The 141,304-nt window shown below is 49.2% G+C and overlaps 1 protein-coding gene across 1 annotated transcript; it reads right to left on the bottom strand.

Annotated features, from left to right (window-relative positions):
• Nucleotides 1–25,199: 25,199 nt before the first annotated feature.
• On the bottom strand, nt 25,200–137,730 carry CACNG2 (calcium voltage-gated channel auxiliary subunit gamma 2). The gene is made up of 4 exons (XM_058568434.1): nt 137,520–137,730; nt 43,523–43,606; nt 26,840–26,980; nt 25,200–25,735 (listed from the first exon to the last, which is right to left on the bottom strand). The coding sequence occupies exons 1-4, from the start codon at nt 137,728–137,730 to the stop codon at nt 25,200–25,202; spliced, it is 972 nt and encodes a 323-aa protein (XP_058424417.1).
• Between the last annotated feature and the right edge of the window lie 3,574 nt (nt 137,731–141,304).

The following is a 141,304-nucleotide window of genomic DNA, read 5'->3' as shown; positions in this document are numbered from 1 at the left end:
CTCCTGCTCTGACAGCTTAGGAAACTGAGGCCCAGAGGTGGGAAGTGACCTACGTGTACAGACTGCTAGTTTAGGAAGTGGCTGCCAGGGTTCAAACCATACTCCCACAGTTCTCAAACTTTATTGTACGACAAAGATTTCTGGAGTGCTAATTTGGGAAATGCAGATTCCGAGTCTCATCTCCATAGATTGTGCTTCAAGACGTCTAAACGGGAGCCCGGGAATCTGCATTTTAATTAACAGCTGTGATTCTGAAATGGCGACTCAGGAACCGCTTTTCTACAGTGGGCAACAATGTTGTTCTTTCCGCAACTCCGAACCTTCGAGTTTGTCCTGGAGTCTTAGTGGGGAATTGCAAAACGTTGAAAGAAGAGTCTGAGGGCGTGATTTTCTTCAAACCTCAGATCCTTTTCTGCCTGGTCTCCTAAGTTTCCTTGTCAGTATCCCAGCGAGGCTCCTTTATTGGGAAATATATCTGCTATTAGACAGATCTGTACTCTCGGCTCTGCCGCTTTCCAGCTGTGTGACCTTCACATCTCTGAGCCTCAGTTTCCTTTTCTGTAAATTGGAGATAATAATAAGGGGGTGCTGTGAGGGTAAAAATAAATGTGCGTGAGAATACTTAGTCATCCCACTTACCAGTTGGGTGAACTTGCACAGGTTATTCCATCTCTCTAAACCTGCTTCCTCATCTGTAAAATGAAAATGTTAATAGCAGCATCTGTTTCCACACGTTCTCTTCCAATCGGCTCATCTTCCAGTTTTCCTAATTTTTGTTAACAGTACCCAGTGCAAAACCTTGTAGTCATCATTGGTAGTTCCTTTTCCCTTTTCCACCACACTGAATCCTTCGCTAAGTCCTCTTTATTCTACTTTCAAAGTACATCTTGAATGCTACCCCTTTCCCCCACCATGTCCAGCCTCGTGCTTGGACCCCCAGTGTGCACTTTTGTTCCTCTAGGGTTCCTTCTCCACATAGTGGTCAAGGCCATCTGTTCACAAGCTTGCAGCAGCTTCCCATTATGTGCTTAGAGTGAAACGTGAATGTCTTCCTTGGGCTGTCTGGTCCCTGGCTACCTTTCAACTTTATATCCTGCCATTCTGTACTCACTCTGCTCTAGCTACCATGGTCTTCTTTTTATGCCTCAAATACACCAGCCTCATTTCCGTCTCAGCAGGCCCTCTGCACTTGCTGTGTCTTCTTCGTGGTGCACTCTTCCCCAGATTTACCCATGCCTGGCTTGGTCCCATGATCCGTGTCTCTGCTCAGGAGTTATCCCCTCAAGAGATCTTCCCTGACCACCATTCCTAAAACAGCTGCTCCTCCCTCCATCCTTCCGCACCCTGTTACTTTGCTTCATTTTCTTTGTAGTTTTCATCACTCTGAAATATTGTTTCCTTGTTTAGGCTCTGTCTCTCTCTTGCAGAGTGTAAGCCCCACAAGAATAGAGGTTCTGTCTCTCTTACCTAGAACAATGCCTGGTAATACATGTTTGTTGAATTGTTGAATGAATGGGTAGGGGTTTTGTGAGAATTAAACGAGAAAATGAATTTAGCATATTACCCTGGCACGTACATAAATATTCAATGTTAGTATAATTAATATCAATAGTAAATTGTAATATGTTCTAAAATGCAAAGAGAGATGTATTTTTGCTGAATTGCTTGGATCATGTCTTTTGTTTTCTTCTTCTTCTTTGTTTTTTTGCTGTGGGCCCACAGCCCATCTGCTGCAGTCTCTCTCGTGTCAGAGTTTAATCATCTTTCCCATGGTTTGGCCCAGACGTCCCTGCCCACCCCAGATGGAGAAGGGTTTGGAGAGTCCAGTCTCGTTCTCAGTAGTGGGTCCCTGGGTGTGGGTGGAGATCTCGCCTCCCTTCCTCCTCACATCTGACGCCCCTGCTGCCTCCTTCTGCCTAACCCACTGTCCGTTGTCCAAGCGCAGCTGGAATGACTGTCCTTTACATTAGATCAGAGCATGCACTCCCTCCCTCCCTCCCCTCTTTGAAGCCTTTCAGTGGCTTATCTTTATCCTGAGAACAGAAGCCCATACTCTGTTCTGTGGTCTGCAAGTTTCTGAATGGCAGCTTCCTCTTTCTGGGTCATACTCGGGCTCATTCCTGCCTTGAGACCTTTTCGCCTGCTGTTCTCTGGTGCCTGGAATGCATGTCCCCTAGATCTTCACCAGCCTGCATGCTCAGCAAACAGGCGTTTCCTGACCGCCCCTCTGAGTGGCCTTGCGCTGTCCTCATTCACTCTCTTGCTCACTGAGTGCCTGATACGATTCCAAGAACTTCTGTTAACTCCTGCAGTTCCCGCCACAGCCCGTGAGGCAGGGCCTGCTGTTCTTCCCATTTTACAGATGAGGAGATGGAGGCATGGGGAAGTGCCCCGGGTTCAACAGTGTGTGGTGAAGCTGGGGGTTCAGACTCAGGAGGCCGCCTCGCTCCCTCTTCTTCCACATATCCCGTTAGTGTGTCACCAGATGACTAACGTTTACCTCTGCTAAAATAATCTTGTCTGTTGACTTGTTTACTTATTTATTGTCTCCTTGTTAGAACATAAGCCTCATGAGAGGTGGGATCTTATATGTCGTGTTCACTGCTGGTTCCCCAGCGCCTAGAGTGCTGCTTACCACATAGTGGGCGCTTGGAAGATGTTTGTTGGGTGGATGAGTGACCTCTGAGGACAAGTTCTCTCCTCCGTGTGTCCACGACACTTGGCAGAGCCCTCTGTTATGCTTCTGTTACCAGTGTCCCCACCTCTCCTACCCCTGCCTGGGTTCCCCCAGCACGGGGCTGCGTTATTCCTGGAGGAAGCCCCGTGGCCCAGCACAGTGCATGACACACAGAGCGCACCCAGGAAACGCTTAGTGAATCCGGGGCCTCCAGATACTGCTTTTAGAGGCTGTAAAATAAAAAACTCAACATTCATGCCAGAAAAGCGTACATTTGAGGGCAGGTACCCTTTTCTCAAAAGGAGACTTCACAGCATCTTTCCAGTTTGGAGAAGCGTAAACAGTGTCTTTGGGCAATTAAATGACTCACTTTTCATTATTGCTAATAATGGCTAACATCAGCACAGCAGTTCATAAGTGACAGAGTCCTTTGCTGTTGAAGTCAATGAGTAAAAGGATCAACATTGTCAGAGGTCGTTATTTAACTTGCATACTGAGGGCCACCCTCTGCAGCAGGACTCTGTGGGTGTAATGATTGAGTGAGATCCTTGTCTTCACAAGCTTCCCGTCCAACTGAGGGAGTGACTGCAAAGCATTTTCTAAGCTGAGAAAGGGGGACCCACAGGTGCCCGCCAGGCCCTCCGTGTACATCCCTTCATGTCATGTCTAGAGGAGAGAGGCACCGTTACTGCTCTTTTCTCATCAGCCTTTTGTGCTGTTCTGTCCTGTCCTGTCCCTTCCAAGTAAGACAAACGCATTTTCTAATAGGAAGCTCCGATGCCTTAAAAAGGGGAAGTAGCATTTATTGAGTGCTTACTACATGTCAGGCCCTGTGCTAGTGCTTTACGTAAATCATCATCTCTCTGATTCTTTCTAAGAGCTCTCGGAGACAGGCATCGACCTCCCATTAACACAGGTGGGGAGAAGCAGGCTCAGGGGAGTTGGGTACCGGGCCCAGGGAGTAAGTGGCCGAGCCAGGATCTGAGAGCACCTTTGTGTCCTCAAAACCTCCCACCCTTACAGGGTGGTGGAGGAGGCTTTCTTGAGATTTGGAAGGTTCTCTTTCTGGCCTCCCTCCTCTGTCTCTTGCCTCTGCTCTCTAATTTCCTCAGACCCTTCCTATCCTGCATCTCAGTGGCAGCTCCAGAATTTCCCCAGGGAGGGGCTTAGTGACAGCAATCTGGTGGAAAGGGGGAGCCCTGGGCTTGTTCGAAGCCGCATCTGCATAGCAGATGCCCTGTTTGTACTGAGGTTATCCTTTTACTGGGGGAAGGCGCTCTGGAGGTTGTGAGCGCCTGAGCCTGCTCCTAAGCTGTCTTTTGGCAAAACTGCTGAGCATCCAGACAGAACAGAGCTGGGAGAATGGGAAGGGACAAGAGAACAACCATTGATTTCCCAACCACTCTGGATGCGCAAGGCATCTCATGTGTTTGGATTATTCTAGACTGAGTGAAGGGTTGTTGCCAGAATCTGTAGTGTCCTCTGAGGACTTGGCCAAGTATAGGGTGACCATATAATTTGCCATCCAAATTGGGACACTTTTGGGAGAGAAAGGGGTCATTCTTGATAATGATGCCAGACAAAAGGCGTAAACTGGGACTGTTCTGTGCAAGCTGGGAGGTGTGATCACCCTAGGGGAAGGGACATAAAATTGCCCTCTGTTCTGGTTATCTATTGCTGTATAACACTTCCCTCCAAAATTCGGCAGCTTAAAACAACCACAACCCTTTTATTATCTCTCTTGATTTCTGTGGTCAGGAATTTGTGAAGGGCTTGGCTGAGTGGTTCTGGCCTGGGATCTCTCAGGCTCTTGTGGTTAGATGTGGGTGGAGCTGGAGAGTTGGGGGCTGGATAGACATTCCTCTTTCTCTCTCTCCATTTAGTCTTGGGGTCTCTCTATGCACTAAGTCCACATGGAGAGTTTGGGCTTCCTGACCACATGGCGGCCTCAGGGCAGTCAGACTACTTCCATGGGGGCTGACAACTTCCAGAATAAGCATTCTGGCTAACAAGCTGGAAGCTGCATGTCTTTCTATGATCTAGTCTCCAAAGTTATGCAGCATCACTTCCACCCCTTCTATTGGGTACCAGCTAGTCACAAGCCTGCCCAAAGTCAAGGCAGAAGGTTCTAGAAGAGCATGTGGAGTGGCAGATATTGTTGTGGCCATCTTAGGAGCATAAAATCTGCCACAGATATAAACTGGCCTTTTCTAAGAGTCACCAGCTGGTTGTCTGCAAATGTGTGATTGAAGAGTTTGAGGCACATCAAATGCCAGAGGAAGTTTCTGAGCAAGTCTGGCTGGAGGAGTCTTGGAGTGTGATCATGGTTTATCAAGGGAGACCTGATCAGAAGGAAGGGAGGAATGAATGGAAATATAGGGAGGGGAGAGTCACGGAGCCAGAGGCTGGCGTTATCCAGGGAGTGGGTTCTTGGCTGCATTGGCTGGGGCATCATCTTCATTTCCTGGGCAGGGCTGTCGCCTCTAGCTGATAACTCCTTCTTCAGAACAACACTGTCCCCTGTTCGGACTCCCTGCCGCCAAGCTGCCATGTCAGACCGTGAATCCTCACAGCGCTTTTCCTGCAGGGAGGTGTGTGCTGGTCAGGCTGATGAAAGCACCCCGTCCTGCTGGCAGTTGGTTTCTTGTGCTCTCCATTTATAGACGGATCATCTGTTTATGCGTCAGCCTCACAAGATGGGCTAAAGGGAGTCCGCCCCCGCCTTGTGCGCAGATACACCCCCAACTGCGACGGATTCACCAAGGTCTCCTCATGGGGGCCTGTCGGTGTGGCCAGCCCTCTTTCCCCTGCAGCATCCTGCGTCTCCTCGTGCACCTTCTAAGAACCACCGCAGGGGTTATCACCCCGTTTTATAGACGAGAAAACTGAGGGGCCGTAGGGAGACGTGTCCTGCCCCAGGTCAACCAGCTGGCCAGGGTGCAATTGGAATGGAAGCCGGGTGTGCCTAGAGCCCAAGCTGGCCCTCAGACCCAACTCCAAAATCCAAAAAGCTCTGAAAACCAAAAGCTTTTTCACGAGGTTGGGGCATTTAACGGCAAACCTGATGTGAATGGGACGTGAAGTTATTTATAGTCTTTATTTTATCCCACTTAGTATGAATATTTATATGTTTTGATGCAGAAAAATTAAAGGGTTTATAGCGTACTGCCCCAGAGCTCGCTGGGCATATTACACAATATACAGTAGACCCGCTAGAAAACCTTTCTGAAATCCAAAGAATTCTAGGTTGTCAAACACATCAAGCCTCGAGGGTTTCAGATGAGGAAATGTGGACTCGTGCCAAACGTTTCTGTCTCAGCAATGACGCAGAGATCACTACCCCCATTTTATAGATGAGAAAGACTGAGGGCAGGGGATACAGTGCCCTGGGCAGACTCTGTGAAACCACAGCATTTTATCATCCTGTTGGAGGGTGTGCCAGGAGGAAGGGAAGCCTTTGAGTCCCAAGCCCACCCCAGCCACCCAACAGCCTTGTCGCCCTAGCAAGTTTTTAAAAATAGAAAACCTGGAAGGATTAAAGCCCCAAAGGATGCTTGAGGTCCCCTGAGAGAAAGGGAGGCTTGCTGTACGTTCCGATGGCCAGCATCACGTTTATTTCTCATCTCAGCTGGATGTACACTCAGCCGTCACAGGATCGGTTCTCAGAATAGAGAGGTACCTGTTGAATCATCCACCCCACTTCCTGCCTCGTGCGGGCATCTCTCCAAGTGCTGAGCCATCCGCTTCTCTGCTGTGGCCCGAGATATATCAGGATTTGCAGCCCTGGTGACGGGAGACAAAATAGACTCCCATTTCCTTCAGAACCATTTAGCTGGTTTAGAGAGTGCTTTCCTATTTCAACGGGTTGAGCAATAACCAGGCCTCTCCTTGGCTCCTTCTCTCTGCCCTGTACACTTTCTTCTGTTGGACACTGGGGCTTGGTGTCCCAGGGACAAAGGTACACACTGATTTTGGCTTGATCTGGCTGTGTGGTCGTGGACTGGTAGGTGCCCCTGTCTGAACCTTAGGTCCACTTTCTGCAGCACATGTGTTGTTCTCTTCTCTGTTGGTGCCACATGCCCACTGTCCTTAGGAGACCATGCCTGGCAGGTGCCAGGTGACTGCAGGTGATAATTAAGGGAGTCTCATGCAGCAATGCAAGCAGATGTCTGTGGAGACAGACTGCCTGAATTTGAACCCTAGTTTACCACTAGTCACCTGACCTTGGGCAGGTCGTGTGACCGTCTGAGCCTCAGCTGCTTCATCTGTAAAATGGACAGAATCACAGTAAGTAGGTGGTGAGACCTAAGTCAGATAATATGTAAAGTGCTTAAAATAGTCCCTGGTGTGCAGGAAACCCTTAGTTAATCCATGCCACTTGGATTAGCATGGTCACCAGAAGCCTGTGGGGGCTTTGATTGGGACAAGATCTTGCAACATTTCGAAAGCAATCACCAGTCACTTGTGGGGATCCAGGCCCTGAGTTGGTCACTCAGGGTTTAGAGAGAGACCTGGTCATGCTCACAAGTAGCCCAAAGTCTAGTGGGAAAGTAGGTGTGGCCAATCCGGGGGCTACAAGACCTATGAAGTGCTTAATGAAACATATTTTGAAGCTACGTTTAAAAAGCAGATTTCACATACAAATCCAGATTTTTGGCTTCTCTTAAGATCTGGCAACACTGGATGGTCTTTCCTGCATGAAGATAAGAAGCTGGGGCTGGATAGGGGCTGCCCACTAGGCTAGGGGCTCTCTACTTTGCCACAGTCCCCACTCCTCCCTATTGCATCGTACCTGACCTTCTTCATGTTCGTGTATGTTTGCTTCCTGATCCTCTGGGAATTGCAGATAAATTACAAGGCAGTGCTGCGAGTGCTGTGGGAGCACAGTAAGGGATAATATCTCCGCCTTGGGCAGTCAGGGAAATCCTCCCCAGGGATGCGAAGCCACAGCCGCGTCTCTATAAAATCTGCAGATGCTGCTGAACACCCTTGTCTTCACGGCTCAAGGACATAGAGGACACAAGTATAGAGGATAGAGGACACAAAGTCCTCTGAGCTGGCGGGATCTCAGCTATAAAGCAACCGAGGCTCAGTGGCCTGTGTGAGGTCGCACAGCAGCTGATGGCACAACAGGGCTGGAACCAAGACTGACAACCAGAGGCAACTGTGGGCCTCTGGAGTCAGCCGTGTGCACCCTGGAATCTTGAACTTGAGTCCTGTCTCTGCCACTTACTGGCAGCGTGACCTTGGATAATTCACGCCATCTCCTTAAACCTCAGTTTCCTCATCTGTAAAGTAGGGCTAAGGATTCTGACCTCAAGGGAGTATTCTGACGGCCAGATAATGAGAAAATGGAGAGGGGAACACTCCAGCTCAAGAGGACTCTAGACACATGAGGGTCATTACAGTTGTTGAATAATAGCCACCTTCTGGGAACAGATTTGCACCATCTGTTTGACGGACACCTGGAAGGGGAGCTGTCCCCCATCTGCCTTTGCTAGTCCCTTGGGGGAGCACGTGTGGCCTATTTCCAGACTTGGACCCTGGAAGGAAGTGTTCTGGGATTCTCTGAACTTGGCTGTGAACAGGACCCCGGGTGCAGAGCCCAAGGGCTCCCCTCTTCCAGGAGGCTCCAAGGTCATAGGAGATGCTGGGATAGAGATGGGAAGGAAGCAGAATTTCCTGGTAAAAAGAGGAGAAATGTCAATGATTCCTTTGTTTTCTTCAAGACATCTACCACTGCATATCAAGGGCTACCTTTAAATCCCTGTCCAGTGGCTGAAACTATTGAGACAACACAGCATTGTGGTTGACTGCCTTGGTTTGGGGGTCCCACTGTCCTGAGTTCAAATCTTGTCTTTTCTCCTTATTAGTTGAGGGTGACTTGGGCAAAATTGCAAATATCTCTAAACCTCAATGTCATCATCTGCAGAATGGGCTTCTGAAAAGTACCTATTTTATAGGGTTTTGTGGGAATTAAATGAGATTATATGGTTAGCATAGAGAGAAGCTCAATAAATGCCAATTATTACTATCACTGGAAATAATAACAACCATAGATCTTGTTTGTGTAGTACGTTACCATTTACGAGCTAGTTGTGCTTTTCTTATCCCGACTGACTGTCACAACAACTCTTTGAGGTGGCTAGTGCGGGCATTAAGACCTCATTGCACAGATGAGAAAACTGGAGCCCAGAGAGGGCAGCAGTTTGCTCAAGGTCACACGGCTTGTGAGTGGCAGAGCCAAGTTCAAATCTTCTTAGATGAAGGATGCGAAGTGTCGCTCACAGGGCCAGACCACCTGAGCGTGCGGTTGGGCTCCTCCTTGGGCACTCCAGTTCTCCCAAAGAATTGGTTTATAGAGAAATAATCCAGGGTGTTGCTTCAAACCCTCGTTGCACCTATTTATACTCTGAACTTGTACCACCTCTGGGGGTGAAGAAATTTCTCCTTGTTCTGTGGCGTCAGACTGACTTCTCATAGCATTTGTCCCAAAACAACCTCTCTGGGGTTCCCAGCAGCCCCCTCCCTGCCTGATCCCCGTTTACCACAGGTCCATGTGTTCTGAGTTCTGGCCACAGGATGGCGCCGCTCCCCAAGGCGTGAAAAGGCCCCACCGTCACCTGGACCGCGTTTCAATGCATCAAGCGTCAATGAAACACCTACTATGTGCAAGTCACTGTGGCTGCTGAGGAGAAGCCTTCAATTATTAATTATTGTTGTATTAAGATACGTAAACAACAACAACAATAATAACACGTGTACAGGTTTTCATAGTTTATTGAGTAATCGATTACCAGGTTCCATTTGCCAAATAATCCTGATACATTAGATGAGGTGGGTCTCTCCGCCCCGCTTTGAGGAGGAAAGTGAGGCACAGCGAGGTGACAGGATTTGCGTAAAGACACAGAGTAGAGTGGCAGACGGGAGGCACTCAGTGAAGCAGAGGAGGTGGATTGAACGGGGTGGACCCAGCATCTGTCTCCCTCAGGCCATTATTTGTCTGTGAGGGCAGGGGTTGTCTGGCTTGTCTTTCTGTCCCCTCTCCTAGCACAGCGCCTGGTCGAGGCCTCAGCAGACCCCTGCGGCTGGGGAGGAGAGGCAGGGGGCTCCCGCAGGCCGCTCTGCCTCCCCGAAGCTGCAGTGCCAACGAACAGCGCGCCAGCTGCAGCTTCAGGCCAGGCCTGGAAGGCTCTCTGGGTGCACTCAGCCTGAGAGATGCAGCGTCTGGGTTGGGGATGGTAGAAGAGGCTGCAAAGAGAGGTGACCGCTTTCATCACTAGGCACAGGCAGGGCCTGAGTGACTCACTGTAATTTGGCCTCTGAAGGCTGCCAGGTGGCTGAGCAGTCAGGAAGGATTCATTCATTCGCTCATTTATTCATTCAACAAACATTTCCTAAGTGCCTGCTACATGCTAAACAGCACGGATACGGAGATGAAAAACACAGCCCCTGTCCGCCTGGAGCTTTCAGAGCAGCGGAGGAGGCAGAGGGTAAATACCGTACAATATAGTTTGGTAGGTGGTGTGCAGAGGTCTGTTCTGAGTCTCAGAGGGTGACTGAATCTACCAGGGGCAGGGGCCAGGCTACACAAGGGAGGGAAGCTTTCGCAGGATCTTCAAAGGTGAGATGAGTTTGCAGATCACCAGGCAAAAGCAGCGCGCAGGTGGAGGGAAGGAAAGCGTCGGGGCGATGGTGTGTGCAGAGGCAAAGCTGTCAGAGGTCGTCGTGCGTTTGAGGATGGGGAAGAGGTGCAGCCAGAAAGACAGTGAGGCAGGCAGAGCGGGGCCTGGACAGCTATCCCGAGGACAGTGCACTGTGTCTTGTGATGGTCAGGGAACATTTCAAGACTTCTAACCATCATCAAGCTCTAGGATCTAGAGTTGAAACTGATGAGCAAACTGATGGTTGGGGTGCTTAACTGAGTTGTCCAACCTCATAGAACTAGTAATGGTGGTGCTGGCACCTGTCTTTTTTGTGTTTGAATGGTCACCTTTACTAAAGCTAATTCACTCATTTTATATCCATTTTTCATGCATATGGTACAAAATTCAAAAGGCGCATAGCAAGTTGCTCTCACTTAGGTCCCTGCTTCCAGCCCTCTCTTCTCAGAGGGGACCACTCTTGCTAGTTTCCTGAGTTTTCTTCTTGAGCTGTTCTATCCAGACTCAAGCACAAAAGATAAGAAAAGTCAAGTGTGTGTTATTCACAAGCGTGGGCTTTGGGAACAGCCTGCAGGAGATTGAAGCCTGGCTTTTTTTTGTGAGCTTGAAGAGGGACCGCTAAATTATAGTCTGAACAAGGGGCGGGAGGGCTTGGAGGGTGGGGAGGGGGCAGCGTGTGTGTGTATGTGTGAAGGTGTAGGGCTGGACTCGTGGGGAGGGTGTGGTGACGGGATAGAGACGCGGGAATGAGGACCAGTGGGGCCTGGAGAGTGGGGGTGAGGAAGGGAAGAGAGGTTGCTGTGGGGTTGCCATGACAGGCAGGTGGCTGGCAGGGCCGGAGGGGCACTAAGAGGGAGAGAGGTGGCCCATGGGGCTGGGACAGTCCCTGTCTGAGGCCTCGTGCTGACTCTTGGAGCAGTTCCAACCCACCAGGCTGCACACCGGAGCTGAGCCACTGGCACTGGCTGCCAGGCAGGCCGTGGACTCAGGAGTCCGGGAGGTCTGGTCCAAGGGGCCAGTGGGGGATTCTGGGCAAGTCATTTCCCTCTCCAGTCTTCGGTGCCCCCGTCCACGCTTCACAGAGGTTCATCCCCCCTGCTGGTCTTCACTGTGGAGGGAAAGGCAGAGTGGTGGAGAGCGGAAGGGCTTCAGAGAGGCCCAGGCTGCGCTGGGCTGCAGGCTTGGGATCCTTCTCAGGAGCTTTCCAGGCTGCGTCTGACCCAGGGTCCACAGCGCGCGGAGCTCTCCTATGCAGGGTGGGGCCTATATGTAGATATATTATCACATGTTATATCTAATATGTGTACAATATGTGTAATATACATGTTATTTTGTTTGATTGTCATCTCCCCATTTTGAAACCAGTTTTCAAAATAGTGAGTGGTTTTGTGGCATCCTCTCATTCTTTTTGATGCTCAGACAGCCTCTTCTGCAGTGGGAGCCCCTTCAAGTTGGACACTGAGCCTTGTGACCCAGCTCTTGTAGTCTATGATAACTTCTTGGCTTTCTGGAAGAACAAGATGTTCCAGACTCATCTTGTACTTTCCTTTCCCAAGTCCTGGGATCAGCCATTTCTCCAAGAGCCCTGGTTCCCTTCTGTCAGAAATGCTATTTGGAGGCCACAGTCCGGGTTGGGGAGACAGAGGAGAGCAGCAGGCTTCGGGGGAGAGTCCCTGATCTGGGCAGCCCCTGAGCTCTGGTGACCTTGAGCAAGTCCCTCCACCTCCCCTGGGGCTGGGGGATTAGAGGACCAGTTAAGTCCTTTCCAGACTCACCTGAGGCCAAGGACAAGGCATGGGAAATATTCATGCTGTGTGCCCGTGGGCTGCAACGGCACAGTGGAAGCCCATGGACCTGGATTCAAGCCCCAGCTCTGCCACTGTGTGTCTGAGTGACTCTGGGCATGTTACTCAACCTCTCTGAGCCTCAGGGTCCTCATGTATGAGACAAGGATAATAGTACCCATCTCGCAGGACACTCAGGAGGATTATGTGGGACAATACGTGCAGATTTCTGACATATCTCGCCTGGAGCAGGTGCTCAATGGATGCAAATTCCCTTCTTCTCCCTCCTGAATCATGTGACTTCAGCAACCCAGGAGGTGAGGACTGGATTACTGGATGGTTTGGGAGAGGAGCAGAGAGGTGGCTGGGCAAGAGGAAGAAACTGGGAAATAGAAGTCCATGCACAAATAAATTGGAGGGGAGGTTAACTCAAAATAGAGAAGATGATTTTAATTGTCAGTTGTCTCTCTCCAACGAAGGAAGGCTCTGTTTGCTTGGGTGAGGTGGAGAGCCTCCTGTCACTGGGGGTATACAAGAAGAGGCTGAGGGACCATATGCCAGAGAGATGTTGTGAGGACGCCTGCACTGGACACGAGGTTGATTCATTCACTCAGCAAACTTTTGGAGAGGACTGTCCTTGCCCAGCCGTAGGATGGGATAGGGGATGCCAAGCTGAATGCGACCCCGTCCCTGGCCCAAGGAGCTCCCCATGCAGAGCATGAGCTGAGCTCTAAGGTCCCTTCTACTCTGCGGTTTTGTGCTCTAAATTGTCCAAGCCTTGGAAGCAGTTGGCTGAGGATTTTCGGTGTGCGCCTTTCCGTATTGATCCGCTGGAGCTGGAGCTGCCTGGGGAGTGGCAGCAGGAGGACGCCGCAGTGTTATTAGTGCGGAGGACACGCTGTAATCTGTCAGTGTCACCCTGGGCGCAGCTGGCCGGGGAGCCATCCTGCTATTAACTCCTCCCTTCCCAGCAGCCGCCGAGCACACAGCTTGCACAGCATCCTCCCCAGCACCTTCACCTGTCAATATACGAGGGGGAATGTGAGTGTTTACTCCTCTTCTATTTCCCTCTGGTGTGAGCCCTCTGTCCCAGTCAGACTGATTTAGTCAGTGTTTCCCAAACACACCTTGGACATTCCTACCTCTTTGCCTTCAGTTACCAGATGTCCCTATCAGCTATAGTCACCGAATCTACTCCTGTCTGTCCGTCCATCCATCCATCCATCACCTTAGCACCTAAAAATCCATTCATTTTTCCATTTATCCAACCAATCCCCTCTATCTATCCATCCAATCATTCATCTATCCACCCATCCATCCAGCATCCACGCAACCTTGCAATTGAGTTCAGTTCAATTCAATTCAACTCAACTCAGTTCAATTCAATTCACCTTTATTCAATTCATAAGATTATTAGGCTTTGCCATGTGTCAAACAAGTGATAAGTGAGGGATGTCTCTGCTGTCAGGGAGCCCATGGCAAGAATCCTCATTCTTCAAGGCCAGCTCTGAGTCTCACCTTGGTTAACCCTTTGCCAGTCCCTTTAGCAGAAGAAATTGACTCTAAAGGGCTGTTCTGTGAAAGAAAGTCTAGCCTGGTTTTCACAAACCCCACAGCACAGAGCTAAGACAAGGAGAGAGGCACGGTATGGGAAGGAGGTGAGAGTGAGTGAGCCAGGGATTTTGTCTCCATGGAGGGAGGAGCTTCTTTTCAGCTCTAAGCACTCTAACAGAATGAGTGGGTGTATTTTGGGAGATGAAGTTAAAGAGAGGGGGGCAAGGAAACCACTATTGGAGAAGTGGGTTCGTGTGAGGGTGAAGACGTGAGCTCTGGAGCCAATAGAATGCCTGGTTTACTGTCGCAGCTCCACCATATTCCTGATGTGAGCTTGGGCACATATCTTAATCTCTCTGAGCCTCAGTTCCTCCTTTGTAAAATGGGAATAATAGTAGAATCTATCTCATAAAGTTGCTGTAATTTAAAATGTAAAGTGCTTAAATTGACGCCCAGCACAAAGGGAAACCTCAATAGATTCTAGCTCTGATTATTATTACTCTTCATTGAGCACCAGCTACATCCAGGCACTGTGCTGGGAGCTTCCACAGTCAGTGTCTCCGCAGAGCATCCCAGTCACTAACCCTAGGTAGGGACTACTGAACCCATTTTGCAGATGATGAAATGAAGGCTCAAGTGGTCTGTCTCTTGCTCGCTCACGCAGGGGAAGGGTGGAGCTGGGCTTCAAACACAGCCCTTTCTACCTCTACCGCTCACGCCCTCCTGCCTGCACTCTTCTGCTGCCTTTCAAGGGGGCACTGCTCTGAGACGCAAGATTCTAAGGCTCCCATCTCAATTTCCGTCCAGGGTTCTCTTTTGGCCTTCTCAACTTTTAGCCCTGAGTTGTTAAGTATTGTTTCATGTGTGTTTTCTCTCTTCTCCAGAGTATGAGATCAAGAAAAAATTTTTCTTCTCTACAGCCACTGAGGTATTGACTTTGACAACAAAAGCTACAGAATTTGTGATGTTTCCCTTTTTGCCTTGCCTGCCAGGAAGCTTGTACTTTTTGTCATATTGCTTCCTTCTCCTTTCCATGGTTTTCGTTTCCTACCTTTCACATCCTTTTTATTTCTGTGTCTTTTACTGTAAGTTGTTCCATTCATAAAAGGAGCTGCATAAATAGAAGGTAATTGAATGGAAAAGGGAAGATTGCAAATCACAAGTAAATAATTCAAATAAAACCATGAGCTTCAGGAGAGGGACATGCCTTTCTTATATCTGTCCCCCTCACAGTGTCTAGCTTGGCTCTGAGTGGGTGAATTTTGCATGGAAACTCAGTAGTGATTTTCCCTGTCTTTTCTGGGTCAAGGTCTCTCCTTGAACTTAGAATAAAATCCAAAAGCCTACCCTGTGTCACTTGTCCTTTGCTTACCCAGGATAACCATTTGGGTCATCTTATAGATCTACTCACAGGCCAAGTTCTTTCCTGCCTCAGGAAAAGCAGCTTCACACATGCTGTTCCCTCTGCCTGGAACCTTACCCCCTCTCCCATCCCCTGCTTTTGCCTGGCTCACCCTCCTTACCCTTCAAATTTCAGCTGAAAGTCAGCGTCTCAGGGATGCCTCCCCTGACTGCTCTATCTAAAGGGGTTGTGGCAGCTAGCCTTCAAAGATGGTGCCCACTGTTTCCTCGCCTCTCACATGCATGCTGCTACTCCCTTTGGGAGGTGGACTCGATTTCTCCTCCCCCTGGAACTGGGCTGGGCCCTGCTTTGGCCAACAGAATATGGTGGAGGTGACTTTCTGAGGCTTCTGAAGCTAGGCCTTCAGATGACTGGCAGCTTCCAGCTTCTGCCACTTGGAACCCAGCTGCCATGCTGTGAGGGGCCCGAGACACGTAGAGAGGCCTCAGGAGCAGAAATGAGGGGTTCCGGTCAACAGCCCGGGCCGGGCTCCCAGCCGACAGTCAGCATCCACTACAGCTCATGCATGAGCCAGTTTGGTTGTTCCAGCCCAGTCATGCCAGCGGATGAGCCATCATCACGTGGAGCAGAAGAGCCGCCCAGCGGAGCCCACGGAATTGTGAGAGATAAGTGGCTGTTGCTGTTCTAAGTCCCTGAGTTTTAGTGACTTAGCCGAAGGAGAGGTCGAGCCTGTTATTTTTTTATATCATTGCCCAATGCATTTACTTCAGAGCACTCAGAACAACTTGTGATTACATAACTATTTGATTCTTAACTTGCTCATTTTCCCTCTTCCTCTCTGGAACATGAGTTTTGAGAGGCCAGGACTTTGTCTGTCTTGATTGCTGCTCCCCCAGCATTGAGCACAGAGGGGCATGTAATAGGAGCTGAATGAATGAAAGAAGGCATCAGATTGGTCTTGCAGTGTCCCTGAGAGCCTGGCTGGGGCAGCACCAGGAAGGAGGTGGGTGTGGCCCAAGCCTCAGCTCTCAAGGCTTTCACAACTCAGAACTGGGAAGCCTCCTCTGGCACCGGCTGCGCACCCCACCCTCAGGCCCCTGTCAGGGAGAATTGCCTCTCCCTTCTCCCTGCCCTGCGGTGCCCCGCGCAGCCCTCCATTAAGGCACCTGCAACTCTGTGTGTTTGTGTGTAGATGATGGACACAGGACAGAGCGATGGGTGCGAGTGAGGACTCTGGACCCAGAGACCCCGATGTTTGACCCCCAGCTCTGCCACATTCTGAGTACGTCTTGGCACCACGGATACATTTCCTGAGTGTTCACTTACAGTCATGTGTCGCTTAATGATGGGGATATGTTCTGAGAAATGCGTCGTTAGGTGATTTCATCATTGTGTGAACATCACAGAGTGTACTTACACAAACCTAGGTGGTATAGCCTACCACACACCTAGGCTCTATGGTACTGCTGTTATGGGACCACTGTCGTATACTCAGTTCATCGTTGATCGAAATGTCCTTACAGTGCCTGACTACATAGTAAGTGCTATATAATTGTTGTTATGTATCAGGCTCTGTCCTAATGCTTTGAATTCATTAACTCCACACAATGACCTCATGAGATAGGTGCTATTATTGTTATTCCCCTTTTACAGATGAGGAAACTGAGGCACAGATGACTTGCCCAAGGTGGTGCTGCCAGTAAGTGGCTAGAGCCAGGCTTGAGCCCTGGCAATGTGGCTCCAGAGCCCACCTTCTTAGCCCCCTGCCATTCTGCCTCTCTGAGCCTCAGTTTCCATATCTGTAAAGGGGGTAATAATCCTTGCTTGTGAAGCTGTGATAATATATGATTTGGCAGTGCCTGGTGCATTGTAGGCTCCCAATAATCCCAGTTTGTTGTGGCAAGACAGACAACCAGAGGCCCAGCCAGGGAGGACATTGAAGGCTCTACTGTGAGGGCACTGGGGAGCCCTTGAAGGTTTTTGAGTGAAGGAGTGGTGTAAAGAAACAGCGGTTTAGCTCAAATCCTACCCTTCCCCTCTCCTGGTTACCCCCACCCAGGAGCCACCCTCTGACAGCTAACTCCATCCCGCCTGACGCTGATGTCTGAGTTTCACATCCCTATGTCTTATCTCCCCTGGAAGGTTTTGAACTGTGTACAAGCCATGACAGGTCATCCCAGACTTCCTGCCTTGAATGGGATGGGAAGGGGTGCTCTCCTTCTCCCCCTCACACCAGACATTCTTGCTCTTGTCGGTGTCATCTCAGAGGGCCTGTCCGTGGCCCTCCTGCCTTCTCTGCTTCGAACGTTGATGATCAGCAGAGGTGCCTGTGCTGATCTCACCATTTACTTCTCATTCCCCTGGGAACCCTTTGCACAGCAGTGTGGGCAAGGCAAGACCGGGACTGGTCACTTGATGGGAGAGGGAGGAGGGAGGGAAAACCAGGGAGAGAACGGGAAAGAGAGCCAGAGCAAGAGAGGGAGGGAGGCTGAAACAGAGAGAGACACCGGTGGACACCGAGAGAGAGCGAGAGAGGAGGCAGGCCAGGCTTGTTGCTTCAGGGCTGGGTGTGCCTGGTGACAAAGGGGTCCGTCTTGTCTCTGTCGTGTTCCTTTGTTCTGACCCATGTTTGGAGTATGTAGAGGTGCACACGTATCTGCACACACATACACATAGGGTACATGTGCCCATGTAGATGCAAGCATCTGTGACATCGTCTGCACCCCTCTCTGCTTACCTGAGCCTGTAAATGCACGGGTGGTCCCCGAGTGCATGCAGACTAAGAGTGTGGAGAGAGGTGTGTGATGGGCCAGCACGCTCTCGCCGAAGCACCCCCTGCTCTGTGTGGCCGCCCCGTGCTCGTTCACCCTCCTCCCCAGGCCTTTGTGCAGCTTCATTGTATTTGCCGGCAATCCCCTGTTTCCCTGTCCACGGCCCTCTCTCTGCTGACAGCTTCCTGCAGGAAAGTCCGTGTCCTTGTCGTGTCTGTACACCTGGGACCAAGATCAAGGCCTGGTACGGAGGACGTGGTCAATAAATGCTGACAGATTGAATGAATATGTTTGTGTGAGTGGATCTGACTCAGAGGGTGTGTGTGCATGTGTGTGTGTAAGAATATCTACGTGGACATACACATGTGCACACGTGCTGTGGGGGGGTATGGCTGTGTCTTGAAAGTGTGCAGGCATGAACCTATATGCACACACTCTACCTACAGACTTATGCAATGGCATGCTGCTAAATGTTTGACAATCGGCTCTTCATTAAAAAAAATCCCTAATTTGTGACATTTGCCCATTTCTGTGGTTCCATCATGGCTGATTTCAAGGGGCCAGTGTGGCGTCCCTGAACACGGAGTTGAGAAGAGCTGCACGTGTTGGCTCTTGTGAGCCTGGGGCAGGCAGCCCCAGCGCACGGTTAGTTTTATGTCGTGCCAGCCAGTGCTGGGGAGGGCGGGCAGGGCCAAGTTCCTGGCCCTGAGACGAGTCTTTGTAGACTGGCCTAGAGACGCTTCTTTCCAGAGCTGTGCACCAGGGGAGCAGGTGGTCGTCGGCTACCAGCCAGCTCTCTGAGCGTGGGCTTGGAAGCCGTTCTGAACCGATACTCCTTGTTAGGCAGGTCCAGACACTCACAGAGACAGCCGCCTGCCCTCACCCCCCTCAGACACTCTCAGAGCTTGTGGACTTTAGTGAGGTCAGTGCTATGCAGGGAGGAAACTCTAAGCCTGAAGCGGGAACAGAGGAGGAAGGAGAAGGGCTGCTCCAAACTGCCTGTCAGAAGGGGGCCTGGGGATGGCAGAGGGGTCAGGAGGCCGGGCCTGGAGCCTGCCTGAAGCCAATTCACTGTGCAAGGCTGGACGTGTGGCTTGCCCTCTCTGGCCTCCAGTTGTGCCTCTTTTCCATGACGGGGTAGGTCTTCTGGGCTCTACGGACCCTTATCTGACCCTCTGGGAGTCAGAGCCCTTGCCCTGGGCCTCGAGTGTTGAAATCTACACTCAAAAGCCAGAGAGAGGCTGTGCTGCCCCTAACCACAGGCAAGAGGGGCCCCTGCCTTGGGCCCTGGGCTTTAGCGGATCTTGCTCTGGCTCTCCTCAGATCACGCCCCTCCCCATGGGGGGAGAGGCCATAGGCCAAGGGGATGTACTCACTCTGAGCCCACACTCCTCCTCTAAATCTCTCTCTGGTGCCTGCTACTCCAGAATTTCTGCCCAAAAGGTCCTGAGCCTCCAGGGCTGGCTACCATGTGTCTCAAAGTCTATCTTGGCATGAGGGGTGGCCAAGGAGTGGCTGCATCAGGCAGCTGTAGCTGGAATGTGGGTGTATAGGCTGGCACGGGCACCGCCTTTGTGGGAGAGGCCTTGCAATGCTGAGTGGGGCTGGAGGTGGGAAGAGAAGGGGGGCTGGGCTGTGGGCTGGGAGCCAGGATCAAGGGCCCAGGGTGGGCTGGTTCCATGCCACCTGTTTTGGGTGCAGAATGCAGAGGACGTTGAGAAGTCTAAATTCGAATCTAGTATTTTAGGGCATCGTGAGGATATATTTGTCAGAATAGAAGGATGAAACATACTTTAAAGTTCATTAGTTTTATTTGTAGCTGTTAGATATTTAGATCTGTGGTATGTGGGCCTCCATCTGTTCTCCTGCTTTGGGACCCGCAAATGTTAGGGGTGAGCCTGGAGGAAGAGATGCTTGAGATGGTAGGGGGCTTGGTGGTGTGGCCCCAGGGGACTTGGGCTGAACTGAGCAGGGAGTTCTGAAGGTTGGCCAATTCTCGAGTGGAGTTTTGTGGGGCCCCACGGTGTGGGGCTGGCCTTCTCTTAGGTCTGTGTGGCTCAGGTCTCTGCTCCATGCCATCTCCTTTCTCTGAGCCCCAAGGAGAGCTGCACAATGACTAAGCTCCCTCCCCCGCATCTCAGAGAGTGTCTTCCCTCCCAGAGACCCCACGTCCCGGAGCTCAGGAAGAAGCCCTGGTCTGTGTCTCTCATCTGGGACTCTCCCCTGTCACCATCACTGTGCATTCTCATGGCTGTTTCTAAGGCGACCTAGATGCTCCCCATGGATCACTCTTCTGGCTCTCCAACGGAAAACATGAAAATAAGCAGGCCAGTGAACCCCAACCATTGTAACAAATGAGCCCCCACGCTTTTTTGTCTGTGATGGTAGATATCAGTAGGGCAGAAGGAAGCTTTTTTTCTCTTTTCAGAGCCACGTATCATAATGTTTTTGTTTTAAACAAGCTTCGGTCAGCTTTCTTTTTTCCTGTTTGTCATGGCATCGGTTGCGAGTTTATACCTGACCTTCTGAGTCAAGGGTAATCAACTCCTAAGGGTGGTGGTGGGAAGGTGGGCACAGGAAGGGATGAGAAGGAGGAGGAGGAGCATTTTACAGTTTACCAACAGGTGACTTCTTTTTTGTTTGTTTTTTAAATCTTGATTTGATTTGGAATATCTTTTTTCCTCCCATCCTATTCAGTATGACAGGTTTTTTTTTTTAAGTTAAAATAAACTAAATTAAATGTATTTAATGCATTTCGAGAGGCCCTCTTTCAAACAGCTGACCCTGGCCATTTGACCAGACCGAGGCTGACATTGGCGGCCAGCTCTCTAGCTGCCTTCATATGGGGCCTTTCTACAATGTCAAGGGTCCAAAATTCCTGTTAGCATCCTGTTATGGGCTGAAAGTTTGTGTCCCCTCAAAACACATCTGTTGAAACCCTAACTCCCAATGTGATGGTATTTGGAAGTGGGGTCTTTGGGAGGCGATAAAGTTAGATCGTGAGGGTGGGGGTCCCCTGATGGGATGAGTGTTATAAGAAGAGGAAGAAAGACCAGAGCTCTCTCTCTCTGCTGTGTGAGGACACAGCAAGAAGGCGGCCATCCGTAAGCCGGGAAGAGAGTTCTCACTAGAAACGGAATCTGCTGGCACCTTGATCTCGGACTCCTAGCCTCCAGAACTGTGAGAAATAGATTTCTGTTGTTAAGCCCCCGTCTATGGTATTTTGTTATAGCAGCCCCAGCTGACTAGGACACGTTCCGTCTTGCCTTTTCTGTCTCTCCAAGTCAGGAGAGTCCCAGGGCCCCCTGCTAGATCCTCCCCAATCATCTCCTGATCCACAGTCCCCTCCGAGGAGCACCCCTGTGCAGGGAGCCCCGTGAGTCCACTGGCAGGGTCATGTCTATTCGGGCTGCACACTTTCATGGGGAAAACGGAAACCCTAGAGTGTCATAGGGATGTGGAGTGGAGCTGGTTTAGTCTAAAGCAGAAAACTCAAGGACGTCGAATCGTGGTCTTCAACTGTCCGAGGGACTGTTATGCTGAAAACAGAAGGGATTCGTTCAGTGTTGCTGGATTCAAAGGAAGAGCAGACAGAAACGCATGGTGCAGAGGAGACTTCCACCAATGAGTGCTGCCCAGCAAGGATTGTGGCTGCCTATGGAGGGGGTGAGCTCCCTGTCACTGGAGGTGTGCAAGTATCAGTAAGGATATTTAAGAGGACCCTTGTGACCTGGGGTGTGGGGACACTCTACTGCATGGCTTCTAAGCCTCCCATCCCCCAACTCTGAGACTCTGTGGCTTTAGAATTGTTTTAAATGGGCTGCCAGGAGTCAGGAAAGCAATTAAAGAAATCCACTGAAGTGAGGACCAAGCTATAAAAAAAATCTTTATTTCATGTACCAGGATTTTTTTCTTTTTTTTTCTTTTTTTAATTTTCTGCTTTTTAAAATTTTTTTCTGTTAACAGTCTGGAAAAAAAAAGGACCCACCAAGAAAATAAAATGGAGGTTGGTTTCTTGAACTGGTTTGAGCTGGACATGAGCAATCGTCCACCCTGGCAAGCAGTGCCCTTGCACTCCCCATCCCAGCTCCTTCCCTCCAGGCCCCGTAGCCCTTTCTAGGCTGTGCTGGCTTCACCCCACACCCAGATGGCCTTTTTCAAGCAGACGCAGGACCCAGGCCTCAGGGTCTGGAAGGAAGCACTGATTGTCACCCCAAACAATCTGCCAGAACTCAGAGAACCGGGGCTGGCTTTCCTCTTTGGACAGCGCCCGCTTGTTCCCTGTTTTCTTGGGGCCCCTCTCTTCTCTCTAGTCCTTGACTCTTTCAGGTTAGGAATCTGGTGGGGCAGTGGGCAGGGTTGGAGGGGGGAGAGGGAGAGAACGCGATTTCTGCCCAGACTGAGAAATCCTGGGGTGTCACCACCTTGACATTGGCCCCTGCTACTCTGCCCTGTGCTCCTGTGGCCTCCCGTGCACTTCCGGGCTGGGCAGGCAGAGGTTCTGCCTTGTGGCTCAGGCTGAGTCTAGGGTTCCAGCTGCTGCTGACCTGAGAAAAGAGCTTTCCTTTCCCAGAGTAAAGACAGGAAAGGCAGCCGGGAGTGTGTTTGCTACCCACTCCCTCGAACTCCCCAGAGAGCTCAATTTGAGAAATTTCAAGGGAGGCCAGTGTCAAGAAAGAGGCCAACCGAGGAGTGCTGATGGGGGCTGCAGCCCGCCCCCCCCACTCCCTCCTTCAGCAGAGTGACTCCCAGGCTGGGCTGAAATTCGAGCTCCGGAAAGCTGTTGGGTTTCCTTCAGTCTGAACTGGCCCTTGTCGCTCTGGGAAGAAAGGGGAGAAACACAGGGCGCCCCCAGACTTTAGTCCGCGGTGTAAGTTCAGCTTTTGGGGTTGGTCCTCACCCTGGGACCAAACTTTGCAAAACTCTCCTCTCCATCCCTTCCGCCTCAACCCCTCCCAGCAAACCTGGGAGGATCCTCTTTTTCTCTGATCCCTAAAGACAGTGGGAGAAGCCTGGTGGCTGACGTCTTCTCTCAAGGAAGCCCCCTTCCCTCTCTGTGACTGGGTTATGGCATTAAAGAAAGGGAACACAAAATGAAGGGTGGCTTTGGGGACTTCTGGTGCCTTTTTCCTCTCTGTCTGAACGGCAGGATGCGTTTGCTCACATGTGTGTATTTTTGCTTTGACACGATGTGGGGGCGGGGGGTTGGGAGCACAGTGAGGAGGCATATGAGGTGTGTGTGTGTGTGTGTGTGTGTGTGTGTATGTGTGCATGTGCGCCTGAGTGGCTGACTGATGAATTGGGAATGTTCTCCGTGTCTGGGGGCTGGACGGCAGCTATTTTGGTCTTCCCTGGCATTTTCCTCTGGGCGGGTGGCATATCTTAAAAGTCATTGACACCAAGAAGAAGAATGGGCCTTTGGAGCTCATCTGGGTCAATCCACATGCTCACCCACGGGGAAACTGAGGCCCAGAGACGCCACGCAGCAAGGGATGCCAGAATCCAAAGCTGGATTCTAGCCTGGTGCCCTTTCCATGCATGCAAGAGGGCAGTGTGTGTGTGTGTGTGTGTGTGTGTGTGTGTGTGTGTGTGTGTGTGTGTGTGTATGTGCGCATGCGCACTGGCACATGGTGTGGCGGGAGGGCGCGCGTGAGCATGAAGGTAAGCATGGAGCTGTTAGTGTTGTCGATGGCTTTGGAGGGCGCGAGTCAGTCTTCCCTGAACCATCCCTCTGGCTGTGTATGAGGATGGAAGGATTTAGACTGAGCTTGTATCCTTGTGAGTGACTCTGGTGCTGGGCTTTGAGGACCGTGTATGTGTGTGTGTGAGTGTATGTGAGTGGGGTGTGCCATCTCCTTCGTGTAGACCAGATTCTCCATGGTGATTCTCTCTCTCTCTTCCCCATTAGCAGCACCTTCCTGGTATAAGGAAGAGATCTTTCTCCTCTCCCCGCCGGCTTTAAGCCCAACTCTCATGACAGTTTTTTTTAAAAAATGGATTTATATATTTGTTCTGTTTTCTCTTTACAAGGTCCCTGCTAAATTTTAAGTCCCCCACCCCACCCCATTTTTTGTTTTCACAGTTTAAAGCTGGAAAAGAATTAAAAGAAAAATACTATCTGATTTTCTTGCAAGTAAATCCACTTATTATATATTTACATTTATTTATAGTCTGTGGTTTTTTTATTAAAAAAAAAATCACCACTTGTTTTTCCTTTTTCTTTTGTAAAAAGAAACCTTTTTGCAATGTCATTGTTGGACCTGCTGGGCCCGGAGGGGCTTCAGCAAGTCCAAGGACCTCCAAAGGGTCAATGAGCCCCCCTTCCTGGGGACTGGGGGCCTATGAGTCTGGGGGTCCACCATCGCCCCAGGGTCATCGGGTGGCCCTGAGGTGGGGGGTGAGGAGGGAGAGCTGCTTTATATCCCCCCGGGGGGGTGGGCATCTCCTGCCCCGAAGAACAGGAGCTTGGGGTGGTGACCCCAAGAGGCTCACCCTGAGGATTCCGGGGTTTCCACCATCTCAGCAAGCCACCCGCAGCCATCCCCTCTCCTTCCCTTCCCTCAAGGCCTAGGAAGTCATCACAGTGGGTTAAGGACCATTAAGGACTGGGAACCTGGCGGCTGGACAAGCCCCAAGTGCACCCCCTCCAGGCACCTTTCGGACGGGAGGGACCAAGGACTCTTGGGTCACCTGGAGGCCTACAATTGCCCCATCAATGCTGGGTGGAACCGGCTCGCAAGCCACCGAGCTTGCCCAGCGTTCCCGGGGCCCCCGTCCAGAGGCTCCAGGGACCTGGCAGTGACCAGAGGCTCACCTGGCCCCCTGGGCCTCTGAGTCTCCACCCCCCTCGCCCAGGGAGGCAAAGCCCGCTTGGGGTTAAAGGGAACAGAAAAGCAACTCTCCTGCGTTAAGAAAAATAAGTAACATAAACCCCTGATAAATGCAAAGAACATCCCCCTGCCTTTCTGCTCCTTCTCATTTTTTGCTTTAACATTATCTTGGTTCCCTTTTATTTTTTCATTTAAATTGGTTTTTATTAAATGTTAAAATAATGGTACATGGGAAATCATGCATTTTCTTTTAGATTTATTTTCTATTTTTAATGTTTTATCCTCTCTCGCTTTTTTTAGAGTTTATTTTTCCTTCCCTCGTTTATATTTTTTCACATTGCCTGTTGTTCGGCTTCTTTGTTCCTCTTATATTTTGTTCTTTTTTTTTTTAATTTGCTTATGTTTTTCTCTTTTTTTTTGTTTTTTTTGCTTTTGGAAGATTTTCCCCGCGGATGGTTTGGTGCCCCCCGCCCCCCGCCCCGGCCCACCCCGCGGGCCGCGCCCCTCCTCCCGGCTCTGCCCGGACAGGACGGGCGCTGGCGAGGACCCGCGGGCTTCACACGGGGGTGGTCCGGCGGTTGGCTGTGTTGGAGTGGAGAGAGTCTTTGTTCTCCTTCTGGATACAGTTGTGGACTTGGAGGAAGCTGTTATCCCTGTCGGAGTTGTAGGTGGCGGTGGGCGTGGTGGCGGCCTTCAGGGGGTCCCTGCTGAGGGTGTACATGGAGATCTCCGTGGACGGCAGGGTGTTGAAGCCCTTGATGCCCACGGGGGAGGCGTCCCTGGAGTGCGAGGGCTCGGTGGAGCGGGAGCTGGAGCGGCTGCGGCGCTGGTAGCGGTAGCGGTAGCTGGGGATGCGGGTGATGGCCGAGGCCTGGAGGTAGTCCGTGGCGCGGGCCGTGGCCCGCAGCTGTTTGTGCCGGTCGATAAACATGTGCACGGCCAGCACCCCGACCATCTCGGCGATGATGAAGGACAGGGCCCCGAAGTAGAAGGACCAGCCGTACGAGTAACTATTCTTTTTGGAGTCGCTCTTGGAGGGGTCTCCGGCATTGGCCGATATGTACACTATGATGCCAATGATGTTACTCAGACCTGCGGGCGCGGAGGGGCGGGGCGGGGCGGGGAATCAGAGAGAAGGATGTTAGTCTCCTAGGAGGACGCCAGGCACTGGGCAGGATGAAAGGATGGGGCAGCTGGACCGGCCTTCCCTGGTCCAGTGTTTTTATGGTGGACGATGAGCCAGTACAGTGCGATGTTGGCAAGCACCACCTTAATATTTTATCCTTCCATTTGGAGAGAGCCATGAAGGGAAGAGCTACTGGAAACAGATACGGGAAGAAGGGGGAGACGAGAGAGGCATTCTACCATGTACTGAGTAATAATAACAATAGATATTGTTTACTGTGCATGTACTACCTGCCTTCACCGCTGACTGCTTTTCAAGGGGTTTGTAGGTGAGGAAACAGATCAGAGAGAGGTTACGTAACTTGCTCAAGGCTGCACAGGGATTTGAAGCTGGTGTAGCAGGAGCTTAAGACTGGCTCCTGAAGCCAGACTGCTTGGATTCAAAGCCTTTGGTGAGGTAACCTTTGTCTGAGTTTCCAGATCTGTAAAATGGGTGTAATAATAGGACTGACTCATGTAGGGCCAGGGAGAGGATTAAATGAGCTAATACACATGAGAGCTGTTAGAGTCTGGGATGTCATAAGTGCTCCGTGCACATTAGTTGTTCTTGTTAAATGGCTCGTGCTACAGCCCGTGTTCTTTTTCTGGCATCTGAAGCCAGTGTGACTCGTCACGTAACTGGGCTGAGAAATATGGTTTTGCGGTGCCTGCCTTCTCCCACCTAGGTAGGACAGTGAGGGGAGAGGGCGAGTGAGGATAGGCCCAGTACCCTGTAAGGGACCCGGCATTTGGGCCCTTTTCCAAGAGGTGGGAGGAAGATGGGCTACTGGGCTAAGGGACAGGGTCTGGGGATATTGCTGGAGGACTCAGTGGGGGCTCAGGTGTTGCTGTGGGGCAGGAGCCCCAGCACAACTTGCCTTCTCTGCAACACGATCTGTTGCAAAGCCTGGAGATTCCTCTCCACCGCCCCTCCTCTCTCCCCCAGGTCCTCCAGCCACTGGGCACCCACACCTCAGCCTTGTCCCCACTGGCGGGCCTGGACTCTGGCCTGCCTGGCTCAGTGGCCGTTACCTGCAGACACGAAGAAGATGCCGGCACTCAGGATGATGTTGTGTCGAGTCTTGTAGAACTCGCTGGCCGCAATGCAGAGTCCACCCATGAAAAGCAGAATCACACTCAGGATTGGGAAAATGCTCGAGGCTCTCACGGCCCCTGCGGAACACGGAGGGTCGGGAGAGAGAGAACGGCATGGCTGTGAGATGGAGGGATGCAGGAGGGAGGAGAGAGAGCAGCCCACAGGAGTGGGGGCTTTGTGGACACAGGACCAGAGTCGAGGTTGCTTAGCAATGCTAGAGAGGAGGGAGAGGGAGCAAGCCAACGTCCAGCTCACAGCCTCTCAGTGGCTCCCCTCTGCCTCAAGGACCAAACTCCAGTGCATCATGAGGCCCGCAGGGCCTGTGTGACTTGGCCTCTGCCCACCTCCAGTCTCGTGCCTCTTGTCCTCACATTCCCTCTTGTCCAGCCACAGCAAACTTCCCATGACATGTCATTGCCTGCTTCTGACTTGTGACATACTGAGCTTTCTTACTAGAATGTCTTTCCTGCTCTTTTCACTCAGCAAACTTCTATTCATCCATCAAAACCCAACTCAAAGTCTCTTCCTCTGTGAAGCCTTCCTTGATTTCCTTAGGCAAAGTTATTAGCTCCCTCATCTGTGCTTTGGGGCCCTTGGGACACATTGAGAGGCAGTATATTACAGTGGTTAGGGAGTCACTTGGCATGGCTTTAGCATCTATTAGCTAGGTAAGTTTGAGTAAGCTATCTTACCTCTGTGCCTCAATTTCCTCATCTGTAAAATGGGGATGATAATAGTGCCTGCCTCCTAAGATTATTGTGAAGATTAAATGAGTTAATTCTGATAATGCACTTAGCTAAGTCTCTGAGGGCATGTAGTAAATATTTGATAAAGGATAGTTATTACAGTAAATATTTGTTTATATATATACTTCCACCACAAGCCCTGGGATTCCATGAGGGCAAGAACTGTGGCTTTTTTTTTAGCTCTCTCTCTCTATTCTCTCTGTCCCTATCACCTAGTTCAGTGCTAAAGACACAGTAAGCCCCCAAGACAAACTCGTCCAGTGCATAAATGTGGGGAAATGGTCCAGAAAGTGAAAGCAGCAGACATGGGGCAAAGAAAAGAGAAAGTGAAAAAAACCATAAAAAGCAAATGAGAAACTCCTTCAGGATAAGGTAAGAAGGAAAGGCTGACAAACAGGCAGGAGAAGAAAAGCATATTTTAATGAATGCTTTACTCCTGGGTGTGGGAGGCCGGGAGGGCAGAGGGCGCAGATGCTGAGGGCAGAGGGAAGGCAGCTGGGGGAGCGGGGTGTGTATGTGGGAGACAGTATCAGGATGGAGGACCCAGAGGTGTGGGTCTTCCACAAAGTGTCGCTGGAAAGTGAAATATTTCTTTCTACCCAGATTCAGTGAGTAAGCTCATGGCTCCCCATCCCGGGAGCCGGGGCCGGGCAAGAGGCAGAGCCTTCTGGAGGCTAGTGTCGGGAAAAGGATGTTTTTACATGTTTGGGTTGCTTCAATGGCTTCTGAGGAAGTTGCGTCCTGTTAGACGGACGGACCTTTGGCTCAGCCCAGGGGTTGGCTGGGGATGTGCGTTTTGGAGGGGAAGGTGCCAGGAGGAGGGCCTCCCCCCGCCGCACCCCTTTTGGTGGCAGTGTGGTCTCGAAGCCTCTGTGGAGAAGAGAATTTTTCTATATAGAACTTGAGGAATTTCTCTAAGAGGATTTTAGGCAGTTTTCTGTGACTTGTGTGATGTAAAAACCCTCTTCTCTCTCCCCAGGGATCTTTAGTAAATCTACACTGCTCACGGATGCTGTTAGGTGAGTGGCTTATTTTGGGGGGACTAGAAGAAGGATGGAGCTGTATCCAGGAAGGCATGTGTGGGGCAAACCCAAGCTGGGGTGAGAGGATGAGCGCACGGGGTGGGGGCAGCTGGGTTCCTCTGCAATCTCAGAACCACTCTCCCTACCAGGCAAGGATGGGGCAACCTCCTCCCCAGTTCTGAGCAGATGTTCTCTCTCTGCAGGTCGTTTCCAAGATAAGGCGCTGTATCCCCGCCCTGACCCCCAGCCCACACACACTTGCACACATACACGTGCGTGTCCAGACATGCACACTCAAAGCTACCTGAATTCTCATCTTCATAAGCACACTGGGATGGTGAGAGCTTATTGAAGACTCAGAAGAGAGATAATATTGGTTAAGCAACCACTCTGTGTCGGGTCCTGAGTGGGTACCTAACATACATTATATAATTTAACCCTCATAACAGCCCTGTGGGGGTGTTTTAACCCCAATTTACTGACGAGAATCTGAAGTTCAGAGAGGTGAAGGAACTTGCCCAAGACCACCCAGCTAGTGCATCAAGATTCAAGCCCAGATCAGCCCAACTTTTGAACCACCCTGTACTCTCCCTACGGGGCTTCCAAGGAGCCTGGAAAGGGTGCTGCAGGGTCCAGAGATCTGGGTTGTGGTCCCTGCTGTGCCACTCACTTGCTGTGTGACTAAGGCAGGTACCTTGCCCTCTCTGGTATTCCCAAGTGTAAAATGGGTGTGGACTATTAGATGACTTCTAATGCTTCTGCCCTCTCCATGTGGATGTGATTTCTGACCAGCTGAAAAGGCGGAATGGGAGCATAAAGAAAGAGGGGTTGGTGTGACTTCCTTGGGGCAGCAGCAGCTGCTCAAATGAGCAGGATAGAGGAAGGACTCTGGTATTCTCCCTCCAAGAAAGCAACCTCTTCCTGCCCGTGGTATGCCTGCATTTGGCAGACCCAGACTGCACCCTCAGAGCAGATGCCTCGAGGCAGCCCCAGGCCTAATGTTTCCAGTTCAGCTGGGTCTGCTGTGGGAGCCCAGATGTCCCAACTCAGCCTTCCAGCCAGCAGAGAGAGGAGCTCCAGCTGTGGAGGGAGCTGGCATGCTGTGTGTGTGCAGGGACGCATGTGTGTACACATGTGTGCAAAGAGAGCCCGGATGTCTGTGGACAGGGGGGAGGGAGGCAGGAGGGAGAGGTCTGCCATGTTGCAGCCAGCAGAGAGCAATGTGGAAAAAATGAGACCACTTCAGAACATCCCAAAGCAGCTACGGTATGTTCTAAACAATGGTGACCAGCGGGCAATACAAACAGAGGCCCCTTTGGCCCAGCAGAGCCAACCCAAACACCAGCATCCCTTGGAAGAGGCTTCTTTGCCCTGAAAGAAGGTGACGGGGGCAGCCGGTAAACAGCACCATGCCTAGGAAGGCTGAAGTTTGCGCGACCCAGGTTCAGGCTGGGCAGGAAGCTGGTTTAGAGCAGGCAGGGACTCCCAGGTTGGAGAAGTCTCTTGAAGGAGGTCTTTTTGGCTGGGCGATGTCATAGATAGAATGGGGGTCTTGGAGTTAGTCACTGCTGAGTTCAAATCTTGGCTTTGTCACTTACTAACTGTGTGACCTTGGACAAGGGTCTTTACCCCCTGAGCCTCAGTTTTTCCATCCTGTAAAATGGGGAGAGTAAGAATAATATCCAGCTCGCAGGAATGTCGTGAGGCCCTGCTGCTCACGGGGCAGTCAGAGCACCAGCATCGCGGGCATCACGGGGGATGGAGAGCTTGTTAGAAATGCAGATTCGCGGGCCCCACCCTGGACCTACTGGATTAGAATCTACATTTTAACAAGATCCTTGTGCAGGAAAGTTTGAGAAGCGCTCTCGTAAGGATTAAATTGGATAATATCTGCACTGTTTCTACGCTAGAAAGTTACAGTAAAAGGTAGCAATTTGTATTATTTCTATTGCCCCCCCCTTCATCCAGACACAACTTCTCTATGAATTGTCCTGACTTCCCATTGAGGCTGGGGTGGTCTTAGGGCTAAAATCTATCGCGAGGAGCAGAAAATATATGATTTATTCAATGAACAAATATTTATTGATCTCCTCTGAGTAAGCATAGGGAACTACACAATACCTACTAGTGTTTATGGAGCTCTTCCTACGTGCCAGGCCCTGTTCTAAGTGCCTTCCATGGACTAACTCATTTAAACATCATATCAACCCCGTGAAACGATGGGCCTCGGCTTCAAGGAGATTGCAAATACCTAAAGCAGAGGTTGGCAAGCTTTTTCTGTAAATGGACAGAGCAAATATTTCTGGCTTTGCTGGCCATATGGTCTCCGTTGCAACTACTCAAACTTTGCCGTCGTAGCATGAAAATAGCCATGGACGATATGTAAACAAATGAGCATGGCTGTGTTCCAGTAAAACTTTATTTACAAAAACAGATGGTGGGTGGATTTGGCCTGCTAGGTGCAGTTTGGCCACGCCTGGCTGAGAGCATAATACACTGTACTGGGGAAAGGCCACCTGGTCTGGAGCGGAGAGATGCTCTGCTCCTCACCAGCTGTGAGTCCAGTGAATAACTATAGACTGCGTGCTGGCCACTGTGCCAGCTTCCAGGCTGGGCATGAAGACATGAGGGGCGCCAAACCAGGCCTGGTCCGTGTCTTAATAGGGCTTATGTTTTCATGAAGGAGATATATGTCATCAGACAAAAGCACGAATAAATGTATAAATTATCAACCAGGATAAAGTGCTATGAAAGAAAGGTACCCATACGGCACCATGAAGGCACATGACAGGCTAATGTCGCATGTAATGTTCATTGAGTGCTTAGTTTATGCCGTAACTGTTTCATGCACTGTGCTTATATTAACTCGTTAGTTCTCATGACAACTCTATGAAGTAAGTGCTTTAATTACCCCCATCACACACAGGCTAACACTGAGGCACAGAGAGGTTAAGCCATTTGTCCAAGGCCGCCCAGTGAGGAAATGGGGGAGCTGGGTTTGTGAAGCCAGGCAGTCTGACTTAGGCTCTCTGTGGAACCACTGTGCTCCCCTGCTTTCAGGCCCTACACTGCCCACCTCTCAGAATGTCCTCTGAGCTCATGTGGATCAGGGAGGGCTTCCCTGAGGCAGTGACAGCGGATGGTTGAGGAGCTAATTGGGCAGAATAGAGGCAGGTGTGGAGAGGTCCGGGGAGAGAAGGCAGCACCAGTCAGGACTGGAGGAAGCAGCTTGTTGGGGAGTTGAAAGGAGCTGGATCACAAAGAGCTGTGGAGGGGCCTGGGGAGCACTAAGGGAGATGAGGCAGGCGGGGGCCAGGCCACGTGGGGGCTCATGGGTCACCAGGGGCCTGTGGGTCATGCCACAGCGCATGCCTTTATCCTCAGGGCAGTGGGAAACAGTGAAGGGCTTCAGGTAGGCAGGGCTGTCACGATCTGATTTGCATCTTAAGAAGCAAATGGATTAAGAAGGAGTCAAGAGTGGCGCCAGGGAACCAGCGAGAAGGCTATTGCAGCTGACCGGACAAGCAGCGATGGTGCCTGGACCAGGTGGGTTCTAAGGCTGTGGGCAGAGATGGGCGGGTTTGAGGGATGTTTAGGAGGTGAGTTAAGGCTTGCTGATGGGTGGATCCGGTGGAGAAGAGAGTGGTGTTGAGGATAGCTTCTAGGTCTGGATGGATAAAACCACTAGCTTTATCAAGCCTAAGGAGTCAAGGGAGGGAAATCGAGGCTGGTTTGGGACGTGCTGAACTTGAGGTGCCTCGGGGATGTGCACGTGGAGCATGGAGGGGCAGTCGGATGTGAAGTCTGGGGCAGAAAGGTGTAAACGGGAGTCGCAGACGCAGAGGTGAGCACAGGAGAGCTTGCCCGTGGAAGAGTGGAGGGCTCACCCTTGAGGCTTGGGGAGCCCCAGTGTTTAGTGGCTGGCTAGGGACAACCTTGAGCAAATCTCCTGGTGTCCCTGGGCCTCCACTTCCTTGTCTGTAAAATGGGGACGAAAATCTGAACCCTTACAGGGTTACAGTGATTAAATGATAGAAGGATGTGGAAGCTTTTGAAAACGCAGAATGTTGGTAAACTATGCACAATTTATTATTTTCTATGCTGGTGACAGAAATGAAGAGTGTCATAAGTACCCAGAAGGAATGACATCGTGCCTTCTGGAGGGGGTGGCCTGGGTGGTACATTCCTTGTGAATCCTCTTTTTGGCCAAATTCTGCAGACAAATCATTTCAGGATCTAGTGACCCACTGGGCCCAGGCACCTATGGCTGTCCTGCTGTGAAATCGCTCTTCACGATGGGCACAGTTGGAGGATGGGCAGAGGCCCTGTTATCCCCTCACTCAGTCTGGCAGAGGAGGAGGGGGGAGTGGTGGTCCATGGGGTGCAGGGGTGGGAGGTCGGCAGACCTGGGCCTGGCCCCCACTCTTTGCCAGCTCTCCATGGGAGCTGAGTGTGTGCTTTCCCTTCTTTGGGTCTCAGGTCTGCACTCTGATGGGGTTGGACCAGATGACCTCTAGGGTCCCGTCCATCTCTGATGGTCCTGTGCCCCCCAAGACCTCCCCTCAGGGCCCCTCAGCCGGGCCGCCCTCATGCCTATCCCCCATGCTAGGCGTGGCCTTTAATCAAAATAGTTGTCATAATCAGGTGATGGAGGGCGGGCTCCCTATTTTCTGGGCACGGTGTTAAGCTCTTTATGCCTGTTATCCCTTTTGGGACTTGATCCATTCTAATGGGATAGAATCACAGATGTGCTGGGTGGGGAGAAGGTTCTAGGTTCTTGGGCATCTCTCCCTCTCTCCTTCCACGCTGTGCTGGATGGGGTAGCCAGTGACCATGAAAGGGGATGGGCTGCAACAAATGTGTGTGTGCATGTGTGTGTGTGAGAGAGAGAGAGAGAGTGTGTGTGTGTGTGAAAATGTATGTATGTGAGAGAGTATGTATGAGTGTGTGAGAGAGTGTGTGAGTGTATGTGAGTGTGTGTGAGAGAGAGTGAGGGGGGAGCAAGGAGGAGAGAGAAGAAGGAGGAGAGAGAGCAAGAGAAGGAGAGGAGAGGATGGGAGAGGTGGGGGAGAGTGGGAGACAGAGAGAGACAGAGAGAGAGACAGAGGTGTTGCTGGAGAAGAGAGAAAGACTTCCAAGAAAGAGGAAGAGGAAAAAGAAGATGGTGGATGAGAGGAAAAGAGGGAAGTCGAGCGTGGTGGTCAGAGTGGGCTCTAGATGCGGATGCTTGGGGTCACCCCCGGCCCTCCCACTGGCTGTGTGGCCTCAGCACCTCACCTTTCTCCTCTGTGTAATGGGTACACCAACGGTACCTACCTCTTAGAGTTGTGGTGAAGATGAATGAAGATAGTGTATAAAGTGTCAGGCCTGGCACACACACAGTGCAGTGTCCAGTGAACATTTGCTGTATAGAATGACACAGGAGAGGAATCCTGGAAGCCCAGTGAGCTTCCTTTGGGAGCGCCATGTGTGCAGGGGCCGGATGCCCTCCCACTTCCCTTCGTCTCTGGGGCTGCTCATCAGCTGCAGGAGCTCAGGAGAGAGACAGCCTGATTGCATCTCACTCGCTGCCCTGCCTGCCCTCTGAGCCTCGGCTGCCCCTCTGCTGTGGGGAGAGCATCGGCACCCCGCTCCTGGGGCTGGATGAGGACTGAGGCGGAAACGCATTTTAAGCAATTAGAATGGTGCCGGGTACCCGGCGAGCGCCGGGAAACCTCAGTTCTCACCATAGCAGGGCACGTTGCTGCTGTTCTCATGGGCCTGGGCTACCTCGCTGGTGTTTATTAAAGTGCGGGTTGTGACTCATGACTGGGTTGTGAAGTCAGCGTGGTGGTTGCAGCCCGCACTTAAATAACTGAACTGGGACAGGATAGAAACCGTGGACGCGTGGGGAGTGCGCAACGGGTGGGCACCGTCTTGTGAAACGCTCTCTCTGGTTGTGTGGATGTGAGTGAGTACGCACTGCCGCTGAGCATGACCCCTAAGTGCACGGTGTGATTTGGCCACACTGACCTCGATGACCTCTGGCGGGAATGTCTCTCACAATGATTTTGCTAGAAGGGGCTGTGGGGCTGGGGCAGCAGTCTGGAGCACTCGGATGATGTCGGGGTTGGGGGCAGGTGGCGTCCTAGAAAGTGTACCTGGCTGGGGTGAGTCATTGTCCCTCTCTGCACCTCGGCTTTTCCCTCCTCTGTAAAATGGGAGCATTTCCGGAGCTGGGAGGATGTGTCATCACACTTTTAAACTTGGGCGGGAAGGAGGGGGTGGTGGACTTCCCTCCCTGTTCCCCTGGGGCGGCTGGGGAGCCCCAACAAAGCACCACCTTAACCCTAGTCTCACTGTATCCTCAGAACCCCCCAGGGGATGGTACTCATGGAGGCTCAGAGAAGTCGTGTAGCTTGCCCAAGGCCACAGAGCGGAGTTCACCTTGAAATCAGGCCTTTTCACTCCAAGTCCCAAGCTCAGACCTTGACACCTGGTATCCCCACACCACCCAGGCTTAGGTACCTAGGGAATCCCTTGGTGCCTGGTGGGAGCAGCAGAGGGGGATGGAGGAGGGGGGTTCTCTGAGGCTGGGAAGGGTGGCTTTGGCTCAGCTTGAGACCCAACATCCACCTCTGTCCTCATTCTGGGAAGAGGGGAAACGTGCCAGGCAGCCCTAGGGAGAGTGGTTCCTCATTTATTCACTCAGCAAACATCTGGACCTGACCTGGGACAGGTCCTGTGCTGGGCTGGGTTGGGGGGGTGGGAGGAGAATTCTATTTGCGGCTGCTCCTCTTGGTGTCCTCCAGCTGTGCATGGTCCAGCGGGGGAGAAGAATCCATAAGGGAAATCATGACACGCAGGTCAGAAAACAGAGTGGTCGCCTCCCTGCAACCCAGCCTCCTCCTCCATTCCCAGGCTCGGGGGAGGCAGCACGTTCACCGTCCCCTGGCCAGGACTCCTGGATGCCTCCCCCAGACTCAGGCTGTCAGTGAATCCTGCCGGCTCTGACTTCAAATACATCCAGAATCAGACCCCTTCCCAGCCACCTCCCCCACTTCCACCCTGGTCCAGGCACCTGCCTCTCTAGCCTGGGCTGTGGCCTCACCTCCTACTGGTCTCTCTACTCCTGCTCAGACCCCAGAGTCAGTTCTCCAGCAGAAGCGGAGTGAGGCTGTTGGTGTGGATTCAGTCCTCGTCTCTCTGTGCAGAACCTTCCCCTGGTCCCATCTCAGAGTAAAGCTGAGGCCCGCAAGTCCCGGCCTGGCCTCCCACCTGCCCGCTCACACCCTCTCCCTACCCATGTGGCCTCCGGCCTGCCCCTGAGCATGCCAGCCTCAGACGCTTTGCACTGGCTGTTCCCTCTGCCTGGGATGCTCTTCCCAGCATCTGCAGGACCAGACACGCTCCCTCACCTCCTTCAGGTCTCTGCTCAGACGTTCCCTTCCCAGTGAGGACCTCTCTGACCATCCCACTGAAAACTCCCTCTCTCCCTTCCCTGTCTAATCTTTCTCCTTTGCACTTTTCACCGTGTAACATACGCAATAATAATGACTAATGCCTACCGAGTGCTTCCTGTGCTCCGGGCTGGTGTGGAGAGCTGTCTTACACTGACTCACATAAGCCTCGTTACAGCCCAGGAAGGTACCAGTGAACATCACCCCCATCGCCAGGAATCTGAGGCCCAGGGAGGTTCACGGAGAAGTGGCAGATCTGGATTTGAACCCGGGCAGTGTGTGCTCAAGCCCGAGGTGACATTCGCCCGTCTCCGACTGGTGGGCAAGTTCCGTAGATTTACCCCCAAAATAACCTTCATGTCAGTCCTCCCTGCCTTGGCTGCTTTCCACCTCCCTGACAGATGTCTGTTCCACCTCCCGGACAGGTGTCTGTTCCACCTCCCGGACAGGTGTCTGTTTCACCTCCCTGACAGGCGTCTGTTCCACCTCCCTGACAGGTGTTGGTTCCACTTCCCTGACAGGTGTCCGTTCCTGGCCCACAGCTGCCCTAGGGAACTCTCCCTCTGCCTATTCTTGCTCTCAGGTGGTCAGTGACTCTGGGAAGGCTCAACTCCTAGTTCAAGTGTACTCAGGTGAGACCTCTTTTGAGGGGGCGGGACAGGCTCTGCCCAGAGCCCTCCCTCCCTTCCCCTTTCTGTTCACTTCTGGCTCTGGAAAAAGAGTGATGGACATGGCGAGGCCCTGATACTGCAGCTCTGCTGTGTGTGTGTGTGTGCGCGCGCGCGCGTGTGCATGTGTGCATGTGACCTGTGGGCACCAGCCCCTCCCCTCCCCCTGGACAGAGTGTGTCAGCTGACCCTGGGCCCATCACCCAGCCCCAGGTGCTGACTGCTCTCGCTCAACCCCACCCTGCAGTCCTGGGCTGCAGTACAGTGGATTTTGGGGTCTAGCATACAAAAGATGCTTAATACATGATGGTGGAAGGAACTAAATCCCTCTGAATCTTCTTTCCCTGTTCAGATCACATTGGGACAGCTGGGAAATACCAACTCTCATCTCCTGGACACAACACACACACACACATCACACACACATACATCACGCAGGGACCCACATGCACACAAGCAGACATGTGCAAACGCACAGGCACTTACATGTTCAGACTGACAGACACTCAGACGCACGGACATGCAGGCACCGAAAGACGCAGAACACAGCGCTGACTCATACCCTCGTGCACAAAGACAGATACGCAGACACACCAACGACAACGACAGTCACATCCTGGTCATCACCACCTCCTCAAGCTGAGATAAGGAGGGATAAGGATGGGGGGTTGTCACAGCAGACACATCCGACGGCCCCACAGAGCTGGTTGGGAAAAACAGTTCTGGTCACCATTCATTCCCGGGTCAGCCAGTGAGAGGTGGGAAGGGCCATACTAGCCACACCTGCATGGGGCCCACATGTCGGGAGGCCCAGGATGGTGACCAGGGCCTGCTGGAGCTGTCCTCCCTGTCACTAGGGAGCCCTTGGACTCTATGGTTCAGGAGAAGCTATGGAACTCCTCAAATACCCATGAGGATTGGAGAGTAAGAGCGTGCATTCATTCTTTCATTCATTCGTCCCATGAGATATTCCCTGGGCGCCTTCCTTCCTCCAGATCCTCCAGGAGGCTCTGGGCAATGCCTGCAGCTTGGCCTGCTGGACTGAGAGCAAGTGAGCCGCACCTTCTTTGCGCCCCCAGGAGATGAACCCTGCACCCCTGTCCAGCCATGCCCTTCCGGCTTTCTCTCCTCTCTCTCTCCGCTCTAGATCCTCAGGCCAGCTGATGGAACCAGGATGGCAGGAGATGCCCAGGCCGTCTCACTGGCCACCCCTCCTCTGCCTCCTCTCCTGGGGCCTCTTCAGCTCCCTGGCCTCTCAACTCCAGAGTCCTGGGGCTCCGTCCAGCCTCCTCTCTCTCTGCGCCACTCCCTTGGGGCGTTCATCAACTATCATCCACGTGCTGACAACTCGCGAACTCCTGACTTGGGCCAGGACCTGTCCTGTGAGTCCCGAACTGCAGGACATCTCCCCAGGGACTCCCACAGGCCTCTCTTCCTTCATGCTGCTGACCCTGAGCTTCGGATCCTCCCCAGTCCCAACTGGCTCCCCCCTTGACTCCTTCCTTTCCCTGGACATCCACAGGCAGCCTTTCGGAAAATCCTGTGTGCCGTCCCTTGGGAATATCTTCAGAGTCTGACCCCTTTCCCCCTCCTTCACTGCTACCTTCTTGGTTCAAGCTGCCGTCACCTCTTGTCTAGATTATTGCAGCAGGCTCCTGAGTGTTCTGCCTTTGCCCTATTTCAGTCTGTTACGAACATAGCAACCAGAGGGTCCTGGTAACATGTGCGATGGTGTCACTCCTCGGCTCAGATGGTCCAATGGCTTCCTACCTCAATCAGAGCAAACATCCGAGTGCTCGCTATAACCCACAGGGCCCCAGGGCCTCTCTGTGCTTGCTCTTCCTTCCCTCTTCCTTGCTCAGTCCATTCTTGTCTTCCTCCCTCAGTCCTGCTCTGCAAACATTCTAGGCAGGCTCCTGTCTCAGGGCCTTTGCACTTGCTGTTCCCTCTGCCTGGAACATTCTCCCCCCAGATATCCACACGGCTCATTCTCACCTCCTTCAGGTCTCTGCTCAGACTTCACAGTGAGGACTTTATTGACCCCATTCCCACTCCAGAATTCCCTATCCCCTTTTACTGCTTGATTTTTCTCCATATCACTTCTCAACAGTTTAACAGGCTGTATAATTAACATGTTAATTTCATTTATAGTAGATTGCAAGCATCATGAGGGCCCAGTTTTTGTTTCGTCTGTTGCCGAAAAGGACCGACACCCCCTGGGCAGCTCAGATCTCTTTTGGTTTCCTGAGTACCAGGATGCTCAGCCCCTAAGAGTCAAGGACAAGACACTCAGGCTTCCTCAGGGGCCATGGGTCTGCCTGGCAAGGTCTGCAGTCCCACGTTCAGGCCTCTGTCCACTCCAGAGGTGTGCTGGCCCCGTGCCAGGCCCTGTTCTGGGCACTGGGGAGGCAGAATTGGTTCAGAACATGTTCTGCCCTTAAGGCGAGCAGAGTCCAGTAGACTGTGCCCCCGACCTTGGTAACAGCAGGAGCTCCGGCCGCCTTTCTGGAACCATCTTACCTGCCCCACTGCCCCTCCAAGTCTGAGGCAGGCTGAGCGTGAACGTTCAAGGCCAGAGATGCTGGTCTGGGTGCACAGGGCTCTGGCATCTCTCTTTGCTGAGCCTCTTTCCGCCCTCCTGGATCTCCTGTGCCCACCCTGTTCCTCCTCACAGTTCTCTACTGTCCTCTGGAAACCCAACAGTGTCCTGTCCCGTGGCCCACCCCCATCACCTGGCCACCCCTGCTCCTGTCCACTCTGCCTCCCAAACAGCTCTTCCCTCCTCACCATCACCACAGCCAACACTCTGGTCCAGCTGCCATGGCCTCTTGCCTGGAGGACGGCGACAGCCCCCACTGGCCTCCCTGCCCCACCCCAGGGCCCAGAATTGACCTTCCCAATCAGTGTCCCCTGCTCATGGTTCCCATCACACTGAGAAAGAGATCCGACTTCTTCCCAGCGTGATCGGGCTCCTCTGCTCTCTCTCCGACCTCATGCTGGAGGATGCCCTCCATTCAGGCACTGTGCTCAATCAGAGTGGCCTCCCCCGCTGATCCTCAGCACACCACCTTGTTCCTGCCTTAATGAGGCCTTTGCTCTTGCTATTCCCTCCTCGGGTACCGCTTCCCCGCCATCCTCTTAGCTCCTTCCCTTTCTTCCTTTAGAGAAGCTGTCCTGGCCACCTTACCTAAGTTACACCGCTCCCTGCCCTCTGCCGCCCCTCGCTCTCCACCCCCACACAGCACAGCGCTCTGAACTGTCTCCTGGGTTGTTTGTGGGCTTGCTTACTGTTGTTTCCTCCGCTGGAACGTAACCTTCATGAAGACATTGACTTTCTTTGTTTAGTTCGCCCTTGGGGTCCCCGCTACCAGCAACAGTGACCTGCACATAGTGAGTGATTAGTGAATGTCTCAGGAGTGGATGAATGAATGAATGAATGAATGCTTCCAGAGTCCAAGTCTCAGCTCGGGTGCCACCTTCCTTCTCTAGGGAACCCTTCTGGAATGACCTCCTCCTGTCTGGGTTAGGGGCCAGGCTCACTCGATACCACACATTTCCTTCTGTCCCTGCCTGCATCATGGCAGTGAGCCCTCAGGGACAGCGGCTCTGTCATGGCCTCTCTCATGGCCTCCCACGTGGCAGGTGCGCTGTGAGGATGGGTTTCACAGACCCGAACTGTGAGCCGGCTCAGGCTCCACCCACCCTGGGTGCAGCTCCACCTACTTCCAGACACAGCTCTGCCCACCTCCTTGGGCTGAAGCCACTCCCACTTTTGGGAGAAGCTCCGCCCACCTCCTTGGGCTGAAGCCACTCCCACCAGCTCCTCCCACCCAGGTGGGGCAGGGGAGCCTTCTAGAAGAATGATCCCTGTCTTCTAGCTTCTCTAGCCAACCAGGTTAGAGCTTAATAGAGAATGAGAGGAACTCACATCTTCCAGCTTTAAAATACTTCTGTTGTCTAGCCCAAGATTAGTGTTTTATAGATCAAGGGTCAGCAAAGGATACCACACACGGCCTGCCGTGTGCTTTTGTAAATAAAGTTGTTTCACTGGAACACAGCCACACTCCTTTGCTTTCATATTGTCTATGCTGCTTTTGTGCCACAAGGGCAGAGCTGGCTAGTTGGGACAGAGACTGTATGGCCCACGAAGCCTAATATATTTGCTGTCTGGTCCCTTGTAGGAAAAGTTTGCCAACCCCGTTATAGATGCTCAAAAAATATTGTTGGATTAAGTCAGCTCAACTCAGACCCTTGGAATCCTGTGCTGCTAATGCAACCGCGGGCCCTCCAGGTTACAGTTCACCCTCCAGTTCACCTGACCCCATCTTATCAACAGAGTAATTAAGAGTTGTCTTTCAGGAACTGAGACCCCCTACTCCAGTCCAGGCTGGTTGAGACCACCAACCTATGAAGTGGGCCTGTGCAAATGCTCAATAAGTGACCTTTTTTTTTTTTTGCTTTAGGAAGATTAGCCCTGAGCTAACATCTGTTAGCTCATCTTCCTCCACTTTATATGTGGGTCACAGCCTCAGCATGGCTGACAAGTGGTGTAGGTCTGCACCTGGGATCCAAACTTGTGAACCCAGGCCACCGAAGCAGAGCGGGCGGAACTTAACCACTACACCATGGGGCCGGCCCCGATAAGTGACCTTTTGACATCAAGGAGCTAAGAACTCCACCCTCTGATCATGGTAACACTACCATTTTGTGAACATGCATCCTATGAAGAGGCATGAAGCTTGACTCTGCTTGCACAGATCATCAATTTCCTCATTTCTCTTTGCCTCCAATCATCTATCTCCACGCTCAGACTGCCCTGCTCTCATCCATGAATGGTGCCCCAAGCCCTGGATCGGGGAGACAGATCTGAGGGCACATGTCTCCTTGCAGATCAGTCTTGCAAGATAAAGCTACATTTCTTTTCCCAAAAGCTGGATCCATAATAATTGGCTTTTTTCATGTGCTTTGGGCAAGAGAACCCCAATTTTGTGCAGTAACACTAATTTAAGTTCAAGTCTTGTCTGGAGACACCAAAATAAACCAAACACTCTAAGCTCTTCTCTCTTTAAAAATAAGGAAATGGAGGTATAGAAATGGTAGGAATAGCCACGGAAGAATCCCATATCTTTCCTTTATGTAACAAACAGCATTTATTGAGCACCTACTGTATTCTAGGAGCTGTTCTGGGCACAGCAATGAATGAGAGAAAGTTCTTGCCCCAAGCACTTGGCATCTAGCTGCTAAGGCGTTTCACCCTCGCTGTGCTCAGTGTGGCTCCTGCGTGGGGCTTGGCCTACCTCCCCACTCCATCTCTGCATGCAGTCTGCGTCTCTGGCAGGCCGTGTTTCCCAAGTCCAGCAGTTTCTCTGAGGCTCCTCCCCGCCAGGCTCTGCTCTACTTGGGCACACAGACTGTGTCTCATTCATTCAAGTTGATCTCCCCAGCACTGAGCACAGGGGCTAGCATACAGAAGGTGCTCAATCTGCCTTTAGACCACCACCAGGCTCCTTCGAGAGACCCAGACACAGTAAGGAGGAGGGATAACCAAGCAGCCCTTTAGGAATTCCATTCAAGAGCAGTGTCTTATGAGAATTCATAAAAGGAAATGATGAGCATTGTAAGATATTTTCTCCCTCTTTACAAAGAAATCTATAAATCACATCATGTTCCCTTCCTTTCTCTTCTCAGCTGCCTGGCTGACTTTATGTTCCATGGGCTTTTCAACGAAGCCCAGATTCCAGGCTGACCTGAGCATCGGGTTTGATGTGAGGAGTAATTATTGAAAGAGACAGGAGTGATCCATATAATAAAATGCCTCCAACATTTTTCATAAAAGTGATCCGTGGGTAATGCTAACCACGCTGCCGTGGGGGCTGGGGGAGGCTCTGGCCGGCCTCCCTGTGGCCGGGAAGGGTGCCTGGGAGCAGAAAGGGGGGTGCTCCCGGGAGCAGAGCAAACCTCCTCCGGAAGAGCCGCCTGAGAGCCTGGAGAAGAGCCTTCAGCCACTTCTGCTCAGGGCGGCTTTGCTGTCCCAGGCGTCAAGGACCCTCAACCCCTCTCCTGGAAATCCCTTTCTCAGGGGACATTGTACCTTGTTAGTTTTTGCTGATTCTTGAGAAATTTTCTTTGGGTCTCAAAAGCTTTGTCTTGATAATGTGTCTCAGGTGGATTTAAGATCACAGCTATCACATTGGGATTTAACTTTGACTTGACTTGTGGGGGAATAAAAAAAAATCTCATTGATTGTTTCGGTAGAAGCTCCCACCTGGCACTGCCTGATGAGTTTCTTCATTCAGTTATTCAAGAAATATTTACTGAGGTGTATTAGGTGCCGGGCACTGGGCTGGGAACATACAATGGCGAACAGGATGGGTAGAGTCCTAGCAGAGTTGACAGGACCACGAGGGAGATGGTTGCTCAAATAGACAAGGAGTCCACAGCATGATAAAGGTGCTGCGCTCTGGGAACCCCTTCAGGGGCATGGAGGACTTCCTGGAGGAGGTGGTGTTTCAGCTGAGACCTGGAGGATGTGTAGGAGTTTGCCAGACAAAGAGGGGAGGGAAGGGTGTTGCAGGCAGAGGGAACAGCATACATGAAGGTTTGGCCTTCGGACAGGAGGAAAGGGAGGAGGCTCAGCTTTTTCCTGCCCTCTGCTGTGACAGAGACCTCTAGATAGTCCCGGACCTCAAAAGATGGAAGGCAGACCCACAACTAGGAGGGAGATAAAAAATTGCATGCACTCACGGAGGAAATATTCTGCTGTGTCAGCTTCGTAATCTGCGTCCTCTGGGAAGTGATCGATCTGCTTGCAGAGACCTTTGAAGTTCCCTGGAAAACAAGGGGAGAAGGTGCACATAAGACATCATAATTTCCAGGGGCTCAGCGCCCACTGGCTTCTTCCTGACGTCTCACTCCTCTGAAGCTGGCTCAGCCCTCTCCCTCGCCCCTGAAGGAAGAGATCGCTTTGTCTGTTTGGACATCAGCCTGGTGAATCAAAACACACCCCCACGGGGCTGCAGAGAGGATCTGAGGCCGAAGACTTCAAACCCAGCCTTCCGTCCCTGCATCAAGGCTTCTGAGGATTAGCGGAAGCTTGGCGGGCGGCGGAGGTTTGATTCTGGGCTGAGGACTGCCCCGGAGGAGGCTGATGAATGTCACCTCTGTGCCCCGACTCGGCTGGGAGTCTCCCTGTATTTTGCATGTGAGAAAGCAGATCGCTTTCCAAAGAAGGCAGCCCCCAGCCTGAGGCTGACCAACATTCCCACAGCCCTTTAGATGAGCTTGCAAACTCTTTCCCATCTGCAGTTGCATGGAATTCACTGTACCCAGCCCCGGAAAGTTCTGAAATACCCCGGGGCTGGGCCCTCTGCTGGCTCTCGTACTACGACTCATTTTGGCTCTACTGCAGGCCTGTGAGAGGGGTATCATCATCTCCATCTCACAGATGAAGAGACTGAGGCTCAGGGAGGCTAAAGGCCTAAGTAAGTACTCATGGCCAGGAAACGAAGGAATCAGGGCTCAAACGAAGGCCTTTTGATTCTAAATATTTCCTCGGTGATTCCTGAGAAGGTGAGGACCGGGTCCAATGAAAACCCCCAGTCTGACGCCACGGCAGGTCCCCAGCAACGATTGCCAAGTGCGTGAGTGAACTATTGAAGGCAGTCTTCGTAAAACTGATGCGAACAACAGAATTACAATCACGTCCACTTCATGACAGTGGAGACTTTGTTTCATTCACTGTTGTGTCCCCAGCACCAGCGCAGCTGCAACAAACGTTGGCTAACTGTCTCTGAAGGAATAGACCATCGAACCTGTGCTGGGAGACACGGCCCCGAGGATGAGAGGCGGGTTCTGCAGCTGGACTGCCCGGGTCCCGCTCACTGGCACTGAGATGCCTCGTCTGGAAGTGGAGGTCCTCTGCAGATTCTCGTGGGGATTAAATGAGTTGACACATATAAAGTGCTCAGAACAGTACCTGGCATACTAGTAAACGTGTCAGGGCATTGATGTGAGAGAGAAATAAACTTTGACTAGATTCAGCTACTGACATGTGAGCTTTTTCTGTGATAGTAGCTAATATAACCTAATTAATACAGTCCTCAATACATGTTAGCAATTTATTTTCTTATAGGGTCCCGAGCCTCCACAGCCCCTAAAGTAGGTTTTATTATATACTGTGGATACTGCTTAGGAATTTTATTACAATTTTATTACATAGACCTGTATATATTATATACACCTGCATATATAGGTTACAGGTGCACTTACATAACTATAAGTATTTTAGGTATTTCTAGCTATTATTCTATGCTACATATTACAGAGAAGATGGTTGACTCCCCCCACCCCCCATTCACTGTCTCTGTACCAAATTCACCTCCTTTCCCAACTTCTGCAAGAAAAACAATTCCCAGAGCATACAGGACTTCTGGTAATTTCACGGAAGCTTTGTATGGTCCCAGGAGCACGGCGTTTCTCTCAATGCCCCCATAGGGCAGGTCTCTTCTCTAAGTGTTCCAGGCTGTCCCTTCTTGCTCACCCACCCCCCACCTTGTCGTCTCCCCACTTGTCTCTCATCCTGAGCACATCTCCTCTCTGCCCTCACGCATCTTGGCACATTAACAGGAGGCCTCAAGTTCTGCCTAGTAGCTAGCCTCTTATCCAACTGCATACCCTTCTCTCCTGAGAAGCATCTTTGTACGGGCTGCTGAGAGGATAAAATATCCTCCCTACTGTTAAAATTACAAATCAGTGTATTTGCAAAGCACTTTCATTTTCTCTCAATTCAATCTGACAAATATTACGTCAGCGCCAACTCGGTGCCAGGCATCTTCATAAGGAATCTGTGCAGGAGGTGAGGCTTGAACAGTGGTACTGGCGTGCCCTGAGGCTCCTACAAAACGGGGACAGGGCTCCACCCCAAACCAAGGGCTCGTAGGGGGCACCTCTGTGTCTCTCTTCTAAGGGCCCCGCGCTTCGTGCTGGGGACCACGCCCACACATGCTCCCCCATTTGGCCTGCCTGCTCGCCTGCACAAGCCTGCGCCTCCGTCATCCTTGGACCGTTGACTTCTGTGTCTGACACAGAAGAAGGGTGAAGAGACGCTTGTTGAGAGGCTGTGTGGAATAATCAGCACACCTCTCCTGCGAGGTCTGGACCTGGGGATCCAACTGCCTATTTGATGTCTCCTGGTGGATATTTTAAAGGCACATCTGCTCAGCAAGTCCAAACCTGATCTCATGGTCTTTCCCTCAAGCCTGGTCTTCTGGAGGCACCGACTAGCTCAGCAAATGCCTCTCCGTTGCTCCATGGTGTAGGCCTGAGCCCAGTCATCGCCGCCATCTCCTCACTGGAGGTTCCATCCATCATGACGCCCTGCTGTATGAGCTCTCAGTATCTCTCAAACTTGTTGATTTCTCTGCATCGACAGCATCACTCACCACCAGGCCACTGTCCTTGCTTCCCCGGAGGACTGCAGTAGCCTCCCCACTGGTCATTTTGCACCCACTTTTATCCCTCTCTACAGAGGAATCATAGTGATCCTTTGAAAATGCAAATCTGATCAAGCCATCTCCAGCTTAAAATGCTCAGCAGCTTCCCAGTGCTCTTAGGGAAAAGCTCAACATCTTTAACAGGGCCTGATCCCGACCTCTGTCTGGCCTCACCTCCCTCTCTGTACACATGCCATCTCGGCCTTCCTTTCTGCATGCTCCCGCCTACCACAGGATCTTTGCACATGCTGGTCTGGCTGCCTGAGCCTCCACCACATCCTTTGTTGTCTCCTTCCCTCAACTTCCTCTGCCCTCCTGCACTGTACTAGTTGAGTGTCTATGCCTCTGTTGGCTGCTCTGTGTTGGGGGGAGATGTTAAGGCATGAGTGATGCTGGTGGGAATGTTCCAATAAAGAGGGAAGAATTGATGACCCAGAGAGAGGAGGGAACAATGCAGTAGCAATGTGAGAGGGGATGAGGTCCAGGACACAAGTGCAAAGGTGGCCTTGTATGGGGTGAACGATGGTGCATCCACTGCACCAGGAGGGAAGGTGGCATCTGTGGGTGCAGGTGCAGGGGATGGGTAGACATGATGGAAGCTTGTCTTCTGGTTGCTTCTATTTTCTTGACAACACGGGAAGCGGGATCACTAAATGAGAGTGATGAAGAGGAGGCAGGATTGGGGAAGTGAGGAAGGAGGAAGGGAGTGAAATTTTTCTCCACAAGAGTGGGATCGAGAATGGACCAGGCCTGAGATATGAAGTACATGTGTTGGTGGCTTGAAGGTCCCTCCTGAGATTCTGTGGTTTTCTACGGCCACATTTAGGGCTTGGCTGAGTCTAGCTGGAGGGTTGCCTTTAACCAGGATGGGGTCTGTGAGATGAGTGCAAGAGGGGAGGGGGAGAGGGAGTGATTTTGAAGATGGATCAGACTCTCAGCTGGGTAAAGGGGGCAGTGAAGAGGTGGCGGGTTCAGTGCAGTGGAAGCCTAGGGTGGAGGTCAGAGAATTGTTTAGCCTGGGGTGGGGGGCTCATGGGAGTGAGCTGGGAAGGTGGGGCATGGGCGTCAGAGGCTGAGATTGTGGGGAGGGCGTGGGTATTGGTAAGGCCAGGGTCGAGGACGAGACCATGAGCAGGGAGGCTCTGGTCGGGCAGAGGTAGGGATGACATTCAAAGTATTTAGCAACCAGAAAGCTCATACAAATTAATATATAAGACAAAACTAAATGTTCACTTTTATTTTCTAGATACATCAAGTCTATATTAGGAAACTGCTTACCAAGTTAAAAGTTGAAGTGCCAATGATTCATCAAATTATTCTAATAAGCCCCAAATCACTGGTTGGTTTTTAGAAATTATTGGTGTGATCTTTTAATGATGAGACTCTTACAAACTAAATGATGGCCCTGTCTGGACCACGATTTGACACAGGGAACCACACCAGATGCTTCCAACACGTCTCTGTTAGAGGAAGAGTCATTTCGTCTCAGTGAGTACAGAATTTTCTCCTACCCCATCTGACGCCCTTCCATCAGAGGACTTCTCTGTGAAAATAGCCCTCAGTCCTGTCCTTGGCAACCCCAGGAAGCAGGACTGATATGGTGCTGGGAGGGGTACAGTGTGGAGAAGGCAGAAACCTCAGAGGTAGTGCAAGCATGGGCAGTGGCTCATGATGCACAGAGCTCACCCCTTCGCCCATCCTTGGGGAGAGGAGAGGGATCGTCCCAGCCTCTCTTCTCTGCCAGTGACAGCCCAGGAGCCACCCCTGCCCAGCCCTCTTCCCTGTGCTTAGTGGGGCTGATTGGTGAGACACGATTTCAATATTTAACAACCAGCGAGGCAGGACGGTAGGGGGTGGGGGGCAAGGCCAGGTGCTGGGAGGGCAGTCAGTATGATGTGAAATCTTCGAGAGCACAGGAGGAACACCAGAGAATGAGACAGCGCCAGCGCCAGGAGTGGGTGAATGTCAGCAGGAGGGAGTCGGGGTGGAGAGGCTGGGAAGAGTCTCAAGAGGCAGTGAGGGAAAGGGAGGTGGGTGTGGGAGATAAAACAGCCCATGTGAGGGATGGGGGCGTGGCGTCCTCAGGGGAGAGCTGGGTTTCTGGGTTTCCATCAGAGCAAGGAGAAAAGAGGCTGGGAAATTGGGGGTTTTGCTGACATCAAGACAAAATTCCAGAGAGCCACGGGCCAGGATTTGGGGGATGGGGGAGTTGGAGATTGGGTCAGATTAGGGGGTGAACAGAGTGCTGCGGGACGAATGATTAGTAGTGAGGAATGACTGAGGTAAACCGGGTCTCTGAGGCTGATGGTGGCGATGAGGCTGTGAGGGTCAGCTGGAAGTGTAAGGGGTCTCCAGGAGCACTCGGAGCTCTGGGGCCCTAGACTCAGTCCAACTAATGTGTTGAGGAGGTTCATGAGGGGGAGGTGGTGCTCAAGGTACTCAATTGTCTTTGGTGGAATTTAAATTTGGTAGAACATCCACATCGCCAGACATCACCACAGGCAGTGAAGAGTGGTGTCATCTTGTTTTCTTGATGCCAGACTAGAATTCTGCTCTATTTCTTTCTGGTTGGTGGTTCTGAAGCCCAGGTGTTGGTATAGCTTCAGGCATAGATGGATCCAGGTGTTCAAAAAATCTGGTGTCTCTCTCCATCTCTGGTTTTCCTCTCAGTTGGTTTCCTTCTTAGGCAGGCTCTCTCCCAAAGGTAGAGACTAAGGGCTGATTAAGTGCCTGGCCCTGGGGTGGTGGAGGGAAATCTAACCTGATTCCTGCCCTTCAGGGGCACACAGTCTAGGGGGAAAGACAGAAAGCACAGAATTCACTAGAATGTAATGTCTCACATAGCATATTAGAGGGATGTACAAGCCTTTATGGGAGCATAGTTAGTCAGCTAACATTTATGTAGCACCGACTGAATACTGTGCTCTGTGCAACCAGCTGAGGACACAGAGGAAAAAATATAATTTCTGTCCCCACAGTACATGCGGTCGATGGTGAGAGACAGAATACAGATGCTGGGGTGTAGCAGGATGTAGGACGTGAGAGGGAAGCAGAGCGTGCCTGGGAGCACACAAGGGGTGCATTTCTGGGCGTGTGAGTGTGCGAGTGTCGACACGGCCTCCTGAGGAGGAGGTGGCTCAGCTGATACAGACGGTGGAGAGGGAGTTAGCTAGGTGAAGGAGGTAGGGGTGCGTGTGTGTGTGTGTGTGTGTGTGTGTGTGTGTGTGTGTGCTGGGGCGTGATGAGGAAGTGATGGAGGATGAGAGGGATTTCTAGGAAGAGGGACCAGCAAGAGCAAAGTCAGGGAAGGGCCGGGTACACAGGAGGGAACAAACCATCTCCGGGGGTCAGAGAAGGTCCCCCAAAGCAAAGTTGGGGGTATCAAGGAAGCCTGAAGGCAGTGGTTGCTGAAGGAGCTGGCTCGCACCAGCTCACGGGGGCTGATTGTTAATGTCTCTTCCTAACTCACGTTAGTAGCTTGAAATCAGCCACCCTGGGAATATTTGCAGCACGGGAATGGGCAAATACTACAAATCAAGGTCCGTTTTCCCTGCCCAGAGAGCCAGTTGTCAACATTTACCAGCACACCACTGGATGAAGGGCAATCCCTTGTGAGGGGTCGGCTGGTGCAAAGACATGACTTCCTAGTGGGATCGGAGATTTACGAAAAGATAGGTCCCATTTGGAGGGCCAGATGGGTGAGGGGGAGTGCAGGAGACGGCTGGGGAGGGGGTGGGGGCCAGATCCCACAGGGCTTGTGGTCCAGGCTGAACTGAGGAGGGGCGTCTCACTGCCCACTCTCACCACAGGCATTGGCTCTGAGCTTTTGGAGGATGAGGTTGTAGGGGAGACCCTTCCCCATCAACTAGAGAGGCTTATTCTGCCAAGCCCAACCACCACAAAATCTCTCCTGAAACCCACCCCAGAAGGGCAGGGGGCCCCGCCAACCCCAAAGCCAAGTGATTTCAGGGCAAGCCGAGATGGAAAGGCCAACAGCTGTGCCTTAGGCTGTCGCTGTTCTGCCTTCAGGAATTCACCGTCTCAGACTGGAAATTTCAGCTCGCAGGTATTAAGTCGTTTAGGAGGAGGTTTCATCAGCTTTGTAAAAAGCACATTAATATCTCACAACACCAACTGCTGTCTCATTTCTTTGAGCTACAATAAGCTCTTCATAAACCTGGTCATTAGGGGCTGAGCAGACGCTGTTTTATTTTCCACACATTCATGAGAGGCTGAAAGAGCCATGTGGGAGTCGGGAGGGCGCAGGGGTGGCACGGCCGGGGCTCGGGGAGGAGGCTGTCTAAGTAATTTTTTAAGAGCAGCAAATGAAGGGTTTGGTGGGAGCTGCTTTCTCTGTGTTTTAAACCTTCTCTGCTCCTGGATTTTGCTCTGCTGGCAGGGCCCTCCCTGACGGCAGGGATTCAGGAGACCTCGGGGCGGGCGGGCGATGCCTGGCTTGTTCCTCGCTGGAACCCCAGCCCCCAGCACAGTACTGGCACCAGCTGGTGCTGGAGGGTTTGCAACAACTACTTATGTGGCTGTCCATGAGTTCGTTCTTCCGCCTGCTCGTTTGTTCGTTCGTTCATTCGTTCATTCATTCATTCAGTGGATTGTTTTGAATGCCTACCGTGTGCTGGGTCCTGTGTTGGCACTGGGTGGAGGGGGGAGGTAGAATGGGGTGAGAAGTCTGTTCTGGCTGCCCGCCTCCCTTCCCTGAATCTGCCCGTTTCCTTTTGCCCTGAGCTCTCGCCTCCCAGGAGTCCTGACCGCAGCCATGAGCACTTGCTCATGCAGCCTCCAGTAGTTTCCTGTCCTGATTCCTGTCTCCACAGCAAATTCTTTAGTTCCTTCCATGGATGCCGGGGGGGACGAGACTACTCCAGACTCAGAAAGTTCCAGCTTCTAAGCCTGGCTTTGCTAGCTATCAGCTGTGTGGCTGCAAGCAAGTTGTGTGACCTCTCTGTGCCTCAGTTTCCTTAGCTGTAATAAAGGGATATTAATCCCTGCCCATGGGGCGATTCTGAGGACTCAGTGAGATAACAGAAGCAAAGGTCCCTAGCGTGGTTCCTAACCCAGAGCAGGCGCTCAATGAATGTAGTTCATCCTTCACTTTCTTCTTCAAATGACACCTCTTTCAGGAAGCCTTTCTTGATTGCCCTCAGCTAAAAAGACTTTTTCCCCCCTCCTACTCTTCTGTGCAGTGGTTCTAGATTTTGATGGGCCTACGAATCACCTGGGGATCATCTTAAGCCAGATTCTGACTCAGTGGGTGTGGAGTGGGGCCCGAGACTCTGCATTTCTCACAAACTCCCAGGCGATGCTGATGCTGGATGGTTCCCAGTGGACCACACTTTGGGTTGGGTAGTGGGGCTTTTCAACGTTTTGAATCTGCTTTGATCATTTTCTGTGTTCTGCTATCACTGTTTGGCAACAAATAGCTATAAGTCTGTAAGCTCCCGAAGGGCAGAATTTCTTCTAGAGAGTTCCCTGAACGTACCATATTTTCCTTGATTCTAAGATGCTCACATGCACCTTTCAGTGAAATTGGGATGTGTCTTAATTTAGTTGATGGGTTCTTTTACTGCAGTGTGTCCCTTTTCTCCTGAAAAATCATTATTACATTGATGGTGTGTCTTATAATTAATTATAATGGCTACATGACAAATGTTTATTGAATAACTGGATAGATGAATGAGTCAGCGTGTGTGTGTGTGTGCGCGCGCACATGTGTGTGGGCAGGGAGCACACTACACATTTCCGTTCTCCTAAACAGATGGACATTATGCCAACCATTAGAATCCTGGGGCACCAGGATCTTCTGCACCTCTCCTAGTAAAGCTGATTTGACAACATCAAAATAGGTGTATAATCCACAGCCCAGCAATTTCTCTCAGAAATTTGCCTGGGAAGCCCTTGTGTGTGTGCACGAGGAGATGTGTATGAGGCTGTTCATAACAGCACTGCTTGGAACAGCAAAGCACTGGGAACAGCTCACATTTCTATTGTCAGGAGAATGATAATACCTGGGAGTATATTAATATAATGGGATATTAAACAGCAGTGAGAATGAGTGGGTTACAGCCTCATAGGTCAACACAGGTGAATTCCACAAACATAATATTGAACATAAAAATCAAGCCATGGAAAAATACATACGGTATGATTTCATTGTCACGAAGTAAAAACGTGTACAACTAGACTATAGCACGTTTAGAAATACACATGTTTGTGGTGAAACTGTAAAGTTAAGCAAGGAGATGATAAATACAGAATTCAAGAGGGTGTTGACTCGAGCTGGGGGAGGGTGGGGGTGGTGGCGGGGAGGGCACACGATGGCTTCAATGAACTGGATGCTCCATTTCTTAACCTGGTGGTGAGCGCACGGGTGCTCATTTATTGTTATTGTGTCTACCTCACTATGGCAGAGCCTGCTGGCTCTTTCCTAATATCCTGTTCTCTCCATCTTCCCGTGTTTTACCCGGACATATGGCTTCCCAGCATATAGACTTTGGTTCCCAGCCTCTTTTGCAGATAGCGGTGGCCAGGTAACTAAGTTCTGACCAAGGGGATGTAAGTGGAAGCAACATCTGAGCAATGTCCTTCAGAGGATGAGACGTGCCCGTCTCAGCATCCTTCCTCTTGGCACATGGAATACAGAGCCCCGGTTGCCATCTTGGACCACGACACAACCTTGAGAATGGAGAGCTGCGTGATGGTGGAATAAGAGAAAGGCATCGGGGCCATGCCACCATGGAGCCACACCAGCCCTGGACATCTTTTCTCCAGACTTGTGCCATGAGAGAGAAATAAATTATCTTTTTCATTTTAGTTTAAAAAAACCTGTAGCTAAACCTAATCCTGATGAACACAATCATACATGTAAAATAGTCTTTTATATGTATTTAATATTAAACACATTTTAAAGAAGACTATTTGTTGAACCCTTAGTGCTTGCGTACAGAAGGTGCTCACTAAATATCTATAGAATAATTGAATGAACGAATGAATTAAAAGGTGTGTCAATGTTCCTCACAACCGCTTTGCTCGGGATAAACTTAGTTACCGTTCAGTGCCAGCTGTGGCCATGAGTAAGGGACGAGGTAGGCAGGGGCGTTGCTGAGAAGAGCATGCAATGGGGTAAGTCAGCCTTCGACACAGGGAGTCAGAAAAGAGGAGCAAGATGGTGCACAGGAAGAATGAATAGATCCCCGTGAGGACAAGTAAACCACGATTGTCGGTGCTTAGAGACTGTGGAGGTCCCTGGAGATGGTGGTCAGGACCACACACTGGGGGCTCTGGGTGCCACGGGGAGCGGTGCTCTCACCGGCTGGTGGGTTGATATGGGCCTGACCTCACCAAGATGGAGAACTTAGAAGAATCTGGAACTTCAAGTCCCTTTCCTCCCAGGCTGCAGCTCTGGCCTCCCCACCTCCACAGTGCTGACCCTGGAGCAGGCCCCCTGAGACAGGAAAACCTCAGACCCTCTTCACACCACAATGTGACTGAAAGCCTGTTCCTGATGAGGTTAAGGACCCTCGGCACAGGCAACAAGCCAACCTAAAATGTCCTCCATGAAGCAGACCTGCAGGTTTGGGTGTTGTCATAGGCCGTGAAGGAACCTTCCCGAGTTACAGTTCAATTAGGTCAACTCCTGCTGCTAGAGAGGCAGTGAAGATCAGTGGTTAGCCCCAGAGTCTGGAGGCTGCCTGGCCTCGTATCTCTGTTACACTGAACTTCTCTGAACCTCAGTCCTCTTGTCTGTAAGATGGGGAGACAGTAAGACCTGTCTCATAGGGCTGTGAGAATCGCCTGAGGTGCTGCATCGAGGGGGCTTAGCAAGCGCCTGGCACCTGGTAGGGGTTCTATGAGTGATAGGTGCTATTGCTGGGGGGCACAGATGGGTCGCACACAGTCCTTACTCTCGAGAAGCTCACAGACGAGTCGGAGAGAGTGGTGATTACACTCTGAGGTGTCAGGAAAGCTCCCCGGTGGAGGCATGCCCGGGGAGTACAGGAACCCGATACGCTCAGATCCTGCAAAACAGGACTGTTCAAACGACTGTCAACCCAGAGCCCCAGGAGGAGGCGGATAATGAATAAATACCGTCACGTGCCAACAGCTCCAAATTCATCCTGAGAGGCCTTGTGGTGAAGTGGAAGGATAGCTGTGCACTTAGCAGGGGAGCGTGTGTTTGAGCCCTTCCCGCCACTTATTAACCACGTGATCTTGGGCAAGTCGTTCCCTTTTCGATGGATTCAGTATTTCAGCTGGTCCTGACACTTTTAGTGAGTGCCTACTAGGCATGGTGGTTGAGCCAGGTGTGCAAGAGAGGGGATCAATGCAGCAGATCCCCCGTCCCCAAGAATGATGAGTCTAGGAGGCACCGGACAAATAATCGACTTATAAGACCCAGAGTGACCACAAAAGCAAGGGCGGGATGGTGACACCACAAGCCAGGCATGGAGCTAAGCACTTTACATTGCGTTCTCAAAAAACCTTTTGTTATCTTCTCCACTTTAAAGGTGTGGAAATGGAGGCACAGAGAGGCGAGGAATGCATCTAAGGATTCACCGCTGGTGTGAGCGAAGGAGCTGGGATCTGACCCCAGGCAGCGGGGTTCTAGGTGACCACTATGTGGTATTGTTACAGCAGAGCACAGGATGCGGGAGGGTGGGCGGGAGGGTGTGTGGCTCAGTCTGGGTGGTGGTGGGTTCTCAGGAAGGCTTCCTGGAAGAAGCCCCATCTCAGATGAGCCATGAAGGATGAGTAGAAATTGGCAGATGAAAGAGCCTTAGTCTGTCTGAAGGACAGATGGTTGGGCTGGATATAAGTGTGTGTGTGTGTGTGTGTGTGTGTGTGTGTGTGTGTAACCAGTTGGGAGAGATAGTGGCCGCCATCAGATTATAGTCATACACCACATAATGACATTTCAGTCAACGATGGACCACATATACGACGGTGGTCCCATAAGATTCTTACCATATAGTAGGCTATACCGCCTCGGTTTGTGTAAGAACACTCTATGATGTTCACACAATGATGAAATCACCTAACGATGCCTTTCTCAGAATGTATCCCCATCGTTAAGTGACACATGACTGTACTCAGGGCCTAATAAGCCATTCAAAATATGAACTTAGGAGCCATGGGGAGCCACCGAGGGGTTTTAAGCAGGGGGTTAATGTGACCAGACTTGTGCTTTAGGATGATGGCCCTGGTGGCTGAGTGGAGAATGGACTGGCGGGACAAAACTAGAGGCCACAAGCTCAGTCGAAGCCCCCAGGGTCTGCTGATTGGACCACTGTGACAGCAGTAGTCCAGGTGAGAGGTGGAGGTGGCTCAGGCAGGGTGGGGCAGTGGGGAAGGAGAGAAGTGGATGGACATGAAGTCAACTGAGATCTATTTCTCTGTAAAATAGGGAAATGGGCCAGTCCAGCTTCCCTGATGGTGTCATGGAGTAGACGAAATGAGAGCTAATAAACCCACTTGGTAAATTGCAAAACCCTGTGCAGAGGTGCACGCTGACTCACACAGGCATCCCTTCGTGAGTGAGACTGGGCCAGATGCACAGCTCTCCCTCCGTGTACACACTGCCCACTCCCTAGACAAATTGCTGCTCTAAAACTCACTAGTTGTGTGACCTTAGCCAAGTCACTTCCCTCCCTCTAAGTTGCTCTCTTCTCTTTTATAAAACGGAGGTAAGGTTCTTGTAAAACTGGACAAGATAATATGCAAAGCGTGCTGGACACCATGCCTGCCGCATAATAAATGCTAGAGAAATAAAAATCTCTGCAGAGATGGCGTCTTTTCCCCTCCTCCGTGCACAAAGATCAGGGGCTCAGCTGCTGGAATGTGTCCCACAGACATTGTCATCGGAGGGACACTCCTTCCTGCTGCTTGCACTTCCTGAAGGTCTCCAATATGTTTCTCCCCCACGGAATGAGAAAATGACAGTGGCCTTTCCTGCTTCGCAAAATCCACCTGAGTTTTCTGACCACTGATTTCCCCAAACGCCCATTGGTTCATTTTCGTCTGCTTAGGCACATTCAATCTCATGGCAGAGATCCAGGCCAAAGTGGTCAAACGCCACCTAAACCACTGACCCACGAGGATGGAGGCATCTCACGTGACGAGGACCCACAGGACTGGGGATACCCATCTAACCACACTCTTGTTTCCAAGCCAAACATACTCCCCGGCTCAGGAGTCTTTAAGACTCCCATTGCCTGCAGCACAAAGGGCAGGTGTCTTAAGAACCAGACATTCCCAGCTCTGCCCAGTTGGACCCAAAGCTTCCCACCTTGCCTGCTCTGACTCTTCTCTCCCAGCTATGCTGGTCTCAGAGAAGCATTTCCCTGTTCCTCACTTTCCCTCCCAGCTGAATCAAGCTCTCCCTTCTTCTCTACCTAAATCAATGCCTGTTTTACTGCAGAGGGAGAGCTAGGAGCCATGGGTGGGTATGTACAGGCAGGGCTGGGACGAGGGTGAGGCACCGAGGGTCTAAATTTAAGGTGGCGCTCACTCTCAGGGTCGTGCAGATGTAGTGAGCACCTCCTTCAATTTTGCAGCTTGCACTAGCCCGGCCCTGAGAAGGAGAGGAGATGTCAAGTCGGTACCTGGGTGAGTGTTGTGGTTTTTAGAACTGCCTGCTTAGGTAGTGAGCTCCCTGTCACTGGAGGGGTTCAAGCAGAAGGTGGTCGGCTGCCTCTTAGGCATGCTGAAGGCGGCATTTCTATAATAGCTGGGAGGAGGAGTAGATGATTCTGAGGTGCCTTCCCTCCCCTGGAAGCTAGGATTTAAGGCACCCTCTCTGATTCCACAGCTCAGAGGTGTGTCTCCTTCCTTTCAAGATCACTCATCTGGCAATTAACCACAGGCTGCCTCATGACAGCTCTTGCATTGACGTCTTCTCTTGTTATTTCAAATTTCACAAGTTTATGTGTCATTTTCCTAATAGCATTCTACGTGTACTGAGGACAGGGATTGAACTGTACACTTTCTGTTCTCTCTCAGAGGGTGTGGGAGACTCTCTAATATTTACTGAAAATCCTCTCTGTGCCAATACTTTACATCTCACCTGATCAATGATCAATCCTTTGGGTAGGTTCTATTAAAGAGCCCATTCTACAGATTGAGAAACTGGAGGCTCATAGAGCTTGATAAATATTAACTACTCTTTTTAATAGAAATTCAGGACTGACACTATTAGAATGCCTGGGTGTGTAGCCTTGGGTAAGTTGCTTAACCCTCTTTGGGCCTCAGTTTCCTTACTGTAAAATGGGAGAATAACGTTACCTATTTCACAGGCTCTTGTAAGTGTTCAATAAGTTAATATACACGGAAAGCACTTAGAATAATGCATGCTGGTGAGCTCTCAGCACACATCATTTATTATTAATTATTCTTGTCATTGCTATCACAAGAGTGGTGGGCCTTGTCATATCTAGAAAAAAGAATGATCAGAATACAAGTCTTCATATTTCCAGGTGTTTAAATGATCTGGACCAGTCATCCAGGTGGGAAGACAGGCCACTCACTGCCAGAGCTTCTAATTTCCTCAGAATTGTCCCTCTCCCCAGGAGAGAGAATCCTGCCTCAGAAGCCATTTGTAGAAATGGAAATGTGGGTATCCTGGGAGTCTAGCTGGCAGGAATCCATCAGCCAGAACTCGATTGCCTTTGGAGGAAGTGCAAAGAAAGTTCTCGAAACTACTAAGCTGAGGGCAAGACTTGGTCTTTAATTATTGATTAATTAATTGATTAAAAACACATTGGCAGCTTTCTCTGTGCTAGGCACTCTGCTAGGAAGCAGATAAGGATGAAAAAATTAGAATCTTTTGTTCTGAAGCTTTCATAGTCTGGGGCGGGGTAGGGGGCAGGCAGAGGAGTGGACACAGTGAGCCCTGGCCCCCCAAAGCCAGCCTGTACTCAGAGAGGAGCAGGCAAGACAGCCAGGCTGCCTTCTGCTTCTCTACCACGGTCCCCGGGAGGGAAGGCGTTCTTGAGGGATGAGGAAAATTACTGAGAGAAGTTGCCGCTGATCCTGACAGCTCAGTGAGGACAAGATAAGGAGGGAGGGGGAGCTGGTTGTACCAGTCTCTGAGTGTGCGTGGAAGAGATGGAGGCAAGCTCTCAGGGGACCACCGAGGCCTCTGCCACCCGCTGAGGATGGGCGGGCTCTGGAAAGACCTCTGGACTGGTGCCTCTGGACTGTGATTGGCTGCTGTTGGGAAGGCAAACACTGTTTGCATTTCTGTCATTTAAAACAATGGGGTGTTGTGACACTCTGGAATTTGAAGATAAATGTTTAATAAAAGGATTCAATTTGATATGATGTCAGAACTTAATTAGATCCACAATGCACAGAGGGCTCACAGGCCCTTCAATTAGGAGCCACTTCAGGGTCTGGTGTATGTGGATCTCCAGCACCATTGAGGGGCTGCACGGATTGGATGGAATGGCACCTCCCAGCCTTGAGGCCCACAATCTGCAGATCCTGGCTCAAGGGTACTGCTTTTGGCAGCTCTGGTAGAGGTCATGGAGGGTCTCGGCCCATTCTGTGCTTGGAAATCTGCATTTGCTAGGATTGGGGCTGCAGCATGTGACTATAGAATGGTACAAATGAACCTAACCTATCTGAAGCTCAAGGCCATGACCCCAGGTCAGGTGAGGACTCCTCAGAGGAGGTCAGCCTTGGAAGGAGAGCTGTCTTGGAGCCCACTCGGCCCTGAGCCCAGGGGCCTTGAAGGTCAAGGCTGCTGGAAACTGGTAAACAATTGTGTTTTCTACCCCAGCCAGGGCTGACATTCCTCAGGTATGTACTGATGCAGATATCCTGGCTGTCAAATATGGGTTGGTCAGATGGCTGCTGTCCAAGCACCCCCAAATTCCCCTTTGCCCTACTGCCTTGGCTGTGCTGACCCCTCCTCCAGGATCTTCTGGATCCTCCTCCCCAGCAACTAAAGGGTTGGAGCCTGACACACGAGCGTCTCCAGGATGCTGTTCCAGCACCACGGCCAGCGTCTGTTCTGCCTGGTCAGGGTCCAGGCCTCCGCAGATGTGAAATGTGCTGTTGCCCCAGTTCCAGCCTGGAAAAATGACAGCAGCCTGGGTGGCAAGAGGTTATAGACCTAAGAGCACGAGCTTCGGAGTCAGACTCCCGTGAATACAACAGCCTCAGTGCTGCCCGCTATCATCTGTGTTAATTCTCTGAGCCTCCCCTGTAAATGGGGTTAACAACACCTACGTCACAATATTGTTGGGAAGATCAAAGAACACAAATAATGTGGGTGGTTCCAGCGTGTAATGGTTAGCACTTTAGATTCAGACTCCAGCAATCCAAGTTCAAGTGTCAGTGGATTGTTTTTAAAGGCTGGAGAATGTAGAGTTTAAGAGTGTGATATCTGGAGAGGACTGTCTAGGTTCCAGTTTTTGCTCTGCCGCTTACTAGCCATGACTTTGGGCAAGAAATAACACCTCTCACTATCTCAGTTTTCCTATCTGGTGAATGAGATAATAAATATCTGCTGGAGGGCCGGCCACGTGGCCTAGCGGTTAAGTGCGCACGCTCCGCTCCTGGTGGCCCGGGTTCGGATCCCGGGCGCGCACCGACGCACTGCGTCTCCGGCCATGCTGAGGCCACGTCCCACAAACAGCAACTAGAAGGATGTGCAACTATGACATACAACTATCTACTGAGGCTTTGGGGAAAGAAAAAAGGGGAAGATTGGCAATAGATGTTAGCTCAGAGCCGGTCTTCCTCAGCAAAAAGAGGAGGATTAGCACGGATGTTAGCTCAGGGCTGATCTTCCTCTCTCTCTCACTCACACACACACACACACACACACACACACAAAATGAATAAATAAATATCTGCTGGGTTGTTGGAAGGATAAGTAAGCTAATACACTTAGGAGAGTATCTGGTGCAGAGGAAGAATTCAATAAATGTTAGCTGTTACTATATTATTATTATGTGAAGTGTCTTTATGATAATAATATAGCCATTACTATATTATTGTTATTATTATTATTATTATTATTATGTGACATGCCTGGCACATAATAGGTGCTTAATAAATGGTAGCAACTATAACCACATTGAGAATGGTCCTTACCAGTATTCTCCATTGCCTTTATCACTCAATGTTTTCCATACTGTTTTTGGTCCCCAAATGTCCTAACTTCTTGGAGGAAGGAAGGCCACCTCACAGTGATGCTTCTTTCCTCATCCCTCCCACCTGGCCAGCGTCTGCATGGTTATCTGTCTAGCCATACCCTCCACCAGGAGCATCCATGTCTGAAGAACGTCCTCCCCAGGTCTCCTTAATCCTTGTTTCTCCAAATGTACCACATCTGCCAGCCTCCAGACTATGCCACCACTTAGTAGGCACCCAATAAATTTTAAGTCAATGAATGAATGAGGGGACCCAGACCAAGGAAGCTTTTTGTCCTAAGCTTGGGAGAGGATGATTTTTACCAGTGGTTTACCAGCTGCAGACATTTCCTCAGCTAGACATGTCCTTTCCATTAACACTGCGATTTCCAAGGTGTGCTTTGCGATGCCAGCTGGAGAGATACTAGTAGGGGATACACTACAATGGGGTTCCATTGCCAAATAAATTGGGGAAATGCTGGGTTAAATGAGGTTAAACAGGTTTTCTTACCATAGGCTTTTCTGAGCCTTTACTATGCTAATTTCATTGTCACACTCAAATGTAGGAATATAGTGTACAACCTTCCCCAAAATTCATTTCACTACAGACTCTGTGTGTGTGTGTTTCATCTCATGGGCCTAGATTCTTTGGACCATCCTTTGGGAAACACTGCACTAAATGAATCTAGGATTTCACATCTGTGCTTTTGTATAGAGCAGAGGGTAATGAAAAAGTTGGGTACAAAGGTTTCCAATGCCTTTTTTCTCCTTGAGTGCTAGTGTGGGAGGCATTTTTACATGTGTCCCTACAACACACTCTCACCTCCACCATGCCCTGTTGGCAGCGTTTGACCCATCGGGCACTCAGCCTCCTGATGTGCCCTCTTCCCTTGGCACCTGGGACCCCCTGTTGCCTGGTTTTCTTCCTGGTCATTTTCAGACTCCCTTGCAAGCTCCTCTTCCTCTGGTTACCTTGTAAGTTTGGTATCCTGTGGGTTCTCCTCTTGGCCCTCTCCTCTTTTCACTCTGTATAAGTTCTTCAGAAAATACCATCTCATAGCTTCAATTTTCATCAACATACTGATGACCCACGAGTATTTATCTCTAACGCAGACCTGTCTCTTTACCCCTGACTTCACTGGCATCCCCCCATGAAAATCCCACAGATATCTGAACCTCAACCTGAGCTTATGGTCTACTTTCTCCAAAGACCCTCTTCTCAGAGGCATCTCTTAATAAACCATGGCTTCATCCAGCTGGTTTCCCAACCTGCAAGTCCGGGAATCCTTGATTTCTGCCTGTCCACCCCCACTCACATCTAATCACCAATTCTTTAACGTGTTCTGAATAGTCCATGCATTAGTCCAGACCACTCTCGACTTTCTTGCATTATTATAACACCCTCCAACCCCCAACTGGCTTCCCTGTTTCTGTCTTACCCACTTCCAATCCACTCTCCACTCTGCGGCCACTGTGATTCACAAAAGGTGAAATCTGGGCTACCTCATTTCTGCTTAAAGACCCTTGATGCCTCCCCATTCCTACAGAATAGGTCTCTCTGGCAAGGCCTACAGGCTTCATCAGAGTTTGACAGACGCTTAGCTCTCCAGCCTCATCGCTCTTCAGAAGCTGCCCTCCAGCCATCCTGAGCTGTCTTAACTCCCACCATCCACTGCGCTTGCTCCTATCTCAGACTTTTTCACATGCTTTCTGCCTGTACCCCCTTCCCCACTTGCCTACAACTCTCTCCCCTCTGCCCACCCCCTGAATACCTCCTATTCACGTGTCAGCTCTCAATTTATGCATAATCTCCTCTAGGAAGGCTTCCTTGAAGACCACTCCTTCCTCCACATCACCCCAAAGAATGGGCTGGCCCCTTTTCTGTTTCCCACAGCACTCCATGCTCACCCATTTTGTAACACTTCCCACACCACAATGAGATGGCACATTGGCCTGTTTCCTTGCCCATCTCCTCCACTGCAGTATAAGCCTCTTAAAGAGCTGCTGTGTTTACCATCATGTCCTTAGGCGAGAGGTACCCTGCCCACCTTCTTGTGTCTCCAGACGTCCCCACGCACCATCTCAGCCCTTGCAGAGAGCGGGCAGGGTGGTGGGAGCAACAAGTTGTGGGGACTCTGACGCCACAATCCATTTTGCTGGGTTAGTGTAGCTGGTGAAAGGCTTGTGGAGGGAAGAGATTGCAACTATTAACTCAAATGAGCTTTGGGGATTTTCTGTGGTTTGCAATGATCCACTTGCCCATTACCAGCTGTGATGTGGAATTGGCAGCACTGACACACGGCCTGGACCGAGACCACAGGAGGGAGGGAGCTCAGAGCCTGGAGGCAGAACCTATTTCTCCCTTTCTAGCTTCTCTTGTGCCTTCCCTCACCTCTTGAGCAGTGCCAGACTGGCAGCAAGGGCCTTTGTCACCAGGCACCGTGACTCGGTTTACTTCTTGTCTCCATCATTAGAGGATGCCCTCCGTTGGAGGGGGGACTATATATGTTTTGTTCACAATGTATCCCCACCACCCAGCAAGGGCCTTGGCTTATACCAGGTGCTCAGTGAACGTCTGGGGAATGAATGAATTGAATGAATGTGTTTGCAGCCATATGCCCATTATAGCATGTAAGTCCCTATTGGATTGGTTAGGAGGGAAAGAGTGTGCACAAGTCTGACACAGAGACCAGTGAGCAAAGTGCACGAATCGCTGCCCAGTGTATACGTTTTGTGCATCTCATAGGCACCATTCCCACAGGGCCTGACCTGGTTTAGTCTGTGATGACTGCTTCACTCAATGCCAGGCTCCCCCGTTCACTCTGTCCAGCCACACTGGCTACCGAGCTTGTCTTTAAACACACAAAACAAGCTTCCCCCTCGGGGCCTTTGCACTTGGCGCTCCCTGCCTGCCGTGCTCTCGCCCTGCATCCACATGGCTGACTCTCTCACTTCACTCAGGTCTCTGAACAAAAACTGTCTGACTATCATCCTCTGTTCCCTTATCTGGACTTATTTTTCTTCTTGTTTAATCACTAGCTGATGTCCGTTCCCATTTTTATTTGCTCCTGTCTTTAGTCTTTGTCTCTCTCGTTAGAATGGAAGATCCACAAGAGCAGGGCTTTGCTGTGCTCACTGTTGCAGCCCCAGTGTTTACAACAGTGCCTCGCACACAGTAGGTGCTCAGTAAATACTGTCTCCCTCACTAGAGGATGCCTGCCATTGCAGCAGGGACTATACATGTTTTATTCACGTGGATTATGTGAATAAACCTTTTGCACGCTCTGATTTAGCCTTTTGCTTTCTACAGAAATAATGTCACTATAGGTCACCGGTTAAAAAAAAACCATCTTCCTGACATACTGCATTGAAAGGTAAGAAAGTATGTTCACGTTCATTCCCGCATTTATTCCTCACAACTACCTAAGCAGCAGGTGAGATTTTCATTTTCCTAACCCAGGCTCAGAAAAATAAAGTCATTTGCCTCAAAGACTCCAAATCTGGTGGTATCCCTTGAATGACAATGCTCTTGAATGACTTAACCTTTTGATGCCTTGGTTTCCTCATCTATGATATGGAGATAAGAAAAGCAGGTGCCTCACAGAATTGCTGTGAAGGAGTTAATTTGGTTAAGTGCTTGGAGAAGTGCCTGGCATATACTAAGAACTCTTTAAATGCTAGTTATTGTTGTTGAGTCATTTTAATTGAAATCCCCCTGATTAGAATTCCATCCTTGAATTTCTGATGTATTTTTATTTATTTATTTATTTGTTTGTTTATTTATTTATTTATTTATTTATTTATTTATTTTTTGTGAGGAAGATCAGCCCTGAGCTAATATCTGTGCTAATCCTCCTCTTTTTGCTGAGGAAGACCGGCTCTGAGCTAACATCTATTGCCAATCCTCCTCCTTTTTTTTCCCCAAAGCCCCAGTAGATAGTTGTATGTCATGGTTGCACATCCTTCTAGTTGCTGTATGTGGGACGCGGCCTCAGCATGGCCGGAGAGGTGGTGCGTCGGTGCGCGCCCGGGATCCGAACCCGGGCCACCAGCAGCAGAGCGCTCGCACTTAACCACTAAGCCACGGGGCTGGCCCTCTAATGTATTTTTCATGCAATTGCATTGTAGGTAAAGTTTATACGAAAGAGCTGTCTTTTACTATTGAACTTTATCCTGGTAAGGCCGTATCATATAGAGTAGGGCCTTATGAGTCACTGGATTTTGTTGTCTCCAGTTGTTCATGTCGCTCTGTCTTCCCAGTGAGAATGTAAGTCCTTAAAGATTAGAGAGAACATTGCTAATAGAGGTCTGGATGAAGCTTTATTGTTTTCCCTTTCTCATTTAGATCTGCAATCCAACAGGAATTGATTTTGTCTGTATGGTGTGAGGTAGGGGTTGAGATATATTTTGTCCCCAAGTGGGTATCCAATTGGTACAGCCCCATTTCGTCCCACTTGTTTGGCTGATAAGATGCTCTCTGCCTGGATTGTCATCTCCCTTCTCATTACCTATTTGAGTCTCCCATGTTCTTCAAGGCACAATTAAAACCCTTCCTCCTTCATGAAGTCTTTCCTGAATAATTCAGTATTCATTCGTTGCATCATGATTCATTTATTTTATACTCTATGTCAGGCATTGTTCTAGGCATTGGGGATGCTGGGCACTGGGGAGAGAGTGAATGAATCAGGGACCATCCTTGTATTCACGACATACACAGGCTAGTGGAGGACAGACACTGATCAAGCTATTGTGCGTGTAGGGGGTACTGGGAAGGAGAAGTTCTGAGAAACCTGGAGATGTGTAACTAGGACATAACCCAGTCTGGGTGCTCAGTGAAGTCCTCCCTGAGGAATCTGTTGAAGTGAGACCCGAAGGATGGCTAGGAACTAGCTAGGCAGAGGACAGAGAAGTGGGGAGATTGGTATTTCCCTGTCGTCCAGTCTTTAAGAGCACTGGTATATTTAGTATACTCCTATCATGTTTCATGTCTTATCTACCTATCTGGACGGGTGTTCCTTGGGGACTAGGAGCCGAGACTATTTTTAAAAAATTATTACAGAGCCTAGCCTAGGGCTGAAAGCAAAGTAGGTGCTCAATGTGAGTTAGTTGACGGTAGGTAGAATTATCACATCAATCTAGTCATGCTGAAAATGCTGTAATCTGGACAGTTGCTCAGAAGAGGGGCCTGAGGAAAGGGAAGTGCACGGGCTTTGGAAGCAGACAGAGCTGGTGTGAACCTGGGCTTTGTCACTTACCAGCTAGTTCATGTTGAGCCACTTTCCCAATCCATTTGTGTCTCTGTTTCCTCTTCTGAAAAAGGTGTATAATCACATCTACCATATAGGCTTATTATGAAGATAAAAGGAGCAAATCTATGTCAAATCCCTATTCCTGATACTTAGTAGGTGTTCAATAAAACATCAGTCTCTTTTCCCTTCTTAAATTCAAAAGGCAGTATGATGTGGTGGCATGGATTTGGGCTTGGGACTCAGACAGTCCGAGGACTGAACTCTGTCTTCATCACCTCTCTGCTTGACCCCTCTGAGCCTGTGTGTTCACCTGTAGAATGGGATGATAGCTCCCACTTTTGAGGATTTCTGGGAAGATTAGTTGAGATAATTTATGTTAAACGCTTGCCGCCCTCTAGGGTCTGGTCACTGTTAGCCGTCAATCTAAGACTTAGAAGCCCTTCATGTCTCAGCTGCTTGCCAAGAGTATAAACAGGAAGGCCTCACAGTGTCCACCAGGCCATCACAGCTGACCAATAACCAAGTGCTGAATGACTGTCTCTGATTTTATGCGACGGAACACCATTCTAGGTGGAGGTGGAGGGCAGAGGGGAGGGGCAGGTAGTGAATTCTGAGTTGTGTGCTGGTGACACCTGGTGGCTTTTGGATGGGTTCCAGAATTCTGGGTCTGGGCACTGCCTCTCCTCTGTGACTTTGCTCCCTTGGGTCTTGGAAGGACCGACCTCCCCTTTCTTCCCAAAGAGGAGCCTGCTGCCATATGGCCGTGTCTTCAGCTGGGCTGAAAGCTTGGAGGAACCCAGAGGAAAGTGGCCAAGTGTGCCTGCAGGGGCCCCTCGGAGGCAGCTGCTCCTCTGTCACATCCCAGGCTGCAGAGGCTGCCCCGATTTGCTGCCAGGTCTGCTCACTGTCCTCACACAAGTGACTGGCTTTCCCCTTCCTAGGGAGACAGGTGGCAGCTATATGTGCTCGGTCCCTTTCCACCTCCTGCTTTTCTGGTGGCCACCAGGGCTTGCCTGCCCCTGCTCCCAACAAACCAGAAAGAATGAAATGGACATGATTAACCAAGAGCTATTGCTGACAGCGGATGTGGTTGCCATCCTAGCCTATCCTCCACTTTTGCAAGGAGAGAAACAACAGAAGGGTGTGCAGATGGGGATAAAACTTAGAGAAAAAGGGCAGAAAATTCCCTTTTAGTGAGTGCCCACTATAGGCCTGGCATTTTCCCCAAAAGATCCTTTTAAATTCTCACAGCCAACTTGTGAGGCCATTGTCATTATTCCCATTCAGATGAGGAAACTGAGGCCCACAGAGGTTAATAAGGCATTTCCCAAGATCACGCAGCAGCGACGTGGCAGAGCCAGGATTTGAACTCAATTCTGTCAAGCCCCCAATTCTGTCCTCGTTCCACTGTATGAGGGTTTCTCAAATTTGAATAGTATATTAAATGGATATAATTCTCATGACTCTGCAGGATGACAGGTTTTTAAAAATTCTGATGTTTAAAATGTAAAAACACATCAGTAAGTACAAATTTCTTATGCTCACAGCAGAAGAGATACAGCTCTTATACAATTGTCAAATATAAACAAAATTACCAAGGAAATACAGAGTTGCAATACAAATCGAATTCAAATTAACAACATTGATTTAATGTGATGGATTATGTTGTTTTGCGGGAGCCCCTTTTAAGTTCATTACGCCTTGGCCAATGTGTGCCAAGTGATTACTCTGTTTGTTTACTAATGTTTTCACTTTGCATTATCTCAAGACCCTCCTACATAAAGACCACCACAATGTCATTTAGCCTCTGTTCACAGGAGCCCGTCAGCCACGTTTGCTCCCGTTCTTTTCTCATTAGTCTGTGACAATTAAGGCAGTTAATTTCCTGCCCGATGATACTACTTTTGGGATGTAAAATCAAAGTCTCAATTTATCAAATAATTTAAGAAGGGAAAGGGATATTCTACAAGTCTGACGTTCCACTGCCACAGACCGCAAGAGAGTAGTCTTTATGATGTAAAAGATTTCAACCTGAGGGCCGATTGTTGTCACTTGAAAGTTGGACATACCTGCCACTCTCGTGGCAGCTGGACATGTTTATCAACCTGTTAAAAGTTAAATGCTGTCACTTGGGGTCATTGCTTCGAGTAACACAAAGGGAAGCTCCAGCACTGAAATGTATTCAAAGGAGCCTCTTCAGATCCGTATAAGCCAGTTATGCGTAAGTGGATTTTAAGAGATTATCATCAACTAGAAAACACATGCAAGTGTGTGTATACACACAAGCAGAGCCAGGGCCAGGACTCTAGGAAGGACTTCACTCTGGGAAATTCTCCCCTACTTTCTGTGACTTTGCTCAGATTATACCGGCAAAGACAAGTAATTGGACACTCACCTTTCCGCATGAATCTTCCAGATCTGTTCACAGAGGGCAAGTGGCTCAGAAAAGCATTCCCCTACTGGCATGAGAACTTGAGGCACGAGGTCCTCTGGGAGGCAACTGAATGACTCTCAACCAAGCGATAGCAAAATCTTCAGTCCAGAGTGAGGCTTACAGTGTGGGGAGAAATGTGTTCACACAGATGCAGTTGGAGAAAAAGGATTCTGGTGTTTTTTCCCTTTTACTTCAAACAAACAACAGCCACCTAGAAAATCTCTGCTGGTCCCTTCTGCCAGTTCATTTGTTCTATGATATGATGGAGTATTTAAGAGCATAGACTTGCGGGTAAGGCTCCCCAGATTTGAATGCCAGCAATACCACTTCCTGGCTGTGTGACCCTGGGTAAATTACTTAGCCTCTCTGTGCCTCTTTTTGCTCATCTGTAAAATGGTGCTGGTGGTAATGTGTGGCCCCCTACTGGGGGGCCAGCGTGGGGTCTTGCATCATTGAGTCCATGAGCCATCGCAAGATCACATTTGCATCATTCATCAGCTTCTCTCTTGCATCTGGCCAGAGGCCAGTAGGAGCTCGAAAAGGAAGGAATATTTACTATGCAAGTCATTGTCCCTCAAAAACGCTGACTAGGGCTTACACCTCCTCTGGGAAGCCTTCCCTACTTTCGGAAGCCCAGAGTGAGAGCTGCCTTCACCAAGCCTACTCCGGGCTGCTGGGTTTGCCACCCAATCTAGGCTGTCTGTTCTGGTCACGTACTTTGAATTTAAGAATCTTACATCTTATGAGATGGGAGCAATTTGAGGGCAAAGATGACTTTTGTTTTTGGATTAAGCTTGGCACCTGGATGAATGACTAATAATGATTTTGCATAAGTATTGAGCTCATCCTTGAAATTGATAAAGGAGAAGTCAGGAGAACAGAATAAATTCCATCCCTAATGCCCATATGTGCTTTTTATTAAAAACATCGGAGATTAAGTAGAATCTGTGTGTGTCACGCATGCACGGGCACGTGCACACACACACACACACGCACACTCCAGAAGCCTTCCCCTTCCACTCCGTGCACCCCCAGGTACTGTGACACATGCCTGCCCCGCTCCCTCCCATCAGTGCAGTTGCATTTGTCGAAAAGGCCCTGGCAAATAACAGATGCTCAGTGAATATTTCTTGAATAGAGCTGAATTCAAAAGACAACCAGCGCTTCAGCCATTTGAGACAAACTTGCGGGTTTGGAAAACAGCCGCACTGTTTTCCATCACGTCAAGTGTGCACACTGGTTCGCGTATTTGCCAATAAGAACAACAACAATTAAACAGCAGGTGACACGTCCTGAGTCCTCACTCTCTGCCGCTCACTCTACTCAATGCTTTCTATCTATGAGCTCACTTAACCCTCCAAACACGATTACAAAGCGGGCACTACTATCATCTTGTGTTTAGAAACGAGCAAACAGAGGCACAGAGAGGTTAGGTGACTTGCCCAAGGCTGCTTAGCTAGTTGACGGAGGGGCAGGATTCAGACCTGGCCAGTTGGCTCAGCCTATGTTTCCTGAGTCCCCGCTATGCACTGGGCATAGGCTGGGGGGGGGCACAAATCACTACCTCAGTAGTTCTCCATTGTCAGTGTGCCCCAGAATGTCCTGGAGGACTTGTCCAAACACAGACTGTAGGACCCCAGCCCCAGAGCCTCTGATTGAGTGAGTTTGGGGTGAAGCCAGAAAAACTGCCTTTCTAACAAGTCCCCAGGTGCTGACTGTCTGGGGACGCACTCTGAGAGCCATTGGTGTAAATCTTAGATCCTTACTCTTAGAATAGGAAAAGCAAGTTCAGCAATGTGTGTAGACACAAGCCATCCATGGGTGGGGCTGGGAGCCAAAAAATGCCCAGTGAAAGCAGAAGTTCAGCTCTGGAACTCCAGGGGGAAGAATGAACAATTTTTAGGCTCCTGTTATATGCCAGCCCTGCTCTGACTCTAAATTACTTAGAAGGTAAGTCAGGACATCTTCCTCACTCAGGCTTCAGAATTCGGAGAAGTAACAGAGAAATAGGTTTGGAGAAGCTTTTGGAGTGTTAAGAGGATAGCATTTGGCATTCGTATGCTGGGGCCAGACCGCCTCAGTGCAAATCACAGCTCTGCCCCTTCCTGGTGGTGTAATCTCAGGCATGGGACTTGACTGTCCTAGGCTCAGTTTCCCTATCTTGGAAATGGGGTAACAGGGGTACCTGCCTTTAACGTTCACTGTGGAGATCAAGCGAGTTAGAACCGCAGTGTCTGGCCTGGAGTTTGTCAATGACTTGTTAACTATTAGTTAACACGGAAAGACTGAGTCTGAAGGAGGAAGGTTCAAGCCACTGGAAGGGAACTGGACTGAGAGTTGGGGAATTGCTTAAAAACTGATGAAGATAATAATGTTGATGAGACAATGGTAATAATAATAATAATATAAATTCCTATTTGTATTGTTCACTGAGGCATTTGTGGGCCAGTCGTTGTGCAGAATGCTCTACTGTAAAATGACACTGAGTCCTCTCAGTCATCTCAATTGTTACCTCTGCCGTTCAGGTGAAGAAATCAAGGCTTTACTTGGTTAACCCCATTAACACTCTGTGTGACCTTGGGCAAGTTGCCTGACCTCTCTGGGCCTCCAAGGTAGAGGTGGCCTCACTCTTCTCTAAGGACTGTGCTGCTCCTGCCTGGTGACCCCTCACCCCACATCATTAAGACACATCAGTTCTTAAAGCCTTGGTGATCCCCAGAGTGGGGAGCTCCTCTCCCTTGAGCTTCATGCATCAAAGGAACGGGCTCGCTGGAATTCGTGATTTGGAATTCTGGACACCTCACGAATCATTTCCAAACCATGCAGCACCTTCGAACTCTGGGCATCTGGGCAGGAGGCGGTGGGGATGGCCTGAGGTGAAGCTGTGAACCAGGTAGAGATTTCCTGGCCCCTTCTCAGCCCACCCCAGTGGTGGCAGCAATGGCTCCCCTTTATGCAACACTGACTGTGTGCTGGGTACCACATGTCACACCCCTGAGCTCCCTGAGCCCCTGTAGCAAGCCTATAAGGTAGGGAGATGCAAAGTGTCCCTTTTACAGATGAGAAAACAGGCCCAGAGAGGTCAGGCTGCTCACCCAAAACCACCCAGCTCGAGGGTCAGAGCCAGGATTTGAACCCAGGCCTGTCTGCCTCCCAAGCCCATACCAGTGACCACCACCCTAACTTGTCTCTCCGTGTCTCTTTCTTCCTCTTTCTCTGATTCCTAGTCATCCTTTTATCCTGCTGGCCCCTCTCTGAACCTGCTTCTAGTGTCCCGGAAAAGGTCTGATAAGCACCTTCAAGGTGTTAAGAAGCAGGCAAGACATCCAAACCCCAGACTCTGATTTGGTAGCTCTGGGGTGATGCGCTCTTGATTATGAACCACAGAGCTGGATGATCCTTGGAGAACCTTCTGGGTCTAACATTCTTTGAGGCTGGGGTCCTAAAGTGTGTTAAAAAGGGGATCTCTGCAGCTCCATTAGGCTTTGCACAATCCCAGGTGTGGGACTGCAGCACATTTCAAAAATTAAACTAAAATCTATTCTTTATACAGAGGAGAGAGCACTGAATACGGAGTCTGAAAAGTCATCTGGCTCTCCCTGTAACTTACTGTGTGACCTTGGGCAAGTCCCTTGCCCTCTATGGGCCTCATTTTAAACAAGGGTTAGATGAGACGATCCTTCTTGGCTCTATAATTTGGAGATCACATCCTGCCTTCAAATTGCTTGTGTACCCACCCACCCCCTTGCTGGAGGGCAGGGTCCTTCAGAGCAGGGCACTGGCACCCCTCATTTGCCTTGGTCAGTGTCCCCGGGAGCTAGACAGCACCTCTCACAAACTCGGTGTTCAGAGTTTACTGTGTTAGTCAATACTGCAGCATGAATGAACGATGCTTCAAAGTATCTAGTAGGCTGCTCCACTCTGCAGACTGTAACATATTACATCCAGATAATCACCAGCGATAGTAGCTAATCTGGGTTCTTAAAAAGAAAATGTTTGTATTATGTTTTGTCTGACTTGATAAAACAGCTCAGCTTTGGAGAAATCATGTTTATCTTCAACTGCAGTTTAAAAAATAATTTTTAGTAAAACCTTCTTAAAGTAATTTGACTATATGGGTTTTTCTACCTTGTCATTTTCTTGGAGGAAAGCAAAAAATGAAAACAAGTGCTACTTAGTAACAGGCAATGTTGCTCGAGAATTTAAAGGCACAGACGAAAAATTTAGCAGAATGAGCTTGCTGCCTAAAAACTGGTTATAAATTTGCATTGACATCTTTAAAATTAGTGTCAGTTGCAAAGGAACTAAGAGCTCCAAATTCTAATCCTATTTCTGATCCTGACTTGTTTTAGCCTCTGAACGAGTCGCTTAAATGCTGGGACTGAGCTTACTCCTCTGGCAGAGGATGACAGTATCGACCTACTTCATTCTCACCTGTTGTTTCTTTCTTGCTTTTTCTCTTTCTTTTTTTTTTTTTGAGAATCATCTGATCCATATCACTCTATCCCATTTTTATCCTCTTGTCCTTCCTTCCTCCTTCTCCTCCTTTCCCCTTCCTCCTTTTTCTTCTTATTTTTTAATTGGATGAAATGTGGGATTAGAAGATAGAAGCTGTCATGGTTTCGTTGGTCTGTTTCTTTCTTCATCAACGAAGACAATATTTACGGAAGACCTTTGTGGATTTCACTGCAAAGGCAAGCTGAGAACCTCAACCAACCAGAAGAGAGTTTTCCTAAGAGTCGAGTAATATTTTGGTTCTCAGCTACTCAATGATTTGCTTTTGAAACCAGATTCCCAGCCCTTGGCGAGAGTTCCTGGCTCCAACGTTAGAAGGTATCCCTTTGTCCAAGCAGAAAAGTCCCGGCTGATTAAGGTCTGTAGCTATAGCTAAGGAGAGCTTGGCCTTGGCCAGAGGAAGGACGGACAGTTTAAGAGTAAAACTAAGCCCCCAAAGTGGTCAGTGAGTGTATTGTTAAGGTATTTATGTGGTGCAAGCTTTTGTCAGAGATGACTTCATTTAATCATGGTAACCTTATCTTTGTTTTACAGATGAGGAAACTGAGGTTCAGAGGGGTTAAGTGACTTGGCCAAGGCCATACAGATAGGAAGTGACACAGCCCTTTTGACATCAAAACCTGTTTCCATCAAAGTTCATCTCCTTATTGCTGAGCAATGCTGCCTCCTGGCATCAGGCTTGAGATGAGAGGATCGGAGCCAGACAGGAAGAGACTGGGGAGTCAGGTGACAGTCCCTTACTCCCACCCCCGACTGCCCAGGACCAGGGAGGGAGGTATGGGCGGGGGTGGAGGCTGTGTGCCCAGAAAACAGGAGGTGGGAGTGAGACTCTTGGTGTATATGTGTTGTGTGTGTGCGTGTGTATGTGTACACAGAGAGAGAGGGAGCGTGAGAGAACTAGCATAAATATATAATTAGGTGTTGTTTGCTTCTAAAATGAAAATAGTATTACGGTTTATTTCTGATTTTAAAAGCAAGGAATGCTTGTGGTAACAAATTTAGTCTGTACTGAAAGAAATAATAAAGGAAGTGAAAACAGCCCGTAATTCCACAATCTGGAGATAACCGTGACCACAGCTGGGCTCTGAGTTCCACATTCTCAGGTTTAGCTAGTTGAAACCGTGGGCTTGCCTGTTGGCATGTTGCCATGGAGACCACCAAAAAGCAGTTAACACAAAGAACTCTGATTTTTGAATTTTGGACTCTCTTGTCACTTTGGGGTAACTAGGTTGTTGTCACCTGATAACTTCTTTGGGTTTATTTTCTATAAGATGGAATTTTAAAGCTAGCAAAATATGATTAGCTTATTAAAAGTCATGTTTTCGAAAACTAAGGATATGGGAAAAATTTTGATACGATGTTTAGACAAAAGAGAACATAAAATTGTGTATCCAATATGATCTGAGTCTTGATTAAGATATACATCTTTATTCACAGAGAAAAAGACAAAGAATTTTTAGTATTTCTCCTAAAATGTTATCAATGCTTGTTTCTGGGGCAATTATTTTAATTGTCTTCTTTATATTTTTCAGTATTTACTAAACAGTGAGCATGTTTTGCTTATATAGTCTAAGAATAATATACGCTATTTTTAAAAAAGTATAGATGTTTGGGGACGAGATGTTTTTGAAATGCACAGTGACTAGTGTGTGCAGAGACAAAATGGAGCAAAGTAGGAAGTAATTTCCCGTTGACCTTAATCAACAGTCTAGCCTGGATGGATATTGGAGAGGGTGGTGGGAGTAACCGGCTGAGGGAATGTTCATTGGAATTTCTGAAATATTCATTTCCTGCAAATGCCTCAACTTTGCACCATCTCTTATGGATGGAAACACCAGTTAAAATGAGCAAGAGAAAATTTCCCTCTGTAGGAGCCCCCAAAGTCCTCAGTTATAGATAGAGTTCTGCCTCACCAGTGGAAACTGGTGGTATTGCCTGTGGACCTCTGCCAGAAATCAAACAGAAGGGACAGGTAGGAGAAAATGGCCTGTAAATTTCGGCTCTAGGATATGTGTCGTATCGTAAATTTCCTCAGCTTGGTGTGTGTTTCTCGTATGAAACCCTCAGGAACTCCTTTGCAAGCTCCCACTGTTTTGAGTCCACAGGCAGGAGGAGTGGGAGCCCAAAGGTCCCTCCTGGGTGGAGTTAATAAGTCTCTCCAGCCTCCCACTGCTCTGTCCTTTCAAAATAAGTGGTAAAGACAACAATCAAAACCAAGAATCCTTAAATCTCAGGAGAGAGTGGAGAGGTGAGAGAAGGTCTATTTTATGGTACACCTTCAATAAAAAAGATTTACAGGAAAATCATTTTCTCTTCTTTCTAGGTGTTAGATTGAAAGGATCCAGTAAACTAAACCCCAGAGAGAGCTTGGTGTAGATAAAAAAAATCTGACAACTGTCAAAACAAATAGCAACCAATCAGAAATACAATGTTGAGAGAGGCTCCAGTTTCCAAATAATTCAGAGAAGTGTTAGACTCTTACAGCAAGAGTAAAGACTTCAAGGGGCATTGGGAGGGAATTTAGGATGCCCCCAAAATCTCAGACTTGGAGGCTGATTGAGAGAAATGGGTAACACAGGTCTAATTTTATCTCTGAAGCAATAATCAAAGCCCTAAGTATCAGTGAAGAATCCCTTCATTCATTCACTAGGCAGTCACCAAGTGCCTTTCTGGGCAGGCTGTGAGCTAGGTGATGGAGATGTGGGGTGGAAGAACACAGACCCATCCCCAGGGGGCCCAGAGCATGGTGAGAGGAGCCATAGCTATAGTGCAGGGTGTTATATACAGTGATAGAGGTCACGCTGGGGGTTATTGTGGGAGATAGAAGGGAGGCAACTAACTCTGTGTGTGTGTGTGTATGTGTGTGTGTGTAAGTTGATGATTGGCAGAGCTGAGTTTGAAGGACGCAAAGGAGTTAGGCAGGTAAAGGGGGCCAGGTGATGAGAAGCACGTAAGCCAGAAAGGTAGAATAGTCATTTGTTAATTCATTCATTCAACACATATGATGAGCTCCCACTGTGCTCCAGGCACTGTCCCAAGAACTGAGTAAACAAGAGAGATGATGTCTCTGCCTTCAGAGAGCTTACATTCTAGGGGAACAGACAATGAACAAGCAAGCATACAAGTCAACACTTTCCAATAGTGAAGTGTTATGAAGAACGTAAGAAAGTATAACGTGATCTGAGGATGAGGTGGGCATGGAGGTGGCCAGGGAGGCCGTATCAGAGAGATGAGCTGCCATGCTGTGCCCTGAGTCAGTAATGCAAAGACCTGGGAAAGAACATTCCAGGTGGTGGGAACAGCAAGTGTGAGGGCTTTTAGGCGGGAACAAGCTTGTTGTCTTTAAGGATCAGAAGAAAGGGCAGTGAGTGAGGGGGACAGTGGAAGGGGGCAATGAGGTCAGAGAGGTAAGCAGGGGCCAGATCACATAACACCTCTGCGCCCTGGTGAGGACTTTAAGAATTGTTTATAAGGGGCACAAGTGGGTAGGTAGACCAGGTAGCCAGCTAGACCTGTGAAAGACCTGGTGGGAAGCCATGGTGGCCTGGGTTGAGGTGGGAGTTGTGGACATGGACAGAAGATGACAGTTTGGGGCTATGTTCTGGAGGTAGAATCAACATTATCCATGGGAGGATTAGATGTGATGGGAGAAGGAAAGAGAGGAATCAAGGATAACTCCTAGGATATTTGCCTGAGCAGCAAGTAGATGGTGGCCATTCACAGGGGTGGGGAAGAGGAGTTTTGTTTTGTTTTGTTTTCTTTAAAGTGGAGGATAGCAAGCATTTGGGGACCTACAGATGGTTCCAAATAGCATAAACCCAAGTTTATGGGAAAGAGCAAGCAAGAGATGGCGGGAAAGGCGGGCAGAGGCCATGAGGATCCTGTTGGCCCCATGAGAGAGCCAGACACAACATTGAAGCCTCCAACTGAAGTACTCCATTGAAGTAACCAATGAAGGCCCATACAAAAGGGAGCAACACTGTCAGGTCTCATCTTTTCAGAGATGAGCTTCCAGTGTAGAAGCTTGTTTGGAAGGATGTGGTAGAAAGCAGAGACACCAGTTCGGATGCTGTTGTAATTGTCCGGGCAGAGTTGGTAGTAGCCTGAATAAGGTGAAATGGATAGAAGTGGGCAGATTCTTGAGCTATTTGATGGGTGGGAGTTGCAGAACAGAGTGACTCATTATGCATGTGAGATGAGGGAGATGGTGCACTCTTATTTTCTACGTTCCGTAAGTTCATGGATGGTGTTTCCATTCACTGCAAGGCAGTGTAGAGCAGGGGGAGGGTTGAGGAGGAGAGGAGTTCAGTTATGGGCTCTTGTGCAGCAGATATGGTGTGTTCCTCCTCTAGTATCAATTTGGCCCTTCCTCCTTCCTCACTGAACACTGATTTTGTCCACTGCCTCCCTTCCGCTTCTTCCATGTCCTTCCTTCAGGGGAAGCTGACCCCACCTGCGGCTCCAGGCACAGTCCTCCTGTCTAGGCAGGTAACCCACCCCTGGCCAAAGATTAGTATGAGAGTGGTCATGTCACCAACTCGGGCCAATGAGATGGGAGGAGAGGTTTTCTGGGGGTTTCCGGGAAAGCAGCTTCCTTGCTCACTGGTCCTCTGGGTGCTGTCTTTTGAGGATGTGCAGCCCTGAGTCACTGTAGCTGTCTCAATACCACCCTGAGGACAATGAGAGACCTAGGCAAACGGACTGGAGCTGCCCAGTTACACGAGCAAGCCATTTCCACATTGTGAAGCCAATTTGAGTTGCATTTTCTCTTACTGGCAGCTCTAAGCATCTAAACAGACACGAGGGCCAGTGGGACATCCCGGAGGAGATTTCCAGCACACACGTGGGCTTTCTGCCTCAGCCTGGAGCTCAGGCTTGGATCCGAGATGGAAAAATAACGCTAATGCTCATACTCTTCTGAGAGTTGGTATTAATAGGACTGTTTTCTTATCCAAATCAGACTTTTTTATGGGGAAGTAGAGAAATGAAAGAAAGAACTTCCTTGACGAACACGCTCCATGGCATGGTGGCATACAAGGGTGGATTATGGAACTTCTTTAATTAAAAATCTAAAAGAGAGATGCTAATCATTAGAATGATTCAGACACTGTTCAAAGAGAAGCTGAATGACCTATTTCCTGAGATTTTTTAAAAGTAGGAATTCATTTTGTGTTGGTTGCCCCAGACGACCTCTAAGAGACATGGACTAGCCCAAAGGAAAGAAGGTGGGAGCTCTGGGGTCTGGCACACGGGAAGGCCACATCCAGCTTTCACACTTAGGAGCCGCATTATCTCCCCGAGCCTCATTTGTAAAATGGAGAAAACAGCTGCCCTCCAAGGTGGTCCTGGGGATTAAATTGGGAAACTCATGTAAAAAGCCTGTACCGTGGGGCCTGGAAAATAGTAGGAGTGAGAGAGTGAGGGAGGGCAAGAATGAGAGAGAGAGAGAGAGGGGAACCTTGTTTCCTCTCCCATTCTCTCTCTCACTCTCTCCCATCAGGCTTTCATCTCCAGCATCCTCTGCTCCTGATCGGTTACCAGTGACCTCTGCTCGTCAGATCTGTCCTCTGTCCTCGCCTTACTTGACCAATGGGTAGCATTTGATCTGGTTGATCATCCCTCCTTGAACTCCTTCTTCACTTGCCTTCAGACACTCCCTCGCTTGGGTCTCTTCCTACCTCACGGCTGCTCCTTCTCAGTCTCTTTGCTGGCTCTTCCTCATCTTCCCTGAACAGTGGAGCACCCCAGGACTGGATCCTCAAACCTCCTCTCTTCTCTGGCTATATCTCCTTATCTCGGTCCAAGTAGAAAGCCCAACATCTCTATTATAGGCTACAAGCCCTTACCAATCTGTCCCCCTTCCCAGTCTTCTCTGCCACCTCTTCCACCACTCTCCCCCAGCACACCTGATCTCCTTGCTGTTTCTGGAAAATGCCAAGTGTACTCTTTTTTTTTTTTTATAATTTTATTTATTTATTTATTTTTCCCCCCAAAGCCCCAGTAGATAGTTGTATGTCATAGCTGCACATCCTTCTAGTTGCTGTATGTGGGACGCGGCATCAGGATGGCCGGAAAAGTGGTGCGTCAGTGCGCGCCCGGGATCTGAACCCCGGGCCGCCAGCAGCGGAGCGCGCGCACCTAACTGCTAAGCCATGGGGCCGGCCCCCAAGTGTACTCTTTTTTCAAGCCTCTTCACTTACTATCCCTTCTACCTGGAGTCTCACTACCTCACTTTTCCAGATCTTCTTTGTTCAAATGTCACCGTTTCAGAGAAACCCTCCCTAGCCACACTGTATAACCCAGCAACTTCGCGCCTTAGCAATCTGCATCCTCTCTCCTTAATCTATCTTCACAGCACTCAGCACCACTCAATGCATTATATATTTATTTATGCATCTCTTCCATTAGAATGTCAGCTCCGTGAGGACAGGCTCTTGTTTTACGCACAGTTCTGTCTCCAGCTTCTGTAACAACGTTTGGCACATAGTGAGATCTCAATAAATCTTTGTTGGATGAAGGCATTCATTGAGGGTTACTGCTATTGTTATTGTTAATGTCATTATTTTTCTCAACTTGAGGAGTCTATGGTTTATGCTTGCAAAGTGAGAGGGAGAGCCAATGATCTCCCAAGATCCCTTTCGGTTTTCCAAGCCCAGTATCCATAACATAGAGAATGCTCTGTAAATTGGCTACATGGGAAGAGATCCAAACAGAATTACTGATGCTCAAGGGCCTCAGCTCACCACCTCCCTGGACGTCCTAGACTTCTTCAAAAGCCACCCTGAGCTGTACGGTTAGACAGCCATTTAGCCATATCTGTTTTGGAGGCAGTTTGACCTATGGTGAGAATGTCAAATGAAACAAAAACATTCTGACACTTTAAGAGCTTTAATTTACTCACGATAAAAGCCATAGCATCTGAATATGTCAAATTTATAAGGCATAGACTTTAGAATAGGAGTATGTGCCTATTGAATGTGAGGGCACATCAGAGAGTTGATTGACTTGTTGACGAGTACACCAGTAACATATTTGGAAGACACGAAAGATGCATCTGCAAGATACATCTGAAACTTCATTTTAGGGTGAATCTGTCACTCTCACTGCAGTTCGAAGTTGGGTTACATGTGAAATTAGACAATTGCCAAGGTGATTCAAATAGATGTATCTGAGAGGCCCCAGAAGGACAGAATCCCAACGATTGCTGTCAGTCAGTAGGATGTAGTGGAGAAAGCATGGACTTTGGAGTTATACAGATTGGAGTGTGAAACCTAGTTCTGCTGTGTAACATCAGGTAAGTTACTTGACATCTCTGGGCTTTGGTTTCTATCAAAAGACTGCTACAAAGCACCCATACCTGTTTTCCCTGTAGTCTAGCACTCAGCCTGCCTCCATGTCTCAGCCTTCCTCACAGTTAGCTCTGACCACATGACCGAGTTCTGGCCAGTGAAATGTGATGAATGAGACATGTGTCACTTCCAAGCGTAGCCCATAAGAACCTCTCACGGGCCATCTGCCGTGCTCTTTCCCCTTCTGATTTAAGGCAGAAGGGCCTGCTGCCTTTAGACGCTGTGGGCTGAAGATGGTGGAGCCACAGGATTGGAGGCATATGGCCCTGAATCAGTGCTCAGAGGTGCCTGTTTTGGGCTTCCAGTGCATGAGAAACAACCGTGAATGAGAAATAAACTTTTATGTATTAAGCCACTGGGATTTGGGGGTTTAGTTGTTATATCAGATACCATTACCCTAATACCTTTGTAAAATGGGGATAAAACATTTTTTTGGAGGGTTGAAATTTATTTTACTTGTAAAGCTCCCAGAACAGACCTTGGTATATAGCAGGGGTTTAATAGATATTAGTTCTTACCATCCTCTTGCCAAGTTAGTTAATCTAGTTAGTTAATGGTCATGACACATAGACCCTGTGCAGGGCTTGGCTAGATTCTGAGAGGATATCAAGAAATACAAAACATAGTCCCAGCTCTGAAGTTCCAGGTACTTACAATGGGGAAGACAGTTATCCTTCATGTGTGTGTATATCCTAAAATATCAGTCCTCTGAAGGACAAGAATGGACTGAGTGTCTCTAGGATTAGCCATTAGAATTCAGAAGAAGAAGGTCTCTTTGGTCAGGTTGGTTAGGGAAGACTTAATAAACCACTCAGATATAGGAAGAGAGTAGTTACGTGCGCCACCACAAAAAATGGTCAACCAAAACGAATTTCTATTTCATTATAGACACATGATATATTCACTCTTTTATCAGATATCCATTGCTAACCACGTTAGTAAGGTACTTAGGAAATTAACCTACAATATGGAAAAAGCTATAAATTAGGTCAAGGATGCTTACGACTGGGACATTTATAATGTCAAATGATCAGAAACAACTCAGATGTCCAATAGCAGGAGAACGCTTAAGTAAATCATGGCGCATCTTTTTGACATGATCTGTCCCCAGGAAATCCCATCCAAGTCCACAGTTTCAATTACCACCCACACAGAAGGACTCCTCCACTTACGACTCTGGCCCTGAGTTCTCCAAACTTCATTCTCGTGTCTCCAGCTGCCCGCAGGATATCTCCATTTGGATGTCTCCAAGACCTCTCAAACTCCATGTTCCCAAACCTGAGCTTGCCCATCCTCTGACACCTTCCTCTTCCAGCATCTGCTGCCTCGTCATCTCTGGCTGTGAGAGTAAGGATTCTGGGAATCATCCTTGATATTTCCCTCTTCCTCATCCCTACGCCCAATCCTTTAGGTCTTCAATCTCTTTTAAACCCACCTTCTTCTCTTTGTCTCTGCCACTACCTCCTTGGTCTAAGCCGCCCTCTCCTTTCACCTAGACTGTGGCTTAGCTTCCCAATTGGCCTTCCTGCCTGCGCACTAGGCTCCTCTCCAGTCTGTTCAAGATCACATTTGCTCATTTCTCTCCTGCTGTTTCTCACCCCCAAAACTCCTCAGTGACTTCCCACTTCTTTTAGAATAAAGACCAAAATTCTTAACAGGACCCACTGAGTACCTCATTGTCTGAACCCTGCCTGTCTCTCCACCCTCGTCTCATCCCATTCTTCTCCGCCTCCTTCTCCAAAATCCAGCCACAAGACATTGCACAGCTGTTCCCTCTGCTCAGAATGCATTCTCCAACCGCCCCCCGCAAATGCACCATTGCCAAGTTCACATCTAGATATCCCCCAGATCTCAGACTCATCTCCGCGGTCCTGCATCTGTTAGGTTCCTTCAGGACCTGCTTCTGCAGCTTACACACAGACTGGACAAAGGAGAATGTAGCTCAGGCATTCCGGATGGTGAGGAGCCAGGTGTTAAAAATACCTTTACACAACTGAGTGTGAAACCACAGAGCATAGTTCTGATATTGAATTTGACTCAGGGATAGTCATTCGTGCCAAAAATATTCACTATGTGCCAGACACTGTTCTATTTCCCCTACTCTTGTGGAGTTTACCATTTATTTAACACATTTCAAAATCCCAGGTATCAGGAAAGCAAATTTGTATTCAGGGAGCTCCCACGAATGTGTGTTATTTCCTTGAGTAAGACATTTAATTTTCTGGGTCTCAGTTGCAATCACAATCCTTGCTGACTGCCCAGTGGTGACTCGGGCTGGCATTCACATTGCTAAAGCACTTGAGCATCTTCAGGCCTTGAATGTGATGCAGAGGAGAAGCTGGGCTTTGAATCTGAGCAGTTGAAAGGGTGGCATTCCCAAGACCCTTCCTTGATCCCCGCAGAGGACCTGTGCTATTAAACCAGAGAGCAGGGGCCGGCCCGGTGGCGCATGTGGTTAAGTGCGCGCTCCGCTGCGGCGGCCCAGGGTTCGCCGGTTCGGATCCCGGGCGCACACCGACGCACCGCTTGTCAGGCCATGCTGTGGCGGTGTCCCACATAAAGTGGAGGAAGATGGGCATGGATGTTAGCCCGGGGCCAGTCTTCCTCAGCAAAAAGAAGAGGATCGGCAGATGTTAGCTCAGGGCCGATCTTCCTCACACACACACACAAAAATACCAGAGAGCAGAGCAGGTCCTGGCTGGCAAGGACCCAGGGATTAAAGTCCAGGGCGTTAACATCATAATTGAGCTGGCATCGAAGGTGGCAACACCCGCTGTGTGATGCTCTGGTGCTGGAGCCCACGTTGCTCCTCCCAGCTGGCCAGGACCTCCGTCCTGGGAGGCAGCCTGGGTGGCCTTAAGGCTGCACTTAACACATGTTCAATAGCTACTGTCAGGTGTTGAAAAGCTCTCATTAGGGCCAAGAAATTGACTTGTGTCTTGGGCTTCTTAGGAAAACAATGGGGACCCATGGGAGAGGCTTTGTGCCCGAAGGTGCCCAGGGACTGGTAATTGAGTCACCACTAAAGCAGTGAGAGGCTGTGGTCAGTGACACGTATTAGTGGCATGAGGTAGTAGCCTGTTGCAAAGCCATTCTGCATTTTCTCTCTGGCATGGAGTATATGGGGATTAATTCTTTCTTTAAAAATGTTTGCTAGGGCAGTAGGGCCCAGTAATCAGGAGGGCAGTTGGGAAGTCAGATTACCAGTGTCTGGAGGCGGCAAAGGGCTGTTCACTTGTCAGGGGAGGGTCACCATGCTCCACACTGTCACATGCATGACAGTGACAACATTCCTGGAAGGCTGGTTCTCTTATCCTCATTTTCCAGATGAGGAAACCGAGGCTACAAGAGACTCAATGACCTGCCTAAAACCACGTAAAAGATAGATTGCGGGTTAGAGTCTTGTCTGTTTCCAAAGTCCACACTGCCTTTACTACATCGTGGATCCATTTGTGGCTGTGACCAAGTTATGTCAATGTCGTCTTCTGTGCTCAGCATCCTGCTTCCAAAAGAGATCTCAAATCCATCATGTCTCTTCACCGCCCCTGGCCCGAGTGGCTCTTGTCTGCATGGCTACAACAGCCTCCTAACCAGTCTCTCTGCTTCCTTCTCTGCTTCCCATTGCCCACATAGCGGGAACAGATTTCAGGATGTCACTTCCTTGCTTCACAGCTCTTGAAGTGTTCCCATTGCCGCTAGGCTGGAATTCAAAATATTTAACGAGGCCCTGCCTGTGTCTCTTGCTCGGTTTCCTTTCATCTCCCTCATTCTTGGCTCTTTCCACACTAGTCTTCCTGTACTTTATGGAAGGCTCTAAGCTCTGAGTCCTGCCTCGGAGCCTTCAACCATGCCATTCTTTCTGCCTGGAACACTTTTCCCCCCAATTTTTTCCGGGATGACTTCTACTCAACCTTAAATATTTCCTGCACAACCAGAGTCCTCACCTTAGTATCCTGCAATCTCTCTTCATCACTCTTTAATAATTTGAAAATATCTTTTCCTCTGTAACATTACTGACTGTTTGCTTGTTTTTGGTCTTTCTCCCCCTCTGTTTTATGAGCTCCTTAAGGTTAGGGAGCAGGACGATTCTGTTCCCTACAATCTCTCCGGCAACTAACACAAAGCCGGGCACGTGGTGGATTTCCAATAAGCACTTTTTTAATTTGTCACGTGAATAAACAGTTCTCAAAAACTGCTGGCATTGTCTCTGACAATGAAGTGCATATGAGCATATTTACAGAAGCCAGTTTATTATAACCCAGTTTCCACCAATTTATTCATCCGTGTGTCATTTCCATCAATATTTACTAAGTACCAACGGGGAACTGAGGATACAAACGTGAATGAGAAAAAGTGCCAGCCCTCCAGTAACTCAGTGGGGGTGGGGGTGGAAACACGTGTGGTTAAGGCCTGTGTTTCTGAGTCAGGTTGCTCCAGGTTTGAATCACCTCCTCCAGTCACTCAACTGTGTGATCTTCGGCAAGTCACTTCACTTCTCTGAGCTCTGGGCGTCTCGCCCTTAAAATGGAGGTAACCATATGCACATTGCAGGGCTGATTAGATGCCAAATCGAATGAGATAAAGTATGTAAAAGCAAAGCTCAATAAAGAGAAGACGTTGTTATTATTATTGCTTATTTTTATTACTTGAGTGGGGCATAAAGGGGAGTTATGTCAATTCCACCAAGGAAGGGGGATTAAGGAAGCTCTTATGAATGAGGAAGTGCCTTTGAGGCAAGGTGGGTAAAGAGGGGAAGGCTTTTTGCATGAGAGCCAAGAGGGACTTCCGGGGGGACCTGGGATTGGGATATATTGAGAATCAACATTCCCCCATTTCTCTCTCTCCTCAGGGGTGAACACCACCTTCTCTTCTTCCCAGAATTGTTCAGTTTGTCTTTTGGGAATCCCCTCCCCATCTGCTGCTTCTCTCCCACACTCTGTTCCCATCCTTGTCCCCCCACTATAAGCCTGTACCTCTACTTCCCCCCTTCCTCTTAAAACTGGGAAGAATGAAGGGTTGGAAACCTCTCTGTCATCCATCAAGTAAACTTGGGAGTTGGCAGCTGTTGTTTTATTAATGGCTACTCAACTCTTCTCTCCAACGTCTGGAAGACTTGTGCCCCAAGATGGACAAGCCAGGGATACACAGGGGGAGACGTATCAACAACTTGGAGATGGACAGGCACCCTGAGGCCATCTCATCCAGCTTCCATTCTGGGCAGGAAGCCCTTGGCAGCAACCTTGAGGAGGGGCCATTCAGCGCCTGCCTGAACACTTTCCTATGTACCCTGAGCTCATGTCAATGAGAGTCAGTTTAAATGTGTAGCAGTAGTGTGAACTTCAGTCTTCCAGCCCAAAATTCTGCACAAAAGTACCGAAAAGTAAACATCTCTTCAAGGAAGAAATACTATGATGTTTAAGAGTCAGGGCTCTGGGAGCCAGACTGCCAGGGTCCACATCTCCACTCTATCACCTTGTATCAGTTAATATAGCTGAGCCTCAGTTTCCTCTTCTTAAAATAGGGATGATAATAGTAGTTCCTTCATGGGAGCTGTTGTGAGGAATAGTTGACATTAGTGGGAAGCACTTAGAATCCTGCTGAGTCCACACAATAGCTGGACAAGTGTTGGCTATTATGATTAACTCTTGGTGGAACCCTTTCAAAGTGAGGGCAGGACTGAGATTACACGGGCCCAGAATTACTCTGAGGAGTAAAATTCCTTCACCAGGGAGCAGTGGTAGAGAAGCTTGTGGCAGAGGAAAGAGCGCCAGGCCTCGCAGCTGGGCAGCCTGTAGGACTCGGTTTAGCTGCTTACTAGCCAACTGGCCTTGGTAATTACCTACCCTGTCTGTGCCTTGGTTTCTGAAAACCCAAGTCAGCAAATGTTGTTTCTTTCCGTAGACCCTCCAATGGCTTCCGACGTCCCTCAGAGTAAGTTCCTCATCCTAGCCTGCAAGCACTTCCACGTCCGGCCTCCACTTCCTCTCTGTCTCTCTCTCCTCCATTTCTCCTCCTCGTGCTCTCTGCTCTCTCCTACCTGCCTCCTTCTTGGAACACGCCGAGCACTCTCAGGGCCTTAGCACTTGCTGTTCCCTCGCCTGGAATATGTTTCCCCCAGATATCAACATGGCTTGTTCGTTCTGCTCAACTGTCACCTCCTCTGAGGGTCCTTCCATGGCCAGCCCGTCTTACATAGACCTCCCTTTCTGTCACTTCCTATCCCCTTACCCTGCTTAATTTTTCTGCATAGCACTTATCACTGCCTGACAAATGTTTATGTATTTGTTAATTTATTGCTTCTTTCTTCCCATGAGAATGTAGAGCCCAAGAGGAGAGGATCTGACTTTTTGATCTCTGCTGGATCTACAGCACCCAGCACAGCGCCTGGCTCAGTGGAGATCATCAATAAGTATTTTCCAAATGAACAAATGCATAGTATGCAACAAGGATTAACATTGTGAAAATGTGCCTGGTCCATAGTAGATGTTTGATAAATGTGAGGTTTTAATCCCCTCATTATCAAACTAGAAAGAACACTTAAAAAGCAAACACCCTTGGGAGGGGCAACACATTGATTTAAACTCACACGGGATTCCTGTGAAAGGGATGACCGAGTTGGGAGGGCACAGGAAGGCAAGCCAGGGGCCCTGTAGACAAACTTCACTTGCTAAGCAATTTTGCCTCTGGCCAGCGCTGTTTATGTCTGTGTGTACGACGATTCTCCAGGCAATTGAATTGCATTACCCTTTTCATTCTAATAATATGAACAGAATTCAGATGTGGTATTTGATGATGTCTTGTCTATTGAACGACTTCAGGACTGCCTGGCACACCGCAGCAAATTACTGTCAACTTGAGGCCCACCGTGCCTCCACCAAAGTGCCAATATTTCCATGGAAAATCCCGGTCGTTTACAGTTTATGTCTCAAAAATGAATTTTTATTTCATTGGCTTAATCTTTAGAGTTATCAGAAACATGTGTCTATTCCCAGGGAGACTTCAAATGCAAGATTCTTATAACAAGACCAGAGCTGGAAGATTTCCTGAAGGGGGAGAAAGAAAAGTGTTCCCTGCCTGGTTGGAATTGCTATGTGTACGGTACCTGCTGAGAGAGAGAAGAGGGTAGGCTGGATTCCTTCCAAAAATCAGAAGGGAAGCTGATTCCAACTTGGGAGGGTGTAAAATCTTAAGACCAAGGCCAACAGACCGAGGGGAGGAAGTGGAGGAGAGAGGGAAACATGTGAGCATCTTCTCCAGCCCTTAACTGGTTTCTTAAAACCAAATGCCTGGAAATCTGCTGCGTCCAGCGATTCTCTGGTCCTGGCACGTAGTAAGCACTCAAGAAACATAAGTTGAATTTACTTGGTGAGGGTTTGGAGGCTGTGTGGGCTGCTGTGATCCAGATGGGGATTTGAGTCTCTCCCCCAACCCCCCCAGTGCATTCATATTGCCTAATAATCTGTCACAAATAGCAGCAGCGTTGAACCCTTCAGCTGTGTCACAGGGAAGGATCCAGCCCTTCCCAGGGGAATCTCCTGGGCACAGACATGGCACAGCTCTGCGCACACACTGGGTCTCTGAGTCAGAAGGGCGTGTTTTTGCTGCAACTAATTTTACTATTGTTGTTTCCATCGCATCGGTAAAACCCTGTTAGCCTTTTAGGGAAGGGGCCTGCACCAGCTGAGATCTCGAGATCAGTTATTTTGATAAGGAGGAATTTTGTTAACCAGCCTCCTACTCTGCTTCCTTATCGTCTGTCCTTAGATAACAGGGGAAAGACAGACTGACTTGGGAACAGTGTTGTCACTGAAATGTCCCCTGCAGCTCGTCTGCCTGGCAAGGGCTCGTGAAATCATGGATCATTAGTGACGTTGTAGCAGCAGCTAACCCAGCACTGATGCAGAGCCATGGGGTTAGTGATTGTAGAAAACCCAAGTAAAGAGAGTATTCAAAGCATCAGTTATGAGCAGACGCAATTGCCTCATACCATCCTAGTCTTTGGGGGATAGAGCAATGAACAAAATAGGCAAAACTCTGCTTACTTGGGGCTTATATTCTAACTATCCCTATCTATCTATCCATCACACGCAGTGACCTGAAATGACACGGACAGCAGAATCACAAAAAGAATCAGGATCAAAGAATATGTCAATCAGAAGGGAAGGTCAGCACCAGGGGAGAAGGAAAGAAAAATCAACGGGCAGGCCGTAGGGTCCTATAGAGCTGCCAGCGCTAAGTGGGAACTTTGACCTGAAGCTCCCTGACAACCAAGGCAGAGAAGGAAAGTGTATCAGTTGCATGAATCTCATTGCTCAGAAAAAGACATCACTACTCGCCCTGTTTCTTCTCATAATAAAATCTGTTATCTAATCATATTACCTTATTTAAGCCTCAGAACAATCCTACGATTCCGTGATCATTATTAGCCCCAATTTACAGGTGGAAAAACTGGGGCTTAAAAAAGTCAAGGACCTTGCCCAAGGTCATATCTGGAAAGTGGCAGAGCTGAGATGAATTTTCAGATAGTCTAAACTCAGAGCCTGCATTCTTAACCATATACTTCACTGCCTCTCCTGCAGGGCAGATGGGAAAAGTACACCAGTGGTCCTTGGGCAAAAGCCTCATTGCCCTGGACCATAGTCTCCTGCCAGGGATCTGAGAGGGAAAAAAAGGAGAGGCGCATGCTTGTGCAGTGGGACAACTGGATATTAAGTATGAAATTCATCAGCTTTTAGGCCCAAGATGTCCCAATAATACAAGAATGCGAAAACCAGAGCTGTCAGGTCCCAGGCTCAAGATGACCCGGGCTAAACTGGTCTGACCATCTCGTACCCATTTTCTGTTATCATAAAGGCATGATCTTGGTAAGAGAAAGGAGTAGAAAAAAATCCACATTAGCTTGGCTCCTGCCCGTTATCATGGAACCTCATTAGGGCTCTGAGAGCCGCCTTGTTGCCTGGGAAAGCAGTGGGAAGACGCTCTCCAAGGTGCTGAAGCAAGAGGCGCTTGTTTTTCTTCTTTTCAGATTGGCTTCTTGCCTCTGAGTCACTACTCCTGGTAACCACAGGAGTGAAAAAAGCCACTCCTTGAAAAAGGATACAACCTACATGACCAGCTTGAGAAAACGTGCCAATTTGCAAGCGTTAAGTTTATTTCCAGTGATGCCCACCCCGAGAGGGCACAGGGTAAAGGTGATAGCATGGACTCTGGAACCAGACTACATCGGTCAGTTACTCACTAGCTGAGTGACCTTGGGCAAATTTCTTAAACCTTCTATGCCTCAGTTTCCTCACCTGTAAAATGGTGATGATAACAGTAACAACAACAACCCCCAAAAGAGCTGCTGTGAGGATCTAATGAGTTATAAGTTACCAAGCACTTAAAACAGTGCCTGGCAAATAACAAGTCCTATATATGTGCTTGTTAAGAAAGTTTGTTGCATTTCTTAAGGGAAAATTGCTTGGCAATGGGGTCATGTCTGGGATGGTGAATGTGGCGGAGTTACTTTGTGCCATGAGGTAAATCTAGCCTGTGCGGATGCAGTGATGGCAGATGACATAGAAAACAGTATCTTGCTCTCACCCCTCTCTATCACCTTTACACAACAAGACAAAAAGCCTGCAGCAGTTCTGATTTTCCTTTGCATCTTGGAATTCTGAGTCCAATAATTTTCTAAAAGGTTGAATTCTGTTTGCTATAATAGTTTTTAAACAACAGCTGCTCATCTACCCCAGAGGTGACAGCGATTCAGTGTTGGGGGTTGTTCAATGCATACCCACATCTCCTGATTCCCTCACAAGGATGTTAGCGGGTCTAATTAATCACTGTTTGCAAAGCACTGGGAAATCCTCTAGTGGAAGTTGCTATAGAAATGCAAGTTGCTGTATTATTATTACATGTGCTTGTAATTGTTTTCAAAGTTTACTTATTGGGCAGAGAAAGAGGGAGAATATATATTTTTCCTTGATGGCAGTGGACAATGCTTTGTAAGCTGGCATTTATGGATGTTAAATCACTTTATGGAGACATTGTATTTCTAGAGCTACAGGAATCTCATAATGGGAAATGTGCATAAAGCATCTCTTCTATTTCTTTTGCACCCTCCCCCTCATCCAACTCCTATTTCCACAGTTAAACAAATGTGAAAAGAACCATTATAAGAAGCAACCATGTGTACCCAAACTTAAAAAGCCCAATACATATTTCTATATACCATTTCTTGCATAGAGTCAGGTTTTTGTTTTTTTTTTTTTGTATAAAACACTCCTCCCATTAATTTATGCTTAAGTTTGAGAAACATTAGGCTGAAGTAAGAAATTTTTTTTTTCTGAGGAAGATTAGCCCTGAGCTAACATCTGCGCCTATCTTCCTCTATTTCTTATGTGGGTCGCCACCACAGCATGGCTGACAAGTGGTGTAGGTCCGTGCCCAGGATCCAAACCTGTGAACGCAGGTGCCAAAGCGGAGCTCATCAAACTTAACCACTATGCCAGGGGCCGGCCTCTGAAGTAAAATTTTGAAGCAGAAACAAAGGAAGTTAGGGATAGATGTAAACTCCAAAAATTACAATTATGTGTTGAACTCCTCCCCCAGAAATCTACCAAAAATCTTGGCTTGGCTTAATTTTGTGAAAAAAAATGTGTGAAATGACTAATAGCAATCTCACATCTTAGAAATATCTTTCTATGGTTATATATGCATTTCTTTTATCTTCATTATCTGTTTTCCCCTATTTTATAGGAAAATACCTATTTTATAGATATGGTTGACCACTCTTAGATGAAACATACCCACTTTCCTTTAATGTCTCTGTTTCCTAACTCAAGTTTGAGATAATGACATCAATCCCGGCATACTGAATAAAAAAGCCCACTGGAGTTAAAATTTAGCACCACACAGAGGAAGAAGAACACAAGACCTTGTTTGTGAGCTGGGCAAGTGGTGATGAAATCCAAATCAGATAAGAACGCTATTGTTCATTGCTACTATTAGCTGCTCCTCAGCCAAACTTTATCTATAGCCTCACAAAAATTGATTTGCAGTCAGTTATATTTGTTTTTTAAAATATCATAAAATCCAAAAAGCTTGTGTTAGTCTGTAAAATGGAGTTATATGTATAACATGTAAAACCCATACCTGGAATAACGGCCATTTTCTTATTCCTCAACAGGCACTTGGAGCCCCAGTCACACCACATACCTCCTAGATTTTTCCAGTTTTATGCTCTTTTATTCAGTTTGGGATTCTCATCAGCTCTCCCCACCTTCTCTTCCCCCTTCCCAGCTAGACATTAATGTGCTTTCCTCTGGGGTCCCCTGTCTTGTATGTTACAGGATTTCTCATATAGTAATCAATAAAGAAAAGAATGAATGAATGAGCTGGGTCTTACTTCATGAGGCAGGGACCTTATTTTATATTTTCTTATATCCCTTGCTATGAAGTCTGATTGCAGGGGGCAGGCAATGATACCACAGTATTTTTTCAAACCATCCCCTCACTGTCAGCTCACAGCAGCTCTGGATTGCTTTCATTCCTAGTGGATTAGCCACATGGCAAATGATCAATCAGTCAAATGATTCTGGCATATTGTCATTTTAAACCTTGGAGATGCTGTCACTTACTTAACTTCCCTCAGTCCTATTGATCAACCTCTCAAATCCTTCCACTTTTCTCCCTCTCTACTCACCATCCTAGTCTAGGCCACCGTCATCTCTCATCTGGACAGCTGCAGTGGCCTCCTCACAGGTCTTCCCTCAACCACTCTGGCTCCTTCTTACCTCTTTATCTGCACTGTAGCCAGAGGGGTCATTTAAAATGCAAATCTTATTACATCAATTCTTGGTTTCTTAAGGCCCTTCAGTGGCTCCCATTGCTCTAAGGATGAAAACAAACATCTGCCTTGGTTTCACCTTCCACAAGTCTTGCTTCACTCTCTTTGCTCTAGCCACTCCACCTTCTTCCTGGTTCTTAATTATCTGAATTTTCTCTCCTGCCCCAAGACCTTTGCACAAGCTGTTACCTCTGCCTTTTCTTTTCTACACTCTTTTCTTCCTCACCTGTCACCTAATTACCATGTCATCCCTTAAAGCCTAGCTTTCCCTAGGCTAGTTAAACCCCTGGTTACATTCTCCTAACTCCCAGCACTTTTCCTTCATGATACTTTGCACAGTTTGTAGGTGTGTGTGTGTCTAGCTCCATGAGAGCAGGAACTGGGTCTGTTGTTTGCTTTCCACTCTATCCCCAGAGCTTAGGCTCCCCTGCAACAAAGTAGGGGTTTAAAAATTTTGTTGAATGAATGAATAACTCTGGGATAAATTTAAGATCTTTGTCTAATAAAGCAGGAGCCAGAGGAGAAATCTACATGCTCAAACATCTCTTTTCCACCTACAGCCTTGCCCAGCTCTACATCAGCAAGTCCTTGTTGTCAACCTGAGAAATGATGCAATTTTTTTCTCCCAGTATAAGTCCGGCCCTTTACAAAGTGATTCCATCAAGTTGTGGCAGGTGTCCAAGGGGCTCATAACGAAATGCAAATAAAAAATTTAAAAAGAGCATATGATTTCCAAATCAAGCAGCAACAACAAAAAATAATACCCTACAAGCGTACAATGACGATTCTTTAAGGGTGAAATAAATAACCTGGAATTCACCGATGTGGAAATGTCCTGGAGACCCATTGCTCTTGGTAACATGAAATGAACCTCCTTCACTAAGTTCCGCTGGCATTTCTTGCTTGTCTTGCCATCCCCTGGTGATATCTTATATTCCAGCACAACGTTATATCTTATATTCCAAACACGTCCACACTGGAAACATGTGGTTCCCTCTGCCTCAGACTACCTACCCTTTTCTCACCTCCCTCTTCACCCTTCCACTTCCAGGACCCCTGGGTGAACACCAGTTCATCATTTCCCTGCTCAAGTAACACCTTATCCAACAACATTTCCTTATTCAATTGAAGAATTCATTTTTCCTTCACCATCTCAGTAAATGGCCCCATCCACACCCTCCATTACCTCAAGACAGAACCCTGGGGACCACCTTTGCTTCTTTCTTCTCTTTTCAATACTAGTTGTATCCCATCCATCAGTAAGTCTTGTCCTAAATCTGTTCCTTTTCTCCAACTCCATCCTCCTAATCTTAACCACCATCTCCCTGCAAAGGTCTCCCAGTGGGTCTCCTCCCTTCTACCCTGCTCCTCCATTCTTTCCTCAGGGGTCAGCATAATCTTCTGAAAGTAAATTAGATCATACCTAATACTCTTCTATGAAAAATATTCCAACCCCCTCTGTGACCTATAAGACCCTACCTGAGGTGGTTCTTGCCTTCCTCATTTTCATGCTGTCCCCACCTCGGGGCTTTCCCAACTCCACATCTTCACTCCAGGTGTCTCAAACTTGACGTGTGCTCAGCTGAGCTCCTGATCTCCTCCAGCCCCCAATCTGTTCCTCCCCCAGGCTCTGCCTCTCAGGAAATGGCAGCTCCATCCTTCCAGTTGCTCAGGCCAGAGCACTCGGAGTCACCCTTGACTCCTCACTCTAATTCACATCCTGTTTCCACTCGGTCAGCAAATCTGTCAGCTCTACTTCCAGAATGTGCTCCAAATCTGGCCACTTCTCACCACTTCTCCTGTGACCACGCTGGTCCTGCCTGGATGGTGGCAGTAGACTCCTAACTTGTCTTTCTGTCTCTGTGCTTCTCCTCTCCCCCACTGCCACCCATCTCCTGTCACTAAATTCTCAGCTCTGCACCTGGACTCACGATGCTAAACCATAGGTCAGGCCAGGTCACTCTTCCACTCAAAACCCTCCAATGGCTCCCACCTCACCCAGAATCACAGCTACCGTCCTCACAGTGGCCTAAAGCCCCATGTGATCTGCCCCCTTGACCCTGATACCTCTGTAATCTCATCGTCTACTCCTTTCTGCTTTCCTTGCTTCATTCTAGCCACACTGGCCTTGCTGTTCCTCAACACATCAGGCACACTCCTACCTCAGGACCTTTGCATGGGCTGTTTCCTCTACCAAAGACACCTTTTCCTAGATATTTATTATTCATTTATTATTGCCTAGATATTATTTGGTCCCTCATCTCCTTCAGGTATTTTTTTAAATGTTACCTTCTCACTAAGGCCTTTCCTGTCCATTCTATATAAAGTTGCAACTTCTACATAAAATTGTTTTTTCTTCAGAAACACGCTAGCCCACTTCTGTGATTTATTTTTCTCCTTAGCACGTGTCTCTATGTGGTGTTCAGGGCTGGCTTCATGGGTCACACAGACCCCGTGCCTAGAAGGGACTGGCACTTGGTTTAATGCTCTGTGTTTGCTGTCTTGAAATTCTTAATATTTTTTTAAACAAGGAACACCACAAATTCATTTTGTTTTTGGTCCCACAAATTGTGTAGCTGGGCCGAGCAACACGTATGAATTTGACTTATTTTGTTACTTGTTTTTCCCCCTGAGAAAGTGAGCTCCCTGAGGGCAGGGCTGTCCGTCACTCTAATCCCAGTGCCTAGAACAGAGCCTGGTAAGTGATAGATGCTCAAGAAATATTTGTGAATAAATGAGCCCTCCCAGTTAAACTAGCCAGAAAGCTGGGAGTCATCCCTGACACTTATCAACATCCCTGGACTCCCATATTCAAGTTCCATTCGTTTTGTTTCTTAAATATATTTTGAATTTGTCCGTGCCTCTCCATTTTCTCTGTACCACCCTTGGCCAAGCTCCCTAGATGCCTCCTAGTAATGCATTTCCTAACTGGTCTCCAACGTCCCCATATATCCCCTCCCGCCATTCCCCATAGTTACTGCCTTCTACCCATAGAGCCCAGGATGAAGGTCAAAGTCCTTAGCATGACCTCAAGGCCCTGTCCGAGCTGGCCGTGCTCACCTCTTCTGCCACATCCTGCCCTCCCTCTCTGCCTCCCTCTCCTGCCTTCTTTGGAGCCCGCAAACACGTTTTTTGTTTTTTTCATGCAAACTCTTCTGTCCCCTGTTTCCAGAACACACTTCACTTTCTCTAACTCTTGCTCACCCTCAGATCTCAGCCCTTTTCCTGAACCCCTGAACTAAATCTCCCCGTTATTCACTATCATGGCCGACATGCCTCTTCCAAGACTTGTCATTGCAGTGACTGAGCATCGATCATTGCACTTTCTTGATTGATGTCTCTTTTGCCCACAGGACTGTAAGGTCAGAAGAGCAGGGACCACACCTCTGAGATCTTGGCATCCCGTTGCCCAGCAAGCTGCCACCAAGTACATAACAGGTGCTCAGTAATGTTGCTCAGGGGAGTGAATGTGTGGCAGGATACCCTGCTGAGCAATTAATTTAGGTTGGGTCTTCACTGGCTGCTTAGTTTTCACACCCCGCCCGGAGGAGGCAGACGAGCCTCAGGGGCAGGGTAATGGTATTAGGCTATAGGGCCAAGACTCAACGTTGCCTCCATGCTGGAGGGCCCGAGCCGTAGGCAAAGATGCTTTGTTTGGCAAGCACAGAGTTGGCCCACATGGCATTTCTATTTTTTTTTTTTTAATTTGGGTGAGTTGCTAACATTGAAAAATTGGGAAGTCTCACAGAAAAATTAGAATATTTGGCCTCTTTTGAAAAATCGAAAGATCCAGCAACCTCGGGCCTGCAGTGTGTCAGTTGTCTGGAGCTGACCTGGCTGCCTTGGCTGGGGCCTGTGTGCTGCAGTTGCCCACATTCCCCCTGGAATGCTTCCTCCATTAGGCTACCCACCTGGTCTCTCCAGGTGCTGGATGCTGTGGTTCCAGCCTTGGCTCATGGAGATAAAAGAGCCGGATTATCTGAAATGAGAAGGGCTCCGAGGTGCCAGAGGTCACGGAGAGCCAACCTGGAGAGGCCAGAGGTGTTTGCAGACTCTAAAGGCTCTGTGCTCTGTGGGGGACCCTGGCACTGGACTCCCAGCCTGGGCCAGGCCCCTGTGTCCAAGCTTGAGGAAGCAACAGAGCTGCCCACCTTCGGGACCAGGAGGACATGCACAAAGAGAGACCTGAAGACTACAGGCCCTTTCTTAGAGGTTTTTGATGGTGTAAGACCTCGAGGATTCTTCCACGATAATGGGGAGAGAAAGGGGCTTCTCAAAAACACCACAGATGTCAGAATTTTTTTTTTTTTTTTTTTTGCTGCTCCAAGAACACTGTGTGTGTCTGTGTGTGTGTGTTGGGGAGGGGGGATACTTTCAGAGTTAGATTTAATTTGTTTTAGAACAAATAAAGTAATGCAGCTTTCTTACATGCCAAAGCTGTGGACCAAACTCATACCTGCCTCATATAATGAGGTTTCCTGTATTCTCAAAAGAGAGTCAACCTTTCTTTTTGAGGAACATTTTTCATTCCTTCTTCAATCTGTTTGTACTAATAAGTGAATTCGAGTATGTTTCCTTCCACATGGTTCCCTTTCTTCTTACAGTTTTAAAACCCATACTTATAAGAAGTCCACTCTAACACTGCTCATTGTTGTATATATTTGGAGACACTGTGGAAAAAGCCATGCCCTTCAAAAATCACAAGTCAAAAACCAGATATAACAGTCCATTAAGAAGGGCTGTCTTCACTTCAGCCTATAAAAATGTGCCCATTTAATTCAGACTTATTATGGTGTCAGAGTGATCTTCATCTACAAGAATTTCAGAAGGATCTCTTAGAACTTCAGATGATTGAGTTTCTTCTCCTTGTGGGGCAATCTGGTTGTCAAGAGAAAATTTCAGATTTCTTACACGAAGGTGGTTCTTCCCCAGCCCAGCTTAGTTTTTGCCAAGCTGGGTCTCTGTTGTGCAGAATCAGGAAAAGTGTAGAGAGAAGTGGAGAGGGAAGCAGAAAGGGACAGGATTAGTGAGGAAGCCTGAGTTCCTCCTGACTAAAGGCAGCAGGGAGGAGAGAGAACAGGATGCGGGGGCCGGGGAAGGAGGATATGGGCATTTGCTGTAGGAGGCTCTAGAAGTGAGAAATGTTTCTGCAGGTTATGAATTGAGTCCTCTTTAACGTTCCTTAGGGATTATGAGTAGAGATTGGATTGGAATTCCAATCAAAGCTACTCTTTTAGTGGCTTCTTAATCTGTGACTCTTTGTAGAGCTGGCCCACTTGGAGCTCTGTTATTTGTTAGGGTTACATGAGTTTAGGCTACTGGATTTATGGCAAAATAGTTCCTGCAAGGAGAACATCAACTATTCTACTTGAGGTCTTAGTTAAGGGCGATGTGTCAGTTTACACGTTTGTTTCCCTTTCTTGGCCGTGAGGCTCTGGAGAACAGGGACCCCTATGCTTTATTGCTCTTTTTTTTTTTTTAACATTATTATTATTTTTTGTTTTTATCGAAGACAATTTTAAAAGAGCAGCTTTGGGTTTACAATAAAATTGAAAGGAAGGTACAGAGATTTCGCATATACTCCCTGCTCCCACACATGCATAGCCCCCCCCATTATCAACATCACTTTATTGGTCTTTATAGATTCAGCCCATGGGGATGACCATAGTTGCTGGCATATACTAGGCACTCAGTGAATGTCTGCTGAACGAATGAATGAGGCTACCAATGGGAGCGATTTACTTAAGACTTTCAAATCTCTAACGAGGTTCATACGAAGGTCTGTTGAAAATATTCAGGCACTATAGGATGGGGTGGTCTAATAAACAGACTCTAATCTATTACTTCTGGAAGCTGATTTAAGTTAGGAAATGAATGTTCCCAGGAAACGGTGTTGGGCCCTATGGCTGTTTCTTATACATGATTCAGGGAATGGAAAGACTATGATTGGCGAGTTTGCAGATGATACTAAACTGGCCTCCAATCTGAGATGCATCCTTGACTGCTGTCTTTGTCTCATAACCACATTCAATCCATAGCAAATCCTATTGGCTTTACTTTCCACACAGAGCCCGAATCCCACCACTGCTCATCCCCTCCTGCCACTCCCCTCAATCCGAGCTACATCCTCGCTCACCCGGACTGTTGTAATGGCCACCTGACTGGCCTCCCTGCGTCCCCTCTGGCCCGTATAGGCTGTTCCCTACCCACCAACTGGATCTTGACGCTCCTCCACTCAAAGCCCTCCAATGGCTTCCATCGTGCTCACAGCAAAAGCCAAAGAAAATCCTTTCAATCCGGCCCCGGCTGCCTCCCTGCCCTCCCCTAGCTCCTGGGACACTGGCTTCCTTACATTTCCTCAAATGCACCCAGCACTTTCCTGTTTCTCCCACTCGAGGCTCTGCCCCAGATAGCAGCAGCCTGGCTCTTTCCCTCACTTCCTTTAGGTTCTTCCCCCGGGCTTTCCTTCCCTGGCCTCCCCAGGTCAAATTGCAGCTCCTTTGCCTGACCCTCTTTCCCGTTAACTTCTTCTCCATAGCACTTACCTCCACCTGACCTAGATTTCGCTTTTTTGTTTGTTTATTGTCTGTCCATCTCCTGTAGAACGAGGGCCCTTTGTGAGGGTGAGGACTTACATTTGCTCTGCCCACTACTCTGTCCCAGTGCCTGGCACAGAAATTGTGGGATAAATGTCGAGAGCCCTCCCAGGCGATGGGTGGGTCGCTTCCATGTGGCATGTGCCTCGGTGTCTGATGTTCCTAAGATCATGCTGCAGTGATTGTGTATATGTGTGTGGCTGCAGTGATTGTGTATATGTGTGTGGCTTAATTCTTGCCTTTTTGCCTTCTTTAAGAGCGGTCAAGTGCTCTGGGCAGGGAAGGACAGCTGAGCAAAAGAGAACACAGGTGTCCAGTGAACCCAGCTGTCCACGTCTTCAGTTCAACAGAGGAGGGAAACGAAAGAAGGTCATGCTTTGTGATTAGACTTGGGGATGTACAGAACCCAGCCTCAAGGGAAAAGGGCCACCAGCCCCGGGGGACACATATGGCTCCCATGTCAAGGACAGAGGAGCTGGGCCTGGGCTCAGGAAGCCTCTGCCCGGGAGGAGAAGGGGTGTGAAGGCTGCTACAGAAGTCAGGCTGGAGGACCCTGGCACTGGAATTGCCCTCACTTGGATGCATGTGCCCTGGATGGAGAAGCTTATCTTCATGAGATTTTATTTCCTTTATTGGATGGTGCTGGACACTGGATTTATATTCTGTGCCTATAACTTTTTTTTTTTACCTGTACAGAGTTTTCATTTTAATAAATCTTAATTTTTTTTTTTTACTGGACACAGTAAGATTGGCCTGCGAATGGGCAGCGCTGTGATGATGAAGAATGTCCTGAGGTTTGTGTGTTTCCTCTGCTATGACCCAGGAAGTGGAAGCTTCTGCTTCCAGAAGGTTGAGTTGGTGCAGAGATCTCTGGGGCCCTAGAGCACCAGGTGGGTGGTAAAATCCTGGCATGGTTCTGGTGCCTGGGGGTGCAAAGCAATTCTCAAATCCTCACCCACTTCCTACTGCTCTGAGTGCCCGAAGCCCTGGAGAGTTCAGTGAGACGGTGGGCTGGCACAGACTTTATTTTTTGGGGGCGTATGAGCCTATAGACTTGCCATTTCTAGGGGGTCATTTCTAGGGACTTCCAGCACATTCTTTCTCAGGTTGTCACATTTAAGTGTAGTATGACGGAATATTACAGCCTGTACTGGTCTTCAGTAGGGCGCCAGCGTGGTCCATGGGAATCCTTACAAAACACATGCAACAGGGGCCGGCCCCGTGGCTTAGCGGTTAAGTGCGCGAGCTCAGCTACTGGCGGCCCGGGTTCGGATCCTGAGCGCGCACCGACGCACTGCTTCTCCGGCCATGCTGAGGCCGCGTCCCACGTACAGCAACTAGAAGGATGTGCAACTATGACATACAACTATCTACTGGGGCTTTGGGGGAAAAAAGAAAAAGGAAGAGGATTGGCAATAGATGTTAGCTCAGAGCTGGTCTTCCTCAGCAAAAAGAGGAGGATTAGCACGGATGTTAGCTCAAGGCTGATCTTCCTCACAAAAAAAAAAAAAAAACACGTGCAACAAATATGAGCAAAGATCTCACAAGGCCATGAGAGTGAACAAAAATGGCCCATGAACTTGAGTGTGGGCAGGTGTAAAGGGAAAATACTCCTACCTTTATTGGGAGGAAGGTGGGCCCTGGGCTGTGAATTTCAAACCAAGACAAGAGCCAAGGTCAAGACAGCTTCCTCCCTGAACCTTTAGCGAACATGCTGCCCTGGCCAAAAAGGGCGGGGGAGTGACAGGGCACCGCTGGACAGACTGCTGGAGGCTGTTATGGGATCTGGGGCAGGGAGGGCAAAGAGAAAGAAGTGCTCACTACGTGCTAGACTTTCACACAGGAGAGGCCCCGTGGCTTAGCGGTTAAGTGTGCGTGCTCTGCTGCTGGCGGCCCGGGTTCGGATCCTGGGCGCGCACCGACGCACCGCTTCTCTGGCCATGCTGAGGCTGCGTCCCACATACAGCAACTAGAAGGATGTGCAGCTATGACATACAACTGTCTACTGGGGCTTTAAGGGGAAAAAAATAAATAAATAAAATCTTTAAAAAAAATAAATAAAAATAAAATAATCCTGAAATGGTTACTATTAGTCCCATTTTACAGATGAGGACAACGAAGCTCAGAAGCTAGATAATTTACTGGCTATCTCATGGCTTCTAAGTGTTGGGCTGGGAATCAGAGCTAACCCTGTCGTCCTCTCCCATCTCTTCCTTAGTTCCTTCCTTCCTTCAACACATTCGTATGCAGCACCCACCACATGCCCGGCCCTGCTCAGGTACTGGGGACCCGGCAGTGGCAAAGCAGGCATGTTCCTGCCCACGTGGAGCTTCCAGTCTAGGGGGGGATGTCGACAGTGAACGAAGTAACAAGCGAATAAGACAAGCACAGATTGTGACGGTGCTATGAAGGAAAGAGGCGGTGACGGGGAAAGAATGTGGGGAGGGAGCTCCTTAGGCTGGTGGCCAGGGACCATCCTCCCACAGAGATAAGATGGAGCCTAACGTGCGAAGGGCTTGGTGGGGGACTGTGTCTGGGCTGGGGGAACAGCAATGATGCGGGGGAGGGAAGGGGTTTGTGTGGCACAGGAGCTGAGAGAACGCCTGCGAGGCTGCAGAGGAGCGAGGCGAGGGGAGAGTGAGTCTGAAGGTGTTTCTCCAAAGCGTCTGCCTTTTCATTCCAGCATGTGGCTTCACAAGAGGGGCATTGCCGTCGGAAGAGGAAATACTGCTTTACACAGTGAGTAGGAAATTTATGGTCTCTGGAAGTCTAAAGAGATGGTGGGGGCAGAAAAAAACCAACTGTTTCCCAATAGCTGTAGACACAGTCCCGCTGAGAGATTCCTAACACATTATTAAGGCAATCTGGAAGGCGGGGCTCCATCCTTCTGAGGGCGAGGTTCTGGACGACAGCCTGTCTTCCCACAGCACAGGCTCTGACCCCAAATCAAAAAAGAGGCTGGGATGGAGCCCTATGGGAGTGGGGAGGGGGCCCCGCATGGGTGGAAGCCCAACTACCGTGGAGATCCTGATGGCGTTTCTCAGATGCCTCCTCTGTCGGGAGCATTGTGTTCACTGTGGCATATGCCTCCCTTTCTGGAGGTCTCTCCTGTCTCCATCTTACAAATAGGGAAACTGAGGCTCAGAGAGGTAACGTCACTTGCCCAAGCTCGCTCAGCTAGTAAGAGTGTGTCTTCCTGACTCCAAAACCCATGTCTTTTCCTGTGAAGCAGGCTGAGTGGCAGCGGATCAGCTGGGCGGGGAGGGTGTGGGACCAAAGAAGTAGGACCTGGGGCTCATTCTGGGGGAGAGGGGTGATAGCAGGGATGGGGTGGTGAGGGGACAAAGGGCACAGGGGGATCCTGCTGTGTGGGGTGGGCTTTGCTTTCAGGGTCAGATGGACCTGTGTTCAAATCCCCCCTCTGCCAGTTGCTGGAATGGAGCAGGTAGAGGGAACACCTTGAGGACCTCAGCTCCCCATCCTGCCCCTCCCCCAGCCTGCCCTCCTGGGAGGAGGCCCCCACAGCTCCTCTTGCCTCTGGCTGCCTGAGTAAGCAGTCCACCAGAGGAGCCTGACTCATTCACCTTGGCTCCCTGCCACCGGAGCTGCAGGGAGGACAGTGGCCCAGTCGCCCGTCCCTCCTAGCTTGGTCTGACTGTGCATCCTCCTGTGGGGGACACTCCAGGACAATCCCATCACAACTCTGCTCTTGGTACCTGCAGAAGCCTCAGCCTCCCAGTGGCCTCTCGTGGCCCAGCACACACCTGTGCTGCTTTATTGTATGTGGTTGGATGTTAATGTGTCACCGCCCCTCACTGGACTGTGAGCTCTTGCAGGGCAGGGACGCGCCTGAGTCATCTCCCAGCCCCAGTGCCCTGGCACAATGTAAGGGCTGCTCAGCAAATATTTGTTGAATTCCCTTCTGAATCAACAGGAAATTCCCCCACCCTTGCCTGGGGACGGTCACCGGAGGAGACAGAGTCCCGTGACCACACGGCTCCCGTTAGCTGAGCTCACCCAGCTGCAGCACCCTCGGATGCAGAGCGTGCGGAGGCACCTGCCACGTTTCGGCATTGTTTTCCTTCTGATGCTTCCAATTGCTGGTTTTATTCCAGCCCATTCTCACTTTCTGTCTTGGAAAATCACAAGGAAACTCCACGCTGCTCCTGGAATTCTTGCCAACACGATTCAAGCAGAATTGAGCACATGGCACCAAGTTCCCACACAAACAAAGACGCTGCCACTCTCAGCACAGTGGCCTCCTTCCTTCTGCCAGCCTGGGCCCCCCACCTTGCCTGGGCGAGAGGGGCAGTGTGCGTGCCTGGCTGGCCCAGGGTGAGAGCCCAGGACTGGCTCGCTGGCCCAGCTTCTCACCCACAAGGCGCCCCATGGTGGGTGTGCCCAGGGTTGAGTGGGGTGGGTTGTGAAATAAACATGGAGGTGAGTTGCCCAGTGGGAATAACCCGGATACTCATCGCCCCCCAATCCCCACTCATTCCCACTCACCCATGGTTTTCTAAATCAGGCCCCCTTACTAGCTGTGTGACTTGGGGTAAATCGCCTACTCTCTCTGTGTCTCTGTTTCCTCACCTGGCAAATGGGGATGGTCATAGCCCCAAATGGTTCTGAGGACTAAATGAGATACAGTGAAAGCACCGCGCAGTGCTTGGTGTGCCCTAGCAGCCAATGACCGTTGGCTAGGAAGATAATGTCCTGTTTCAGAGTTAGCACATGTTCTCTGAGCTCAGGCAGAATGTTCCTCCATCATAAGCCCCATGACCATGAAATCAATGACCTTCACGCCCGGACCCTCCCAGGGGCGCTGTTTGAGAGCAGACTTGGATTAAGCCTCCCATCCAAATCCAGTGTCGAGAAACCGAACGAGGAGCTGGGCTGACGTGTCGATTGGACACGTTACTGGCCTCAGTGTGGCTCTCTCCAGTCCCTCCCTGCAGGTTAGTGAGCATCCCACCTCTGCCACCTCTGAGCTGAGTGACCTGAGACCGATGACTCAACTTCTTTCATGCCTCTGTCCTCGTCTGTGACTGGGGTTGATAAGTGTACCGACTCGGAGGGGTGTCAGGAGGATTCCGTGTGGTCTCGAGTGTGAGGGGCTCGGCACAGGGCCTGGCGTGTGAGGTTTAAACTCGAGTTCTGTTCCTAAGAGCAGCTACTCAACCAGTGACGCTGCGTCGTAAGTCTCTGTCGTTTAATCAGAGTTCTCCTTTGTGAAGTGCTGTGGCACCCCCGGGGGAAGGCAGGGCTGTTTTTGGAACTAGCTCCGCTGCATGTCGCCAAATGAAAGGGACACCAAAACTGATGGTCCTCAAGGTGGGGGGACCTGGTCCAGAACTTGTCTCAGGACAAACTTCTGGGACTGGAGGTCAAGTGGCCTAGGAGGCGTGGCACTCGGACTGCCTGGGTTTGAACGGTGTTTCTGCCCTCACTCCCTGTGCAATCTCGGGCAAGTCCCTTGGCTCTCTGAGCCTCTCTTTCCTCACCTGGAAAGTGGGCATAACTATATCCCTTTTGCAGGTGATTTCGTGAGACTAGAGAATTAATAACAGCTTCTACTTCCTGTGGACCAGGCACTGTTCTAAGCCGCCCTGTGATATGGCTACAACTATTATATCCTCTCTTGACAGATGGGGAAACTGAGGCACAGAGAGGTCAGTAACTTGCTGAGAATTACTCATTCATCCCATTTCCTGACCTAGTCCCTGTTCCCTCCTCTGCTCTTGTCTCTTGCCCACTGCCACTTTGGAATCGTGACTGAATTGCACACATTTCTCCAAACTTGCCAAGCCAATCCATGTCTCTCTGCCTTTGTGTTCCTTCTGCCCAGAACGTCTGTCTCCTCATCTCTGCCTGACTCAGTCATGCGTGTCCTTCAAGGCTCAGCTCAGGTGTCTCCTCCTCCAGGAAGCCCTCCTGCCTAGGCACTAGAGGTAGGTGCCCCTTTAGCCTGGGCCACCTTACACCAGGCCTACACCACCTGCACACTGCTGATGGATTCGATTTGCTCAGCACTTTTATCCCCTGGGCACATGCAGGCCCTTTACACAGTCTTTCATTCGTGCCCCTACAGCTCTTCAACATAGTCACTCTTTTTCTCCATTTCAGGGTTGAGGAGCAGGATTTGAACTCAGATTAGCCCTCCGTGGGGCACCAGGTTCCACATTCCTTTTTTACTCATCTCTTTTACTGGACCTGGGCTTATTTGTCTCTGTATGCCCAGGCCCTATGCCACATAGGGATTCAGACAATAGCTGTTGAATGAATCCTGACCACTCATGATGTGTTTCTAGAATAATAATAGTTTAAAAAAAGACAGATCTCAATCAAGTATCCCAGGTTTCCATCCTCCTCGCTGGCTTAAGACAAGTTCTCATTAGGAGCGTAAGAGAGAGCAGACTCTTGCCTGAGTCAGCCACTGTGTGTCTGTTCTAGTGCCTGGCACAGAGAAAGTGCTCAGAAATTATGGAATCGACAGGTAGACGCATGTTTCCCTTTGTGCATGATATCTCAGCTCCGCTCTCCGTGAACCCAATCTTTGAGGCTCCCGAGTCCAATGCCTTTGGTTTATGCCAAGGGCTACTTAGATGAAAGGGCAATCCTTATTCTCCCCCAAATCAGGGAAATTGGATTTCTGACGACTGCAGCACACACAAGCAAGAAACGAAATGACAAAGCAATATAAAACTTAAAGCGCTCAGAATACCCGTCTTCTCCAGGCGTCCTGAGTTCTTTTCTTTTTAGAGCAAAACTCTGTAATATTAATAAACGACAGAGAGAAGGATAGAAAAACGACTCTTTCTCTTTGACATGGTGAAGATCACAGGGACCAGAGAGACCTTTGATCTTTATTAATGCGTCGCGAGGGGGCCTCTCCCGCAGCTGTGGGAAGCAGACATCCAAAGAGTTTGCCTCGCTCGCAGTCCTCAGCATCCCTGGGCGCCTCAGATGACTGCCTGATACTGTTCAGAGACTAGCAGGGCCACGTCACGGGGACCCGCTGTGTCCTGGGCAAGAACAAGGCAGCCCTAACCCAGCTCCCATCTGTAGGGGGCTGGAAGACAAGGGAAATTCAGGACACAGGCCTCAGTCACATGGGCCCGCTTCTAACCAAGGGCACCGATGCCCTGAAGAGGCTCAGAAGGAACCAGGCTTTCATTGCAGGGACAAGCACGAGTCATGCCTAGGAGGGGTCACACCTGAGTTCATTAAGGAAAGCGTCTGATAACCAGCACCCTCATTTCCATTCCACTGCCTGGCTAAATGCTTCTTCCTGCTCCCCCTTCCCTATGGCTGGGCATTGCACGCAGGTGGCCAAAAAAATCTGTGACTTGATATCATGCAGACCTAATTCCACTGACTTAGTGAGTCAGGAATTGCAAAGTAGGTTCAGGAGAGCGCAAAAGAATTGGAAAGTTTTATGGTGAGGATTTAAGAGCCAAGAAAGCTGCAGAGTCAGACCACACACACTCAGACTGAGAAATGGAGAGGCCTATTTTGACATTCATTCATTCACAAATACTTATTGATCATCTACTCGGTGCTGAGCACTGGCTGGGCACTGGGACCCAGTGGTGGACAGGGCTGCAAAGGAGCTTGTTCCCGCAAGCAGAGCTCACACTCACTCCGGTGTTCTAGCGGGAGACTTTCTCCAGGAGCCGGGACGTCGCAGGGTTAAGCTCACTAGAGCCACATTGTAATGCAAGGGGAGTGGACCCCACTCTCTGAACAAGGATCTAAGCCCAGGGAGGTCAGCCTGTCCAAGGCTGCACGCTAGGTTGTGGACCCGGGATTTGATCCTAGATTCCAGGCCCCTTCTCTTTCTACTTACTGCTCCAAGCCGACTAAGAAACCCGAGCTGAGAGGGATGGTGGAATCTGGGAGGAAGAATCCGGCTGAAGTGTGCTCAAATAAGGCGTCCCCTAATTCGATTATGTTTGCTAGACTGCAATGTAATAAAAGGTGGTTCTCTCATAAGCATCATCTCCTAATGTTTACAGAACAAGAAAGCAAAATTAAGACAGGAATTTCCAGGGAGAAAAGCACGTGTTCTAGACTCAAATGTAAAGAGAGTAGACCTGGAAGAGAGTGATTCCTGATTTTACAGCTCAGCTCTGATGAGGGGACGCCTGGTGCCCCGGGAGGCTGGCATCCCACAGAAGGCCAGGCTGGAGCACGGAGGCAGCTGCTGGGGGTGGGGGGGTCCCACTGGAAGGACACAGGCTCGGGCAGAGAGGCCGATGGCAAGAGACTTGTCAGAAGGAAGGAGATTTGGTGAAGGCAAGTGGCAGTGAAGACTTGGGTGGCCTGTTGGATTTATTTCAAACTCCTCCTTGCTCCTCTCCAAGCCTCTGGCTTGTGCTCCCATGTCCACCTTTACATGCAGACAGAACGATTTTTCTAGCAGCAATAGCGCCTGGTGATTAGCATGTGGACCCCCGAGCCAAGCTGCCTAGGTCGGAAGCCTGGCTGTGTTCCTTTGTATGCTGTGTGACCCTGGACAGATTACATCACCATTCTGAACCACCATTTCCTCATCTCTAAGTGAGGGTTGAAGTGGCGCCAGACTCACGGTTGTCATGACGATTGAATGAGCCAACGTACAGGAAGCACTCAGAATGGTGCCTGGCGCTGAGTAGATGCTCAGTTAATGTGAGGTGTGGTCATTATTTTAAATCTGCATACACCACACCTCTTTTTAAAACCCATGAGTGGAGGCTCTTTGTTGCCCTGGGAGGAAAGCCACACTTCCTAGCTGGGATGCGAGGCTTTTGCAATCCAGCCTCTGCCTGCTCTTCTAGTTTTCTGTGTCACTGCTCCTTCTGTCCATCCCTGCATTCCCACTGGACCCAATGACCAGCAGCCCCTGCCAGCACCTTGCTCTCTCACCTCTCTGGGCCTTGTTGGTATTTCTTCCTCTGCAAGGACCACTTCCCCCACCGACCCCACCCATATGCAACATGGAATCAGCTTTAAGACTCAGCTCCCGCCTTGGAGAGAACTTTCTGATCCCTTCGTTCACCCTGGAATTTGCAACTCCCTCTTCTGGGCCTCTACCCAGCCAGCCCCATCTAGATTTTGGCCGTGTCCTCTCATGATTTCATTGTTCTGAGCCGTTCACATGACCATCTCCCTACCTCGACAGTTAGGGCCCATGCCCTATCGTCTCTGAGGCCCCAGTCCTGCCCAGTACTTAGCGCCGTGCCTCAGTCAGCGGCTATTGGATGGATTTGGCCATTGAAAAAGAGAAAGTGCAAGCCAGTTATTATTATAAGTGGGACCTGTTATTATAAAGTAAGCACATGCCTGGCCATGGGGAAATGTTAAGTCCACGCAGAACCTTGAAATGCTGTTTAGATGATTTCCCTGGTTAAAGCCCCTTTGAGATGAAGAGCCGGGGGAGGGCATGCTGCATTTGCCTTCACGTGGCCTCTGGAACAGAGAGAAATAAAGCGAGGGTTCGTGTTTCTCCTTTGAGAAATTAGGTCACTGGGTGTTGTTAAGTGTGCCTTACAGAGCTATGCTAATCAGTTCTCTTCTGGCCTAAATATCTGGTAATTATCTTGGTTTTTTGCTTTGCCAGACTTGGCTTCCTAAAACAGTTCATCCACGCCGTTACTTCTCAAGATCTTCAAGGAGAATGCTAACCACTGCCACCAAGCAGCAAGCACGCCCAGCTCCCGCCCTGTGCCAGGCGCTGTTCTGAGCATTTCCGGCACACAAGCTCTTCAAATCTCTGCACAATCTAGGAAGCAGGTGTTACGTTGTCTCCAGTTCACAGGGCACAGGACCAGAGCTCACTGCTCCCGGGGCCTTTGGCACCTCTGCTGGGCCCTCGGCCCCTCTCTTCCTCCTCACTCTTGTTTCCTTCCTGGCTCACCCTCCTCATCCTGGTCGTGCAGGGTGCTTGGCTTTCCAGGCACAAGCCAGAGCTCCAGGGTGATCCAGGCTCCTTGCTTCTTCTGCATTCTTGCCCACCCACCCCAGGATGCCCGCCCGCCTGCCTCGGGTGTGTGTCCCCCACGCCTCTTCCGAGGCATGGCTTGTGTCTAGATTCTGCTAGAAAGTTCTCTCTGAACTCCCGTTGCACTCAGAGTCCAAACCACCCGCGTTAATGTTTGGCAGTCTAGCAGTTGTGTGCGCATGTGTGTGCATGTGCATGCGTGAATATGCGTATGTGTGTGTGCATGAGTGTGTGTGCATGCACCAGTGTGCCTGTGGGCATGTGTGTGCGTGCTCATGTAATCACTTTCTTTCCATATTTAGATTATAAGCTATCTGAATGCAGGGATCAAATCTCTCTCTCCGCCTCTCAGCTTCGATAGAACAATGATCCAACTATAAGATTCTCCTTACGGAATTCATTCATTCAAAAAGCAACAGCAGGGGCCGGCCCGGTGGCGCAAGCGGTTAAGTGCACGCGCTCCGCTGCGGCGGCCCGGGGTTCGCTGGTTCGGATCCCGGGCGCGCACCGACGCACTGCTTGGTAAGCCATGCTGTGGCGGCGTCCCATATAAAGTGGAGGAGGATGGGCACGGATGTTAGCCCAGGGCCGTCTTCCTCAGCAAAAAAAAAAAAAAAGGAGGAGGATTGGCGGATGTTAGCTCAGGGCTGATCTCCTCACAAAAAAAAAAAAAAAAAAAAAAAGCAACAGCAAACATTTATTAAACACCCACTGTGTGCCAGATACCGTGACCAGCACTGGGGAGCTGGGCTAGATCCTGATTGACTGTTGCTGGGAGGGCAAACGTGGAAAGAGAATTAAGGAAAAAACCTAATTGATTAGGGCCAGTTCCTCTTTTAAAACTCCAAACTCCACAATCCCAGCTTTTGACCTAACATAGCAATTATGCTGTCAGTTACAAACAAAATTCAATATAAAATACAAACATAGATTATACAGCTTAGCATCTTCTGACTATTGGCTTATTTGGAGGGATCTATTTTTAAGTTTGTATCTTTATAACCTGACAATCTTACTGGGCTGTTATGAAAAGAATAACTGTCAGAATAGCCAAATAATTGAGCTTTTGTAATAAATAGTCTTTACTTATAAGGTGTTTAACGTCCTCTTGGGGTGGGCTTTCTCATACCTATTTCTCTGAAGGGGAAACTGAGGCTCAGCGGATTTAAGTCATTTGCCCAAAGGGCAGGGCAGCCAGAATTGCAGGCCAGGTCCAGCGTCTATATCTTTACTGTACTGGTTTCTAGCTCTCTGCTTCTGAAGTTCTAAAATCATAAAGAGAGAGAAGTTTTGACCTTGTGGTAATACATTTTCTATAAGGTCAGAAATAAATAAGTGAAAATTAATCAGACAAGCTCCAAGCCAGCTGAAAAATCTCACTCTCCATTCCCCTTGGATTTGACCCCCATAATTGTTCCACTCCTTGACAGCTGATTGGTGTAAATAATTCATACCCTTTCATGAGGCCTATTGCTTGGAACTGGCATTTGCTTGATGAGGGCTGTGACTGACGGGCGATTACAGGCTGACATGTTCCAGACAGAGGCTCAGAACAGCCCCCTCCTCCAGCCTCTTAAGGCAAACCTGTGTGTTAGGATCTCGCTCTTCTGTGAAGCACTGAATGGTCAACACACAACTTTTTGGATATTCTGAACACATGTGCACCCCCAGCCTTCCTGCGGAGCACAGGGAGAGGGGCGGTCATGTTTCCTGGGGCACCTGGAGGCGCCTGTGCTCTAAGTTACAGGCCTGGCTGGAGCTGTGTGCTCCACGGGTCTGTCTGGAGCTGCTGTCCCCACGTCCACTAGGACAGAGCTTCCATCATCTTATCAGGCCCATCGGGATCTTCTGCTATGAAGGGGGAACTCCAGTGCTCCCAGCCCCTTGCCCAGGAAAGAAACTTCCCTAGTGGGCAAAGTGACCAGCTTTTTTGAAGAGAAGAGAAAAGAGGCATATTCCCGGAGATAAGAGGTTAGGGATGGGGAGAGGGGTGAGACTGTGGTAACCCCAACAAAAGGCAATAAAGAAGGGCGAAAAGGAATGATGGGAAGAAAGAAACAGATCAAATTCTCAGACAGGGTAACAGCATTTCCTGGGACCCTAGGTAAGAGAGATCAGGTGAACACAGACCTTGAAGCTACACTTGTTGGGAAGCCAGGAAGGGAAGCCAGGAAGGGGCACAGGGTGGGGCTACCCTTTGAATAGGGGGTGGCAGGGCGGGTGAAGACGAGAGAAGGCTGAGGAACCACAAGCAAGGAAGTGTCTACCACCAGGCTGGCCTCAGTGAGGCTTTGGGCAGAGAGCAGCTACTCAAATTAGCTGGGTCTTAAGATGTCAGATTCCCCAGCTTGTCGGGGTGACCTTGAACCTGGGAGCAGTTTCAGTTCCCTTCCAGGTCAGTCCTCCTTCCGCATGCTGCCAGCAAACCCTCTACATCATCATCATCTTACATCACTGGACTCCCTTTCACGTGTGGCTTCCCCACAGCGGTGCCCTGCCCCGACCTACTCAATCCGGATCTGCCTTTTAACCAGACTCCACGTGATCTGTGCACGTTGAAGTCTGAGAAGCAAACTTGAGGTCTGTGAGCTTCGGAGACTAAGGATGGCATCTACCTTGCTGATGGTTTTGATCCCTAAGCATAGCGCTGGACACAAAACGGGAGCTTAACAAACACGTGTGGAGGGAGTGAACTAACGAATCTCTGCAAAAGCAAAGACAGTGGGGGTGGGGAAGGGGTCCAGTGAAAGGAAAGATGGCAATCGACTAACCTGAGTAGGCACCAAGGATTAGGAGAAGATGGAAATGACTGGAAGTCAAATTCTCTGAACTCCAATAACATCAGAACTATTGGTAAAACTTTTATGTGGACATTGGCCTGCCTATGAAAAAAGCATCTTGCAGGGCACACACATTGATCTCTTTTACGAATTCCTAAATGCTGTGGAAGCGATGTCTCCACGGAGAGGTCATTCCAGTGGAAAGAACCATCAAGAGCACCAGCGGCAGAAGGAGAGGCATGAGAGGAGAGAGAAGTGAAGAGGGAGGTTTGGGCCCGTGTGCTGGGAGAAAGGGAGCGAGAGCGGCCGCCCTTCTGCTGCACCGTTGCTGAAAGAACCAGACTAGAGTGAGCGCAGGGAGGGGAGGAGGGGCTCTGGACTCTATCCAGAGGTCCCAGCCTCCGTACCAGCCTGTCACATGAGCAGTGCGCTTTACAGTTTACGAAGCACTAGGTTTTCACATACATCGTCTCTACTTGTCACTTCCAGGAAGTGAAAACACTCAGGCCAGCGGGAGAGGTGGTGTCTGGAGAGGGGAGGTGCCTGTGAGTGAGGGGGACAAGGCGATCTGGAAAAGGGGCCTTGTGTGAATCTCTCGAGATTGCACTTGGTTGCTGGTGGGCCATGAGGGTTGAAGGAGCTGATGGCCAACCCTCCCTGGTGATCAAGTAAGAAACAGGCCTGGTGGTGCCCATGCTTGGCCTAGTCAGCCCTGGGGATTGAAGAGATCGTCTGTTGGGCCCCCGCCCTGCGGCTGACAGCTGCAGGCTAATGTCGGTCCTGGCTGATGGTGCCATGCGGTGGGCGCAGACCAGGCTGCCATCTTGGTTCTCCCACCTCTGAGCAAGGGGAGGGGTGACCGTGGGAAAGCTACTTCACCTTCCCCAGCTCCCGCTTCCTGATCATGGACCTGGGATAAACTCATTTCATTCTCATTTAAATCTTAAACACATGCCTGTGAAAGGGACTCTTGTATCCCCATTTTACAGATGAGGAAACCAAGGCCAAGCACAGGCCACCGAAAGAGCTGATTGAACACGGGCAGCTCGAATCCCTGGACCATGCTCTGACCCACAGTGCGGGGGACAGGGGAGTGGAGGCCCGAAGTGGGCACCCTGGAGCCAGACTTGAATCCCAGCTCTCTGCTAATCGGCTGTGTGGCCTTGAGCAAGTTCCTTAATCTCCCTGAGCCTCAGTTTCCTCATCTGTAAACCAAGCTTAATTATAGTAACTGTTGTGTTATTATAATAAGAGTTGCTGTGAGAATTAAAATGAGATAATACAAATAGGTCATTTAGAACAGTGCCTGGCAGATAGTATGTGCTCAATAAAGTCTCGCTCTTATTGTTCATAGGGTTAGTGGGAGGATTAAATAGGGTAATTTATGAGACAAGTGATCAAAAAATACCAGTCCTTTCCCCTCTTCTCCTTCTCTGATCGGTTTCCAAGGCCAAGTGAGAGTGAGTTCCATCCTATGACACACATATTCCACTGTTTTATGTTGTCTTTTTTTAAAGAGCTGGGAGTACTTGCAAGATGGTGTCTCATTGTGTGGATAATGGTCGTGGGAATTATGTCCCAGCAAACAGCCATGGGGCCTGCTGGGCTAAGTTAAGTTCCAATGTCACCCTGCCAGTGGAAGGCTCCGCTGTCACGGCAGTGTCAGGGCTCCAAGGTGCCCAGCTCACTGCCCCCTCACTGCTGTGCCTTTCTCCTGCCCTCACCCTGTTCCCTTGTTGTTGTAGCATCCTGTCCCACCTTCTCACTCTCTGTAGGGAGATATTTGAGAGAGTGAGAGAGGGAGGAAAAGAAAGACTGGTTTTAATATGCTATTACTTCCACGACCAACAGTGACTATCAACAAGAATAACAAGATGATGGCAGCAGCCACTGTTCTTTTGTAAGTGCACTAAGAGCTGAATCCTCGAAAGGATTCTAGGGGGTGGGTGTGGCTACCACCCCTACTTTTAGGAGACACAGAGAGGTAAAGCAGATTTGCATCTCCATGGCTGGGAAGTGATGGATGCTTACCAGTCACACCTGGCCTGTGGGATACCAAAGGCCACTGTGTGGTCCCACCCCAACCCTTGTGGAGTGGGCTCCCCCACACTGCCTCTTGGGAAAGCCAGACACAGATTTTTTGCTGCACCACGTGAATTTTCATAGACACAGTTGATCTGGCCCTCCCTGTAGCTGCAACCACACACCAGTAGTCTGCACGTTGACCTTCCTTGAATTGCTACTGTCTTGGAAGTCCCTCCAACCCTAAATCTTTGTTGGCAGCCGTAGGTCCTTCTCCGGTGGGGACCATGGCTCTCTCTTTAGAACAGTAGCTGCCACCTGTAACTAATGCAAATTGCTACCATTTGTGGTGTACCTACTATGTGTCATGCATATATCCCAGTTCAGGATCTCATTGAAACAGCAGCATCATTCATTTTGTAAATGAGAAATGCAAGGCTCAGAGAGGCTAACCAACTAGCCTGAGGTCACCAGCTGACTCCTATTTTAAGTCATTCTATTCTCAGATGCCCCCTATGAGGCCCAGGCCTTAGAGCATGGTGTCAACACCCCCTACCTCCTGTGGTTACTCTGAGGCTGGACGTGAGGTCCTCTAGGGAAGGGGCTTTGTAAGCTGTGGCTTGCTGCTGAAATGTTGGCTGTTATCTGTTCCGTGTGTTTTACAGGCTCGGAGAGGTGGAGAGCCTTGATCAAGGTCACAATGCTCAGCAGTGGAAGACGCAGACCGCCTCTAGCCCAGATTCTCTGCCTCCACATCCAGCGCCGTGGCCTCTACCCCACTGCCTGGAACATCTGCGGGGCCGGCCTCAGTGAGTGCCCTGGAAAAATGGCAGGGACCTCATTTCCCTCAGCTGCCTGTTGGAAGACTGGTCTCTCTTTCTGCTTCCTGTAAATATGAAGTGCACATGTGTGTGTGCGTGTGTGTGTGTCTGTGTGTGTGTGTATTTTAACAATCTTTTGTCAGCACCAACTTCCTCTCAAATTGCAGCAGGAATAAGACCTCAGTGTCCTCTTTACTCTCTTTCGTTCTAACAATCCTACAGCATCAAACAGCCTCCGCTTCAGAGGAAAAATAATAATGAATGACTTAAAATAACTCTGCTGAAGAAAATGAAGGTTTGATTTGAATTGCAGAGGGAATGACTCCCTTTTAATTCTCTCTTTTCATTTCCTGGCAAAGGCTTTCAGAATTTGCAAGATCCTTCTCCATTCAAAGATTCCAAGAGTCAAGAAAAACCAGAGTAAAATTATTTGATCTGAAAGTATATTTGTTGGGTATTTATCCCCGGAATTCCAAAATACCACCAAATATCACCTTAAGAATAGGAAGCATCAGTGTTTGGGTCTTTCCTTTCTTAAGCATCCTCTAGTTCATGGAGAATGGTACGGGTTCCCCATCGCTGTACTGCCTACATGTGCATCTTCCCCTTGGATGAGCCAGAGTGGTCCATATGCCACAGAAGCCTATTACAAGCTTATCTCAGTAATCACTGTGATCCGTATCAATTGAAGGGAATTCTCAGAAGAGGCTGAAATGCAGATTTAACCAATGAGACCCTATCTGAGGCAACTCATTGTAACTCCTTACATAGGTCCCAAGAGGACATGGTAGGTCACGGGTGTACTGTACACTTCAGTAGAAGCCCTACTTAACCCACATGGGCATAAATGAAGCTGGAATGACTGGAGATATATACACTGGCATGTGCTGACCCTGTGGCTCTGTTCAATTGCAATAAAACTCTGTGGATTTAATAAATTTCCTCTGTGGCGTGTCACAGCAGACAGAGTTGTGAATTGCACATTCTGTTTTTGCCTTGAGAATCCTTCTATTCAACCAAGTAGCCAATAGGAGCTCAGTTAATTAATAAAACTACCTTCCTTTTAAGCACAATTTCAAGTATTATCATGGTTTGACCACCCTATGATTGCATGGATTTGAACAAAGCCAGTTTGGAGGCCGCTAAAATGAACTTATCACTCAGCTTTTATTTACAAAACTTATTATGAGGCTCCAAGTCATGTGGTGGTCATGCAATGCTGCCAGTAGTGGGAAAGAAGAGAGAATTGGTGTTGAAACCCAAAGGGAGGGCGGCAGCTCACCAGGCTTACGTCCCGGGAAAATGAGGCCACATCACGTTATGGAATTGTTACCTCCCAAATGCCAATTTGAGTTGGCTTGCAAAGTGCCGAAGAATGAATTGCACCCTGTCGTGGTGGGGGTTTATGACACGCAATTTAGGGTAAGAGTAGGAAAGCCTTACTTTGTCTAACGTTATATGAGGGGAGCCAGCAAGTCAGTGGAACTGGGAGGAAATGACTATAACTCAGAATCTCAATTTTTAACCCCTGTGTGGATCAGAGCTGCTTCTTCAGTCCCCTTCCCCTCTGATCTTAGAGAATCAGCCCACTCTCTCTATCACTTTCTACTACCCTCTTTCCACACACATTCACGTTTGACCCAATTCCCCCTTCTATCCAAAGACTCGACCCAATTCTCGAGCCTTCTCCCCCACAGTTCTGACCCAATTCTCTCATCATTTCCACAAAGACGTGACCCAATTTGCCTCCATCCTTCCCCATGCACATGCGACAACATTCCCCCTACACCTCCCCACACTACAGATCCGACCTAATTTCCACCTCCGTGCTAGTCATTCACACCTGTTCCCCCTCCTCCGCCCTGATGGGCGGGAGCCAGAACAGTCACTTGCAGCCATGCCACTGGCCTCTTCTCTAAGAACACTGAAGACACAGCTTCACTTCTGCACAGCAACCTTTTCCTAGGTGCATTCACAGGGACTTGACCTGACTCTCCCACTCCTCAAACCCTACCTGGGTCATCGATGACATTCTCAAACCCTCTTCCCAAGGACACGCAGTTTGTGTCATTGCTGGACCGACACAGCCAGCACGCCCCATTAAAGTTCGCAGCACAACCCGGAGCAGGCAATTACTGCGGCACCTGGCATGGCCAGAGGAACTGCACAGCTGCCTGTGCCTTAATCTGATATTCAGTTATCAGGTTATTTTTAAAGAAATCATTTTGTTGGCAGCATATCCATCAGCATTTTGAATTTTTTTTTAAATGATGTGTGACTAGTGCTGGTGAAGTGTGGTAGATTGACAGTCGGGGGCTAAAGTCCTTTATAGGAAACTGTGGAAAAGAGCAAATGGCCCTGGCCACTGACCAGCCCCTGGCTAGGTCAGTAGGACTCCTTAAGAGGTTATAGGAGATGGCTCTTCATGGACGACTCATTCTGGGCTGCTGCCTAATTAAAAAGTAAATATGTTTCAATGATCACAAATGATTTTTATTTATCCACTAGGAACCAGACCACAATTATTTATGCATTTTATGAAAGCTACTAACCAGCCATCAGGTGACAAGGGCATTATGTACTATCAATTTTGGGGACTGATTTGGGTGAATAACCTTGAGGTGGGAGCGATTGGTGGAGGGAATACTGGAGAGGGCTCTTGTAGCTTCGCCCTGGTTTCCACGACTGTCCATTTATCCCCATCTAAGAGTCCACTTCTTTTTTTTTTTTTTAATTTTATTTATTTTTTTCCCCCAAAGCCCCAGTAGGTAGTTGTATGTCATAGCTGCACATCCTTCTAGTTGCTGTATGTGGGACGCGGCCTCAGCATGGCCAGAGAAGCGGTGCATCGGTGCGCGCCCAGGATCCGAACCCGGGCCGCCAGCAGCGGAGCACGTGCACCCAACCGCTAAGCCACGGGGCCGGCCCAAAGAGTCCACTTCTGTTTGATGGAGAAAGAACCCACTTTAGTCCTTTCTTTTCCTCTGAACTTGGCTGAGTTGGAATGACACTCAGGGTGAAACTAGGATTAGAAACTGATGTTGTTTTGAAAAATTCAGGATATTGTTGTGAACAGAGTTTTTCTTCTAGAATGAAGTAATGTAGTTAAAGGGCTCTAGATACTGTGAAGAATGTTCCAAATGTTAGTTATTATGATGATGACAATCCCTGTTATCATCCCTGCCATCACTACCATCACCACCACCACCTCCTTCCCCACAACCTTCGCTGTTACCACCACCATCACCACCACCACATCTGAACAACTTCAATCCTGACCTTTACCTCTTCGATTCTTTTAATTCTCCTGTCAACTTCTTTATTTGTAAATTTATCCTTTATAAAGAATAAGAATGAACAGTATTATTATTTTATTTTAAAAATTTTTATCTGTTTTCTTCATAAATAAGTTAGAAGCTCAAGATCTACCTCTATCTATGTATCTATCTATGTATCTCTGTCTGTCTGTCTATCTATCTATCTATCTATCTATCTCCCTATCATTTTCTATTTTTGGTTGTATTTCTGTGACTCTTCCCTTTTTCTTTTCCTTCATCCCTCCACCCCAACTTGCAGTTGGTTTAGAGCTCAGAGCCTAAAGGTAACTGACGCAGCCCCTTAGACTATGAAGATACTTCCAGTTGTCCTAGTAGAGAGACCAAACCTTTCCTATTTGGAAACAGCATGGTGAAGAACAACTAAATTTTTTATCTTTTTGTGGGAAAAGGAGTACATCTCTTTATTCAAAGTCAAAAGTTTTTAAAATAGAAGAAGGCAGTAAATCCGAACCTTTGGTCAGCATGTTGTCACATTGTCACGTGATGTGCACATTGTCAACATCCAGTAAATGCTTGTTGAATTCAATTTGAGTGTTGGCTTTTGGGCAGGAAAGGAATTAAATCCACAGTCCCTTGGGCAGCCATCTTTATTCTCAATCTCTTTTCAGGTCACACTTCTAATCTCTCCCGCTCTTTCCTTTTGTCCTTCATCAAAATTTATGACTCTGATGCTGACGTAAAATTGACCATTAATGTTTGGAATCCATTGGGTAGACTAGGGTTTAAATCCCAACTCCATGAATGACTAACCTGAAAAAAACATCATTTAACTTCTTTGTCCTTAGTTCTCTCAGCTGTTCCATGGGAATCGCTGCTCTACAAGAAATGTTGTGGAAATTGAATGAAATAAGGTCTATACAGTAGCTCCCAGAGCGTCCAGCCCATCATAGGTGTGTGCTCGGTACATGTACATTTCCTTGGAAAATCACCTCCCTCTCTCTGCAGAGTCCATTTCTGGTACAGCCAAAGGATGCCTGGGCTGCATGCTCTTGGGGATCAACTCTCCCTCTACCATCAACTTATCATTACAATGCTCAGCCATTAGGAGAATCTGATAATTGAATCAGGGAAGTGTGACATAGGCAGACCAGGAGGCAGAATTCCCCTGTGAATTTTCTTTCCCTTTATTCAAAGCGAGAAAGCTATGAGACAACCCATCTCCACAGAAGGGGGTGGTTCCCACAGCTTGGTGATACTTGGAGAAGCAGCCACAGGGCTGGAAGCCCCATGCTGGAGGGAAGAGGATGAAGAGAGGGAGTCCTGAACCTGACTCCCACCTCTGTGCCTGTTAGATGTGTGACTTTGGGCAACTTACTTAATCTCTCAGCTCCTCAGTTTCCTCACCTGCAACACGGGGATCCTAAAACAGATTCTGCATGTTGTTCTGAGGATAAAATAAAAACGTTTGGCTCATAGGAGGATGCTCAGTAGATGTTGTTTTTCTTCTCTTTCTGCCCTCTCTACCCTCTCTTTCCTTTTGCAGATTTTCTTTACTTTGTATTTCCTCTTCCCCCCAGGCTTTGTGATACAGATTTTGAGAAATGCTGGCTGCTCACGGGTGGCTTGTATGGGACCTGAAGTTGTTAGGAGATGGCACTAAAAAATCCAATAACTGATAAATGTTTGATTGCATCAATAAGAACAACAACACAATTATTTGGGATCAGTATTAAATTGTGAAATCAAATGAAGCCAAAATACTAACAACTGCATTGAAAGTCAGCAGACAGATACATCCTCTAACTTGTTTGAAAACACGCCCTTGTTTATTACTGATGCTCGTTCATGCAGTTATTAAAAAGAAGAACTGCAAACCGACGATCCTAATAATGGTGACAAATCTTCTCGACACCGAGGGCTCTCGCTCTGTTTTAATTGAAGGGAAGCTATGGAAGTGTTTTCCCTCATTTGAAAAAAAAATCTTCCTTTTTTCTCAGGCCATCTGTCTGGCTATTAAAATCCCATCAGCTTCATTGCGAGAACGCTTACTTCCCCCACGCCTGCCTTCCCAAAGGGGGCTCTTAGAGCCAACTAGTTCACGATGGCTTGGGCCCCTCCGAAGGGAAGCATGCTGCTCTCAAGGCTTCCTTTGAGGCATCTGTCTTTCTTTCCTGGTCTCCCCATTCATGGCTGCATGGACTCTGTGATTTATTTCCAGGCTTCCACATCAATACCCAGAAATTAGTTTATATCTTTAATAATGTGTTGATTTGTTTAACTGTTTAAGAAATAACTGTCTCTTCTCAGCGGTCTAGGCTTTAATGAGACAGTGCTGGATCTTCAGGATAAACACGCTTGGGGCGAAGTTTAATGCTTCAAGTTCAGAGCTTGCTGTATAGATGGAGCGAGGGGGCGGGGGCCCAAGAAACAAAGTGGTTGAGTCAGGAACAAAGGCAGGGAAGGAAATACCCGTGTTTCTCCGTTCTGACCCAATGCCTGGATTGCTAACCCTTGAGATACTCAGGCTTGTGTGTCCCATTATTCCAAACCCTTCCTATATCCTCCCAAATCCTTTCTGCCATTACTGTCACAAAAGACCGTCATTACTGTTATTACAAGGCTGACTTTCCTCTCCCTGACCCCAGGCACAATCATTAATGAGAAATCTCATAGCTTCTTCCAAGCAAGTATTTTCACACACGAGGCAAATCCCTCTATGTTTGAAAGACTCTAAGGTGGAGAAAGAAATCCTCTCACCTCTGGTAGATGCAGAGGAAAGAGCTAATTCCTCTTGCTTTGGTGGTCTCGGGAAGGGGCATCTCCCGAAGACCCTGCAGGAAAACAAAGGGAAAACCCTCCAGGTCAAGCAAGTGTGTCAACTGAGAGGTGGGCTGACGACCTCTGTCTCCCTGCGCTGTAGTTCACATCACTGTCCTGTCTAGATGGAGGAAGGGGTCAAATTGTAACTCAGAGCTGAGGGCACCTGATGCTGCAGAAAGGCTCTTGGAGTCCAAGTGATTTCTGTGGCTTGGCCTCTGACCTTCTCTTTGGTCTCCATCCCAGTGCCCCTTTATCACCGAAAGAAAAAAGCTGATGAGTAATGGGGGTGGAGGGACACCAGTCTCTCCATCTCTGTCAACCCTGGGGGATGGCTTATTAGTCAGAATGGTGCTTTTGCCAAGTGAGTGATGGGCCATTGTGGTATCTGAGATGAATTTAGTTGGTATAGGGATGGACATTTAAACAGATTTAAGCTGAGCATTTCTAATGTGTCAAAAATTTAACTAGCGCATTAAGCCAGTGATTCCTTGGATATTATTGCTTAGGATGAGGCTAATACAAGATCAAGTGAAAGATACTTGTTCGATTAATAACAATTTAGGTGGTACCTGGATATGGCAAAAATAACGAAAGTGGTACTCAAATGACTGAAAGGTGGGAAATCTCGATTTAAAACAACATTAACGATCTTTTGAGCTCCTACTCTCTGTGCAAATCTTCTATACAGATTATTTAAATTTCTATAACACACTGCTTGATAAGCATTATTATTGCCGTTTGCTGTGGCAGCCAAGAAACGGTGGTTCAGTAAGATTAATCACCCCGCCTGAGGATGCCGAGCTGGTTGGGATTCAAACTCAGGCCCGTCTGATGCCCCAACAGGGCTCTTTCTGCTGGATCATGCTGCTCAATCAATTCGGGAGGAAACTAGGGCAGGAAGTGGTTGGGTTCAAGGGAAATGTGTGGTCTCAGGCTGCTCTGGTGTGCGGTCCTGACGTCTGGCCTGTAATTTTAGCCTGAGTCCTGGCCACAGGCTTTGCGGCCCCGTGGTTCAGCCCACAGATATTCACAGCCCTGCCTGTAGTTCCCTGAGCTCTCCGGATCTCCGCGAGTTCTCCTTCGGGCCGTGTTTCCAGGGCTGGAAGGGGGTGTCTGTCCCTGTCTAGGGGCAGTCAGGCACCTCTCTGCGTTCTGCTCTGCTTCTCTTCCCTCCGACCAACTGTCACGGACCCTCTGACTCTAGTGTTCCATCTGCTCTGAGAGTGGACTGCCCCTGTGCCCAGGCATCTTCTTCTCTCCCGGTGGCCTCTGCCCATCCTTTCCATGCTCTCGCCCCTCCCCCTGCTAACCTCCTTATGCTGAGCTTCTGCCTCCCATCGTCTTTCTTCCCACCCCGTCTCTTGCTCTCCTGAGGCTTGAAAAGCCACTGACTTAGCCATGGGGTGGGGGCCGGTTCCTTTTCTTCTCACACTCTTTCCCTCTCATCAGCCACCCCACCCATTCTGCCTCTGGCCACATCCTTGTAACTCTGGCACCGGGTACAGTGGCCACTGAGGCCCGTGGGGAAGCCTGAAAGGCACAGTGTTCTCAAGCTGGAGGGGAGGCCCTTTGAAACAGACCTTCCGGGCCGGGTTCTTCTGTTCTCCTGTGAACTTGGTTCTCGGGGGAGGGAGTCAACTATTCCAGGGCCAAGGCTGGGAGAGCTGCCTGTTCTCTGAGCTGCCGCTTCCATGGCAAGCCGACACTCAAACCAATTTATTTCTCTCTTCCTCCATCTGTCTCGCCATCCTTTCTCCCTTTCCTCCTTTTCTTTAAAAAATTTTGCTGAGGGCCCACTATGTGCCATAGTGACTTCACTCTGACGAACTGGCCAGTTCCCCATCTGTTAATCAAGTGCCCCTGTGTGCCAGGCACTGTGCCAGCCAATGGGGCACAGAGGCAAATCTGACCTTCCCTGTCTCAGGGGCCTTACTCCCTGGTTGAGGAGACAAAGACTGGAAAAGAGAGAAGTACAAGAGAACATAAGACCTTCACACCCATCTGAACGGGCAGAGGCAGCTCATGCCCAAGGATGGAGCATCTTTGGCTTTTGCAGCCCCAGGGGAAAAGGCGAGAGTTGCCACCTGGCTTCTGGCTTTGATCAGCCCCCTGTCCGTCCCTTCACGGTGTCAAAACAAACACTGCAGAATGCCAAGATGCCAAGACAATAGAAACAGGTTCCTGCCACAGCCCACCCCAGCTATGAAGCCCATCTCTAAGTAGATGATCCTCCTGTCAGAGAAAATCCTCTGCTTCTCAGTGCTGTCTCAGAGCTCTCTTTTGCCAAATCCTGCTGCCCTTTCATGTGACTTTGTGGGACAGAAAGAGAAGCTGGGAGCTCACTCAAGGGTATCAGCAGAGACGTAAACTGGGAGGAAGGGGGATAAAGAGACCCAGGAGTGCAGTCGGCCCTGCCCCAAGGTGGGATTGCACCTGCCTTGAGAGAGGCAGCCGCAGGGCGCGTGGTCCAGAGGGGGATGTTTGGCGCGGTGTGATGGCCAAGTCCTTCATTTCTACAAGCATTTCTGAGCTCCTACTATGTGCCAGGATCTGTGCTAGAGGCTTGAGGCTCTGCACTAAGTGCTGGCCTGAGGCCGGGGCACATGGGTCTAGTCCCAGCGCAGTTGCTATGGCGCCGGCTGAGTCCTTTCCCTCCCTGGGCCTCAAGGTGAGAGTCTGGACTAGAGAAGCTCCCTGGATGCACTGCTAGTTGCCTTGCTTCAACCTGGAAGAAAGATTATATTTTGCAGACCTCCTTATAGCTAATGTGTGATCACGTGACAAACTTCTGGCCAATAAGACCAAAGCCCAAATGTTGTGTGGTATCTTAAGGAAACCTCCTTAAGAACCATGTGACAGATGCCCTTTGCCTTTATCTCTTTGCGCTATTCTCCATCTTGATGCCTGGAATCTGAAGGCGGTGGCTGGAGCTCTGGCAGCCCTAAGGACTGTGAGGTAGAAGGCCGCACTATAAGGAGGATGGAGCAAGGAGCTGGCAGGAGCCTGCATTGCTAACCAGTTTGTGGAACCTCTAGACTAACCTTGTACTTCATGTCTCCAGATTGGTTTACTTGAGAGAGAATAAACTTTTTGTCTTATTTAAGCCATCATTAATTTTATTTTTCTGTTACCTGAGTTAAATCTAATCCTTCCTGATACAGGTCTAAAACCCCTTCCAGGTGTACCATTCTGAGGTTGTGACAATAGGGATTCTTTAAGCATTCACTTCCTGTGCCAGGCAGAATAATGGCCTGCCAAAGATGGCTACAACCCAGTTCCCGTCACCTGTGGATATGTTACCTTGCGTGGCAAAGGGGAATTAAGGTTGCAGATAGAATTAAGGTTGCTGATCAGCTAACCTTAAGATAGGGAGAGTATCCTGGCTTATCCAGGGGACCCAAGGTAATCACAGGGCTCCTTAAAGGTGGAGAAGGGAGGCAGAAGAGTCAGGGTCAGAGGGATGCAGCTTGAGAAAGACTCTGACACCGCTGGCTTTGAAGGTGGAGGAAGGGGCCACTGGCCAAGGAAAGTGGGCCACCTCTAGAAGCTGGAAAAGGCAAGGACACAGATTGTTCCCTAGAGCCTCCGGAAGGAACACAGTCCTGATGTTACCTGGATGTCTCCAAGGTGTCAGTGAGACCAAGTTCAGACTTCCGACCTCCAGAATTGTAAGATAATAAGTCTGTTGTTTTAAGTCATTAAGTTTGTGGTCATTTATTGCAGCAGCAAGAGGAAACTAACACAGTCCCTCTGTTTCCTGCTGGTAAAGAGAGAATCGTGATGAAGCTCACGTGGTGGAGTGCTGTGTGGCTGAAGGAAGGGCACATACGTGTGCGCCCAACACACAGGAGACCCTCAAACAACCAAAGCTCTTGGGGAAAGTCATCCCTTCCTGTCACACCGCTCATCACCACCTTTAGCCACAAATAATATTAGCTGAGGCATACTGATACGAAGCGCTCAGGACTGAACTCACGGCTTTACCAAATTCACGCGCGCTGAGTGTATGCAGGGCCTGGGAGCAAGGTCGTCATCCTTATCTTAGAGGCAAGGAGACGGGCCCGGTCTGCCAGTGGCACAGGTAGAATTTAGATCATGTCCACCAGAGCCCATTGCCCACACTCCAAAGGCTTGCTTCTCAAAGTGTGGTCTGCAGACCTGGGGCATCAGCCTCACCTGGGACCTAGAAACAGTGTCTCAGCCCCCACCTGGACCCCCGCATCAGCATCTGCAGTTCAACCAGATCCCAGGTGATTAGTGTATGCATTCAAGTTTCAGAAGTGCTGCTTTAGAACAAGTGCTCGGCTCTCTCCTTGACCTCACCCTTTTGGGGGCAGCCTCAGGTGATTTCATTTCCTTTGTTTGCTTTGGACCTTTTTCTTCCTTTCGCCTCTACTTGGCAAACTCCTATTCATCCTCCAAAACCCACTGCAGAGGGTACTTCCTTAGGAGCCCTTTCCTGACCTCCCCAAGTAGAGTCGCTCCCTTGTCTGGTCCTTACACACGCCTTAATCAGTGCCTGAGCTCCCTGGTAACGGTCTCAGTACATGCCTGTCTCTTCTAGGCTTTGATGTCCTTCAGAGCGGGGGCTTGTCTGCTGTCAGCCAACACACATTTAATAAGCATCTACTATGTGCTGGGTGCGGATCTCAGTCCTAGGGCTATGGCAGTAAACAAGACAGACAAGGGTCCTGGTCTCATAAACCTTATGTTTTGATCCAAGAGAAATAATATACACCGTAGACAAACTAATTCAGAAGGCATGAAATGCAATGAAGAAAATAAAACAGGCAAGAGACTAGGAAGAGGGTGGGTGATGTGAGCCGGGGGTCAGGGCAGACCCCCTGTCAGGACCTGACTTGTTTCTGTGCCCCACGAACTGTATAGAGCCTGACTTGTAGCAAACGTCCAAAAACTGTCACATTGGATCAGATCTGGCCATTCTCCCAAGTCCAACTGCGTGCCTTTAAGTTCATATCCTTTCTGAGCAATTGCTGGGCAATTTTTTTCCGACCCAGAAAACTTCTGAAATTTCCCTCTTCTCTATGAAGTCTTTTGAGGTAAAAACTAAAAGCAGAGAAACCCCCTGTTCTCCAGCAATAGCACGCCACTCTCTCTTCAGCCAGCACCAACAATGTGGACTGTCTCCCTGGCGCCTGCCGTTTAGTTATTGAATAAAGCGCACCACGTGGTCTGCACGACGGGGTGCACTTCCCGCACGGGGGTCAAGGTCAGAAATGTCAACCTCTGAAAGAGAAGCTGAGAGGGAGGCATAAAATGGGTGAGAGTCTCTCTCTGGAAAAGCAACAACTTACCCTAGAGATGCTCCGTAAAAGGGAGTGGGTGAGGCTAGCCTTCCAGCCGAATCTTATCAGAGCACTGCTCGGGAGCGTTGGCTCTTTGTGCATTTATTTTCAGAGGCACAGCTTAATTCACTCTGTGAGCTGCTACACTCTGCCTGGGCTGGTTACGTTTTCAGCCATCAGAAGACAAAGGCTCCGCCTGTAATTTGCCATTGGTGGAGAGGAGCGTTTGCAGACTCACACGCCTACGGAGGCCAGAGGAAGGCCAAGGAGCAAAGCAGGTGTAAGAGACTTGGGAGCGGCGGGGACTTTGGGGACCTGCAGAGCACCTGCCACACCTGAAGGGGAACATCTGTTGCCCAGGTCCTGCTGATTGTTGCCAAGCAGGAGTGGGCCCAGGGTTACAAAAATCTGATGTTTTTTTACCAAGGGAAGCCAAAAATAGGGATTTTTAGAGAAAAGTTCCCAATTTGTAGAACCTTTGAGGGCCAAACCCAACTCACCTGCAGGCCACTGTTTGCAACTGCTAGTAAGATCAATAATTAATACACTGCTGATAAGGAGAGCACCTGGCATTTATTGAGTGCTTACTGTATACCGGCATCTTGCTAAGCACTTTGCATGGAGCTTCTTACTAAAATTTCACAACCAACTCACGAGTGAGATACCATTTTACACATGAGAAATTGACTTAGAGAGGTGAAATTTCTTGTCTAAGGTCATATAGCTGGTAAGCAACAGGGTTGGGATTTGAACCCAGACTGTTGGATGCCAGAGCTGACACGAACTCCAGGCCTGGCTAGAGTATAATGCATACTTTCATTTTGATGGTGCTAGGAAAAATCTGAGATTAAATATGCATCATCATTTCAGATGCAAAGCTTTTTAAAATATTCATTCATCCATTTATTCATTCAACAAACACTGGTTGAGCACCCACTATATGCCAGGCACTGGCCTGGGCTCTGGGGACGCAGGTGTGGAATCCTTCTATCCAAGATGAAAAGTACCTTCTTCTCCCCACAAGCATCTCCTGTTTGCTCTGTCTCAGTGAAGGTCACTCACTGTCACACTTACTCAATGCAAGCGACAGTGCCCAGGCCCTGTGGGTCCTCTGGTGTCAGTCCCCTGTCCTGGGTCAGCTGCCTCGTCCCTCGCCAGACTGTGCAATCCTCTCCTTACTGGACTCCCTGCTCTGTCTTCCTCTTCCTCCCATGTCTCCTTCACACGGCTTTCTCAGCCACCCTCCTAAAACGCAAATCTGGTCATGTCATTCCCTTCTCAAAATTCTCCTCTCTGGCCTCTTTACGCAGTAGAACCACCCCTCCATGATGCGGTCTCTGTCCAACATCATAACCCAGTGCTAATACCTTCCCCTACCTCCCCTCCCACGCCTGGTCCTCCAGCAAGACTGGAAACCTTGTGTGGTCCAGGCTCTCTCGTGCCTCTTCTTGGGACAATCTCCCCACCCCTATGTGTGCCTGCTTGTGTCCCTGTATCCCCCACGAGAGCTTAAACTCCTCGAGGGAGGGGCTGTGTCTTCTCACCTTTGGAAACCCGGAGCCTAGGACAGTACCTGGTAAATAGCAGTAATGCAGTAAATTTTGTTGAAGAAGTGGACAAGGGAACTCATGGTCCAGAGGTGGAGGCAGAAATGGAGACAAGCACAGAGAAGACAGAAGCTGCTGTGTTAGAGGTGTGAGTGGATGCTGTGGAAGGAAAGAGGGAGGGCATGGAAGCCAGGTGGGAGGAGGCAGAGGTGTTGGGGAAAGTGTCCACTCAGCAACGTCCTAAAGACAAGCAGAATGTGGCCGGGAAGGGCCCTCCAGGCAGAGGACGGGGGAGAGGGAATACGTGAATTCACCTCCTCCCCTTCCAGGAACTGTAAGGAGAGGGGTGTCCGTGCGTTTGGAGGCATCCTTCTGTTTTCAAAGCAGTGAGACAATCTGATAGCCCCTCCACTTTTTCCCCCTCTGCCCTGGGTAAGGAGCGTATCCTAATTTAATCTTCAAACTTTTAAAGACTTCATCATGCTTGGAGTACAAAGGGCAATTTCTGTTCAGCCTTGCCTTCAACTTCTCCAAGAAATTTATTTATAGATTTGGGAGTCAGGGGAAAATTGTAAATACAGTTAGTGTAATAGAAGGCTGTACACAGGTTTTTGGGTTGGACAGACTTGGATTGGAATCCCAGCTCTGCCACTTGCTGTGTGACCTTGGGCAAGTTGCTCAACTTCTCTGAGCCTCTTAAGCAGGGGATAACGGACATCTTGGCCCATACCTTCAGGATTGTGACTATTACATAAGAGCCAACCTCTGGAAAGCATCTAAAACAGTGGATAGCACAAAGCAAGCACTCAATGAATGATTAGCTGCTATTATTATTATTAATATAGTTATTATTAGTGCTGAAGTAATGCCAGAATAGTCGTTTTTCAGGGTTATCTTCTTTGCAAAATATGTTGGAGGAAAATTGGGGAGGAGAGTTCTCCATCTTAGGGAAAATTCAAGAAGGATAAAGGGTATGTGTAGGCAGAGATCCAGGTGGGGGAAATGTGACAGAAAAGAAAGAATGACACTTAATGCAGGGAAAGTGAGAGAGGAGCGCAATGTGGCCACACTGGGATAGAGAAAGGGCTGGCGGTCAGCAAGAGCCGGTCACACGGTGAGTTCTGCCCGATGCCCGGAGAGGCTGGCGCTGGGGTATTTAAATTGCACAGTGGGTGGTGTAGCAAAGCCAGGTGCCGACGCCCTGTACAACGAGGCCACAGCAGCTGTGTACCTGGGATCGCGTACCTAGTCCTCGGCATTCTCGTTAGCAGCTGGAAGACTACCACAGGTCAAGGAAGTTCGGGGAAGAGTGAATGAACACAGGGTCAGTGAGGAAGAGGGGTGGCGGCTCCTCAGAGCAGGCCCAGGGCCGCTAAGTCAGTACCTCCGGGCCAGGGGTAACCGAGGAGGATGTGGATTAAGAGGAAAGGTGACTGCTGCCCGGGAGGGAGCAGGCTCCGGGGGCTCATCAGCATCCCTAAGCCTTACAGCAAAGCTGTGGCCCAGGGGGCAGCCAAGAGAGCCTCGAGGGAAACACCTGCCAGTCCTCAGGTGTCTTTCGGAATGTGGCTCCAGCCAAGCCTGGGAGAAGGGACGGGTCAAGAGGGGGCTCAGAGTTTTTGTGGAAAAGCCCGTCTCCCTCCAGAGATGGGGGCTCAGTGAGGGCAGCACCGTTTCCTTAGTCATTCATTCACCATGTAGCTCTTGAGCTCTCTCTCTGTGCCAAGGCAGACACGGCCCCTGCCCTCCTGGGCCTTACAGTCTTACAGGGGACACGGATCATAAACAAGTCAATGCCAAAAAGAAACAAATCCGTGTTAAAATGTCAAAGAAGGAAATAAAAGTGAGTGACGGGCTGGGGGCTGCTTTAGTCCTCAAGAAGGTGACATTCAAGCAGAGACCTGCTTGGTCTCCCCTGGGGCATCTTTGCTGCCCCAGGGCCCAGCACAGAGCATGTGTTCAATAAAGGCTTGTTATACCAGGAAGTGAGAACAGAAGGGAGATCTTGATGCGTCTCTATTGTCTATCACATATAATCTCCCTTCTCCCCTTCACTCTCTGCAACTAACTTAGTTTCTCCCCTTCACTCTCTGCAACTAACTAGTTTACTGCAACTAACTTAGTGCAAGTCACCTGCTTGCTGCAACGAGCTCCTCCTTGGGCCTTGCCCCTTCCCAGTAAATCTCACCAGCTCCGGCCGACTCCTGATGCCCTCCATTAGGACCTCAACATCCAGTGATCTCGCTCACTGGCAAAGCCAGGCTCGACTCCCCCTTGCTTACCACCTTTCTGGGCCGCCCTTTTCCTTCGTGCTGACACACATACTGCTCTGGGAGCCATTTCTGTCCCTTTGGGATCCTGTCTCCACTGCCGCCCAGCCTCACCCTCCCCGCCTTCTGTCTTCCCGACACGCTAGACCATTGGCACGGCCTTTTGGGCATCTGGGTTTCTGCACACACCATTCCTTCTATCTGAAGTGTTCTTCCTCTCCTTAGCTTGCTCACCCCTATGCATCCTTCAAAACCCAGTCTTCCCTGGCATCCCCAGTCTCTGTGCTCCCAGGATCCACTCTGCTTAGATTTCATGCTGTGCCATCCTCAGTGTCTGTTTCCTGGTGTGTCTTCTCTGCTAGACTAGGAGTTCCTCGAGAGAAGAGACTGAGCCCTTGACTGTGTCCTACACTCTCACACAGTACCTGGCGAATGCTCAGGGATGAGCTGTTGAACAGAGATCAACTATTGCCCTTCTCCTTCTCAAGAAAGATGCTGGGAAGAGCAGGTTCTTCTTCCCTCTGCCACTGCCTGAGTCACAGGCAGGCACCAGCTGCTCACTGGAGAAGTCCCCTGGGCTCTCAGCACCCTGCGTGCATTGCACTCTGCCAGCAAGACAGCTTACCATCTTCCTTTGATTCTAAGGCACATATTTTAAGTTTCAAGGTTTCTGAAATTAGAGTATGTTTTACAATTGATGGATACATTAAATTTGTTCCCTTCCTCCCAAAATCTCTTTAAGTAGATAGTTCATTTTATAGTTGATGGTGTCTTAGAACTGAGGGAAGATGGAACTGGGAGAACAGAGCCCTTTCTATGCCCAGGAGAAAGGACCAGGACGTTGGCTAGGCCCCCGTGGCTCCCCACAAATGCCACAGCAGTTGACATGCATTTCTTGGCGTTGGGAGCACAGTTAACATCTCTCTACGCTCATTTCTATTTTCAAAGGGTCTGGAGGATATAATTGAGCCTCATTCGAATTCCAGCTCAAATCCTCCATGATCCTAACTGATTGTAAGAGAGACGAGGAATCTCTCTGAATTTGTGGGAGAGTGGTGAGGAGAGGGGGCAACAGGCTGTGTCGAATGTCGGATGAAGCGGAGCCCTTCTGGGAGCTGCCTGTTCCTTAGGATCCCCTGCTGGGACTCACCTGGAGGCTCCTTGAGGCAGAGGGGAGCTTGTTCACCACTGCCTCCCTATGTGTAGCACACAGCTGGCACCCACCATCAACACCTCCACTGAGTATATATTGAATTTTATTGATTGGAGTTGAATCAATCGATTTTCTTCTTTCTCTGTGCTGTCATGGGAAATTTTGAAGCCAAAGAAACCACCACAGTCAGATCTGGGTGGGAGCGGAGGAGCGGGACAAAGAAGAGAAGGGGACAGCACTCTAATCCTCACAGAGACCTTAGGGGCAGACATTATCTTCTCCATTAAGTAGATGGTATGAATGAGGCACAGAGATAGAATTAACTAGCTCAATGTCACACAGCTTATAAGCAAGAAGCCAGAAGCCAAAGATCAAATCTCTTTAACAAGACTAACAAGGCCCCACATGTTTGGGTCCTACCTACTTCCGCCTCGCCCTCCCCACACCAGCCAGCATCACCCCCCCACTACATATGCCTCCACCTCGGTTCTCCAGACATCTCGGCCTCCTCTCTGTTCTCGTCTCATTCTCTTCCCCACTGATCTCTGAACTTGCTGCCCTCTGAGCTGGAATGTTCTTTCTTCCTCTCTTCACCCAGTTAACTCCTACTCATCCTTCAGAAATCCATTCACGTCTCACCTCCTCCGGGATGTCTTCTCTGATTAGATACAATCTCAATATTGTAAACACACAGTCCCACGCGACTCCCCTCGAGAGCACTTATCACGGTGGTAATTTATATACACTGGGGAGATTCTTTGAATTAGGGTCTGTCTGTCCCAGCTGGTTCTAAGGACCTTGAGGGCAGTGACCCTGAAGGGAGCTACATCCATCATGACCCCAGTACCTGGCCCTTTGCAGGGGCTCATCAAAGATTTAACAAACAAAATAAATGAGCCAAGGAATTGCCTAATCTGTAGACTAACCTGGAGACTTAAAATGCATATTTCATTTGAATATGGTGTTTTGGCCAAAATACTTATATTCGAGGCTAAAAGGAGCCATTGAATTTTGAATAACTTAAAAAATCTCTTGCATTGTCAGCCCGGGTATATATCTTCTCCCCACGACCTGAAAGTGAACACTCACGGGAAGCTCTCCCGGAGGATCTCGGTGACAGACGCTCTGGATGATGTGGGGGCAGGAAAGTGTGGCCAGGATCTATTTAGGGGACGTTCACTGCTCAGCATGTCCTTCTCAGGCATTTATTTTCTCTCCAAATATTCTTTTTCATTATCTTTCTTTGTTATTGTCCCTTGTGTGTCAAACCGCTCTCTCTCACTGTCTTTTTCTCACCCCTTCCTTCCCTCCCTCTTCTCTCTCTCTGTCCTGTGTGTTGAGTTCATTATCTTTTGGAATGTCTAACAAATGATGCCTTTGCCACCAACACTCACTGTATATAATTTAAAGAACAATCCTTTGACGATACGAAGGGACCACCACTTCTGAATGTCCACCCTGTGGCAGGCAGGGGTTGTTGGCTCATTCACCAGCAAAGGCGGGCTGATGTCTTGCGTGGTCGTAATTGCTGGGTCTACGACAATGAGCAGAACAGACAAAAATCCTGCCCTCATGGAGCGGACAGTCTAGTGGTGGAGACAGACAACAATTACCATGAGTCTGTTACATGGCGTGCTGGAAGGTGGTAAGTACTCTGTAAAAGACTACAACAGAGTAAGGAGGACGTGTGGGGGGTAGAGGGTGGGGGATGTTGATGGCAGTTTCAAACAAGGTGGTCGGGGGAAGAAGTCAACAGACATCCATTCCTTTAACCCCTAAACCACTAACCACCCTGTGAGAAGGCTCTTGTACTTCCTGTTTACAGAAAGGGAAACTGAGGTCTGGCGAGGTTAAGTAACTTGCCCCAAATCACACAGCTCATAAGGCTGCAGGGCGTGGAGTGAACCCAGGTCTGTGTGGCTGCCAAATTCTCTCAGCTCCCACCCACACCACAAAGCTTCATCTGAAAACTTCCATGACTTAACAAGGGACCTAAATGTGCTATTTTCTGAAAAATGCTTGCAAACGTAAAACCGATGGAAAGTTGACATTGAGGACATTTCCAGAATGAAAGGGTGAAACCAAAGAGGCACACGGTGCGTCTGGCCTGAACGTCAGTGTAGCATTCCCTCAGCCTCGTGGGAGTGAGGGGGTTACGGCAGAGCTGTCACCTGCAAGGTGCAGGGCAGCTGGAGGAGGGGTATGTCGGGGAGCCAGGTGGGTCAGAACTCAGGTTTCTTGACATGCTCAGGCTGGGCGCTTGGTAGGGGGGCACTCAGTGGGACACAGACAAGAATAGAATCCAGTGCTAGCAGTGACTATGAGCACAAGGCCACGGGAGGCCAGGGTCCGTGCATAGAGCCCCCTGAAGGCCTGCAGGGTGGAAACAAGAGGCCTGGATGCCAAGTTCTGGCTCTGCTACTCTCTGCCCATGTGGTCTTGGTGTGTGGTGTCACACCTGTGTGCCTCATTCTGCTCACCTGTAAAGGGAGGCAGGGGCAGGGAGGGCAGCGTGAATGGGCTGGGACTTGCCAAGTTGGTTTCTCAGTAAAGGAGTCAGTTTTGCCTTACAAGGTGAGAAGGGTTAGGAATGCGGGGCCTGGCTCTACGGAAAACTGCTGATCAGACCCCAAGACATTGGGGAAAGTTCTCAGGTCCTGGGAATTGGGTGAGGAGGTTTGGTAAAGAATAGAAGGTTCTGGGGAAGCTAAGCAGGGATGGTCCATAATGCCTGCTCTTTGCCCAAAGTATCTAATCTGGTGAATATTAAGATCAAACTGGACTTTGGTATACTTTAAAAACAGAAAAGGGAAGAAAATCAATTGGTTATTGTTTTCCTTCCCTGTAGAGGCTGAATGTACTGACAACTTTTCTTCAGCCAATTAGGAGCTGTGCAACTCCAATGACAGACTCCTTTTGCATTGTCTTATTTTATAATAATGAATTCATGACTCATTATTATTCTTTTAAAAAAGAAGTTCCAGGAAGAGCAAACAAATCATCCTGACTTCCTTACCCCCTTCTCTCTATCTGGATCACTTGCTTGTCACATGTCCTTACGATGTTTGAATTAGTGTCATCAATGTTAAGAATTTCTGAATCAATCCACTGATAAACATTTTATGCACCTACTGTATGCAAAGTATCTAGAGAGTCAAAAGATTGTGGAAATTATGGGGCCGCATGTACACAGTGAAGGCCCGTTAGTAACTTCCATACTCAGTCACCCACACTTAAAGGGAAGAGTGTTCAGGAAAGGCAGTTGGATTTCCTAAAATACAAGACACACACTTTCCTTCTGCAGAACAAGAGAGCCACGTGCACCCAGCATGGAGCACTCGCCACTTCGCAGGCCAAGCAAACGCTATGCGGTTATGAACTTGGAAAAGACCGTTCCGGCAAATCGAGACGCTTCTTGCCCAAAGAGAGCAGGGACGTAGAACGGATGGCAGAGCCACCGTGAGCAAGCAGCCTGCGGAGGGGAAGACAGGAGAAGCTATGGATGGAGAGGAGCTCAGAAATTCAGCAGAGGGAATTTAACAGCCTGGACAGAGAGAGAGGTTTCTGCTCTGCCTCCCAGCAAGGAAAGGGGTTGAGAGAAAGAGAGAGACAAGACCGTGGAGGGCGCGCTTCTGCCACAGACCACGTTGTACTGCTCTGGCTCCTCCTCTGCAGCGCTAGAAATCCTCTGGGGGAGATGTGGAGCCCGGACAGAGGGGAGGAAGGCGCAGGAGAGAATAAACACAAAGAGTGAGTTTCTTGCTGCCCCTGGAGACAATGATTCCTTTTGGTGACAACAGAGGTTAATATCCTGAGCAGCAAGCCACCGCGTGGCTCAGAGACGCCTCGCTTGGAACAAGCTGTTTTAGCGTCCTGTGGTAGATTTTATTGAACTCTTCCCTGAAAGGGCCAATTCATCTCTCCATTTGGAGGCTCTTAATGCAGCTTTCCTGAAAAGTTCAAGAACTTCTATCACCCTCCACCTGCCTGTATCCATGTGCAGACGGCCACCCGCCCCCTCAAATCCTACTAAGGACTCCAGTCTGCTAGAGGTTTCAAGTTCACACACAGAGACACTGCTGTTATTTACTCTGCAAGGGAAAAAAATACAGGCTGTGGTTGCCTCTTGATTCATCTCCCCCTCCTGCTGTCTACCCCTAACAGGTGGTCCTGTGCCTCCTCATTCTTCAGCAGATTAATTCATTTCAAAAGGAGCAACAGAGCAAGGGAATATTTTCTGATTCTTATTTTCATCAAGAAGTGAACGAAAAAAATCATCTCAGGAGATAAAAAGCCCCAACGAAAACCAGAGAGCAAAAGAGATCCGAAGCAGACAGGGTCATTTTTCATCTGGAGTCATTAGCAGTGTCTTGGGGAGAAGATTTGAAATCTGCTCACAACTTCTTGGGTAGGGGCAGGAAACGCAATAAGGAGGTGATGGGGAGGATCTTTTTTGAAAGTCCAATTTCTCACAAAAAACATAGGTGGGGGAGCCTGAAGCACTGACAAGTTGGTTTCCATAATTTGACCCTATTCTGAATGCTCAAGAAAGCAGGCACAAGAATGCCCCACAAGAACCATGTAAGCCAACCTTTGGAAACATGCACAGTTATAATCTTTGGAAATCAGTGCAGTCTTTGAAAATAAGTGGCTTAAAATCTTCACACCACTTCCTAAGTGGCCAAGGCCCAAATTCCTAAGGGGGTCCCAGGTCTGCAAAGCCCTATACGGACAGAGGCTTTGAAAATAAAAGGCCAGGTTGAACTGGGCCCTGAGCACCCACCCTTCCTGCCTGGGCCTGGGCTACAAGTGGAAAAAGAATAGCAATCCTGAGGGGAGCCTGGCCCAGCCTTCCTCTTATTGCCTGGAGGCCCTGTGCCGGCAGAAGGGGCAAACCCACAACTCCTACCTCCTGTGCACGTTACACAATCCTTGGGAAGTGTTTCGATCCCAACCTTTTCAGGGATGATTCGGGGGGGGGCGGTGCAGCTTAGAGAGAAAGTTAAAGGGGGTGGGCAGCCCGTTTGGGGATGTGGACGCCAAACAATTGGAATTTTAATGAAAATACTTAAGCCTTTTAATGCACAAGTGATCCAAAGCTACCTCTAGTCCTCTTGCCTTCTGGGAATTATAAAAATGTTTAAAAGACTACTGTATCAAGAATCTGCAAATAAAATCCTGATAAGAAAGTATATTTATATCAACTCACCGATTAGGTATATTTATCCTAAAATAATGTCCTATATTTTCTCTAATCTGTTGGCTGCATATCTCCATCCATGTAACTAAAATCCAAGAAAGGCAAATTGCTACCGAGATCATTTCCCTAAAGCAACCTTCATTCACTTTGCTTTTCTTCTTTTTTGGAATAAAAGTCTGTCATCAGTGTTTAATTAAATGGAAGTCATTCCACTGTTGATGACTAGCTACTTGAAAGGCTCTTCATTTTTTTAAGGAGGGTGTGTTGAAAACAGTTCCTATTAATTTCCCAATATTGATTCTCTGGCTGGGTAAGAGCATATAGTATTCAGCATAGGGCTCCTCTGCAGACTATGTTCAGGGCAGTGGTTTGGATTGAGAAAGGGCACCAAATGCAGTATGCGTCAAACAGACCATCGCTCAATGAAGTCACTTAGCTATTCAAAACATGCTCAGCCATCATTCAACCGTTTGCACTAAGAATGTTCGGAATGGGGCACAGAATTGGTGCTTTTTCCCAGATATAACCATTTCCCAAAGAGAAGCTTTTGCTCACTTTGGGTTAGACCCTGGGGCCACATCAGTTTCTCTCTCTCCCATCCGTTTCCCTCTCTTGTCCCCCATCTCCTGGCTTCAACTCTCTGCATCACCATCCCGTGTCAAGCTTAACAAACAATCCTGCAGTCCCCGGTTCTTGACTCTGCCTCAAACAGCCTCCGGCATTGGTTCACATCGGAAGCAAAGCACATAAGCATTTCTCTCCACACAGAAACATGTATCTCTCTATGCACGTCTTTCTATGGGTGGCTGTAGCTTGTACACACAGACATGTATAGCCATTCAAATGCAGTCCCTCGTATTAAAGTCTGTTGCTAAACGCAGGTTGTATGACCTGCAGGAGTTTTTTTCTGTGCTTATTAATGTGTCTCAGAAGCACATGCCTCCATCCATACCCTGCTTTCCCAGCCTTTACGCCTTGGGAACCTCTTTGCCTATAGCACATGCACAGGCACGCATGTCCCAATGACCCCACAAGATCAAGGCAGACAGCTGACACCCCTGCCCCACTGCACCCCTGTTCCCCCCTCAACCTCCCCATGCCCTCGCTTCCCTCCCGGCCTCCCTGTACAAGGTCTGATTCTTGAGCCGGCTGCAGTGCTGACTCCACTCGCTTCTGGATAACACACATGTCACTCTGTATGGAAGTGAATCGGTTCTCAGCCTAACCCACCAGTGAATCGCTGTTTATTAGAACTTGGGCTTGTTTCCTGTGACAGACGTATGTATTTTTAGACTTTGTAAACGTTAAAACACACACATACACACACGCAGCCAGTCGCCTCGAATGATACGTGTGGTTCACAGACATTACGAAATGCTCTTGAACTCAGCTTGAGATCCTGGAACAATTAGGATTTACCAAATAAGGATTCTTAGAAACAACAGTTTTTTGTTTTTTGTTTTTTTAAAAGGAGATTTGCAGATGATGCTGTGTCAGAGACTTTTGGGAAGTAAGAGAAGGAGGCGGGGGAAAGAAAGAGAATTTTTGAATTCTTCATTATGAAAAGAGGAGCAGGGTTGAGAGAGGCAAATATTTTGTCCCCTCATAGATGGTAATGTACATCAAACGGCAAATCCTAATGATTCCGAAGCAGGCAGAACACATTTGACTTTTAAAGACAATCTCTTGTTGTTTTCATCACATCATAGATTATTCCAATGAAGAGGTTTGGGGGAAGGGGGGTGGTGGAGGCTTGAGAGTTGAGTATGGTTTGGGCTTATTGATTTTCTTTCCTCTGAAACTAACCCAACCAACCTTGATTGTGGTGGAAGGAGTGAAGTAAGAAAATGGTGGAATGTAAAGGGGACTTATCTGGAGGAGGGTGGGGAGGGGGAGTGAGAAGGGGAGGGGTGGGGTGGAGAGGGGGAGGAGATGGGAAATCAAATACCTTCTAGGCAGCAGGTTCTCCATAATCCAGAATGGGTCATAACTTCCTCGTTCTTTTTGCTGGTTTCATTCTCACTGACACTTTTGGTCTTGCAAACCCCTCTGGAGTAGAGCCAATAGTCGGTTCCCACAGCTATGGTCATCAGACTGAAGGCAGCGAAAGCACCAACGGTGGTTAAAAGCATTTGAACACCTCGATCAAACAGCCCCATAATTCTTCATTATATAAACACCCAACCGACTTCTGGTTCTCGGGAGAGTGTGTGTGAGGGTGCGAGTACTAAAGCAAAAAAATAAAAATAATTCCACTACTAATATAATGGATATATGTGTGAATAGAGAATATGAAGAGATATAAAAACAGGGAGGTAAGAAAGCTCACGGAAAAGAGTGTAAATTATAAAGATCACACGGGAAGAGAGGCTTGCCTTTTGAGATCAGAAACTGTTCCAGTTGCAGGGATTTTTCTTAAAAAAAAAAAAAGGAAAAAAATAAAAAGACACCCCCCACCCCCCCAAGTGAGAATCCTTAATCTCTTTTCCTAAAATTCTGGTCTCCAGTTTCCATATGTGATAGCTATTTTGGAGATGGCTTCCACAGTGAACCAGGGAACAGCCGCATTCTCAACACAATCTCTCATGGTCGGGACCTAGACAGTTAGAGATTGTAACAGCCGAGATGCAACCTTCGGTCTTCGTTCTCGGCTCTGCGGCCTGCGCCATGAAAATCCTTTGCTTCGCCAGTTCTCTTCCTTGGGGGGTCTCGGGCGCTTTCGTTTCAGACCAGACTTCCCAGTATTCTGTAAGCCCTTGATCTCAGCTGAACAGGTGCGGGGGTCTCGCCTTCCATGGTTTGCCCCGGCGCGGCGGCAGCAGCAGGGCGTGCAGGCGCGGCGGCGGCGGCAGGACGAGCAGCGGCGGCGGTTATTGTTGTTGGTGGCAGGGGTAGTGTTGGCGAAGTGGGGGAGGGAGGGGGTTTCTCCCGGAGAATCGAGGCGGGTTTCCCTCCCCCTATCTGCAAAGCTCCTGGAAACAAGGGAGCCGGCGTCTTGCTGCAGGATGTGCCGCCCGCCTGCCCCCCCACTCCCCGCCGGCTCGGCCCCGGCGGAGGCGCTCCCACCTACTGCATTACCGGGTGGTGCTGAACTGGACAGCTCCCCGCGCCGCCCGCTGCGCGCGCTCCCCGGCTCCCAGGGCGGCCCGCCAGGAGCGGGGCGCGGGCCGGAGTCCTCCCTCCCCTCGGGGGGCAGCAGGGCCAGGCAGAGGGGGGCTGTCTTTCCTCTTTTTACCCCTCTCCCCAATCCTAAAATGAGCGCTCTCCTGGGCTCCCGGAGCTTAGAGGAAGGCGTAGCTAGAGATAGCTCGCTCCCTCTCCCTCTCCCTCTCTCTCTCTCCCTGACTCTCTCTCCCCATCCCTCCCCCCTTGGTGTTTCTTCCAGCTCAGCCTCCTTCTCATTCCATCTCTACGTGCCCAGAGCTTCAAATACAAGCATCCCATCACAATCAGACGGGCACAAAACTTCAGCCAGCCTTTTCTCTGCCTGGAAGCCGTGAAAATATAACCTGGATGGGTAATTACCAACGCCGTGTCTACGTGTATTTTAAATCATCTTTCACTTTGCTGTGCGGGGGAGTTTGTTTTATTTTACTGGCACATCTCCTTTTGGTTGTTCCTCTCTCGTCTCTGTCTCTTTGTCTCTCTCTGGCTAACGGAGTGTGCAGCGCACTGTGTGTCTCTCTGTAGTTTTCCGTGAAACTCTGACTCTTGCTCCTGCAAGCAGACATTTTGGAAAGATTATTCATGGAAAAGGGTGCGAAAGAGTGACTGGTGGCTGGGGCTTGGGCGATGAATTTCATCTCAAGGAGAAGAATGTTTGCAGGGGAAGTGGGTGAAATGTGAATCCTTCTAAGTTTCCATGTCATTCATAAACTGGATGGGAAGAGATAAAAATCTCCCTGCTGTGAACACTCAAACACATCATAACCCTCCCTTCTTCCTCAGCAGAATCGTTATCCTGGGTTAGTTACAGTGTCACCTCTTGTTTACATATGTGCAACTTTTCCTTAACGTGACCCCTGGAAAAAGAAGCCCATCAGATTCCTGCTGATACTGATTACTTTTTTCTCTGATCAGTTTCATAGTTAAGTGAGTGAGAGCACATGAGGCATGATGTAGGGGCACTGTTATTGATTTTGGGAGGAGGATGCTAGAGAGAGGTGTGAGTCTGATGGGTTAGTGGGGAGTTAGAGATATTTTAATTTAATAACTCAAGTATTCCATATTTTCTTCTTTCTCCCTTCATTTTTGTCTTGAGATCATTTGCTTGACAATTTCTCAGTGATCTGGTGATTATTGAAGAGTATGTACAAGATGACTGAATTAAAAATAGACTTCTTTGGTGTTGCCGAAATTTCTCCCTTAGCTCAGAGTTGGTCTGCAGGTACGGTCAATGCTTTCTTTTTGATGTGGAAAAACTACCTGTTTCTCTACTTTGTATAAAACTTCTTTCTCTCGCTCTCTGAGAAGGGAAGGACTCCTATGAGGGGCGATTGCCCTTCTCCTGGCAACTGGGAGAGGGTCCTGGTGTCCAGGGAACAGAACCAAGATTTCAGCAACCTCTGCTGAGGTAACGTTAGGCTACAGCAAGAGCTGAGTTTGCAGACTGAGAATCTCTCCAGTTTTGTTTCTTGTCCTGTGAGGATGGGGGTGGGAATTGGGATGGAGGAGGGGCAGATCTGATGATCCCACTCAGCAGGGAAGCTTCTGAGCTTAGCCAGTGGTTCAGATGGGTGATTTTCTTGGCTCCTGTCCTTGAGGAAAAGTGAGGAGCAGGCAGGAAGCCTCTTAGATGGGCTAGGCCCTTTGAGGGGAGTGGAGAGAGGCTGTGGGTGCAGCCACAGGAGCCTGAGAAGCTTCCTCTCCCTCACTCTTGCCGCCTTGACTGCCTTTGACCTGTCCAAAAAGTCCCTTCAGACTGGAGATGGAGCCTTCCTTCTCGTCCCCCACCCCTTTCAGAACAACCCCTGAATCTTTTGCTCATATAGAATCAGTAACAGAGGATCAGAAGCTTCTGTCTGTCCACAGAAGCTGCTATCATCTTAGCCACTGACAGCGGCTGCGGCTTTAGCCGCATTTGATTAATCTTCTGGCTAGATAATCATTGAGAAAAGGAGAGGAGGGAGGGGGAACGTAACAGCTTCAGGCTGCCAGCAGAGAGAGAACAGAAACATTGGGAGACAGAACAGGCCTGGGGGCACAGCTTGACTCTGCTACTTAGTAACTGCATGACTCCAAACAAGTTGAATTCCTAGAGCCTCCGTTTCGCCATATGTGAAATGGGCACATCGGTACCTGCCTCCTCCTTTCTGAACTTGTTCTCAGCTACTCCTTTCCTTTTACCGCTGCCACCCTGCACAGGCCTCTGTCATCCTGTGTGTGGGCACGTGTCATCTCTCATTCACTTGTGAGCCCTTTGAAGTCAATAGCTGTGTCTTGTTCATCATTATGTCTTTGGGTCCTAGTGCAGGGCTTGATACATAGGATATGCTTGATACGCAATGGCTGAGTGATTATAGTGAGGATTAAATGGTGTAAGAGATGTGAAGTGCCTGACACATAGTAGGCACACAATAAATGTGGCTTTCCCCTCATTTCTCCTTCCCCCTTTGGTGTCCAGATTGGTCTCCAGCTTCTTCTTCCATTGAACTCATGTACCACTCCCCTTCCCCCTTCCCAAGCTGGCTCTACTCCTTATGTCCCTTCTGCGGATCAGGCAAGGCTACCTGG

This window comes from Diceros bicornis, chromosome 25 (genome assembly GCF_020826845.1).
Source record: "Diceros bicornis minor isolate mBicDic1 chromosome 25, mDicBic1.mat.cur, whole genome shotgun sequence".
Lineage (NCBI taxonomy): Eukaryota > Metazoa > Chordata > Mammalia > Perissodactyla > Rhinocerotidae > Diceros > Diceros bicornis.
The sequence above is the reverse complement of the archived record's forward strand: the minus strand, read 5'-3'. Positions and strand labels throughout refer to the sequence as shown.

Excerpts from the sequence above, each read along its gene's own strand:
- CACNG2 (XM_058568434.1), bottom strand. The coding sequence starts at position 137,730 with ATGGGGCTGTTTGATCGAGGTGTTCAAATGCTTTTAACCACCGTTGGT. Across the intron at positions 26,981-43,522 it reads CACAGCAGAATATTTCCTCC|GGGCCGTGAGAGCCTCGAGC; the intron begins GTGAGTGCATGC and ends CGTGTTCCGCAG. Across the intron at positions 25,736-26,839 it reads CATCTTCTTCGTGTCTGCAG|GTCTGAGTAACATCATTGGC; the intron begins GTAACGGCCACT and ends CCGCGCCCGCAG.